This window comes from Suncus etruscus, chromosome 17 (assembly GCF_024139225.1).
Source record: "Suncus etruscus isolate mSunEtr1 chromosome 17, mSunEtr1.pri.cur, whole genome shotgun sequence".
Taxonomy (NCBI): Eukaryota; Metazoa; Chordata; class Mammalia; order Eulipotyphla; family Soricidae; genus Suncus; species Suncus etruscus.
Genome location: NC_064864.1, coordinates 32363879 through 32473108, shown reverse-complemented (window position 1 = coordinate 32473108; position 109230 = coordinate 32363879). Strand labels below are relative to the sequence as shown.

The 109230-nt window shown below is 43.0% G+C and overlaps 3 protein-coding genes across 3 annotated transcripts; all 3 read right to left on the bottom strand.

Annotated features, from left to right (window-relative positions):
• Positions 1-26583: 26583 nt before the first annotated feature.
• On the bottom strand, positions 26584-38432 carry C17H10orf53 (chromosome 17 C10orf53 homolog). Its single transcript, XM_049790763.1, has 3 exons — positions 38336-38432; positions 27481-27600; positions 26584-26648 (listed from the first exon to the last, which is right to left on the bottom strand). Exons 1-3 carry the CDS (start codon positions 38430-38432, stop codon positions 26584-26586), a joined length of 282 nt encoding a protein of 93 aa, XP_049646720.1.
• A 3564-nt stretch (positions 38433-41996) lies between these two features.
• On the bottom strand, positions 41997-98239 carry CHAT (choline O-acetyltransferase). Its single transcript, XM_049790774.1, has 14 exons — positions 98137-98239; positions 94949-95140; positions 94230-94348; positions 92701-92754; positions 88570-88750; positions 87027-87204; positions 60777-60946; positions 57253-57353; positions 56897-57025; positions 54674-54796; positions 49174-49315; positions 48978-49040; positions 45346-45483; positions 41997-43744 (listed from the first exon to the last, which is right to left on the bottom strand). Exons 1-14 carry the CDS (start codon positions 98200-98202, stop codon positions 43475-43477), a joined length of 1926 nt encoding a protein of 641 aa, XP_049646731.1. The 5' UTR covers positions 98203-98239; the 3' UTR covers positions 41997-43474.
• Positions 98240-102399: 4160 nt separating this feature from the next.
• Positions 102400-104153, bottom strand: SLC18A3 (solute carrier family 18 member A3). The gene has a single exon (XM_049790683.1). It carries the CDS (start codon positions 104109-104111, stop codon positions 102474-102476), a length of 1638 nt encoding a protein of 545 aa, XP_049646640.1. The 5' UTR covers positions 104112-104153; the 3' UTR covers positions 102400-102473.
• Between the last annotated feature and the right edge of the window lie 5077 nt (positions 104154-109230).

Genomic DNA, 109230 nt, shown 5'->3' with positions numbered 1-109230 from the left:
CTGAGGTGAGTGTTTGGGGGCCGGCACTCCACCTAGCCAATGAGTACCACCACAGCACGTAGAAAAACCCACGTAAGCATGACAATGGGGAGACTATGCAGACCAACTTCAACCATAGAGAATGAAGATGGAAACTCTGATGACCCAACAATGGCCAACTACCTAAGCAGTCTTTCAGAAATGGAGTTTAGAGACGAAATATGGAGGTTGCTAACAGAGATCAAAGAAAGTATAAATCAGAACACTAATAAAAATCAAGAGAATATGAAGATAGAAATCAGAAAACTCCAAACTGAAATATCAGATCAGATAACAGGTCTGAAAAACTCAGTAGACGAATTGAAGAACATAATGGATGAGCTTTCCAACAGGTTAACAGCAGCTGAGGATAGAATTAGTGCTTTAGAAGACGAGATGCATAACAACTTTACACAGCAGAAGAGATTGGAAAAAAGCCTCAAATCAAATGATCAGACAATGGAAAATTTACTCAAAGAATATGAGCAGATGAAAATAGAAGTCTTTGATAAGCTCAACAGAAACAACTTTAGAATCATTGGAGTTCCAGAGACCCAAGAAGAAAATCTTCAAGAAGAATCAATGGTTAAGAACATCATCACAGAGAAACTACCAGAGCTAAAGAAAACATGTGACCAAATCCTGCAAGCCCGAAGAGTACCAGCTAAAAAAGACCCCAGTAGAAACACCCCAAGACACATCCTAGTCACCATGATGAAACCCACCGATAGAGATAGAATACTGCAAGCAGCAAGATCGAAAAGGGAAATTACATTCCAGGGAGCATCCTTGAAATTTACAGCAGACCTGTCACCAGAAACACTCAAGGCCAGAAGGCAGTGGTGGGACGTAGTGGCAAAACTCAATGAAATAAATGCTTCGCCAAGAATACTGCACCCAGCAAAACTAAGTTTCAGGTTTGAAGGATGTATACACGGCTTCACAGATAAACAACAGCTCAAAATCTTTGCAGACTCAAAACCAGCCTTAAAAGAAAAACTGAAAGATCTACTCTAAAAACAAGACAGAACAAAAAACACACAAAACTTCTACACAAAGATGGCAATAAATCCCATGACAATTATTTCTCTCAATGTCAATGGACTAAATGCACCAGTTAAGAGGCACAGAGTGGCGAAATGGATCAAAAAACTGAAGCCAACCTTCTGCTGTCTACAAGAAACACACCTGAATAGTCAGAATAAACATAGACTCAAAATCAAAGGCTGGAGGAAAATCATTCAAGCAAACAACACCCTTAAAAAAGCGGGGGTGGCCATACTAATATCAGATGACACAAACTTTATACTCAGAAAAGTTGTAAGGGACAAAGATGGATATTATGTACTAATCAAGGGATTTGTACAGCAAGAAGAAATCACTCTCCTAAACATATACGCACCGAATGAGGGTCCAGTAAAGTATTTAATACAATTGTTGACAAATCTGAAGAAGGATATCAATAATAACATAATAATTGTGGGAGACCTCAACACAGGCTTGTCAACACTTGATAGGTCAACCAAATGGAAACCCAACAAAAATATACTAGACCTGAAAAGAGAAATGGATGAAAGAGGCCTAGTAGATATATATAGGGCACTCTATCCTCAGAAACCTGGATACACATTCTTTTCCAATGTACATGGATCATTCTCCAGGATAGATCACGTGCTGGCACATAAAACATACCTCCATAAAATAAAAAAGATAGACATTTTGTAGGCTGCCTTTGCTGACCACAAGGCTCTGAAGTTAGATGTGAACTGCAAAGGGACACAGAAGAAAAAATTTAACACCTGGAAGTTAAACAGCCTTATACTCAATAACCAGTGGGTCCAAGATGAAATCAAGGAGGAAATCAAAAGGTTCCTGGAAACAAATGACAATAAAGACACAAACTATCAGAACTTATGGGACACAGCAAAAGCAGTACTGAGAGGAAAATTTATAGCTTTGCAAGCACACATCAGGAAGGAAGAAGGAGCTTACCTGAGTAGCTTAATGACACAGCTAATAGAACTAGAAAATGCTCAACAAAAGGACCCAAAAACAGGGAGACAGAAGGAAATAACAAAGCTGAGAGCAGAAATCAACGAAGTGGAAACCCAAAAAACAATCCGAAAGATCAACGAAAGCAGAAGTTGGTTCTTTGAAAAAATAAACAAGATTGATAGACCATTGGCAAAACTCACAAAGCAAAAGAAAGAGAGAAACTTGATAACGCGTATTAGAAATGAAAAGGGGGAGATCACTACAGATACTACAGAGATTCAAAGGGTATTCAGAGAATACTTTGAGAAACTCTATGCCACTAAATATGAGAACCTGGAAGAAATGGATAAATTTCTGAACTCATATAACCTTCCACGGTTGAATAAAGAAGAGGTAGCATATCTAAACACCCCCATCACTATTGAGGAAATTAAAACTGTAATCAAAAATTTACCCAAAAACAAAAGCCCAGGCCCTGATGGATTCACGAATGAATTCTTCTTCTTCTTCTTCTTCTTCTTCTTCTTCTTCTTCTTCTTCTTCTTCTTCTTCTTCTTCTTCTTCTTCTTCTTCTTCTTCTTCTTCTTCTTCTTCTTCTTCTTCTTCTTCTTCTTCTTCTTTCTTCCTCTTCTTCTTTCTTCTTCCTCTTCCTCTTCTCCGTTTTCTTCTTCCTCTTCTTCTTCTTCTTCTTCTTCTTCTTCTTCTTCTTCTTCTTCTTCTTCTTCTTCTCTTCTTTCTTCTTTTTCTTCTTTTCTTTTCTCTCTTACTCTTTATCTCTCTCTTTTGCATAGGCACAGTAAGTATCAGGGAAATTGGAGACGAAATTCCTTTGCCTAAGAGATACACGGTTTCTCCATCCTTAAAGCATACTGCCCTGCAACTACTACAGGCTCCATACATGATTCACATCTTGAATTCTTTTTATGGTGCCAGGAAACTTTCTGCTCAGTTATGGATGATAACATCAGGCCTCTGTTAGCTCTAGTAAGTTTTGAAAACTGGCAGTATTCAGGGATATGACTCAAATTTCTGGAGTATATGTGAAAGGTCTATCTTTAATACCTTCTGATCCCCAGATCTACCATAGTAGTGGCCCTTGAACACTGTACCCAAGCACTCTTGGATGTAGCTTAAAAAACCAAAATAATAAAGACTAGCAATGGTTGCCTTCTACTAAAGGAAAATCTGAGGATACTAGCTTGCCAAGGTATCTTATAATTTTTAAATAATGAGTTAAATGTTTAATTATATTAAATCTTTATTTTTCAGGTGATTTTTATATTTATAGAAAATTGCTTGTGAATGCATATATTTAAGTTCTGCCTATAATATTATATAATATATATTTGGGGGAGTTTGGAGCAAACATGATATGCTCAGGGATCACTCCTGGTGCATTCAAGGTTCTATATTGGGTGCTGGGGTTCAAACCTGTGTCAGCTATGTGTTAGACAACTGCCTTACCTGCTGTACCATTTCTCAAGTTCCTATAATTCAGTCTTTCAACATAAAGTTAATTATTAGATTAAACACATTTTATACTCCTATGCTTCTTCATATTTTCATTTATATATTGATTAATTCTGGACTGAAGTGATAGCAGAGGGTAAAGTTACCTTGCACATGGCTGACTCAAGTTCAATTCCTGCATCTCTATGGTCCCCCAAGCACTTCCAGGAGTGAATGCAAAACTAGGAGTAAGCCCTGAGTATTCCTGAATGTGACCCCCAAACTGAAAATAAAGTTTTTTTTAATTCTCCTCTCAACTCTTACTAAATTGTATATTTTTGTAGGACTTACCTATTTGTTGTAAATTTAAAATGCATTAATATTGAATTATTAATATTATTTATTTTAAATACATGTAAATTAAAATATAGTTTTTGAAAAGCATATTTTATCAACTTACACATTTACAATTTTTTGCAATTTTTACAGTTTTATATAATTTCAAAACTTTAGCTTTATTCATATTTAGGTTTAAGTTAATGACCTAAAATGACCTATAAAATAAAAAACAACTCATTTATGGGATAGAAAAAAGAATAGTAAGGGAAGAACAAATGGTCAAAGTCATGGAAATGGAGAATTGTACTATAGAACTGAGTTTACATTGGGGTGAGGTGGGAGTGTTTGTATGGTAAGAGCCCTTGAGATACTGGTAGAAGAAAGCAAGAAATCTGCTGAAGGTGTGGTGTTGGAATGATGTGCGCATGAAAAATATAATTTACAGTATTGTAAGTCCTGGTACCTTAATAAAAATGGTTTTTAAAAAGAGGAAAAAGACTTGAAAAGATAGTGCAGTAAAGGTACTTGCCTTAGATTCAGGCTATTTAATTCTGTCATTAAGTCAGTGCTTCTCAATTATTTTCTGTCATGCCCCCCTAGGAAGAAGAACATATTTTTTGCGTCCCCCCCATGACTGTAAATAGTATCCTTATTAAAAATAAAACGTTAACCTGCAAAACAAAAATATATAAAATAATTTGAGCTGAATTTTTAATCAGAGATGATGTCTGGATCAATGGCTACAATGAGCACGTTTTGCAATGCATAGATTTTCAAAGCGGGGTTTGAAGCAGGACACTGCAACTCTCAGCTCCAGAGACATACAGAGACATAAACAGGGGGCTGAGCTTGTTATGACAGTGTTTGCCAAGGTCAAACGTGCCCCCCCTTTATGTCGAGCCCCACTATTTGAGAAGCACTGCATTAAGTGAAGGTGAGAACAGTATAATGGTATTTATCAAGTGCTTTTAAGTACTTACTATGTTCCCATTACTGTTCTAGCTTGGAGTGAAGGGAAAAGGCCTTGACACTCCTCACATATTACTTTTATACTCCTAAGATATTGATGCTCATAAAATAGTAGATACCTGGTTTCACATCCTGTTGGTTAAGATGTAGGCTCCTGACACTAAATCACTGAGCAATAAACTCCCTGGTCTCTGCTACTTTTTCATTGAGAAAGATGGGCAGGGATCTTGCAGAAAGAGGGCCTGACATAGTGCACAATCTATGTTGATCAGTGAGTATCCAAAAGGGGGCTCAATGGGCTTCCTCTTTATGTAGACTTAAGGGAAAGTGAGAATGCGAGCTGCATTTCCTTTGAATACCCAAGGAAACTTCTCTAATGAAAGAATCCTCAGACACTGAATGCCAGAGTTGAACTGCGCTGTTAATCATCAGCCTTCCCATGCTGTTTGTTTCCTCTCTTTCCAGCCGAAGTGCAAAGTGAAAATTTTCTATAGTCATTTTCTTCTCAAAACCACTGGACCCCAAAAGAAAGGCCAAAGAAAATATGCTGCTGCTTTCTTTTCTTTTTTCTTTTTCTTTTTTTGCTCTGCTTTCTTGCAGAAGATCTTAGAAACCAAATCCATTATCTTGCCCCATTAGAAAGACAAAGATGAGATTCTTGTAGCATTAACAAATCATAGGAACCCCTAGGATTTATGGATGACTTACCACTGTGCCAGGGCTTAGGCTCTGTTCTTTATAGTTTTTCAATTAATAAGTGTCTTGGTCGAGGGGAGGTGTGAAGAAATAGTACATGGATTAAGGCACTTGCTTAATTGAACTGAATTTGCTTTAATCCAGGGCATTGCAACTGGTAGCCTGAATTTCGCCCAAGGGCCCCTCCTGAGAACAGAGCCAGTAATAATCTTCAGATGCTTTCAAGTGTGACCCAAACCACAAAATTTGGAGAAGTCTCCCAAGCACTGCAAAAAGACCCCCAGGGGTTCCACATTGGAAGCTCAAGGCCTCCAGGTCACAACCAGAGATGCCTGAGAAACCTTCTGGTGCTGGGAGAAGAAAAATAACTGCTGCCTCTCTCTGGGCCCCTAAACTTCCATTCTTGTCTTCTTAATATTTATGAGAAAATTTACCACTTCCTGATTTCGCAGAGGAGAATCTCCCAATCCAACAAACACTTCTTTTTTATTAATTTTTTTCACATTTAAGTTTTTAAAAAATATTAAGGCACTATGATTTATATAGTTACTCAAAGTTGAATTTCAGGTGTCCAATGTTCCAACACTAATTTCACCACCAGTGTCAATCTCTCTCCACCAGTGTTCCCAGGTTCCTATTCACTCAAATGACACCTTTGTTGTAGCAACTTTGAACACATCTTCTCAAACATTCACATTCTCAGCATTGCCAGACAAAGAACTGGTGATGGTGGTGGTGTCCTTGTGCTGTTTGAACTGCTTGAAATGTGCTTTGAATAGTATCAGGCCGCACTCACTATGGCTCTGTACATCAGGACAAGCGGCTTTTATATTAAGAGCCAGTAGAGCAGTCTGGAAAACACCAATACTCATTGTGACAAACTGAACAACCTTGAGAAATGGGCTGAGTTTCCCCAATAGATCACTGTTAACAACCGTTTTTCTCAAGAGAAACATGACAGTGTATGTAACTGTCCCTGGGGCAAAAGCCCTAACATGCTCTGACACTTTCTGTACATCTAATGAAGTTCTTGGCTCCTCCCTACTCTCATCTGTCAGCATATTTGTTTCCTTAGCTTCATCTGGCTCTGAATTCTGACACTGGAGCCAGCCTGGGGGCCTGCGGCAAGTTGCTTCACTCTTTGAAGCACTGTTTTAAAACATGTGGAAAGCCCAACTTCTTGACTCCCAGGTAGGTGAGAACTCACTTCCCTGGAGAAGAGCCTGGCTTTCCTGCTGCAATGCTCCAATGTGGAGACACAGTGACGCAGCCTCGTCTGTTCTCTGTGTTTACCTGGAATTGAGACCTGGGTAGGAGGAGGTCACTGCTTGAGAACGTAGGAAAGTGTTTGCTTCTAAAACCAGCACATAAGAAGCAAAACCCTTGGAGAATGGGGAAAATGGACGACCGAGGCCTGAAGGGACAGAGCAAAAGACTTGGAGAAAATAGACGAATATGAGAAAGACTTTTCCGTTTTTGTTATGGAATCTTGAAGAGAAGCTTTCTCTTTTTTTCCCTAGGGAAACTTCCATAAATTCAACTCTGAGCTCAGCTGTCTCTGGGTGAGTGGGTTTATTTGAAAATGTTCCAAGAGGAAAATGAGATGAATGAAAACTATCAGCTCTTGTGGGGGTGGATGGAAAGTATCCAGAGCTGCAGCTCCTCTGTATGGGGGTGGGGGGGGGAGGGAGGAGTGAGAGTGGGGGTTGGGAAGCAATGAGATTCTTTAGCAACTAAGAGGTGGATGCTTTCATCTTGCTGAGCAACCTGTTGTTTGTCTGATTCACTAAATACATTTTGGATTCGATTCCAAGTGCCAGGAAATGCCTAAGAAACCCAGTCAGAGACCCAAGAGATAGGACCGGCATTACTGCAGTTATTTTGCATATGGCCAACCCTGATTTAGTTCCTGGCATTGCATACGGTGCCTCAAGCAATGCCAGGGGAGACTCCTGAGCAATGAGCCAGTCGAAATCTCTGAACATTAGCAGGTATGTTTCTATCCAATAACTTCAATATGGTCTGGGATGTCATTCATGGGATTAGCTGGACCAATTTTAGCTGTGGTTGCAAACCATGGCATCCCTATAGGATCTTGTAGACTAAGAATCTGAGAGAGGTGAATCCCTTAAATAACAAAACTTCTAGAAGAAGATAGAAGATAGAAGTGAATAATCCTTGTCTGCCCCAATAGCCAAAGGAGACAGCAAGTTTTCTGCATTCCCACTACCAAAGGTTATGAAGAACCTACAGCATTGTTTTGTCCAGTGGGTCAATTGACTGAGTCCCAAAGGAAGAGGTAAAGAAATTGTCCACAACAATTTGTATGACTTTCTTCAAGGCATTTAAACACTTCCCAAGATGTTTTATAAACAAGAGTGCCAGGATGCCACTGTGCTACTTAAATCACTGTAGATGGGAGCAGTGATTGCTGGTACCTAAGCCAGAAGTAATTGAACAAAATGTTTGTTAAGGGTTCCCCCTCTGACACCTGTTGTGCCAGTCTCTGTAGTAGGAGAAGGAAAAAAAGACATCAAAGATAACTTGGCACTGTCTTGAGGAACTCATCAGTTTTCTCTAGCAACAGACACCCATGAAAACAAGATGCTTCATTCATTTAAACCCTCTAGTGAGAGAAGGCTTCAGAGGAATACTAGGAAGAGGGACGTAAGCATTCTGTTGGGGCAAAGGAGTGAGGAATCAGTTGGGTTAGGCAGCATTTTGTCAGATGAGGTAAGGAGGTCAGGAGGGTTTGATCTTTGTCTGTGGGGTAGACAGTGGACATGTGGAGAGGCCTCTCATTCCTGGTTGCGGGATTTATCTTAAAGCTTATAGCTGTGATCAACAGTATTGATACTTGTTAAGAGGCAGACATTGTATGAAGGAAAACTAGGCTGCTCAAAGAATTTCCAGGAAGACTGAAAAGTAGTTGTATAAGAGTGACAAAGGCTAAAACATCATAGGTAAGACCCAAGCCATACAAAAATCCAGGTTTGATAGTTTGTCAAAGCTGTGACTTCTCAAACAACCTACTAGTCTCTTGGATACTGCCATAGTTGACATGATTATTCTATCCCCAGAGGCTGAACATAGCTGCCACTATTGTCACAGAATGCATCATTCATTTTTCTCATCTTTTTTATGTTCTAGATTTATATAGTCAAAGTCTGAGTAAGATGCACTCAGTTGGCCAGGTGGAAATTTCATGTCTAGACTGTGCTTCCATCAAAATCCACAAGGGTACAAAGGCCCAGAATAAACTAAGGTGATGCTCAATCACCAGAGAGCAAAACAAGTGTGCAGAAAATAAGAAGGTCTGGAATAATGCACCAGGAGGATTTCTAGTTGCTGCTTTGTTTTGGGGCCACACTCTTTGTGCTTAGGGCTTATTCCAGGGTCTATTCTCAGGAATCACTCCTAACAGGCTTTAGGAACTATATAAGGTACCAGGGATTAAACACGTACAAGGTAAGTGCCCTATCAACTGTAATAGCCTAACCACTCCAGCACCCCAGCCCCGAAAGATTGTTTTAGTCATGATATAGAGACTGATTTGAAGGGGGAAATAAAGGAGATGATAACAAGATAGGTTTACCTTGAAATTGTCTAGGCAAGAGACATGGAAGCACTAACTCTGTCAAACACAAAGTGGTAATATTTCAGAAATGGTAGTTATAGAATGTACAGTACACTTCACCAGTGCACTTTTCCTGCGGCCTATCTCTGGAGGAGGTATTTTGCTTCTTTCTCTCTTTCCTTTTTACACAATATGGTTTTCACTATCATTAGTTAAAGAGTACCATGCATGTCACTTTATCCCCTTTCAGTACCCAGTTCTTGTCCAAAGTGATAAGTTCCAACTATCATTGTCATAGTAGACCTTTCTCTACTCTACTCTAACTGCTCTCATCACTCTTTGTGGCAAGCTTCCTATCACGGACTGGTCCTCCCGTCCCTCTTGTCTCTGAATATTATTACCATATTATCTTTTATTTTCATAAGAACTTCTTTACTCCAAGTTTATTTCAAAGTTTAAAGTTTATGACTTTTTTTACTACATTTTTGGCCAATCTTCAAAGCTCTTTATTTTTATTTTATTTAAAGAAAATACATTACATAGTTGATATTGACAATAATACATTTGTTTCCAACAAAGTGAGAGCAAAGTTATTAAAAAATACAAAAATGGGCCGGTGAGATAGCATGGAGGTAGGGCATTTGCTTTGCAGTCAGAAGGACGGTGGTTCGAATCCCGGCATTCCATATGGTTCCCGGTGCCTGCCAGGGGTGATTTCTGAGTGCAGAGCCAGAAGTAATCCCTGAGCACTGCCGGGTGTGACCCAAAAACCAAAAAATAAAAAACAAAAAACCAAAAACAAAAGTAAAAAAAAGGGGGGAAATATTAAAATAGAAATAAAAAAGTACAGTGGCAATCTAATTTGTGAAAAATTATTGTATCTTTAATTAAGTTTTATTAATGCAATGGCAGAAGATTTAGTAAGCTTTTGTTAACTTTTGTTAAGTTGGTATGTTTCTATAGGGATGACAGCATCAAACAAATGAAGCTGTCCAGGAATTTAAAGCACTATTACAGATACTGCAGTTTTGTGGGGTGTGTTCTCAGCTGTCAGGCCCCCTGAAAGGATATATGGGGAGGGTCCTGCACTAGGTCCAAAAAAGATTTGATGATATCAGCCCCAATAGTAGCCTAACTGAAGTTTGGTCAGACTGGAGTCCCTGAAGAGAATTGTAGAGGAATGGTATGGCGAAGCAGGGTCATAGTCAAAGCAGTGTTTCTGGGTGATGGATGCAGCAGTTGTGGCTTCAGTAGAGAGGGGCTTGGCCTGTCCTCTCTCCCCAAGAATGTAATCTTTTTGCTACATGGCTGGCATGCCCATGACTTTTCACAGCTTGATTTACATCTCTTTTGAGAAAAGAATGAGCTTATGAAGCTGTCCCAGTGTGAACATGGAAAATGCATTTTGTTTACTACATTCAAGTATTTACTTCACCTGGAAATAATTCTAGGTTAACAGTAGATAGAAATCCAGTTTTCTTCTAGATATCTAGCAATTACTAAATAGTTTTAGCAGAAATATTTTGGCCACTAGTCTAAAAAGTGCTCTTATCAAACCCTTCGTTCTTTTGTCGATTTTAGGTTTGTCTGTTCTTTTTACTGGTGTTGACTGATTATATTTAAATTAGTGTTTCTTATTTCCAAAATTTCAGTTGTCTTTTTTATTGGGTTAACATTATAGATAAGCTTTTGCAAAGTTAATATTTAATGATGAAAAGGAAAAAGATGGAAATCTGAAGAGAATTTGAACTCAACATGCTTGTGACACCCTATTCATCACAAGATCAGGCAGCATAAATATTCACTGATGTTTATACATCCTTTAAGACACATGGAATATCCCATGAGCATTGACTATATGCCAGCATGTGGCAGAGCTTTCTAATCACTTCTAATCTAGTTTTCCTTCTCATATTCTTCAACATCAGAATGCTTTAATGTAAGTTGCTATTTGACTGAATAGCAAAATTTACTGGAGTCTTTGCAACTCGGTTGGGATCTTGTGATGATTTCTTTTGTGTGTTGTATTTGTGTGTGTTTATTTTTTTAAACCATTGTGAGTTACAAAACCCTGCATAGTTGGGTTTCAAACATGCAATGAATCAGGCCCAATCTCACCACCAGTGCTGACCTCTCTCCACCCATGTTCCCAGACTACATCATATCACCACACTTTGTCCCCAGCCTGCCAGTATAACAGGCCCATTTTAAGTTTAGATTGTTAAAATTTGGGTCTCTTGAGACCAATAATGAGTTATTGTTGCCTTTGGCTTGGATATTTAGTTTTGTCTTTTCTTTTTTTAAAAAAAAAAAAAATCTCCATGAATGCACCTGAGATGCTTGACACCTGGCCCTCATCCTTTCATGTTTATGTTTCTTCTCCTCCACTCAGTTTTTTTCTTTTCTTCTTTTTCTTTTTGGTCACACCTGGCAGCACTCAGGGGCCAATCCTGGCTCTATGCTCAGAAATTGCTCCTGGCAGGCTCAAGGGACCATATGGGATGCTGGGATTTGGACCATCATCCTTCTGCATGCAAGGCAAATGCCTTATCTCCATTCTATCTCTCTGGCCCTGGTTTTTGGTTTATGGGTCATGCCCGGCAGTGCTCAGAGATTACTCTTGGTTTTATGCTCAGAAATCACTCCTGGCAGGCTTGGGGGACCAAATGGGATGCTGGGATTCGAACTATTGACCGTTCTGGGTCAGCTGCCTGCAAGGTAAATTTTCTACCAAGGTGCTATCTCTCCAGCCCTGATTATTACATTTCTTCATGCAGTTATTCTATATACAACCTAAAAGTGATATCATTCTGAAGTTACCCTCTTTCTGGCTTATTTTATTAAACATAATATCTTCTAGTTCCATTCCTGTTGTTGCAAATTGCATGACTGCATCATTCCTTACAGCTGTGCTGTATTCCATTGTATATATGTACCACATATTCATGATCCACTCACCTGTTGTCGGACATCTCAGTTGATTCCAAGTCTTAGCTATTGTAGTCAGTGCTGCAATGAATACTGGTGTGCATATATTCTTTTGGATGATTTTTTTTCTGTCCTTGCGATAGATAATCAAAAGTAGCAGCTCAATTTTTTTACTGAGAACCCTTCATACTGTTTTCCGTATGTAGGATCAGGCAGCATTCCCACCAGCAGTGGATGAGTTTTCCTTTCTTAGAACATCTCTGTCAACACAGATTATTTCCAGTATTTTGATATGTACTATACTCATTAGTCTAAGATGATTATCTCATTATTGTCTTGATTTGGATTTCCTTAATGATAAGTGATGATGAACATTTTTCATAGGCCTGTTAGTCACCTGTTGTCTTCCTCAAAAAAGTGTTCATTTCCTCTCCCCATTTTTGATGGGGTTTTTAGGTTTTGTGGAGTTAACCTTTGTGAGTGCTTTGTATATCCTAGATATCAGACCTTTATCTGATGTGTTGAGTACAAAAATTTCTCCTACTCAGTTAGATTTTAGTTTTAGCCTGTGTGTGCTTTTTTTTTGACATATAGAAACTTTTTTTTTCTTTTTATAATTTTTTATTATGAATTATGACAACAAAAGATGCAAAGAAAGAGGATAAGGTAAAGTTACAGTGGAAGGACAATCACCCATAACATAATTATCAGAAGAAGTCCCGTTGCTGATATCTTAACTTTGAATTTTCACCAAAGAAAGTTAAGATAAATAAAACAGAATCCATGTGCAATTACTTTTTCCCTCAAGTCCCCAGATTGTAGCACATTATAATATTTCTTAACAGCACACAAGGCAATCTAAAGCCATCAAACTTACGTAACTCCTTAAACATTAGAGGCATAGTATTTTTTACATTTCCATGTACATGCATATTAGCTTAAGTTAACCTCAAATTTTAAGTGGGTGTGTTTTAAGGATTAGAGTCAAAGGAGCACAGTAAAAACGGTGTTAGAGTGGCAATTGTTGTTTGCATAGGCCCACCAAAATATGAGAGGCATGGAAAGGAATAGCCTTGGCCTAAATACAAAGAGATCCTACCCCTGAAGTTTCCTGGCATAAGACCAGCTCTAGGCCTCAGGAAAGTTATCGTTCGCTCCAAGACATTGTCCGTAGCGCCAACACACTTATCACACAGTCTCTGTTGTTGGTCTCATGTTTCTGTATTAAAGATTCTGGAATCTGCATGTCCTACATTGAAGTCATGATGTGGAGTGCCTTTTCATTTCACCTCACCATGAAAGGGGAATGCAGGAAGCCCTGTCCTGTAAGCAGGTTGTTGTTGTTAAGTCTTCTCAGTGTTAAGGGAAGTCTCTTTTGAGCAGGACGATGTCTGAGCAGTGGTAGGGTCTTCCGTGGTAGAGGATTGCTTCCAGGTGATGTTATAGACAAACCTCACCATAAAGGGGCAATACAGCAAGCCCTGTCCAGTAAACAGGTCATTGTTCTTGTTGTCTTCTCAGTGTTAAGGGATGTCTCTTTTGAGTAGATCAATGTCTGAGCAGCTGTAGGGTCGTCCCTGGTACAGGAATGCCTCCGGGTGATGTTATATACAACCTTGGATGTTTTGTAAATGTCTTCTGTAGATCAAGGGGTAAATGGAGAATGCCCATTCTTCTGAGGCCTGTGCCAGGTCTTTATGTCAATGTTCAGGGTGTAAGGTCTCATTGCACTACAAGATTTGTGAGTTCCCATTTCTATTAGATAAGAACTTATTGGTATGTATAGTATTTTCCTATGTTATTGTGCCTACGCAAACAAGATATAAAGCCACGTGGTGCTATCAGATATATGGGGGCATAAGAACATTTCCAACAAGACCCATGACTTGGTTCAAACATAAGTATTAAACTGAGGGATTCTTTCACACCAAATTCCATATTGAGCAGTTCATAAAGAGAAGATAAAAAACATGGGGGGGGGATCATCACTGTATAAGAAAGTATTTAGCAAAAGTTATAGCCGTCAAAGAAAACACCCATAAAATGTTGAAAAGATATGTGTCCTTTTTATGCCTTTTAAAATAGTTGGGTGGGTGTTAACTCTAGGGCACCACTTTGGTCTGTGAATTAGGACTCAACAGTACTTAAGTTAGAAAGGGTAAAAAAGGAGTAATGATGATAGGAGTTAAAGAAGTTAAAGAGAAGTATGAACTTATGAAGGGGTATGCAAAAGGGCAGAGTACAAAATGGACATTCTGCATACATAAAAACATAATTCAATGATAGTGAGTACTATTAATGTTTCTTGTGAGAGTACTATTAATGTTTCTTGTGCGCACGGGGGCGATAGCCCCCGCGCGATTTTGAAAATGTAGACTGGACAGAGATTACCAGTGCCAGCCAAACCTCCTCCTGCTAGACTCCCGGCTCCCAGGAAGGAGAGATCCTTCAAGAAGCTGGGAGAACAGAAGTTCAGAGCCCCACCCAGACCCTCCCTAAGGAGCCGCATGGATAGTGGGGGAAGGCCTAGGGTACCTTCAAGCTCCACCAAGGGACCCAACTCACCGGCTTGCCCAGGGGTGTGGCCCGGGGAAGCCCTGGAGATCTGGAGCAAGGCGGCAGAGGGGTGCTGGGGTTACCCAAATCCCGCACCCCCCCCCCCTAGGCCTGGCCAAGCAGGCCTCCGGCATGGCGTGGGCCTGCCAAACCTCTTCCTGCTAGACCTAGAAACTTTTTAGTTTGATGTAGTACCACTCATTCAGATTTGATTCTATCACCCTTGCCATTAACATCCTATCATTAAAGACTCCTTTTAGGTCTAAGTATTGGAGTGTTCTGCCTATGTTTTTCTCAATTTCTTTTGAAACTAAAGAACTTAATGAATTTGGGTCTAGTTTTAAGGTGTTTAATCAACTTTGAATTGACTTTTGTGTAAGGTGTAAGATATGGATCAATCTTTAATTTCTTACACGTGGTTATCCAATTGTTCCAACATCATGAGGTGAAGAAACTGTCTTTATTTCATTTCAGGTTCTTGGCTCCTTTGTCAAAGATCAATTGACCATATACATGGGGTTTGTCACTGGATATTCTATTCTGATGCATTGGTCTGAAAGTCTGCCTTTGTTCCAATATCATGCTGTTTTGATCACTATGGCTTTGTAGTAGAGCTTCAAGTTAGATAATGAGATGCTTCCCAGATTCTTGTTTTCCAATGTGGGTTTGGTTTCCCTAGGTCTTTTATGTTTCCACACAAACTTTATAATTGATTGCTCTAAATTCTTGAAGAATGTTGTCTGAATTTGGATAGGGTTTGCATTGAATCCATATAGTAGTTCAGGTAAAATGATCATTTTGATAATATTGATTCTTCCAATCCATGAGCATGTAATGTTTTTTTCATTTCCTTAGGTCTTCTTCAATATCTTTCTTAAGTGTTTTGAAATTTTCATGGCATAGGTCTCTTGCCACCCCCTTGTAAGTTTCATTCTTAGGTACTTGATAGTTTTGGACACTATTTTAAGTGGGATAGACTTTTTAGTCTTTTTATCCTCTGAGTCTTTATTTGTATAAAGAAATGCAAATGTCTTTTGTGTATTGACTTTGTAGCTGGTCACTTTGCTGTATTGGTTATTGTTTATAGTAGCATTTTTATGGACTCTTTAGGGTCTTCAATTTATATCATCATGTCATCTGGAATTAGAGATAGTTTGATTTCCTCTTTTTTAATTTGGATTCCTTTGATTTTCTTCTTTTTCCTGATTGCTATTGCTAGGACTTCTAATACTATGTTGAATAAGAGTAGAGATAATAGGCATCCTTGCCTAGTGCCTGACCTTAGTGAAAACTCTTTTAGTTTTTTACTATTAAGGATAATGTTGGCTATGGGCTTTTTATACAGAGCTGTTACTATCTATAGGAAGGTTGTTTTCTTGTGGGGTTTTCTAAGAAGGCTTCTTCTAAGAATTTTTATTGCCTTTTCTTCCTTTCATCCTTGATAAAGAGGTTCCACATTGAGGTGGCAAGCAGCATGTTATATGGAGTCCCAGTCTTTGTCAACTAAGTAGCAGTCACAGGTTGAACTTTTTGTCAAGGTTCAAACATGAGTCAGCTATATGCAAGGCAAGTTCTTTACCTGTACTATCTTTCTGACTTCATTTTAGTTTAGTTTAATTTTTTCCTCTGAAATTTTGAGCCATACTGGGGTAGTGATTGGGAATTGCTTCTGGGTTGAAGCTCAGGGGTCACTCCTAGCAGTGTTGGGGTCTATGTTGTGCTGGAGATAGAACTTAGGGCAATGCAAAGTCTATGTTCTAGCCTGTTCAGTCATCCTCCTGGCATAGAGTTTTTTGTTTGTTTGTTTTGTTTTTTTGGGGCTACCCTCAGAAGTGCTGAGAGTTTACTACTAGCTTTGTACTCAGGGGGTAACTCCTGGAAGGGCTCAGGGTCTCCTATGTGGTACTGGGATAGATCTGTTTGCTGATTACAAAAAAGGCACCCTACCCACTGTACTAACTACCTGGGTTCCCAGGATTTTCTTTGATAATGTTTCTGAACTTGATCCCACAAATCCAGAATACACAGATATTATATGATACAGCTATTACCCAAAACAAAGGAATTCCCCCAATTTTCTCTTTCCTTTTCACCTATCCCTTTGATATGTAAAAGTCCACCTGGGTCTCACTCTATCTTTTTTTACCTGGCTGAATTTGCACTGAGGAATAAACAAAGGTCAGTTTTGGTTTGGTGCGCAGAGACCACGAGGTGAGAAGCAAACTGACTCCATGATTCTCTCCTGACTGGTTTGGTTTATTAATTATTCATGGCTACTCTTCTTCAGATCCATCCAAATAGGGTTGAAAATACAGTGCATGGAGTGATTTCACAGTGTGAATTGATTTTTACAATAAGTGTTCAAACAGTGCCCTAACAACATGAGAAGACCCTCAGTGATGGTGAGTGACTTGACCCTCTGGTGAATTATCACCATGATATCCTTGAGCTGGACTGAGTGTGCAGAGCTCTTCACTGGAATACCAGTGCACATGGCCACTGTTCTGAATGTGGCAGAGACAGGACAGAAGCAGGTAATTGAGGGAAGAGATTCAAAGACTATGAGCAGCATCCCAGAAGCTGATTCCCACCACCTTTCTTCTACCAAAGGTGCTTGCTTTATGCAAGGACCTAGGCCCTCCACCAGCAGCAGATTATCAAGATCATTAATGCAGTGGAAGCCAAAGAGAAAGCCCTATTGAAGGAGGACTGTAACCCTACACCTATTCTTTGTGTAACCTTACCTACAAGAAAGACCCTCCCATTTCTGGGAGGGGGTCTTGGAAAGGTTAGATAAGGCCTTTGACAGGAAGGGCAGGGGAATTTACCTGAATGGAGGTCAGAGGAGAGATAGCTGAATGAAAGCTAAGATACAGGGCAAGCTAAGAATGGCATGTGCGTGCTTAAATAGGTTTATTATATAGGCCACACATATTGGCCAGGGCAAATAAAGATGTTATCTCTCTGGAAGCCTGACTGCATGTGAGTTTCCTTCTTGCCACCACCTGAACTTGCAGACCCACCAGTTAATGGGGGATGGAGCCACGTGGCCTGGGACTGCAGAGAAAGGTCCCTCCACCCAATCCATCTCCATCCAGCACCATCATTAATTATTTAAACAACAGAGGTACTGAAGGACCTTTGGTACTGAAGGCCTTTTCATCCCAGGAGACCTCAGCAGAAGAAGATGGAGGAGAGTCATCTACCTGGGGTTGGAAATATGGTGCGTGGAGCAATTTCACAATATGGATTGATGTCATATGCTTCTCACCTCATGATCTCTCTGTGTGCCAATATAGACTGATCTTTATTTATTCTCCCAGTATAAATTCAATCAGGTGGTGGAGAGTAGAGTAAAATTTAGGTGGACTGTTATATAACAAAAAAGTGAAAAGAAAAGAGGAATTTGGGGGACCACTTTTATTTTAGGTAATAGCTAGGTACCATCTAATGCACAGGAAAAGGGCAAAGAGCATTTTCCTGATAATAAGATGGAGCCCAGAAATCTGGCCTCCTCAGCTGGATTTGTCAAGTAGGAGGGACCCATAAAGTTATATGGTCTGGTGTGGGAAGACTGAAAGTAGCCTGATAAGGGAGCAAGATCTGATGCTGAACCAAATTTTATTAGTCACAGAGCATTCCAGGAGAAGGCAAGGCCAGAAAGATGGGAAAAGGAGGTGTGTGCTTCACATAGAGAAATTGATACACCCAGGATATTTGCATGGATGACTGGCACACTTGACCAGATGGAACATGTAGAAAAAGGTCTCAGTTAATGGTAGGACACCAAAGAAAAACTATAATAAATTTGGTGAACAACTTGTAGTAAATAGTAGCTCAGAAATAGATTCCTAAGTTTACTGAAAGAGATCAATGTAAAAGAAACCCTTTATTAGATATGGAGAACTCTGTTTCTTAGCTTGTTCTTCCTATTTCACACATGCTCACACCAGTAACAGAGTTGCTCCTAGTCCAGGCTCACCCCTACTGAATATATACGAGGTGTCTACAGATTAAATTAGGTTGAAATCAGACCCAGCCTTAGGGAGTATTTTGCTCTGACCAACATCCTCTTCCCACACAGAGCATCACTGCTGACTCCTAACTTGGGGCTGGAGCAGACTTGTGCTACCAGGCAAAGACCACATACATGGACTTTGATCTAAATGAGTAAGTGCCTTTTAGGGCACAAATATTACAAAGTGGCAAAGACTTTTTACTTTGTGGCTAGAACAAACTCTGGATCTCACAGTGCAATACAAGTGCTCTATCACAGAGCTACATCCTGTCTCCCAAAACAGTTTTATTTGTGTACCCTAAGTCCTGCCCAGAGCTCCTGGGTGCTTAGGTAAAGTGAGAGCTGAATGTAAAAGGCCAAGATTTGCATGGAAGAGACCTCCTGTATAGAAAAAGGCTGGTGTACCCTCTTCTATACCTATACTCAGAGGCAGGTGCCCCTTATCTGGATAGACTGATGAGGGTTGTTATTGCAATGGTCTTTCATGCTACTCTGGGCTTCTATAGGTTTCTATGCCATTCAGTGTGGTTTCCAGCAAGTCTCAGGGTTACAATCTTTGATGTTGCTGTATGTTCCCTCTTCCTTGACCTTCCCTCTAGTCCCAGAGTAGATGTAGACTGAGAGAAGAGCCAATATACTCTCCCCACCCCTGGGCCTAAGAACCTACGTCACAGCTCCATTGGCAGGAGTTTGCAGGAGTTTGGAGGAAATGGAGAAATAGGGACTTGCTTTGCATGTAGCCTACCCCAATTTGAGCCCTGGCATTGAATATGTTCCTCCAGTATGGTCAGAAGTCACTCCTGAGCACATAAACCATCAGTAATTTCTGAGCTCTGCTAAATGTAGTTTCCAAAACAAAACCAAACCCAAATAAACTCTTAAGAATCTCCTGGAGACTCAGGCTCCTAGAAAAAAGGTCTCATTCATAGGTATAAAACCCCTCTGCATTTATTCCAGCTTAACTCAAGCTACTACTGAGCTGAGCTGTGGAGGCATGCTCCCCATATATCCTGGGGAGAAATGTTCAAGCCCTGCCCTGTTTCTTGGAATCAACACCCACATATCTGGGGCCCAGAAGTGCCTCCGTGTCACGAAGATCACTGTTCTCACATTTCACAAGATGACTGGAAGAGGGATTTAGTTTTAATCACAGAGAAAACTTCTCCTATCCTTATAGAAAGGACAACATACCGTAATTCCTCTGTTTCTGGGGTTGGGCATAATGCCTATATGCACTGAAATTAGCTGGAGCATATGCTTAAATGCAGATTCTCAGTCCCCAACAATACTCATTCAATCCAGTGATCCAACCCACTACAGTCCAGACACTGCTGATGAGCGACTGCAAGGCCAGCATTCTTTAGAGGACTTAGCAGGGGCCTTAAACATTATATTGAAGGTGATACAAGCTGTATGGAGCTTCTCACTTATTGCTCCAGTGTGAATATAGCTGGACTTACCATTCTTCCCCTGGAGTCCTCTTTGGCCACTTCTTAATGTCACTCAAACAAAATATGCATTTGTCATTCTGCAGGCAAATAGCCTATACACCTCACTCACAGAAGGAGCCTTTCCCAGGAGGAAATGCACAGAGTAGGGGCATAGCTTTGCCTATAATAGGACCCTCTTGGACCCGATCACAAGAACAATGAGGTTTTTTTAGGGGTTCATCTCCTCAAAAACCTTTTCAGGGATCTGCAAATAGAACTTTGGTTTCTCATTTGCCTACCCAAATGGTTGGGTCATGTGGCTTCTCTGTAACAAAGAGGAGTTTCCAGTCTGCTGTGTTAGGCAGAAGGACTGGGGCCTCTTGGGAAGGATGGCTTCTTGAATTACAGGCGATAATTGCATGGCTGCCAAAGCCTATGGGGTGGCATTATCCTGACCTGGAAGGTGTTGCTTTTTGTTTGTTTGGGTTTTTTTTGGGGGGGGGGCATACTGGTGGTAGCTAGGGCTTATTCCTGGCTCTACACTCAGAGATGACTACTGGTGGACTTGGGGCACCATATGGCATGTCAGGGACCAAACTTGAATCTACTGTGTGTAATGCAAGTGCTATACTTGCTGTACTGTTCCTCATTATGTTTAGTTATTTATTAAAAACTGAGCCCACTGGGGTAGGAGAGATAGCATGGAGGTAAGGCATTTGCCTTTCATGCAGAAGAACTGTGGTTCGAATCTCGGCATCCCATATGGTCCCCTGTGCCTGCCAGGAGCGATTTCTGAGCATAGAGCCAGGAGTAACCCCTGAGCACTGCCGGGTGTGACCCCAAAATCAAAAACAAACAAACAAACAAACAAAAGATGCTGAGCCCACACTTTAAAAAAATTTTGAGGTTTCAAATGAACGTCTATATTTCTGGCTCTTTTGAAAAAAATTCAGGAAACTGATACTTCTACGTGTCTCAAGGCCCACCTACTTCCATACAGCTGTAGTCAGACTGGAGCTGGTTTTTTTTTTTATGCTACCTATTTAAGCCCAAGTTGGGTGTTTGCTCACCCAACCAAGGAGGAGATATGTATACATAAACTTAGGCCCTTGAAGAGAATTTAGGTCTCCCTTCCTGAATCAGAACAATTCAGCAACAAATGGAGTGCTTGATTGCTCCATTATCTAAACAGCCACAAATACAGTTTCCTATGAAATCTTCAAGCAATTAGGGAAGAAAGTGTTTCATATCTTCCTGGATTACTCTTTTTCTAACTTTCCTCTGGATCTGGTCACTCTGAGTCTCCTGCGATTTGATTTGCATAGGATGGACACGTTTCTGTCTGAGAAAACATCTCTAAAAGGCTTGTGAGTTATCATGGTCAGATTGTGTCTGGGGTTAGGGGCAGGAGTTAGGTCTTAGATGCAGAGTGCCAACATTTCTGGGTTGGAGGAAGGTTGCAAAGATGTTTGCCTCAATTCCCCACATAGATGTCCTAGCAGCTTACCGTGGGAACTTTTTTAAAAAAATTTTTTTTTATTGAAACCATTGTACATTAAAAGTCCTTAATAGTTGGATTTCAGGCATACAGTGACAGTGAATTAGGGGCATTCTCACCACCAGTGTTGATCTCCCTCCACATTCCCAGCATGCATTCTATACCTGCACCCTTAGCCCACTGGCCTGCTAAATATAACAGGCCCATTTTAAGTATAAATTGTTATAGTTTGGATCTCTTGATTCTATTGTTCTTGAATTTGGCTTGGGTATTTAGTTCTATCCTTTTTTTTTTATCTCCACCAATGCACCTGAGACCACTTGGCCCCTGACCCCAACCTCTCTTATTTTCTCTTCAATTTTGAAGAAAAAATACAGAAATATGAGGTAAAACAAAGTAATTAATGTCCCAAGATTCTATGAGAAAGGCAGGAGCCCCTATTTAGAAGATACAAATAAAATTTAAGAAAAAAAGAGAAAAAAGTGGTGGTGGCAGATTTGGAGTTGTGTGTGTGTGTGTGTGTGTGTGTGTGTGTTAGTTTGTTCATTTCTTTTTTGCATAGGTGCAGCAAATTTGGGGGGAAATTAGAATGAAAATATCCTTGGCCTAAAAATCATGGTGTTCCTACCCATGAAGCATCTTGTCATAAAACCAATTACAGGCTTTGGGCATACTAATAGTGCAACCTCAAGGCCTTTCTTCATGTTCCCAGAAAAGTTCTTCTCAACTGGGGTTGTCGAAGTCAGGGTTCTGTAATTAGAGATCTTGGTTTTTACACAGATCCTATGTAGAAGCCAGCGTGTCATGAAGTGTCCTCTGATTTCATCTCACCATTAGGTGGCGAGACAGGGAAACCTGCCCTGAAAGCAAGTTGTTGCCATTTCCTAGTCGTTTCCTAGTCATTTTTCTATTCATTTCCTAATAGTCAAGGTGTCATCTGAACCCACCCTAGAATAAGTCGGTGCCAGGGCGGCATTAGGGTCTCCCTAGGTGAAAATTTAATTCCTGGTCCTGGTGCAGAAAATCGTGCTGGTCCTAGGATGGGATCCAAGGTTCAGGGATGGACAGTCGATGTTTGCTCACCTGAGGCCTGAGTCTTTACAATTGTGGAACTAAATTTTAACACAATTCTGAGAGCTGCAATTTTTGCACAAATATGACTGATCATTTTGTCATTGTTGTTATTGGTGGTGTTAAGTGATAGGATTAAGTCCAAGGTAGTACAGATGCAAAGCTAGTGCCCTACCACTAAGCCCTACCCTCGACTCCTTGGTTAAGTATTGAAAAGATGAAACCTCCAAGACAGTGGGTATAGCCAGAGAGAACCTAGATAGCAACAATGCAGGGAAATTCCTGAAAAATATGTTCTTTAAAAAGTTTAAAATTATATGAAAACATAAGTTTCAAATCTTATTTTAAAACCAGCAAAAGATCCTAGGAGAGAGCACAGGTGGTTGGAGCACATGCCTTGCACATGGAGGCACTGAGTTCCAGTTCAGTCCTTGGCACCACAAATCTCTATCCCAGTACTCATGGGTCTAACATGACTGGGCAGAGCCCTGAAATGGCAAGCCTGAACAAACAGGGAAATTGTCACCAGAAGCAACCACCAAGTTCTGAAAGCAATGGTTAGAAAGTCCCTCAAAAAGTAAAAACCAGAGATTGTAGAGGTAGTATAGCAGGTAAGGTGCTTGCCTAGCATGTGCTGACCTGGATTTGATTTCCAGCACCCCATATGGTCCCATGAAGAGTGATCCCTGAACACAGAGCCAAGAAGTAAGTTTTGAACACCACCAGATGTGGTCCCAAAAAACAAAAATAAATAAATAAATAAACCAGTAATATAAAGTCATACTTGTAGCTTTAAAAATCCTACTTTGTTTACTTGCCCAAAGCAGTGCAATTGATTTGGCATTTCAAGAAATTTGAAATGTAATTTAGATGAGTGGCATTTAATTTTTTTTTTTTTTTTGAGGAGAAGCTTCCCCAGCAATTCTTAGCGGGTGAGTGTGGGGAACTCATGAAAATACTTGGCCTGATTGTATAGGTGTGGCAACACTGGTGCTCACGCAAGGCAATTTAGAGCTGCTTTGCTCTGTTGGTGCTGGATCTAGTGGTGGTTCCATGTAGTCATGTAGCTTCATACAATTTATGTGCTCCAGCTCTGTTGTCTATTTTGTGGCCCACAAGAGGCATTGAAAAAGAGTTCAGGGCACCTGAAAGCTGGAGATAAGTGAGTCCCGGGATTAATAGAAAGGGGGGAAAGGTGCCTAAATGTCTTGTTTATTATAACACTTCTACCTTCAATCCTTAGCACAGCATGTCTCCTGTTTCTCTGAAGAAGACAGAAATTCAAGAAGACAGGACAGAGGGAGAAAGAGAAGAAGAGAAGGATATTGGCCCATTTCTTTAGACAGAAATCATTGCATTTACAAAACAAAAGCTTTTATTAATGATTGTTAAAGAGCTAGACCATATAGACTGATATAGGCCTGTTTATTAAATTCTTGCCTTTTTTTTATATATTTCTGATATATTCCCTTCCACCAAAACAAACTCCTAAGTGAACAGTGAAAGCATGAAGAAATGCAATGGTCTAAATGAGAGTTGTCTCAAATAGCCTTGGCCCCAGAGTATAGAAAGAAAAAAGAAAGAAACTGAATAGAATAGAAGAAACACAAACATGAAAGGATGGGGTCAGGGGTCAAAGGTTCTTAAGTGCATTGATGGAGATAAAAAAGGAGATAGAACTAAATATCCAAGACAAAGGCAACAACAATGGAATGAAGAGACCCAAATTTTAACAATCTAAACTTAAAATGGGCCTGTTATACTGTCAGGCTGGGAGGCAAAGAATGGTTTTATGGGATGCACTCTGGCAACATTGGTGTAGATAGGTTGACACTGATGGTAGGATTGACCCTGATTCGATGTATGTCTGAAACCCAACTATGAAGGATTTTGTAAAACAAATAAATGTAAATCAATAAATTAAAATAAAAATAAATAAATTTCACTACTGAAAAACAAATAGAAGAAAGGACAGTCTGAAACTTTCTCACCTCCACTTACCCCACTCACTCTCTAATATGATGTAAAGGTCATCTCGAGTAAGACATCATTCATTCTGAACTACAGAGGAGTACAGGACCCTCTCTCATGGATGTCTGTCAAGAACCATGTGCACTTGGAATTCCATTCATTCTCTCCCTTACCTCCCTTTATGTTTTAGTCATGGAGAGAGGAGAAATAAAGGGGGCCCTATATTCAGGGCACAAGTGCAGGCAGGGAGAGAGGCCTGCTGGAGGAGGGCAGGAGGCTGCTGGGTTGAGTGCCTGCATCAGTTCCACATTGTGGAACTCCAGGAAACACCACCATCCTAGGAGTGAAATTAGTATTCTGGATGAGGATGGGGCAGAAAAAACTTGAAGAGTGAAAGTAGGAATCCCCTTTCATGGAGGAACAAATGTCTTTATGCAAGACAGAATGCTTAGACAGTCAGCAAATGTTTTAGTTACTTGGGAAGGAGCTCAATACAATAACCTAAATTTCCAAATATAGACATCATTGGGCACACATGACATGATTCCAATTTGTTGAAATTTATTTTTATATATGCCTTTGCCTTGATAAATATTCAGATGTCAATAGAAAACCAAGCTGAGTTAAACAGGTTATTCAGTTTATACTTTATCCTTACTTGTACTTCCCATTTTATGTTAATGAAAACATATTTCTCTTGTAGTAAAGTGTTTATATGAAAATAAATGCTACATCTATAATAAACTGGTCTTTGAGAAAAGAGGGATGAAAGGACATGTATAAACCAGCAATAGACAACCGGAGGAAGAAATTGTTTTTTCGCTTCAAAATCTCAGTAATGATGATTAAATATTTCCAGAGACCTAAGGGATTCGTAATCTCTGACAAAATCTAGTAGGCAAGGCTGGGACTGTAAATGGAAATTATATTCTGTTTCATCACACACAAGAAAGAACACGTAGAAATGTTTTCATGAAGTCCGAGTGCTTATAAAGTACTGGGGTGCAGGAGGGATTAAGGCTGTTTGGAGTGTGGAAAAGAGGCCTTTCCAGGTGCAGAAAAAAAAAAACATCTTTGTTTTTAGGGATGTGACAGGTCTTCAGAATCACATTAGGTCACTGAACGTCATCAGATCAATATCTGTATTGCCCCCCTTAAGGAATAAGAATCTAGAGTAGGTTTGGTCCATTGGACCTGAAAGTAAAATGATCTTTTTGACACAGCTGATTTTTCTACCAATCCTAATATAAATCCTTTTTTGCCTCCCTGGGGATGAATTTTCCAGAGGAGAAGTGTGATCATGCAAGCACTTTTACCCTTCTGCCCTGGCTTCTGCGGAGCTTTGGAGGACAATGTATTGACTGGCTAGCCCAGAGACAGGTAATGCCCTATTTTAAAGGAGAATAGCTGAATATTTGGCCCTTGGTAATTCTACATAATCTATTTTACTATTTTAGATTTATTTGTATTATATATTTACTATATGCTATTCTGCTACTTTTTGATTTATAATTTTCAGCATTATCTAGTCTACTGCTTTAAATATTTGCTCCACTGGAAGTAAAATTAAATCTGTGGGAAAGACCTCATTTTCAAATATCAATTTCTAAATATTGACAATAATTTTTGGTTTATAGTCTCAAAGGTCTTCTTCTTTCCCTACCCTCAATCTTTAATTTTCCCTGTTCCTGACTCTTCACTTGCTATAGAATAGATTCTCATGTGCTTCTGGCAACTATGTGTTATTATTAAGGCCTGGTACATGGTTATTAGATTGCTTCTTATTATTTCCTTCAGCTCATTGTGTACTTGATATTGGTGGGTTCTCCCTGTGGATTGAGATGGAGAGTTGTCAAAATCATGGGGTTTTATTATTTTCGTGGGCCCCTTTTCCTTGTAGCTTGGTGAGAATTCCTATGTTGTGCAGCTGGAAGGACAGACTGGCTTGTTCTAACTGATGGAACCCAGCAACCATGGCCCATAGTAGTCATTTATGTTTGCATCGAAGAATGGCTAGACAGAGGCAGCTGCTGTGGCTTAACTTGAGGTGTCCATTCCTGTGATGAATTCAGTAAGCTTCTAGCACAGCAGTTCTGGCCTCTTCACACAGTGGGTCTAGTTTACCATCACCTCCTAGGAAAATAGAAATGTTTTGGACCAGCTTAATACACAAACTATTTTGTTTTTTGGGGGGCCACATGTAGCTGTACTCAGGGCTTATTCCTTGCTCTCTACTGATGGATAAGATGTGGTACCAGGGATTGAATTAGGGTATCCTGCAATGATAGTACCTCACTCTCTGTACTATATCATCTATCCTTCCCTGTGCTTTATGCACAATTTAATGTCACAGGAGACATACATGTTGTTTACACTAGGGGAGCATTTTCAAAATCCATAGGCATATAAGCAGTTTTAATAGAGCCTTTGATAGAGTATGAGTGGATTGTAAAAGCTTTTACTTTTTGAGCAGAGTGGCCTCAAGATGCTAGCCTGCTAGGACAGAAGCTCTCCAGGGCTAAGTGATCCTTAGAAAGTGGTAGATAATACTACGCCCTACTGGCCTGTTGGCTCTAACTGCCTTAGTGAGCCTAGAGAGAATAGACAAATGGAACAAAAACTGAAAGCAAGTAGTAATAAAAATAGACATATTTGAAGTGCACTGAAAGAAAACCTCAACCAAAGCAATCTATCATTTTTTCAATTTCCTTCCTGTCATTTGAAATCTTGACTAAAATTCTTCCTGATCCTGATGTTCTAGGAAGAAGTCCAGAGTACCAAAACTCTTTTACTCTGTATGAGTGTAGGATATAATTGATACAGAGGACAAGATTTTGAGTAATAAATAGAGTCACAATGAAAATCATCTTGAATCTGGGAATGTCCCACTAAACACTGCAGCCAGAAACTGAAAAATAGGCCCAGAGCAGTCATAATAGGGTGGGCAGGGTGCCAATGGCCTCACCAAACTCCAGTTCTTGGATGTTGCAGTGGAAGACAACTTCTCCATTAACTAGGAGTTCTACAATATTCTGGTCTTCTACCTCTTCTAGGGTGATCTGGTGCCCATCTTCGGTCAGCACAGCTAGAAAAGGAGAAGAGTAGATGATGTGCAGCCTACACCAGAATAACCCAATAGTTAGAGATTCTCAGGAATAATAGCAGCTGGCAGCTCTCCAGGGGTTCATGGCTGGGCTTATATAACATAACCCTGTAGTCTGCTATTTGGTGCTGGTTCTGAGGGGTCTCAACTTTCCTGGTAGTATCTTCAGAGTCTTAGCTTCAATTAATGCACATCCATATAAACTGTCAACTAGCTTTCTCTAGGAAACATTTTTGAGTTGTGTGTGTGTGTATGTGTGTGTGTATGTGTGTGTGTGTGTGTGTGTGTGTTTTAACAGAGATGATATTCAACATTAAAGGGAATGAAGGGGATAATGTTAAGTTCCTATTCTGCTGATAGAAATAGAATTTGGTTACCTTTTTACTAGTACATGCTCTATACCTCCAGTCTCAAAACAATTAAATTAAAAAGGAATTCCAATCTTTTTTGGGGGGGGCCACACCCATTTGATGCTCAGGGGTTACTCCTGGCTAAGTGCTCAGAAATTGCCACTGGCTTGGGGGGGACCATATGGGACACCGGGGTTCTTTCTTGGCTAGTGCTTGCAAGGCAGACATCTTACCTCTAGCGCCACCTCACTCGCCCCGGGATTCCAATCTTTTATTGGGGGGATTCCAATCTTTGACCTATGAATTTGTACTTATCAATAGCCCCTAGAAAGTATACTAATAAACGGTTGAGTTAAGTAAAAAATGATAAATTTCTGGACTCTTAGACCACTATGTGATTATTAAGAGTAACAGGAAAGAAAATTAGGGTAGAGTAGAATATAAATTGGGCAAAGGTATCCCTCAGGTTGATATTAAATGTAGTGCGCTCATAACTTGCATCAAGTTTATATATTATAATTATATATATTTTATATATAATATAATTTATATATTATATATTATAATTTACAGTGCAGTGTGATATCAAAAATAAAAAAATATTTTTTACAAAGAAAAAAATTAGGAATACTGGCAGATGTTTATATTAAAATGTTTTTTTTGTTGTATTATAATAACAAAATATTGTCAATGACTTAAATATTTAATCATTAAAGTCCAAGAAATGGTGGAAATCTATATAATGAGTTTTTTTAGCATTTATAAATTATTTTACATCATTTTAATATTAAAAATATGGGCATATATAAAAAAGTAAAACACGAGTTAACTATTGATTTAAATGTATACATATATATATTAAGAAAAAAGAAGAAAATACCGAATGGTTATAAACTTTCTCTTTATTCTTCCCTAATGGTTATAAGCAATTTACTTTCTTTTTTTTTTTTTTTTTTTTTTTTTTTTTTGTGGTTTTTGGGCCACACCCAGCGGTGCTCAGGGGTTACTCCTGGCTGTCTGCTCAGAAATAGCTCCTGGCAGGCACGGAGGACCACATGGGACACCGGGATTCGAACCAACCACCTTTGGTCCTGGATCGGCTGCTTGCAAGGCAAACGCCGCTGTGCTATCTCTCCGGGCCCGCAATTTACTTTCTAGTAGTTAAAAACTTTCTCTTGGGCCCGGAGAGATAGCACAGCGGCGTTTGCCTTGCAAGCAGCTGATCCAGGACCAAAGGTGGTTGGTTCGAATCCCGGTGTCCCATATGGTCCCCCGTGCCTGCCAGGAGCTATTTCTGAGCAGACAGCCAGGAGTAACCCCTGAGCACCGCCAGGTGTGGCCCAAAAACAAAAACAAAAACAAAAACAAACAAAAAAAACCCAAAAAAACCCACAAAAAACAAAAAACTTTCTCTTTATTCTCCCCATATTTTTCAGATTTTTGAAAATAATCAGGAATACATTTGGGGGTAGAGTAATTTAGGCCACATCCAGCTGTGCTCAGGGCTTACTCCTGACACTTTACTCAGGTATCACTCCTGGTGGTGCTTCTGGTACTGATACTGAGTGGTACTGAGTAATACTCAGGTTTTACTTCTGATGGATATTGAGCACAGGTAGGCAGTGTGCAAGACAAGCACAGTACACACTACTATCTCCTCCCCCCATTAAATAAATATTTTTATAAAAACTAATGAATTAAAGTGCTATGCTTATCTTCAAAATCTGAATTTTGCTGATTACATACAACAGTTCCTTCTTTAAAGCTTAAACACTAAAATAGTAAAATTTATTTTTTATTATTAAATTTATTCTACATTGTTAAATTATTCATTTTTAAATGTATTCCCTATTGTTAAATGTATTCTCTATTGTTAAAATACAAAGGTTTATGAAAATTTATTTGCAAATAATAGTAAAGCTGTATTTCTCCCAACATTTAACCCCTCAACGTTTTTCTTCAATAGTCATCTTAAAATATTGGCATGAGAGTAGGTACTTCTATCACTGTTTTTTGTGAATTCAAACGTTGGTGGGATTTTTTGCGTTTAGATGGAAAGAGAAATTTCATTGGTGGGGCATATTTTTTAAAGTTTTAGAATATTCATCAGTCCTACATGAGGAAATCAACATTTGTATCAGTTAATTGCATTTAATTATAGAAACAATTGTTATTTTCAAATGCTGGCATGTCCACTTCTTCATCTTTCAATCAGCTCAAGAACATCCAACCACAACTGTGAATGTTTTAATTGTGCGATTTTAATTTCACTTCTGGAAAGGAACTTGAGAAAGCAACTCAGCAAGCATCTCCATTAACAAGATAGCACTTCCTGGGCACCCAGTGGTGGCCCTGATTGACCTGGCATCAGCTAACACCTCTGCAGAATGCTGCATCTTCTTGAACACATTTCTGAAACATTTCTGAAACAAGGAAATAACTTGGTGTAGACCAATGACTTATTCAAATGATGCAATCTGGCAGTTTGAAAAGGCTATTGGGAATATTTGGGAAGCATATAGTCAATCTATAGGTAGGGATTTTAACTAGTAACAAGGCTCCCCAACAGTTTAAAGAGATACAAGTGAGGAGGGAGCAATACCAGTGAGCAAGATGAATTTTCAAACTTGGCCTTACATTGTCCTAATACTCTTTGTACATAGATTTCAGAGAAAGAAAAAAAATTAGGGATATTTTCCCTCCACTCTTACCATTTCCCCCCACCTTTCCACTTTCTCACAATCCCAACTTTCAATCCTGGAGGTTTCTGGGAAAAGGGGAAGTGCAGGGTCTGTGGCTAGTTGCAGTAACTGTCTTTGAGGGGACCTATGAGAAGAATCACTAGGAAGGTAAGCACTTGCACCCCACCAAGGCTGACCAGATTCACTCTAGCACCCAGGAGGAGAGGCTATTTTGTGAGGCTCATAATACTGTCTCAAGGCACAGTTCATCTGAGAAAAAGGATTTGAGCACTGAGGTCCAACTCTGTGGAGGTGGGAATGCTGGGTAAAGGGCGTCTACTGGGTAAAGGGCAAATGAAGCCCAACTGGAAAAAAGCCCCTTGGGGTATGTCCCTTCTCCTTCCCTCCCAAACTCTTTACTCCTTCAAGGGCACATCTGTCCACAACCCCTAACAGGCAGCGGATTTGAGTAATGGTTCTGGACACTCCAGCACATTTTTTGGTTCCTGAGTGACCTAATCTGATTGTTATTAAAACAATAAGTCATCTGGGGCCGGGCGGTGGCGCTCGAGGTAAGGTGCCTGCCTTACCTGCGCTAGCCTAGGAGACGGACCGCGGTTCGATCCCCCGGCGTCCCATATGGTCCCCCAAGCCAGGAGCGACTTCTGAGCGCATAGCCAGGAGTAACCCCTGAGCGTCACCGGGTGTGGCCCAAAAACCAAAAAAAAAAAAAAAAAAAACCAATAAGTCATCTAACTTATGTTGTCTATTCACCTATCCCCATCTTATCAGTACAGGATGTGCTGAGCCCAGCAGTCAAGTGATCAGAGTAGGTTTAAGGGATCAGACATGGTGAAGCACCGGGATTCCTGCAGCTCATTCAAATGCCATTTCTCTACATGGAGGAACCATTTTTTCCCTATGAGCTGCTGTGGGGTTGTCTATTCAAAGAAAGGTCAGATAAATATACTTTATGCAACAAAGTCTTTGTATAGGCAGTAGCTAAACACCAGCATAAATCAACTAGAAGTTGTAAGGCCTCCCGCAGAATGCCTGCCTCTTTGATGTGGCATCTCATTCTTCATGGGGGATCTGGATAAACCGAAGGGACACAGAAAATCTCCTTCTTCCCAGTGCTTAGGAAATTGTGGGCCATCTGTGAGTGATTTAAACACTGCTAGTAAGGAAGACAAAGTCCACCAGCACACATCTCTCCCTTCTCTGCAGGACCAAGATGCAATGCTGATGACCATTATAGGGAAGGTATAGCTGGGGGCTGCAGGAGGAAATATAAAGCATCTTAGCTAAGTCAGGGCAGATTTTATTTATGGGTCTGCTTCCAGTCCTTCTAATCCTTCCTGTTCTTTTAAATTGGCCACTTTTCAGACTTACATATATCAGAAAAAGAGTAACCACAGCCAGGGCAATTAATTAGAACTTTTTGTTGAGCATTAGTTAGCTCAGTTTCTTCAAATTTAGGCCAGTGTAGAGACATTTTTGCTGAGCGCTTTTAATTCATAGGTAATAAAGAAGGAACAAAACCTTTTTTCAGATTGCTAAAGGCATAGTAAGTTCAGGAAAGATTAGGCCTATTTCCAAAGCCAGCAGGACTTTAGGAAATGATAAAGGGTTATGATTTTTGAAGAAATACATGGAATTCAAATGCAGATTTTTACCAAGAAGGGCCTATGAATGTGCTGCTGTGCTTGCTGAGATGTTAGTGTTGGGTTTAAAGAATAAAGTGGTGGGTGGTCTGGGAAACGGGTTGGGGGAAGGTGCTGGGAGACAATGCTCCTGCTTTGCTTTTGTTAACATTCTGGCATTTGTCACTAGCTGTCCACGAATATTGGCTGCCATATTATAGGAATTATCATTCAGGGATATACAAAGCTAACTTTAAAAATCAACCACCTGCTGATACCTTGCAATACTCAAGTCTCCTTCAACCATAAAAATTCTCCCCTCGATCTCCTTAAAACTCTCCTTTCCCACCCCTACTGCTTCAAGAGCTGCATGCACCCACTTGAGCTGCTTCCATATCTCTGCCCACTCCTTCCTTCTCTTGTAGGGTAGCTTGTGGGCCCTTCTCCTGACTGTGCTCAGAGGCTAAAATCATCATCCATACTTCTAGGAGTTTGTCTTGCTCTCCCCATAACTCACTGCTCATTTATACTCTGATCTGCCTCTATTTTTGCTTTCTAAAATACTTCTGCTGGTTTGAAACAACAGAAAACATAATTTTTTAAACTCTAAAGTTGTTATAAATGTAATGCAGATCCAGGTTTTTTTTGCCTTTTCTCCCTTAAAATGGTAGAAAAGAACAAAATTTTCTAAATCACATACAAATCTCCTTTTCTTTCCCATGGTCTTTTCTTTTTTTTTTTTTTTTTTTTTTTGGTTTTTGGTTTTTGGGCCACACCAGGCGGTGCTCAGGGGTTACTCCTGGCTGTCTGCTCAGAAATAGCTCCTGGCAGGCACGGGGGACCATATGGGACACCGGGATTCGAACCAACCACCTTTGGTCCTGGAACGGCTGCTTGCGAGGCAAACGCCACTATGCTATCTCTCCAGGCCCCTCCCATGGTATTTTCTAATGTAAAGAATTCATGAACAAGGTTGTGGACATTCAGCTCACTCATTGCAATTCATGCACTCATTCCCTTTGTTGGTTGTTTCCAGTTTACTATTATCCAAAACATGTATATCTATCATCTATCTATCTATCTATCTATCTATCTATCTATCTATCTATCTATCTATCTATCTATCTATCTATCTATCTATCTATATGTAAAACAGAAAAATAAAGTAGCTGGTTCAGTGTTTAGGCCCTATCAAGTTCTACAAGTTATAATGCAGAATTAGCCCTCCTATCCCAAGTCATATGAAAACATTTTTCAAGTTCACCAACCATAAATTTATCATTTTTGGTTCAGTTTCTTCTTTAGAATCTCCTCTAATTTGTCTCCTGTTTCTCAGACTCTGCTACCTCTGTGCCTCACAGGGACTATAGTCTACCCAGCTCATTTCTGCAGCCTCCACAGTCTCAGCTCCTGTGGGTCCTGCATTCACTCTAGATAGGTTTGTTTTTAACTAATACTTCTCAACCTAACTATGCCAGACACAGGTCTAGGTATTGGAACACAGTGGAAAACAGGACAAGAACCAGCTCCCTGAAGCACATATGCCATTCACAGGAGAGAGGGGTCAAAGCAAAACTTGGCAGACATTATTATGTTCCATTAAGGAGAGTTCTAAGGAGAGTAATGGGGGGAAGATGGGGACTAAAGGAGAGTAGGCAGAGAAGGAAGTGTTGATATCTTTTGCTTTGTTTTTGTTTTTATTTCTGATTTTCAGTCCATATCTAGGGGTGCTAAGGTACTATTCTAGGCTCCATGCTTGGGGGTTGTGCCTGATTGGGTGGGGACCGTGTAATGCTGGGCCTCAAGTTTGTGCTCAGCCTATTGATCTATTTCTCCAGTTCCAGTATAGACATTTACAAGGAATGTGTCTTTTGAGAAAGACTGGAAGTCTAAGAGTAGAGAAGAAGGTGATGCAACAATGCCTAAAATATAATTTAAAAAATGTAAACAGGGGAACTTAAAATAACAACTATGCAGAAATGGGTGAGAGTGAAGTAGATGAGTAAGATACCTGGGGGGGGGTCTCCTGTGCTACAGGAGTTGAATGGTAGGTTAGGTTAGGCTGTAGAGATGAATAGAACAGTGAATGAAGCTACAGGATGGCTAGTGATGAAGTGAAAGAGGTCAGGGAGGTCACTAGGAGCCAGAAAGGCTACTTTTATCTTGAGTCAGCCGGAAGTCACAAGAATGTTTTTGGGTATGGGCTGTACCCACTCAGGTTGAAGGGTGTCTACCTAGCCTTGGTGCTGAGAAGTGACTGCAGAGGGAAAGAGTGGTCACTAGTTGCTCTGAGAGGAGGCCCAAACAGTGATTCAGACAGGAGTGTTGATGGCAGCTAGGATTAGAAGTGGTGAGAAGGGTGGTCAAATTCTGTCTGGAGGCTCAGAAATGGGAAGGTGAGGGAGGCAGAGGAGAGATGCCTGAAAGGCTTTAGAACTGTACAATAGAAAGAAGGAAGCTGCTAGAAGGGCTGGTATGGGGTGAGGATTCAAAGGCCAGCTTAGAAATTTGGCCCAAAAGTGGGGCATGCACTTGGCTTGCACACAGCAGACCCTGGTTTGATACTAGGCTTGCTCCTGCCTCTATACTAAGAAATTACTTCTGGCAGTGCTTGGAAGACCATCTGGGATGCCCAATTCCAGACTGAGCACATGCAAGGTAAGAGTACCTGCTGTACTACCTCTCTAGCCCCTAGAGCTAAATTCTAACTATTGATTCTTCTTTATTTCCCCTTCTGGTTTTGGGGCCTTTTATTTTTCTTGTCTTGCCTTAAGGCTTGGAGGTGTCTTAAAGAGAGGAAGCCCTGTTCCCAGTAAGGACACATACTTTATAAATAAAACATATTTTATTCACAGAATTTGGTTTAAACTGTTCTAGCCTGTCTGAGGGCTTCCTAGATTTTTGACACTGGTTCTTGTCTTTGTTTCATTAAACTTGAAACTTACACAGGGTATAAAAGCTATGAATATATTCTAAGGACAATGGAAAACCTATAGCTGTCTGGGGAATAAAAGACTATTAAAAGACAAAATAAGCCTCCTAAAGCTTGGGGAAAATGCTGAAGGAAGTGTTTCTTTTTGAAAAATAAAAGACACGGGCCCGGAGAGATAGCACAGCGGCATTTGCCTTGCAAGCAGCCGATCCAGGACCTAAGGTGGTTGGTCCGGTGTCCCATATGGTCCCCCGTGCCTGACAGGAGATATTTCTGAGCACACAGCCAGGAGTAACCCCTGAGCACCGCCAGGTGTGGCCCAAAAACCAAAAATAAAATAAAATTAAAATAAAATACAATAAAATAAAAGACACTATGTTAATAATATCCAGAGACAATAGAGATGAGGGCCAGGAGGATGAGTCCATTGTAGGAAGCTTGCCACAAAGAGCTGTAAGTGCTGTTAGAGTAGAGAAAGTTTCTTTATGACAATGATAGTTGAAACTGATCATTCTGAACAAGAACTAGTGATAAAAATGACATGCATGGAACCCCTTTATCAACAATAGTGCAAATCACAGTATCAGCAAAGAAATGGAGAGAGAAAGAGAGAGAGAGAGGAGCAAAATGCCTCCCCAGAAGCAGACAAGGGTAGGGATGGGTGGGAGGGAAATGGAGGGACATTGGTGGTGGGTAAGTTGCACTGGTGAAGGGGGTTATACATCCTATGACTGTAACCCAACTATGAACAATTCTGTAAGCACAGTGCTTAAAGAAAGCATTTTTTAAAAAAAGTTTCTTTTTTATTTAAAGTACTAAATTTTTGGCAAAATATTCGCATAGTCATGTAATTTGAGAAATTACGAAAGCTAAGTGCATGCCTACAACAGGATGCAAGTTTAAAATTGATTTGGAAAAATCCTAAGCAATTTTTGGTTTGAGACTATACCCTGCCATGCTCAGGGGTATTAATACAGGCTCTGCACTTAGGGATCACTCCTGCCATGCTTAGGAGAAACCATATGTAGTGCCAAGGATAGAACAAAGGGTTGGCCACATGCAAATGTTTTACTCACTGTGCAATCTTTCTTTTTTTTTTTTTTTTTTTGGGTCACACCTGGCGGTGCTCAGGGGTTACTCCTGGCTGTCTGCTCAGAAATAGCTCCTGGCAGGCATGGGGGACCATATGGGACACTGGAATTCGAACCAACCACCTTAGGTTCTGGATCAGCTGCTTGCAAGGCAAGCACTGCTGTGCTATCTCTCCGGGTCCTCACTGTACAATCTTTCTAGCCCAAGATTCTAAGGTTTCACAGTGTTTGATCTAAAGTAGGAAGCAAAAGCGAAGATAGAATTGTAAATTAAGAAACTACATCAACAGAACAATTAAGTATAGAATGAAAGAGGCTCTTTTGTGTTCTTTATTTGTAGAGCATTCTACCCAAAGGTATAATTAGTATATATTCTTCTCAAATATGCAGGGAACATTCTCCTGAGTATTACGATAAACCATAACGTAAAATTGAAATGTGAAAAAAATGAAACCTTACAGATATCTCTTTTGCCTAAAAATCTACTAAAAATCAGTTACAGAATGCAATCTGAAAAATCATAAATTTGTGAAAATTAAATAATGCACTGTATGCAATGAATTGAAGAAGGAATCACAAGAACGATTAGGAAATATCTCAAGAGGAATTAGAAGAGAGACCCAGCCTATCCAAATTAATAGGATGCAGGAAAAGAAGCTTTCAGAGAAAAATATATAGTTGTAAAAAAACTTTTCTTAAAAGGTCACATATCAGGGCAAGAGCTGATTGAGACCAAGCTTTGTATGCTGGAGATTAGATTTAATCCAAAGTACTCTATGGTTACCTACACACAGAACCTGGAATATCCCTCAGCATTTCTGTGTATGGCCCCCAAAACAAACAACCAAAAATGTGAACTCAATTATAATAATATCTATAATATACTAATAATATCAATTATATTAATATTATCTATAATATCAGTGTGATATTAATTAATAACTAAATTAAATAGCTTCTGGAACTAGAAGAGTAAGAGCAACAAACTCAACTTAGCAAAGGAATGTAATAATAACAATTAGAGTGGAGATAAAATGAATAATTAAAAGACAAAGACAAAAGTATTAGTGAAGCCAAAAGTTGGCTCTTTGTCACAAAAGTGATGAATCTGTAGCTAGCTTAAGAAGAAACAGAGAGATAGTGGAGTGGGTTTGCCTTGTCTGCAGGCTAACTTTGGTTCCATCCTCAGCATTCCACATGGTGCCCTAAGTACCAGGAGTGATTTCTGAGTGCAGAGCCAGGAGTAAGACCTGAGTATCAGCAAAACAAATCAAACAAACCACAGAAGAAGAAATAAAGAGAATTAAAATAATAAATGAAAGATTTTTGGGGACACTTCAACTATCGTATGTTCCTTCAAGGGTCCCACCATGCTTCCCAATACCTGGAAGAAATGGCAACATGTGTTGAGTTTGGTGCATGGATGTATAATCAAGGAATAGATGATCTGACCCTTTGCAGTCACATGACCTAGGAAAATTAACTTATTTCTGTGCACAGTGCTCAGAAAGCCCAAGGGACCCCACTGGCAATTCTCATCCAACCAAGTGATTAAATGGAAGGCCTGAGGTTGCCGTGCTTGTGTGTGTGTGTGTGTGCGTGGGGGGGGCAATTATCAGGGTCACCACTCACTTTCAGGGTTGTACCCATTGATCCTAGAGGACCACTTGGTGCTAGGGATTGGCTGCATGCCCCTTAGCCCCTGTAATGTCTCTATAATCCCCAATTAATGTTTTTGATTCTCAATTTTCTGCTGTGCACAGCAGAACATGTAATCCTATAGGTTAAGTTATTGTAACTTCCCAGCATTCAGTGCCTTCATAACACATGCCTATTTCATCTCTTCTATAGAAGCGGGGGGAAGCCAGAAAAATCTGAAACCACTGTAGGACCAGGGAGGCCCTGGAAAACTTTCTATAGGCGTTGGTAGTTGATTCAAGGAAGAAAAGGGATCTAGGTGGAGAGGGCAGGCTGCTTGCTGAAAGCTGGGATGGGGGCCCTTTGGCACTTTGCTGCCCACCTTGCAGGCCCTCCAGGCGATAGGTGCGGTGCTCCACCCACAGTCCTAATGCGCTGTAAGGCCCATAGCGCAAGATGACGGATGCATTACGGGGCATGCTGGGCCGGTGCTGCAGTGGAGCATGATGCGCTGCTAGGCAACCGCTTACCGTCGGTGCTCAAGAGAGTCCGTGGGCCACGGGGAGGTGGGCGGGGCCAGACGCCTAATCGCTCCCATCTTTCTCCAGCCCTTGCGAGCATGGGGGACTTGGGGACAGGGCTGGTACTGGGAACACTCTTCTTTTTTTCTTTTTCTTTTCTTTTTTCTTTTTGGCCACACTTGGCCCTTCTCAGAACTTTGCTCAGGAGTTCCATATGGTTCTGGAGACTATCTGGGGTGAAGGGGATCCTACCAGATCTGGCCAGTCCCCATACTCTGTGCTATCTCTTTGGTCTATATTACTTCTCCATTTTCTACCTGTTGTGTTGTATTTATAGTTTTCTTTTAAAAGAAAATTTAGTTGGGTATAGTCTTCTTGACCATGATAAAGATGAATTCTTTGTACTATACTATATAGTTTATTAAAAAGATTCCACTATTTGGAACTCCACATGTCTCTGCTATTTCTGCTGCTTCCTGTTCATTTTGTCATATTTCCTAGCTTGTTTAGTTTACTTTAATGTATTAGAAAAATTGTATTAGAAAATTACTTGTGTGATGAGCATTTGAAACTGAGGATGCTATTGTTCCAGCAGAAAATGTTGTGTTTATTTTCTATTATCTATATGTCTGTCTGTCTGTCTGTCTGTCTGTCTATCTATCTATCTATCTATCTATCTATCTATCTATCTATCTATCTATCTATCTATCTATCTATCTTTCTGCTTTTGTGTCATATTCAGCTGTGCTCAAGAGCTACTCCTGACTCTGTGTTCAAAAGTGACCACTGGCAGTGCCAGAGATTCAACCCAGGTCAACCATATACATAACTTTTGTCCTATCTCCTGGCCCCTTTTTGACCTCTTCTTATATGATGTAAGTAATACTCACAACTCAGAATTATCTTTTATAAATTTTAATTCAGATGGAATTTATTTCAAAAGATAACATGTTCTTGGCACATAGTAGGCACTCAATTAAAATTATATAGCCTTTATCGTTGATAATTCATATAGGAAATTGATGCCTATGGGAGTCTCTGGGTGACTTATGTGAAGTGAGGAGGAGAGAAGAAGAATTTTTGAGAGGAAAATATATTGCCTTCTTTCTCCACCTCTGATCATGGGGAGATATAAAATTGTAAGACTTGCTTTTTGTAGGAAAGGAAAGTCAATCTTAGGCCTAAACCAGGCCTTTCAGTTCTGTCACCTTTTGCTCAGAAAAGAATTTCAGGAGAAGATGAGCAGTGAAGTAAAAACAGGTTTTATTTAGAAATTCTTGGGGAGGGGCAGTGAAGAGAGTATATAGATGCTCAAGAGAGAGTGTGGGCTTCTCCAGAAATAGAGAAAGCCTCAAGACACAGCTCAGCATTAAAGTATGAAAGGTCACATCTCAAGAGAGAAGATGCAGGCATATGTGTGTTCATGTATGTGCATGAGCCCACAACACACAGGTGTGTGTACCTCCTTTGATTCAAGTTGACTTTGATAGGGTTTTCCCAACCTCCAGGTAGGGGCGTTCTACCTCAGTCAGAGTGCATTGGTAGGATGGTTGCCCAGAGGAATGGTTTGGAGTAGTTGATGATTATTGACATTTCTTTCCCGTTTTTTATTCTTGCTGGAGAAGCTCCAATAGGAATGGGTCTAACCTTCTCTGGGCCTGCGGAGGTGCAAAGTAAAGGTTATATTAGGCTTTGATCGCTGTGTCTACAAGAGGGACCTGACAATAATGTTTTTAGTAGCTTACGGCCAGTTAGTAACTTCTTCAAAGAACTTTTATACCAAGAACTTTTATTATATTCCAAAGACTCATTGCCATGGGGGTGGTGCGGGGGCTTCCCTACCTGCCTGCTTGCTTCAAAATGACTATGCTGATTCAGTTTCAGCCCGGGATCATTCCATTATGACTTCAAGACTTGACATTTCTGAGTCACCCAAATGGCTTGAAACTGGGCTGCATTCCATGTGGAAGCTGGACTGCATTTGGAAGATGGAGATACTAATCTTCATTTCTATGATGCAGTCTTTCGGCCCTAGCCCACAAGGGAGGTGGTTTGTTTAGAAGAGTTTCCCCTTGGTAATGTTGACTCCAGTTTTTATATGACTAACTCTGCAAATACAAAATGCACCTCCTATTTTATGCTGCCTATTAAAGATCTAGCTGGCCCCAGAGTAAAAAAAGAAAAGCATGCCTCTAAGGCCAGACATATTGCTCTCTTGCTCTCTCATTGATTTTTTGGTAGGGAAGAAGAATAAGAAGTGGGGGAGATAGTCTACTATGCAGTTCTCAGGGAACCTGAGAGTCACTCACAACTTTCAGCCCCCAGCTATAAACTGGCTGGAAGGTGAGTGATAAGGCCTGAGAATACTGTGCTGTTGGAGCCCTGTAATTCACTACTTGGGATGATGCTCAGGGCAACCAGTATTACATACCATGTACTTGAGGGCCTCCAGAGCTATACCTGAAGTTGCTCAGGGGTCCTTCCCTGATCTTGATTCAATTAGCTCTTTCGTGATTTTTGTTTGTTTTAGGGTCACACTCAGTATTTCTAGGGTTTTCTCCTGGCTCTATACTCAGAGATCACAATGCCACACTATTGACATTGTTCAGGGGATCAAACCTGGTCAACCTAATATGCAAGGCAAATCCCTTACCCCACTCTGGTTTAAGAAATTTTTTTATTTGTTTGTTTTTGAGCCACACCCGATGGTGCTCAGGGATTACTCTTGGTTATGCGCTCAGAAATTGCTCCTCCTGGCTGGTGGACTATATGGGACGCCAAGGGATCGAACCGAGGTCCATCCTAGACTAGCGCCCACAAGACAGACCCCTTACTGCTTGCACTACTGCTCCAGCCCCCTGCTTAAGGAATTTTTATAGCATTTCTGAATAGAAACAATGGCCAACACAATTTTTCTCAGCATTACTCTTTATTGTATAGACTTACAGTTCTTGAATAATTTGAATAGAATGTTTTCAATATATAAGTCTCTAGTCATACATATATTTCTTTAAAGCACAAAACTATAACTTAAAATTAAAGACTGTAAATATGCACATACATATTGCCATACATCTTGAACTATTTCTTTTAAAAAAATAGAACTCAAATATCAACTTTATATATTTTGGCAACTTAGCAGTAATGTAAGGTGGCCACATACATTATTATGATGCATTATTGTCCCCAAATGACTGTCTTCAGGTTTCATATTTCATCTCGTTGGGGACACTGGGCATAATCTCTTTTTCCAGAACTCCACAGAAATGCTCATGAGCATAGCTTGGCACCGTCTTTGTGAAAGACTAAGTGTATCCACATGTGTTTGGAGGGGGAAGACCAGCTTCCAGCCCTATCCTCTGAGAAGGGCAGTATTCTTCCCTGTCCAGATCCACCATTTACTTTTCTCAAAGTCCTTATAGTTCAGGGTTGAGATCCAAATTTACTGCTTTCTTTCCATATACTTGAACAATAATAGCTTTGAGTTTGACTCAAAGCTATCAGATCCATGTTAAGAATTTTAAAAGAGTCACCTAAACATTGCCTGCTCCCAGGGTAATGACATCTTCATCCTCGTAATTAACTCTGGGCCCACCAACAGATACAAGGACTTCAACCAGGTCCTCCAGTCTTCCCAAAGTGACAAACTCATTCTTGTCTTCATCTGCCAATGGAAACAACTGATTCTCTAAGCAGGGTCAATATTAGTGGGGCTGTCTACCCAGAAATCTATGGAAGGAGTCTGGAAAAGAGCACTGTTCTCTACTGTGGTCATTTGTGGAAAAGAATATAAGTGAGTCTGAGTGAAATTATAGCAGGTTGTCTGAAGCTCCCTAAATATTCTTGGGACTCTTGAATTGCTCAAGGGAGCAGGAAGGTAGACATTGCAGGGGGAGAAAGGTAGACAAGGGTGCAGAGAGGCACGTCCATTTGTCCAATGGCTTTGAAGGAGCAGTGCAAGGATCATCCTCAATTTAAAACCATAGGTTCAAGAAATTCATGGCTTGAGACTTTGTGTTTTCAGAGTTGAGTAAGTTCACAGTGTGATTGATCCCCCGGCCCCACCCCCGATACAGGTCATAGTGCTGGGTTCAGAGCAGGAAGGGATGTATGGGGTGGAGCATTCTCTTTTCAGGAAAATTCTATAGGGAGCAAAGCCACTGGAGTTTGGAAAGGGACTTTCTGAAGTTATTCCATTTCTAAATAATGGAAGTGATGCTATTCTCAGGGAAGCAGACAGGATCTCCTCTATGCCATTGAGTAATTGTGCACGGCATGGGGACACACAAGCAGCAACTATCTCAGGATAATTGCAGAAAAAAATTCCAGTCTGGGATAGCCCAACTAGAGATGACTGGGAGGTGACAAGGAGAAATTTCCAAGCTTATTGGAAATAGAACACAAACACTGTTTGCTTGAATGAACTCTATTTCCAATGAGCTTGGGCTGGGCTCTGTATATGCATGCACATAAGAATGGTGGCAGGTTGCTTACAAGATTGTATGGCTCAGTGTCCATCATCCTGAATGGCATAATCAAACCTCTGCTTTAAATTTACAGTAGAGGTTCCAATTACTCCCTAAAAGATGGGGAACATGGTTTTTTCCTTTAGGATTCACTTAGGAGTACCGTATGTAATGGGGTGACACACTCATTGGTTGGGTATGAGTTACCTGAACTAGTTAGGGCATGATAGGGGAAAAGAACAAAAATATTAGCTTTCAGGTCTTGGAGGGAAGAGTACATGGACCTTTCTTACCTCCGGGAGTCCACTTCCACAACAGTCTATGCTCTATGTCCATACTGAGAGTTGCTAGGTAAAGAAAAAGATCCACACTCAGGGATTCTTTTCTCTAACTTTCAATGCCTCCAGATGTTCTGTGCTGGACCCTGAGAACTAGGAGCTACAGAAAACCAGGGTTAGGGTTGGCAAGCAAGGATTTCATAGGGTCTGGAGGCAACAGAATGCTTTGTGGGGAGGTGAATCCTAGTTCCAGGGGTCAGGATTGGTGGTCCTGACTGAGCCTTGCTGCTTTTTCTTTTGTTGCAGGTGGCTTGCCTGGGGCCTCTAGGGATAGATTGCAAAGGTCTCTCATTTCCAGGAGGCTTGCTTCCACCCCTTCTGAAAACTTGGTAGAGGAGGTCTCTCTGCAGCCATGAAAGCTGGAGATGCAGAAAAGGATGCTCTCTGCCTGTGGGTTGTAGCAGGTTCCATACCCATTTGGCACCACAGGTCCATAGCAGCAAAACATGTCCATGGTGGTAGGCACCTGCAGGGAGAAGACAGGTTAGCTGCTGCTTTCTATGAAAGGTAGTCCACCCCTCATCCCCCAGGAGCTTGACTAGAAGGCTGAGCATACTTACACCTTGGGTCCTTCTCTGTGGAAATTCTAACTTTGACTATTTCTCACCTGGGGATTTGGCTGAATTCACCAAATCAACCAACTGCTTCAGCACAATAGCCACAGCCAGAGGCATAAAAACAAACTCATCTAACTGCAGGGTGCCAGAAGCTGAGGGAAGGCAAAGTCACTCCCTGGTGTGAGATCTGCTCCTCATGTGGTTTGGGAAGTTCTCCCAATGACCTGATTTTGGGTCAGAGACATAGCCCTTCATTCATCTGGGGCCCACTAAAGGCATGAAAGCAGTCAGGGTAATTTACTCAGTGGCACCCTGGTGGCTCTTAATACTTAAGACATGTCCCAGAGGTACCTGTTTATAATGGGAGAAAATTGGGCCCATCTTCTCTGCATCCTTAATTACTGTCCGTTGTGCCTGGCTGCTCAGTGTCTCCTGATAGCCTAGCCATGCACCATTACTCAGTGGTGGGCATCGCAAAGCTGCCATCAATTGAAATTTTAGAGAGGCACCTAATATGTCTTGAATTCAGAGTACCAAGGTTTTGTCACCTGAGTTACACACCTAGAAACTGTTTTGGAAGGCAAATTTTCATTTCCAGGTGAAAAAAAATCATCATGTCTCAGGTGAATTGTACTAGCTGAGCTTAGGAGAGAAAGAGAGTACATAGGTGGGCAGGTGTGGAGCAGAATTTGTGGCGCAGAATTTGTTTGAGATCTACAGGTTTCTGGTGCAGTGTGCTAGGGCCTTCACTTCTGACACTGGCCCTTTTAATGGGACAGAAGAAACCATTTGTCTTGCTAATAGAGTCACCTCTTTGTCAGATAAATTTGCCATGCAATAGCTGAAGGCCATAAAGCCATTCCAAAGCACATTTTGCCCATGGATGGTTTCCTAAAGAATTTATGTTGTGCTCTGCCCTCCATGTCTACAAACTCACTGGTAATGACAAAATCAAATTACTGAGTGGGCTTTTATCCTCAAGCACAACTTTGTTACTGCCTTTTATTGCCCACATCAAATGAGGCTCAGACAAGGTGTAGTTTTAGTAAACTGATGATTGTTGGTGGCATATGTTTTTCTCCCTGCATTGCCTTTCTTGAATGCTGTGGTTCCTAAACTTATTTGGCCTACCATCTCCTTTTAAGGAAACACACACACACACACACACACACACACACAGCACACACTTTCTCCATGCCTCCCACCATCCCAACACCTTTCCAATCTACCTTTTGTCTAAGATTGAAAGGTTTCCTAATATCCTAGTTAAAATTCAAGACCTAATGCTCTCACCCATTTCTTCCAGGTAAAGTCTGTGATGATTCCCATTTATAGATTGAGAAGCCAGTGTTTGGGACACTTAGATCATTTTTTGTATGGCCATGAAGCTAGAAAGTAATCAAGCCATCACTGCTTCACTCCAACCAGTGGACCACTGTCACTGAGCTCTTTAGAAAAGCCACTAGTTACATTAGTAGCCTTGTCTTGATTGACATTGTGTGAACCATACCTGGCTGGTAGAGAGGATGAATTGGTTGCTCATCAAATATGTTTCATCTGTGAACATCTCTGGAGGTTCTTTGCACACTTCCCGGGCCAGTTCTCGCAGCCCCAACAGATGATTGTCAATGGCCATTCCTGTGATGGCCTGGGTGTCAGGTACAATGAAAGAGAATAGAAAATGAGACAAGGTCTCCCATGGCCTCCTTGCAAGTCAACCATGACAATAATAATGTCAATAACCAACCCTGTGTAGCTGCTACCCCCACCTCATGAAATATGGTTGGACAGCTACTTTAAGTGATTGCTTGGCCTGTGGTCTCAGCTTCTTGGGTCCGTGCACATTTTTACATGTTCAGGGTGAATGCAGAACAGGTTAGGTTCTAACATATAGACACACCTAAGTTTTAAGTTGGTGAGTCTGAGACCCATACTTCCTCCTGGTGTGATCACTGCTAACCTATAGAACCTCAGTGAAAGGAACAGGGTTTCACTTAGTGGATGAGGATTGGTCTTGGCCTAGAGATGGCTGAGCTTCAGGAAGAATTGCTCCAAGCTGTCATTGAAAGATTTTCATGGAAACCACTACTTTCTCCTTGAGCAGAAGTCCAGAGGGGCAGAAGATGTTAAGGTCTGTTTCTTATTCCTGGCGCTATTTCACAGGCCCACAATAAGTTCAACTATACATAATCAACAAAACCATTTTGAGAGGGGAACCAGACATCTAAACAGAGGCTTATCTAATATTTTCAAATCAAATGAAAAAAGCATCTTTATCAGCAAATTGCTTCTTAGGAGCTTAGATAATAGCTTTTCTGTGAGAAAATAGCCCAAGAATGTGGCTGAAAGTTAGCCAGCAGGGCATTGCCTGAATTTTGCTATAGGCCATGTACTTAGCTTGCACTGGTTTTGCTTAGATTTCATACTTATTAAGGGAAACTTTGGGGGCAGATGGAGACTTGGGGAGAACCCCTGGCCTATAATAATAACCTCTGAATCATTGTCAGTGTAATTGTATAAAGCCTTGAAGGTTTTTGAATTCTGTAGGAAAACAGACTGTGAAATCTTACACAGGAAGTAAATCCTCACAAGGAACTTAGTTCGGGTGGTGAAGTGTGTTTTGGAGTGTGACAGCTGTTTTTTTTGGATTGAAAATGAATGCCAGAAGATGGCACCACTGTCTCCAAATGTACATAAATGTAAGCTGGAGGTTAGAACTAAGTTTATTTTAGCTGTACCCATTGGCATAGAGTGGGATAACTCTGAGTCCATCTAGGACATGGAATGCATAGTTAATTCCTGTGTTCCCTTTCATTGACTTGCTGATTTCTGTGGGTCTCTAGAGGAACCATTTCTGTAGTGTAACTACCACCCTATTCTCACCTTCTCTGAATTCACTGGAGAAATAGCTTGGTTTGACTTTGTTTATATCAGGGCCACAATAATTAATGAAAATAATAACTCATCTTTTGGGTCAAAGAGGTTAAGATTTTTGCCTTCCATGTGACCTACCCTGACTCAATTAATTAATTAATTAATTAATTAATGAAAATAATAACTCATCTTTTGGGTCAAAGAGATTAAGATTTTTGCCTTCCATGTGACCTACCCTGACTCAATCCCGAGGACCACTTATGATCCATAGAATACCACCAGGAATGATCCCTGAGTGTAGAGCCAAACCTGGCACAGTCAGTTAGGCCCTAGAACCAAAATAAAATATACTAGTAACTAATAATTAAAATAAATAAAATACTAGTAATTATTAGAAATAAGTTTCTAATAATCTAAGCAATTCTAAGTAATTTATCAACTTTGTCTCTCCTCTCTTTTCTTGCTTTTTTATGTGTGATTATTCTCTGGATATAATAAATAGCTCTCTACTTGGGATTTTTATTCAAAATTATCTTTTCCTGAGTGCTTTGGGCATAAGATCTCTTGATTTTGGGGCCAAAGGTGTTTATTTCCAATTTCTTTCATATTTTGCTGTGCCCACTCAAGCGACAATTGACACACACACATTTTTTTCTTAGTGTATTTTCCATCTCTGGAGAAAAAAATGAGAGCATACTAAACCTTCGGCTATTGCATTAATGACTTTTAGGTGATACAATAAGTTTCACAAATATAACTACTAATGAACTCTCTTCCCTTCTTCCATTTTTTTAATTCTCTGTTTTCTTTCTATTTCTTAATAACTTTGCTTTTTGTCAACCTGAAACAAATGTATTATATTAGTCCTCCCTTTTACTTGTGTTTTTTATTTTTATTTTTTTATTTTCAGGCCATGTATAGCAATATTCAGGGTTATTCCTGGCTCTGCATTCAGGAATCACTTATTGGCAGTGCTTTGGGGATCATATAGGGTGATCAAACCCAGGACAGTAGCATGCAAGGCAAGCACCCTCCCCATTGCTATCCTATTGCTCTATCCATAAGCCCTTTACCCCAACCTTCTTAATGTAACCTATTTGTTTTGTCAGTCTTTGTGGTAATTTATCTAGACTTTATCTTCCAATCCTTCCCTTACATTTTTTTCTACTTATTTCCCCCTAGAATTTCTTTTCTTTCCTTTCTTTCAGTGTTCAATGGACGAGCACCTCTTTATCTTTTAAGTCTCATATAAAGCACCATTTTCTCTGAGAAGTCTTCCCAGCTTTCCCAATTAGAAGAACCAGATTATCCATCACTATGACCTCTTTAGGGTTGTTTTTGTGTATTGGAAACAAGGCCCTTCATGTAAGGGCCTCTTCTCTTCATTAGACCAAACACTCTTGAAAGACAGATCATTTCTACTTTCCTAGTACTCAATATTTTGCCTGACCTAATGCAGGGAAACAAACAAACAAAAAGGAAACACCAAAATCAGGAGAGTGAATTTGATTTTCCCAAATGGAATATTTAACTGTCCTGATGAATGAGGGACCTAGCAACTGGATTAGAGAAATGCTGTTCAGCTTTGTACTGTACTTTCTTTCAAATACACAGAATAAAATTAAGTTAGTTCTTTTTCATAAATTACAAAATCCTTCCAAGACTCCATCAGAATGCTTTGTATTCAGTATATTTATCACCAACCCAAGTAGTAGCTTATTCTTCCTTGTTTGTAGGCAAATGAAGGCTTTGAAGTACTAGGAAATAAACAATTTTCCTAAACTAGGGAAACATTTCCCTTACAATTTTGACTTCACTATTAATTTCCAGAAAAATAGTTTTTATTTGCAGGCAGATTAAATAAACAGAAAATGAAAAGGCAAAACCAGCCCTGAGTAGCAACAGATACTGCCTCATGGGCACGTAGGTCAGGCAATATTGACCTCTACCATTTGCCAAACCTGGTACCTCTTTTCATATTTCACTGTTATATATGCTATACAGTGATACCCATATTTAGTGCTTTTGTTATCACTATTGATTTTGCAAAAGACATTCCTGTGTTCTTGTAATGTCTGTGCAAATAGCAGGGATAGTATGCATTACCTGGATTCTAAATTTCAGAACCAGGCTATGAGAGGTGGGGTGGCCTTGCTAAGCTACCAGGCAGTTGGGCACTCAGCTCTCAACTGGGGAGAGAAGGAAAGATTGTGCCAACATTTGTAAGTCTGGGCACAGTTCAGGGCAACTTACAGTCAATCTACTTACCATGACTGTGTACTCTGTCTGAGCTCTGATAGCATTCCTCAGAAGCAGCAGTTTTTCTGCATCCTAAAAACAGGGCAGAGAGATGGTAACAGGGCTGGAAGAGGATGCTCAGTCACTGAGTGGAGAAGCACAATGTATCAGAACTAAGCAACCAGTGAGCCCAGCACTTCCTTTCCAACCGAGCAGTGAGACCTACCGGCACCGAAGCCTTGTGGTCAGTGACAGCTTTCACAAAACTCAGAGCCTCAGGAGTTGCTGATCGAATGTTGTCTACCCGCCCCTCCTGGAATCGGCGGATGGACGCGCTCTCATAGGTGGGCACAAGCCTCCGATGCAGCCTGCAGGCAATGAAGAATGATTGGAAATGGAAATGCCATCTCAGGGATCCTCAACACCTGGAGAAAAATAGCCTCAGCTACCTTTATGTTTACAGTCGTGACTCGACGTGGGGTCATATATCATTTTAATGTTAATAGAATTCTCCAGGAGATCCTCAAAGATGAATGTCGGGGAAACTCTATGTGGAAGACAACATACACTTTCCTTCTTCTTCTGGCATTATTTTATTTAAAAATAAATTTCCAATGAGGTGGTAAATCTAGAATTTTTTTAATGTAATCTGATGAGTGTTTGATAAATAGCACTGAGTGGAGTAATTGTGTAATTAATCATTCAGACCCTTAAGGGAATATCATGTTATTGGAAACAATTCAAGTTTGGTCTCTGAAGCGAGGCAGGGAGGGGGCGTTGGTGAACAAGAAGGAAGAGAACAACACAGACCCACCCTCTGGGATGCCGGGCTTGCCTCAGACCTGTAGGCTCTACAAGTGGACCTTGTAGATGCAGCAGTTGCATGCCCACCCACCAGGGAAAGCCTCTATCTTTGGTTAGTGACTATTTCTAGGCTTGACTCCCTGGCTAGCACACTCCAAGAAAGGTACTTGGTAGTTTAAGGAATGGCTTAAGGAAAAGATACAGAATTCAGAGAGGGGTGATAAGTGCTTGAAGTTTATACACAGCAATTTATGAACCTGAATCTCAGCCTCTACACTGATGGGAGCAGGGGGGTGTGGCATAGAATAGAGGGAAACCAAGTCTAACTTGGCACACAGCTTGGCACCACTTTGCTTGAAAAGCAGGTGAAGAAACTTCCTGTCCACTTACATTATATTTCCCTCAAGACTGACTTCTGTAGCCTGATTCCTGTTTCTCTGTGGTCCTTGGAGGCAAAATCACACCGAGTACCAAAATAGATGACAATCAGTGGCCATTGATCAACCCCAATTTAGGCAGCTTCTGTTAGTATCTAAAATCTGATTTAGAAACAACTGCTTATTCTGATTCTATAATCTTTTTTTTTTTTTTTTTGGTTTTTGGGCCACACCCAGCGGTGCTCAGGGGTTACTCCTGGCTGTCTGCTTAGAAATAGCTCCTGGCAGGCACCAGGGACCATGTGGGACAGCAGGATTCGAACCAACCACCTTTGGTCCTGGATCGGCTGCTTGCAAGGCAAATGCCGCTGTGCTATCTCTCCGGGCCCCTGATTCTATAATCTAACTTTGCTGACAGGCTCAAGTTTTAAGGTACAAAGACTAGGCCTAGAAGAACAGCCAGTTTCTAGAACCAGACCACAGGGGCAAATACCAGGAAATACCACAAGCAGCAACAGACAACCTGTCAGATGACTTCCACACCTGCCAGATGACATCCACATCTTGCCAGATGACATTTGCACCCTGGTGTTGTGACAAAATCACTGATCAGGGTAGGGTCAGTAAAATAATAATCCCATTAAAATGTTTACATACACAACACCCTGGGTCTGATACCACACCCTGAATCTGGAAGTTCATGATATCCCATAAGCCCACCCAGGCCATTCGTCTAATGCAACACTAACTCTACAACCAATCTTAGCCATTTGGCTGATGCAACTTTGTACTCAACTACTCAGAGGTGGGAATCCCCTAGACTGAAGTCCTAGGTTGTAAAATGATACCAAGCTTTCAACTCCAAACAGAGGTGTTTCCCCAATTTCCTCCTACCTAAAATCTCTTCTTCTGATATGGAAAAGCCCACCTGGATCACACTGCCCTGCCCCTTCCTGATGGATTTTGTTCTGATAATAAAGAGAAGTAGTTCCGGTTTTGGGCAGAGACAGAGAGAGCATGAGGCAAAAGTTCACGGATACCATGACTATCTTTTCTTGACTGGCTTGGCATTATTTCTTTGCTGCTACCCTGGTTCAGATCCATCAGTCTAAGGGATTAGAAACAGAGTTTGAGGTAAGATCACAGCCCATGGATTTTGGGGGGGGGGGGCATGGGCACACTTGGTGAAGTTCAGGGGTTATTTCTGGCTATGCACTCAGAAATCACTCCTGGCAGACACTGGAAATCCAACCCAGATCTGTCCTGGGCTGTGCTATCAATCCAACCCCTAACCCATAGATTTTTATTTTATAACTGGCCCTCAAACAGTGACCAAGGACCCAGAACCAGAGAAGAACCCCCAGTGATGGTGAGTGCCTTGACCCTCTAGTGGCTAATCATCTTTATGACCTCCTTGAACTAAACTGAGTATGCAGAACCCATCACCAGAGCATTGGTGCTCATGGTGCCTGATCTGAACATGGCAGAGGCCCCTTCAGGTGAGACAGAAGCAGACAGTGAAGGGGAGAGAGCTGAAGACTCTGAGCAGCATCCTAGAAGCCAGCACAGAAGGTGGAGATAAAGAATCCAAGCCCAGCCGAAGCTCAACTATCGAGAAGCTACTTTCAGAACATCTGCAAACTTTCTTCTAGATTAATCTATTGATCCTATTTGCATCAGCCATTATATTTCTGGTTAAACTGTGTGTTCTCCCTGTATTAGATTTTATAGCTACTGTTTTGTTCTATGCCCTACTGCAAACAAGAAATTTTGTATCCAGCATTAGTGGTTTCATATTAATTTGCACAATTCTGGGGAAATGCATAATGATAGATTTTAAAAGTTCTCAGGTATCCCAGAGAATGTTTCCCAATTGCTATGGTGTTTGATTGTGTTTATTATTTAGCAACTTATTCTCAAATTATATCTGCAAAAATATTCTAGTGTCTTTATCCACATAAGCCAATGAAAAAGAAACTTGGATGCTACAAACTCTATACATACTCATTACAAAAATGTTTTAGCAAACTTATTTTCAAACTGTATATATGTATATATATATCTGCAGAAATATTTTTTGATACTTTTGTTTAAGAAAGTTTATGAAAAGAAACTGGATGGTTCTAGACCATGTTCTAGAACTCATATTACAGTGCTCAGTAAAAGAATGTTTTAAGAAATTTCAAATTAAGTGTATCGCAGAAAGGTGCTAGTGTTTATGTTCAGAGAAATCCATAAAAAATATCATAAGGTATATAAGACAAAGATATGGAAAAATCTAAATGTTCCATGAATCATGTACACAATTTAAACTTTGACAATGCAGCCGCCAACTTTTACTGTACCTATGCAAAATAACAACTATTTTTATAAGTTCTGATTTGGGGTTCCCGCCTCTGGCAGAGAAATGTAGAATCAAACTTTTATAAATTCTCTCTCTCTTTTTCTCTCTCTTCTTTGTTATAAATATAAAGGGTGAAGAAGCTAGATGTGTATCAGCCTAGGACGAACCCCAGATCAATCCACCGGTGTCCCATATGTTCCTTCAAGCCAGGAGTGATTTCTGAGTACATAGCCAGGAGTAACCCCTGAGCGTTTGAGTGTGACCCAAAAACCAAAATAATAAAAATAAAATATAAAGGGTAAAATGTAAGATGATACCAAGCTTTCAACCCCAAACAAAAATGTTCCCTCAACTTTCTCCTTCCTAAAATTTTTTTCTTTGATATGTAAAAGCCCACCTGGATTACCTGACCTTTCCTCTCCTGGTATTGAAAATTGGTTTGAATAAAGAAAGGGAGTTCTGGGTTGGGGCAGAGGCAGAGAGAATATAGGCAAAAGGCCTCAGATGCCATGATGATCCTTTTTTGAGTGGGTTGGTATTATTTCTTCACTGCTACCCTGGTTCTTTATACCTCATGGTATATATTTTGGGGTCTCTAATCCTTAAGAAGTGGTAGATCCCAGCATGCTGGGATAAACTCCCTTGCTTATGCATTACTACACTGTCTCTCTGTGGTCTTTTGGGTGGTGGATTCCGCATCTGTACCTAACACTTCTAGAAGTGAGGATGATCTAGCTGCATGCAACACCCTGTCATCCCTAAGGTTGGTTTGACTGATCTGGTTAACTAGGTAGATATTCCTTTCCTCCCTCACAGCTCCATGGACAGAGCTGCAACTAGAAAATTTTTTCCAAACTCTAGATCTGGCCTCTAGTCACTCTGGCTAATGATCATTTAGTGGTTTCCCCATCTATTCTGTGACTCAGTTCCTGATGCTTACTCAGTACCTGGCATAAAAGAGACCCAGAGTATTAAGCTTGGGGAATATTATGATACCCAGAATATCAGTGTGGGGGGAAAACTCAACATGCCAATGAACTAGGAAGCTCACACAAAAAACAATTGTCAGGGAAGAGAAAGAAAATAGGGCCTGCAGAGAGTTCTGTGGAAGTATGCCAACCTTGGAGGCAGGCAGGAGGCGGGAGGCCAATTTCATGACCAACAGTGTAGTCACTGGGATGCAAGGCACCACAATCAAGTGCGCTAACATCATAACCAGGTGTGTGTGTGTGTGTGAGTACTACAACCAACCCTGCAAAGTCCCAGTAAAGGTAGCAAAAAAGAACAAGGGTATATGCAAGCCCTGGGCATTGCAATGAAGGGACTTTTTAAAATTTCTATATTAAAAAAAAAAGAAAAGAAAATTCTAAGTGATAGAGAAATAACTGGTGACAAGGTGCTTGACTGACTGCAGAGTGAAGTTCTGGAGGTAGGAGTGAGCTCTGATAGGGCAGGCCCTGGGCAATGCCCTTCCCACCAACTTTTCTAAGAATGAACTTTGGTCTAAGGAGGGGTGAGGCACTGTCTCTGATTTGCATATTTCAAAGTTCATGATTCATGAAGACAGGGGGACAGTTGGTAGGAATGGAAGCCAAGACTCCTGAGAACAATGTTGACAGTAACCAAGCCTGAGACAAGAGAACTCAGGAGGGGTCAGTGGTAGTAGAAAAAGTGAGAGAAGAAAGATGTATACAAGAGACTTTTGGAGAACTGACAGAAGAGTTTGAAGATGAGGGACAGGTCAGGGAGAGTCTTAAAATGTCACACTTGTTCCAATGGGGAGATGTTGGCTCCATTTTCTTAGGAAGGAAAAACAGACAAAGGCAACAGCAACACCAGCAGGTCCTTGAGGACAGGGTGAGTTAGGAAAAGGAGTGCCTGACCTCTTGATTTTTCTTTTTTGAAAGTCAAACTCTTCTATTTAAAACAACTACACATGCAGAGTGCAAAGAGTAAATGTGGAGTGCCAGGCATTTCTCTGTGATCCCCTGACTGCAAAATTCCTCCTCTTTTCTGAGTTTGGATTCACTCCCTGAAACCAGGTCAGGTGACATGACATCCTTTCTTGCCCCTTTCCCTAGTTAACTCCTCCCCCCCTCATTCTTCAGGCCCCTGGAAAAGGTTCCCTCCATCCTGGATGCTCCCAGGTCCTAGAAGGATGCATGTATGTCCTGGCAGTTCAGGACCAGATTCTGTCTCACCTATAAAAAGTCAGCTGGAGGGCCACCTGAATAAAGGCATCAGGACTGCATTTCTGCTTCTTAATGAACGTTTTCCCATAGCTGTCAAATTTATAAACAATGAAGTCAAGATTCTTCACGATGCTGTGGAAGAACAAGAGAGGCTTTTATTAAAGGCAAGCTTAAGTACATGCATCAGGTATTTAACTGTATGGTTGATCTAGACTCTCTTGCTAGGTGGCTGAGAACTCAGACCCTGATCCCAGTGAAATAAGCCCTGGTAAGGAAGAGTTACAGAGCACACCAGAGGCCACAACCAGGGTTACTTGGAACTGGTGATTAAACTTGTCTGGGCTGGATGGTGGCCCTGCTTTTGCATGGGGTGGCATAAATTTGACTGCAGGGGAAGACCTGGGGGTCATCAGAGATCTGAGGCCTGCAGTCTATAAAAGAATGAGTTCATTCATTTGACACATCTGGGAAGAGCTATCCAGATCCAGATCCTCATTCATTCTATTGTCATTCAAGCTATCCTGCCAGACCCAGATAATCCCTCTTAGCAGGGGAAAAATCTGTTTCTCAGATGGTTATAAGACTTGTTTCCTTACTGGGGCTAATCCTTGTTTTCTGGAAGGAAAAGACTGGGGACTGGTCACTGATCTTGTTGCCATGATTGATTCTGAAAGTGCTCCCAAGAGTCTCCCATGAGCCACTGTCAAAATTCCCTAGGTCTCCAATGAAATGCTTAGGCATGACTCCAGGTCTTCTAGCTGTTCCATATTTTACAGTTCCCTCCTCCTGAATGAGTCTGAATTCTGAGTCAACTTCCACACTCAGTCCACATTGACCCATGGTCTCTGAATAGGCTGAGATCAGTCACAGAGACACCTGGAAACCACTTGCCCAAGTTCTGCTCACACAGACACCCTTCCATAAATGGCTCCTGTTTCCCTAGCCACTGATCCCTTTTGGGGCCTCCAAAAGTAAGATGCAAGGAGTTTAGGATCAGCAGGGATCACCTTAGACCTATTAGAATCCTTGCTAATGAACAGGCTTGGTCCTCCATCAAGCATACCAAGTAACTCTACAAATAGGGTACTTATACTAAGAATTGGCTGTAAGGTCAGGTATTAAACCATTTTCAATATGATTATCCAAGACATTTCTCCCTCAAGAAAAGTAAGTCAAATATCAACAGCTGTTGGGGGTTTCATCCTGGGCATCTGAGTCTGATAACATCTTGTCATGCCCATCTGCACTTCCCCAAACCCCACAGTTTACTTACTGGCTCTCTCATAAATGATGTACAATATCCTCCAGGGGTTCTCACTGGTTTTGGGCCCCTGTATAATAAAAACAGTGAAGTTCTGCACACTGCAATGCTACCCTCTTTATAGTACTACAAATGTGGCCATTCTCCAAACTAGCCTTGGAACAATTTGCCTTGCTTCCTCTTCTCTAGCTGCCTGTAACACAAACTCAGGCCTCTTTCTGCAAAGACCACCTCCATTGCCCTGACAGAATGTAGTTCCTTGTTCTCTTTGAATTCAGGCACTGACTGCATGTTCTGGTCTGGGGGTCTATACCAGTCTCAAGTACAGAGGGCAGACCCCAGAGCACATTCATAGCTATGTCTTCAGAACTTGACCTCACCAGAGCTCAGAAAATATTGAATTTATGAATGAATGAATGAATGAATGGGTTTGTATCACTTACTCAATGAGGGAAGGAATGACAAAGGTCCAGATCTAGTTGCCATGCCATCCAGTCCATGGCTCTCTGCACCTTGTTACACCACCAACCTTGACCCACCAAGGTAGCCCACTGCCATCCCTCATACTTGGATCCCGTTAGCACTTGGAATGTCTTCCACCCTTAGAAAGACACTCCCTGCCAAACTGCAGTGTGAAGTCAAGCAAATAACATGGATTCAAATGGCCTATTCAAACAAGTTGTTTATATTTTTGCCAAAGGCAGGGAGATTTGCCCCACCTCAACTCAGGTGAGACCTGTGGAAAAGAAAAACTCTGCTTTTGCATTTTATGAAAATGAGGAACACTAGGGCAAGGTTATTTCCCCAGAGCTACAGCGTCCTTTTGTTTGATTATGTTTCCATCAGGTGAGTGAGGAAAGCAAGAGGAGCTGGACACTGGAAACTGCCAGACTGCTTCATCAACCAGAGCAGGGGAGGGGGGTGGGTGATCCTCAAATCACTACCCCAAAGACAGTTGGGCTTCTCCTCACCATTGAAGTTTTTCTGCCGAGGAGGCCAAAAGACCTTGAATTTCTGGAGAGCACTTCCACCTCAGCCTTCTGGGGGCCGGCAGCTCGCTGACTGAGTCTGCTCGAACCAGCTTCTTGCTGCTCTTCGTCCTGGAGGCACACAGGAGAACTGTGCCACATATCCAACATCCCTTTGGGCCCCAAAACTATGGCATGGTCCTTCCCTCCTCTGAGAAAGGCTAGGATGTTGGCTTTTACAATTATCTTTGCCTGAAACAGTCCCAGCATTGCAGCCCCTATAAACACCACCATTTTCCAGACTCCACCCCCATTGTGCTGTCTGGCTTTAATCAAGAGGGCCCCACTGGTGGACTCACATGTGTTTGAGCAGGTGCTCTGTACACTGCACCAGGACGATGCCATCAAATGGAGAGTGTTCACATATCACCCCACATGTGCCATCTCGGCCCACCACAAACTGCAGAGGAAGAAGAGAACAAGTATCCAGGAGAAGTGGCATTACAAACCAGTCCCTTGGCTCCAGCCCAATTATGCAATTATGCCATCCCTTTCCCGGAAAAACTCTGGATAGTGAAGGTAGAAGAATCCTTCAGGGCATAAATTAGGACCATAATCCTGTACCATCTTGTGTGGTCATGTATCCTAGGCCCTGTGTAAGAAGATAGCATTAGTCTTAGGCTTAAGATTTAGAGACTTGTGCATTCAAATAAGCTTTCAATAATGTAGTTGAAAAAAAATTAGTTATCCCATTTGGATGGGGGCAGATTCCCTGGGAAAAATTAAGTGAGTTGTGATTAAAAGCAAAGGGACAGACTTGTTCTCCAAATCAGAGACCCAGCTTGATGTTTTGCCATTGCCACCTGCCAGATTGGAGAGCTTCCAACAAATGCTTCCACTCTTATGTTTCAGCTTACTCTTATTTAAAGCAGGTTCAATAAGGCCCAGCTCACAGGACTGGTATTAAAAAATCAATAAGAAGCAATATAAAAGGCACATAGGAGCCGTGGAGATGTCTCACTATCTTTATGAAGACTATATGTAGCTGATGGAGAAGAGAAACAGAGCACCAAAGGACTGGAAGAGAGTTTTAGAAGGATGAGATCTGATTATTTGTGTTTGATTTTCTTTTCTTGTGCAGTACATAAAGGGGTTCTGTAGTGCTACTGGGAGGACCATTTGGCACCAGCAATCAAATCCAGAGCCTTTGCATCCCAGGCATGTGCTTCATTCCCTAGAGCCATCTCCTCAATTTTTATATCTGATTCTTAAATCATAGCCTTAATAAAATGGGGCTGCATTTATGGGGCTGCCCAGGAGATGCCCCCAAAATGCCAGTAAAGCCAAAAGCCAACCAAGAAATGTCCTATTCTGAAAGACTCACTGACACTTCTTCCAGGCTACAACACACACACACACACACACACACACACACACACACACACACACACACACACACACACCTGAGCCAACTTCATGTTTCCCCAACCTCTCCTGTAGAATGCTAATTGCCCGAATCTCTTTTAGGGTGTTGGGGGGATTAGACTACATCTGGTGGTGCTCAGGGTATTCTCCTGGCTCTGTACTAAGGGACCACTCCTGGCAGGGCTTGAAGAATCCTATATGGTGCTAAAGATTAAACCCAGATCAGGCACATCCAAGGCAAACAGGTTTACCTGCTCTATTACTTCTTGGGTTTGTTACCTACATCTTAACTACACTTTTTTTTTTTTTTTTTTTTTTTTGGTGTTTGAGGCACACCCGGCGGTGCTCAGGGTTTACTCCTGGCTCTGAGCTCAGAAAAAGCTCCTGGCAGGCTCAGGGGACCATATGGGATGCCGGGATTTGAATCGCTGCCCATCCTGGGTCGGCTGTGTGCAAGGCAAATGCCCCACCACTGTGCTATCTCTCTGGCCCTTTACTCCATTTCTATTACATTATTTATTTAAAAAAAATAATTGCCCAGGGAAGTGGCCTCCCCTGTAGTACTCAGAGTCCCAGGATTTCATTCCTAGCTTCACAAGGTGGACCTGACATAGTACTTGCTTGAGTCCTGCAGATACTGTGGGCTATGTTGAGCCATTGGGGCTACACCTGGCAATGCTTGGCAAGTCAGGTAGTATTGGAGACCAAACTTGAGACCTTGAGCATGCAAGGTCTTTTGAGCTCTATTTCAGCCCTTTACTTCCATCTTCAAGCTAATTTTCTATAGACTTTCTCTTAAAACTCATTCCTCCCAGGCTCCCTCCTCTACTTCCCCAGGTTCCCCTGCCTCTCTGGCCTGAGATAAATTTTGATCCTTTCTATTCTTTGGTATCCTTAGCTCACCCAACAATAAAGAGCCAGGCATGGAGAGACAAGAAGGGAGAGCTGGGCTTGTTCACACATTAGTGCCTACCAGCCCGTGTCACAGAAATAAAGGCAGGGAAAGTGTGTCTTTTAAAGCCATTACCAAGCCTTGTTATGCTGCAGGTCCTATATCTCCATTAGATTGTTTTAATCCCACTGCAACTCAATGAAAGATTGCATGCCATTAGCACCACAGTGGAGGGGAAAACAGCCAGCGCAGTAGCCAGAACATTTATGAGCAATAGCAGAATCAATATGCAAACTAGTGAAAAGGTAACCTGCTGAATGCAGAAGACAGATGAGAAAAAAAAGAAAAAATGCCTAGAATATTGCCCAGAAAATACTTAGCAATGTGATGACATTGAACTGCAGCATGGAGAGGGGTTGTTTGCTGCAGCATATGGCCATGGGGAAAGCCATGATACTCTCAACAGATGAGAGCAGATCAGCACTAGCATGTGAGAAAAGCAGGATGGAGGGACCAAGCAAAGGGGACAGTGGCTTCACGCCCATCTACATCAGTACTTTCTCGTTTCTGGGCTGATATCATGCGAATGACAGCTAACTGTCTTGTTTCATTTTGATACTAGGCTGCCTGTATCTTCCTGAGATGAAGAAAGTGTGTCCTTATAGCCAGAGCATGGCAATATGGGCCAGGGGGAGGGAGGGAGGGAGAAAAGTAAAAAGGGAAGGAGAGAGAGAGAGAGAGAGAGAGAGAGAGAGAGAGAGAGAGAGAGAGAGAGAGAGAGAGAGAGAGAGAGAGAGAGAGAGAGAGAAGTGGAATTAAGATACTGGCCAGGGGCCCGGCAGTGGCGCTAGAGGTAAGGTGCCTGCCTTGCCTGCACTAGCCTTGGACAGACCGCGGTTCAATCCCCCGGTGTCCCATATGGTCCCCCAAGCCAGGAGCAACTTCTGAGCACATAGCCAGGAGTAACCCCTGAGCATTACCGGGTGTGGCCCAAAAACCAAAAAAAAAAAAAAAAAAAAAAGATACTGGCCTCACATACAGTCAACCTAGATTTAATCTGATCCCCAACATTGTTTATGAACCCTGAACACTGCCAAGTTCAGAATCAAGTCAGATTCCTGAGCACAGAATTAGGAGTGATCCCTGAGCACAGAACCAGGAGTGGGCTTTGTGATCAGCTAGATATGGTCCAAACACACACACACACACACACACACACACACACACACACACACACACACACACACACACACACACGGTTTTATTTTCAGAGATGTTTCTGGACATTGGACATTATTGTCAATATTTGTTTAAGTGTCAATATTTAACTTCCCATTACAACGTGTAATGAGAAATAAACCCTAGACCTGACCCTGACACCATCCTCTCCACCAGCAACAGCATGGCTACAAGAAGATTCCAGAGTTTGAGACAGAGCTGACCACTTGCTCCAGGGCATATCGTCAGCACTTTCTGCTGCTCCCCCCACCCCCCGATGCAGCCTCTTGACTGACAGAGGCCAGAGTGGGCCTGCCACACACAAGCACGGGGGCCTAGCAGTCTTACCTGCAGAGATTTGTCATACCAGCGGTTTGCCCCGTTCTTGCTGCAGCCTCCTCCATGCAGGAGCTGGAGCGCCCTGTTGGTTTGGCTGAGCTCCATGCCTCCAGGGGCATCCAGGCACACCAGGCAGATGCAGCGCTCAATCATATCCAGGGAGTCCCGGTTGGTGGAATCTGCTGGGCAGGCAAGCAAGGCGTTAGCATCTACCCTGCCTTGGGTGGGGCAGTGATCCCTGCCATAGAGTCCCACAAACCATAGGCAGGCACCCACACAGACACCAAGATGTGAAGCCAGTCCTGACATCTCCCTCCAGTGGATTGTGAAGACTGCTCAGAGCTTCTGGGCGACAACTGGGTTCAGCTGACCCTTATAGTCCCTACAAGCATGTAACTGCCCTTGGCGGTGGTCAGTTTTACTTCCATGTGTGCTCACTTGCTCAGTGGTCCTACCTGAGGAGGAGACTGGTATGGAAACTTCCCCATGGTCATTAGACCTTCAAGTCTACCTAAACCAGGGGAGGAACTCCAATTCCCTCATTTCTAACAGCACCCCACTCAAACTACAACAGGCAACTAAGGTATGTTTGTTGTTTTCAATGAGGAATTTTGCAGTTGTTATTGAGGGGCCATGCCTGGCACTGATCAGGGGGTTACTCTGTGCCTTGAAGGCCTTCTTAGAGGTGCTCAGGGAACTAGTTAATGCTAGGACTCTCATATGCAAAGCCTGGACTCAAACCCATTGAGTTCTCTCTCTCTCTCTCTCTCTCTCTCTCTCTCTCTCTCTCTCTCTCTCTCTCTCTCTCTCTCTCTCTTTCTCTCTCTCCTCTCTCTCTTCCTAGCTGCCAATATTATTTATAGACATGAAAATCTGGAGAAAAGAAAGAAGAGTACTATTTTTCTTCACCCATTTCCCCAGATGCTATTTGATGCAGAGAATAGTGGGTGACAAGGCTGCCCAAACCCTGTCCAGAGGACACAGCCAGAGCTGTTTCTGGCACCTGAAATGATCAGGATGAAAAGCCACCAAAATGTGTAGGAGACAGTTACCAAGGGGGCTCGACTTCTCCATGGGAGATAGCTGGACTTCCTCCTTGAACAGAGATGGACCAGCCAGATCTGGTCCTCTACCAAGGGCAGTGAGAATGAAAAGCTTTCACAGTGGGAACTAACAGGACCAAGGCTAATGCTGGTGTAGAATGCACCAGCCTAGAGACATTAATGTGGTGATTTAATTTATTCTCTTTCATCTTGAACAGAGAATGGATATTTAGGGCCCAATAATGAGGGCTGCTCATCACCCAGAGACCCTGACCTCTGGGTTGGATGTTATTACAGAATCAGGTCCTGGGTGACTCTATAATCTCTTCCTAGAAAGTTCTATGCATAGGAAAATGAGGTTGTCGTATTTGGAAGCCAAGAAGTACTATGTGGTCAAGATTGCTATTACATCTCCCTGTCTACATTCTACCTTTCATCACAGAATTTGTATTTTCTAGCTGGACATACAATCACAACTAAAGCTACATTTTCAGGCTCTCTTATTGCCAGGGGTAACTATGTGAATGAGCAGTGAGTCTAAATTTTGCCAACAATCTAGGAACATTATTAGAAAGCTTCCCAAAAACCTTCTTAGATAATTAGCATCTACCCTTTGCCCTTCTTCCCAGTTTCTTTTCAGCTTGGTGCCTAGAACACAACTATCATGGCCAGAGATCTGTTTTAGGCTACAACAGATAGGACCCACAAGTTTAAAACATGAGGTAAGAATTCTATCCATTACATTTAGTTCTGGATTGTTCATTTCTAATGAGTTCCAAGGGTTAGGAGTGAGGAAAAGAGAAGCGTGTATCCTTTAAACCACTATTATGTTGGGTTTTATGTCACATGTTGTCAAATTTAATGCTAATTTATAACTTAAGCCATCTGATTATGCTGGGTTCATATTCACACATTGCAAAAAAGTGTCCAGTACTTAGAAGCTGTACCCTTTGATTGACTGATTATCTCACTTATTTAAGTTCCTTGGTCTCTGGAAGAATTCAAGTTCAAGATACCTGGCTAAATAACCCAGAATATTCTCTTTGTTAGAGGGAGTATTCTGGGGTGTCAGAGACCTTCTAACTTGGCAGAACTGCTCTTTTATCACCAGTAAGCACTTGTTGGGCCTGGTTCTGAGTGACCATTTCTTGTGGGTAGTTTTGTGTCCCTCAATTTGGAATCAAGGCATTCAGCCACACATAGGCCTCTCCATCCTCTTCCCTTAGCCAGGGGACCCTGCTGATTGCTGAGATGAAATTCCTCTTTGTGCATGTTCTTTCTCCTAGTGGGAGGGGGGACTTCTCATTCTGAGTTCAAAATCAAAAGCTCTTTCTCTCCCATCATCTCTGTTAGTAACCTCAGGAAAGGTGGGAACAGGGGTGTCTTCTATATTGTGTTTAGGGCTCTCGTAGTTTCATCAGCCAGGCCCTGCCTGTTCTCCCCACTTAAAGGTTCAGATGATTCTCTAGGCTCATGAGAGGTCACTGGGAAAGTTCTTGTGTGGAAGAAACTGAGATCCCTGGCACCCCCCCTCCACCATTTTTGCAGCTTCTCTGAGGAAGAAGACACTCTCATGGCAGGCTTCCCCTGGGGAAGGAGGGCAAGTAGCAGGTGAGTTCCTCCTGGTGTCCTCCATTTCTCATTCCTGTCCAGTGAGGATTGGGGGAGCATATGCTTTCAAGAGCCCTCTTAATTCCTAGGGTAACAGAATGACTTACAACCTTTCCAATGACCAGGAGCAGTCCAGGCAGTCATGCTCCAGGGATGGGGATGTCTAGAGGTCAATGACCTTTGGACATCTTTTTCTCTGCTCTGTACACAAAGGAGAGTAATGTCACCTCCTTTGGGATCCTATTGCCCACAAAATAGAACACCACCCCTGGTCCTCCAAGGCTGGGAGGATCTTACCTGAATCCTGGTCTGAATTTCACACCTGCCTCATGCTGCTTCATTCCATCACCATCACTCTGGCTATTTTGAAACCGGGCAACTCCTTTGCATACCAAAGCCCTACCTGTGAGAACCTCTATCAGTTCTCACCTGCCCCTTAGGACTCTTTATGCCTGAATTACACTGGCACATGAGGAATCTCAGTTCTGTTCATCAGGCTGAGTCCGGGACTGAATGGCATTTCCGTGTCACTGCCTTATACTAGTGTGTGATCCTGCCACTGCTGCCAACCTTCAACAGCCTGACCAGGCCAGCCCTTAAGGGTCCTCAGTTTCTGCCCTTAGACTATGAAAAGCTCAGTCCAGCTCAGGACTCTGAAGAGAGTGTCTTTGTTTGATAATGGACTTGTTGTATAGGTCCAGGAGAGACTCAGGGTCCAGAGGAGCCCTGTTGACTAATGAGAAAGACCCAGGATCCATAGGGGATTGGAACACCACTGCTTTTAGGGACATGGATCTTCATGAATTGAAAGAAGGGAGAAGATGGAGATGGGGAGATGGTGCCTGACTTTCTGTAAAGCTTCTCATTCTATCTCTCTCTGATCTAGTAGGTGCCATTGGGTTTTCTGGGGCTGGATGATGGTTTTAGAGCATGGGAATATAACCTGATTTGGATGAGATTCAAGTTGACAGAGAGGATGGAGGAAGCAACTGTGTGTGGGGAAACAGTCTGAGGACTGGGAGAACTTCCCCTTGTGAGTAAATAGAATCGCTCCAACTCCAGTCCAAGTACCACATCTTGATCCTATTGACCAGGCCTTAGTAAAACCCTAGAGCTTTGACTTTGTATTGGCCTCCAAAAAGGTTTCCTTAGAATAGCCCCAAGGTCAACACTCTGTAGAAGGTGCATAAAGACCTGCTCAATCAAGGGGACAGGAGAGGAAGAGATTTGACACAATGAGGCATCAAGACAGGGTGCAAAAAAAAAACATGATTCCCAGACATCAGAGTCCAAGCTACATTTAGGCTGTGGGGAACACTCGAGGAGGGACTGAGCTATCACCAGCATAGGCGGGATGCTCAGAGACCCAGAGCTCAGCGCCAACCACCAGGAACCAGGTGCTGGCTCATTAGACAGAGTGAAATGGGAACAAGACTGAAAAACCAGGGGTACCAGGTGGCCTTGCAAATGAACGCCGGGCATCTGAGGAGCTGATCAGTCAAACGCTGACAAGTTTATCATGTAAGGCAGAAAATGAACTACACCCAAATCTATCCCCCATGACTCCAGCCTAAACGTAATGGAAACATGGAGTGGTGGGCTGGAGGCACACGGCAGGAGCCGTTTGTCTTGTGACATCTTCATCGAGCACCAGGGTGGCTCATCTAATGTGGCAAATCAATCTTCCTCAAGGAGCCCCTGCTTAATAGTGAGCAGTCAGAGTTGAATAATAGGAGGAGTTTGCTCCACCATCCCTGCCAGGAGAACGGCAGACATTCCAGAGGCTTCAAGGCCGTGAAGAGCCCAGGAGCTTCTGTCAGTGAGGGGATGAGAGCTTACAAACTGAGGTAAGTGAGGATGAGAGGAGCACAGCAGCCCTTAGGAAGGCTAGAGAAATCTCAGGTGTTGCTTTCCAATATACACTCCCAGTCACCTGTGTATGCACACAGACCCAGATAGACAAGACCTGTTCTGACACACACCTTCTTTGGTCTTTTTCCTGGGCAGAACAACTAGGTCAATAGAAATATAATTTCTCCCCTACAGGGTCCAACCAAGTGAAGGCACTGGGTTCCTTCTCAGAGGCTTCAGGTGTCAATCCTGAAACCAATGTTTTCCAGGTGAAGAAATTTTATCTCTTTTGAGGAAGTAAAGACAGCATCACACATTTCTTGTGCTTGCCCCTTTTTTAGCTTTTGGAAGTAACTTTCACTGGCCAATTTATATACCCTTGGCCATCCACAGATATCACAAGTTTGAAAAACATTGACTTATCGGGCATTTCTAGGGCCTCAGTCCCAAGAGACTATGATTATTCCAACAAAAGTTATTTCTTTTTCAATGAAGCCTTGCTTTTGTAAATGAGAATGTTCCCTCTGACTTAGATACAAAAGCCTCTTTTGAAGGGCTCAGTAAGGTGGTAGCTACTTCTAGGAACTTCAACTGAATTTTACTTCACTCCTTTCTATTGAAAACCATGGACATTGTCTTTAAAACAAATATAAACAGATTATAAAAGAGTAAAAGTGATGGCAAATCTAAGAGCCCAAAGAAAAAGATAATGATGGGTTCCCAGGCTTATGTGGATTGAACTATGTTCTGCTCTTGCCTCCTAAAATTTATATATTAAAGTTCTAGCCCCCATTGTTACTATTTTCAAAAATATGACCTTTAAAAAGGAAATTAGGGGCCAGGGTAATAGCACAGTGGATAGGGAGTTTGCTTTGCATGATGCCAACTAGGGACAGACCTGGGTTTGATCCCCGGCATCTCATATGATAACCTGAGCCTTCCAGGAGTGATTTCTGAGTGCAGAGCCAGGAGTCACCCCTGAGCACCACTGGTTGTGTCCCAAATCTCCCCAAATAAAAAAAGGTAGTATGTTGTTATGGTAGCCCTAGAAATTAATGCACTGGGTTTTCTTTGACCTAAACATCTTATATTTGAATTTGATATAGCAGAAACATAAGAAACATAAATAGGTATAGATAAAAAACAAACAAACAAACAACAAATGCTTACCATCTTTAGCTGAAGGACCAGGTCTGCCTAGCAAGACAGACCATTTCTGGATAATACTCTTGCTTCTGGCAAAGGCCACATGGAACGCCTATCCTTCTATTATAGTCTGAGATGAGTCGAGTCATCTTAACTTCTGGTATCAGGGAAGGAATGTTCTTGGTTGGAAGCTGGGACTTCCATTATTGCTGTGCAGTAAATTTGCCAATATAAATATATATCCCTGGGCACGCATTAGAAGAGACTATGTGGGGTGCTTGAATTTCTATCTCTGACCACCACAAGGAGCATTTTCTCTTGGAGTGTCAATACAGGCCACACAAGAAACCTAAATGTCTACTCCCACGTGATTATACCTAGGAAACACCAGTCTCTTTTCCTCTTCAGTGTTTGCAGTTTCAGAATACTATCAAAGAAAACCAGCTAAAACAAAGCCTAAATAAACTCCAGAAGAATTAGGGCAGGGTACTGGCCTTAAAAGTGGACAACTCAGGTTCAATCACTGCCACCCTGTAGTTTTTTTTTTTAACAAGTAAACTTTTTTTTATTTGGAGTAGGGTGGGGTTCACACCCAGCGGTGCTCAGGGGTTACTCCTGGCTCTGTGCCCAGAAATTGTTCCTGGCAGGCTCAGAGGACCATAAGGGATGCCAGGAATCACACCAGGGGTCCGTCCAAGGTTGGCCACGTGCAAGGCAAATGACCTACCACTGTGCTATTGCTCCAGCCCCACCGTCTGGATTTTAATAGAAAATCACTGTCATACCTACAGCCAGGGAAATTAGTAGATGCCAGTATGAATTGCAGAAATTTTAGAATTCTATATTTTAGTCATCATAAAAATGCTTTAATAACCAGTTACATTTTTGTTTTTTGGTTTTTGAGCCACACCCAGCATTGCTCAGGGGTTACTCCTGGCTGTCTGCTCAGAAATAGCTCCTGGCAGGCACGGGGGACCATATGGGACACCTGGATTTGAACCAACCACCTTTGGTCCTGGATTGGCTGCTTGCAAGGCAAAAGCCGCTGTGCTATCTCTCCGGGCCCAACCAGTTACATATTTAAAATAATTTTAAGAACTAAGAAAGTCTCAGCAGAGAGAAAGACAAACATAAATTTTAGAATAGAACAACAGAATAGCATAAACCTTGAGGGTGTACCCTTTAGCAGAATGATTTTGTTTTCTTTAGGAGAGCACACCCGGCAGTGCTCAGGGATTACTCCTAGCTCAGGAATTACTCCTGGTAGGCACAGGGGACTATATGGGATTCAGGGATTGAATGTGCAATGCAAATGCCATGTGCAAGGCAAATGCCCTACCCGCTGTACTATTGCTCCAACCATCTACAGAAGAATAAATGGGAAGAAAATAATTAGTCAACTTGCAGATGAGGCCATAAAAATTTGTCAATTTGAATAACAGAAAGAAAAATATTTTTAAATATGAACAAAGTCTAAGGGATCTTTGGGACAAAAATTGTAATAGTAATGTCACAGAGCCTCAGAAAGAAGGTAACAAGGGGCAAGACAGAAAAATATTCAGAGTAATAATTGATGCAAATATATGTTCAGAAGATATAAACTTAAAGATCCAATAAATTCAGTTAATCTCAAATAGCACAAATGCAAATACATCTACAACAAATTCCAATCAAACTGTTGAAAACTGTTGAAGACAGAAATGATCCTGAAAATAGAGATAATTGACACTTCACCTAAAGAAGAAATGTTAATTTTAATATGTTTCTTATCAAAACTCATAAGAGATGATAAGATGCAACATATTCCTTTTCTTAAGTGCTGGAAGAAGAGAACTCGGACTTTTATATCCAGCAAAATTATATTTTATGATGGTTAAAACATTTTCAGGGAGGAAAAGCTAAGAGAATTAGTCTCCAGCAAAGCCAGCACTGGTTTCAAACTGGTAAAAATGTTTTCTGGGGATTAAAACAAAACAAAACAAGACATCAAATGAGGAACATTGGAATATTAAGAAAGAATAAGGAGTAACAGAAAGAGTAAAAATTCTATTACATACATTTTAATTTTCTTTTGGAGTTTTAAAAACATGTTTCATTTAGGTGCAGAAAGCATCACATTGCCTGATGAGATTCTAAATTATATAACAGCAATGCTTATAACAATTATACATGGATTAGTGTCAATGAATTAAAATGCGAACATAAAATAAAATTGGTAGCACTTCAAAATAATAAACTGTGATAAGTTCTATAAATGTCTGTTACGTAAGTTTGATGTTATAGAAATATAAGGAATACTCTCAGAAACCACAAAAATATATAAACAGGTATACTAAATATACTGTATGTACATCAAAATGGAATTCTAAAACAAATATTCAAGTAGTCCATAGGAGATTAGGGGAAAAAAGACAATTGGGAGACAAACAGGACCAGGGACATAGTTCAGTGATAGAGCACACGCCTGATATAGGTGAGGCTATGAGTTCAATCCCTGGCACACAAAAATAAAATATAAGAAACAAAGAGAAAAAAAACTTAGAAAAAAATAAAAATACCAAGCCCTACTGTAACTATAATTAAACTAACAGTGGAAGGAAAGGATAGCTCAATAGTTTCAATTGCATGTTTTTTATGCAAGATTTGATCTCTTTTTTTTTTTTTTTTTTTTTTTTTTTGGTTTTTGGGCCACACCCGGCGGTGCTCAGGGGTGACTCCTGGCTGTCTGCTCAGAAATAGCTCCTGGCAGGCACGGGGGACCATATGGGACACCGGGATTCGAACCAACCACCTTTGGTTCTGGATCAGCTGCTTGCAAGGCAAACGCCACTGTGCTATCTTTCCGGGCCCAAGATTTGATCTCTGACATCACATGGTCCCTCAAGCTGAGTGGCCTCTAAGCACTCAGTAGGAAGTAGTCCTTTTTTTTTTTTCAGGTGTGGTCCAAAAACCAAAGAAATAGATTTGGGACTGGAGAGATAGCGTGGAGGTAAAGCATTTGCCTTGCATGCAGAAGGACAGTGATTCGAATCCTGGCATCCCATATGGTCCCCCAAACCTGCCAGGAGTGATTTCTGAGCATAGAGCCAGGAGTAACTCCTGAGCGCTGCTGAGTGTGACCCAAAAAACAAACAAAAAGAAAAAGAAAAGAAATAAATTTAAAAAAGTAACATATTGAATTAAACATTTATGTCCCAACTATATCCTATTTACAAGAATCTTACATAAAATATTGCTTGCTTTCTTGAAAGTAAATTAAAGAAATGAGGCAAACATTAATCAAAAGAAAACAGAAATGAGCATCCTAATATTAGATAAAGCAAAATTCATAGCAAAAACAATCACCAGAAATGTATGTAGACATTACTTAAAACAAGAAGCATATATTTACCAAGAAAACAAAGAAATTCTAAATCAGTATGTACTGAGCATACCACAATACACGCAAAACAGAAACAGTCAGACTGAAGGAAGAAACAGACAATCCATAATAGTATTCAGAGACTTCAATATGTCTCTCTTGACAATTGATAGAACAAATAGACAAAATTCAGCAAGGAAATGGAAGAATTCACTGACACCATCAATCAGCAAGATCTAATTGACATTTATGGACCACTCCACCCCACAGCAACAGAATGCATATTCCTTTCCAGTGCCTATAAAATACATACCAATGTAGACCATTTCTTATGTCATAAAACATCCCCAATAAACGGAAAAGAACAAAATCATAGAAAATGTGTTCTCTGAGCACAGGCGTTAAGGTTAAAATCAATAACTAAAATAATGGAAAAATAACAAAAAAGTGTTGGGAATCAAACATTACTTAAAAAAATCCCTGGGCTAGAGAGGAAGTCTTATGGGAATTTTTAAAATATTAATGAATGAATATTTATTTTAAATTTTGGATAGGTTACAGAGAGAGATTAGCAGATGAGAAGCTATGCTTTCTATATGTGAGACAGGGTTTGGTTCTTGTATTGTGTGATAGTCTGGGAAGAACTTCTAAGTTAATAGTAGCACCAAGTGTGACCGAAAGTGAAAAAAAAATTTTACTTTAAAACTCAATTTAAAAAATTTAAACTGAGGGGTTGGCGCGGTGCGCTAGAGGTAAGGTATCTGCCTTGACAGCGCTAGCCTGGGACGAACCGCGGTTCGATCCCCCGGCATCCCATATGGTCCCCCAAGCCAGGAGTAACCCCTGAGTGTCACCGGGTGTGGCCTAAAAACCAAAAAAAAATTTTTTTAAACTGAAATATATTATATACCACATCAAAATTTATGCATTTTTTTTTAGCTAAAGCATTCTTAGAGAAGAATATATAGAACCAAAATATTATGTTAGAAAAACTGGAGGGGCCCAGAAAGATAGCACAGAGGCGTTTGCCTTGCAAGCAGCCGATCCAGGACCTAAGGTGGTTGGTTCGAATCCCGGTGTCCCATATGGTCCCCTGTGCCTGCCAGGAGCTATTTCTGAGCAGACAGCCAGGAGTAACCCCTGAGCACTGCCGGCTGTGGCCCAAAAACCAACAGAAAAAAAAAAAGAAAAAAAAAGAAAAACTGGAAAAATATTAAATGAGTAATATAAGTTCTTACCTCAAAAACTTAGAAAGAGGACCTGGGGAGTATTAGTATAGCATTATACGTTTGTCTTGTATGTAGCTCACCCAGGTTTGATCCCTGTATTGCATAGGATTCTCTGAACAGGGCCAGGAGTGATCTCTGAGTACAGAGCTAGGAGAAAACCCTGAGCACTGCGAGGTGTGAATCCTCTCCTTCAAAATAATTAAAGAACTTAATAAAGGGCCTGGGAGATAGTTCAAAGTGTTGAATTGCATGATTTCCATGAGAGAGAGACCTAGGTTTTGTCCCTGACATCATATGGTTCCAAGATCATTGCCAATATAGACCCCTAAGGACCAAGTCAGGAATTGTCACCATGTGAAGCACAAAAATAAAAGCAAAAAAATACAAAAATACAACAAAAATAGAACAAAAACAACAAAAATAGAACAAACTAAACTCAGTACAAGCAGGAGAATGGAAATAAAAATAAATCAATAAAATTTAAAATAGACAAAAGGAAATTAATAGAGACATTTCTTTAAAACACTAAACAATTATCTAGCAACTGCAAATAAGACAAGAGAGGGGCAGAGAGAAGCAGAGGATAGAGTATATGCCTTTCATGCAACTGACCCAGTTTCCACCCTCACACTGCATTTGGTCCTCTGAGTACCACCAGGGGCTGAACACAGAGGCTGAACACAGGTGGGTGTGGCCTAAACCCATATACCCTCACAAAGGAGAGAGAAAAAAAATCAAGAGTGAAACAGAGATATGCTTCAGATAGCATCAAAAGGGCAATGAGAAATACTGTGAATAACTCTATAAACATAAATTTGACAATTTGATGAAATGGAGCATCTTCTGAAAAGCAAACTATCACAGTGTACCAAATATATAATATATAATTTGGATAACTACAATTATTTAAGGAGATGGAATTTTTTTAAGTTAAAAATGTCCCTTTAAGGGGCTGGAGCAGTGGCACAAGAGGTAGGGCATCTGCCTTGCATGCACTAACCTAGGGTGGACTGCGGTTCGATCCCCTCGGCGTTCCATATGGTCCCCCAAGCCAGGAGCGTTTTCTGAGAGGAGCGGTTTCTGAGTGCACAGCCAGGAGTAAGTCTGAGTGTCACTGGATGTGGCCCCCAAACAAAAACAAACAAACAAACAAACAAAGTCCCTTTAAAGGAACTTCAGGCCCAAATGATTTTTACCAGAGAATTCAACTATTGATGGAATAAATAACAATAACATATATAATTTCTTCTAAATAAAATAACCCAATATTACCCTACGAATAAGACAGAGACAATACAAAGCAAACAAATCCCAAACCAACCAACCACAGACAAATAAGCCCCATCAATATAAATATGAAAATACAGGGCCCGGAGAGATAGCACAGCGGTGTTTGCCTTGCAAGCAGCCGATCCAGGACCAAAGATGGTTGGTTCGAATCCTGGTGTCCCATATGGTCCCCCGTGCCTGCCAGGAGCTATATCTGAGCAGACAGCCAGGAGTAACCCTTGAGCATCGCCGGGTGTGGTCCAAAAACCAAAAAAAAAAAAAAAAAAAAAAAAAACGAAAATACAAAACAATAAAAAAGGAAACAAAATTAAGCAACATATTAAAAGAATTATGTACCATGGCTAAGTGAAGGAATATAAGGTTTATTCAGGCTTTGAAAAAAAATTAGGTGAAAACCGGCAAGAGAGATAACCTGCTAAAAGGCAGGTCTCTGTCTGTGCCATCAGGCTGGAGAAACCTGCCCCTGCTGAGTGCTTATCAACTGCAAGAGACTGTGAGTGTCGCCTGTGCATGTTTTTCTACTGCCCTGTGTCCTGAACCTCTCCTGAGTGAACAGAGAAAGGCCCAGCAAAATTGCTCTCCTAGAGTTGCTTGGGGCCGGAAAACAAAAATTAAAAAAATTAATTATTTTTTCACACTAATAAACTTAAGTTTATTAGAAAAATTACATGATCATATCAACCATGAAATTGATCATACCAATTATGCAATAAAATTAGTTGATGAAGTTTAGTTTGTATTTATGATAAACTTTAAGAAATAAAGGAATATAGAAGGAACTATTTTATCTTCATAAAGAGCATCTTCCAAAAGGATATATTTATATATACATATGTATATACCTCTGCATTCATTTTTTTTTTTTTTTGGTTTTTGGGCCACACCCGGCATTGCTCAGGGCTTACTCTTGGCTGTCTGCTCAGAAATAGCTCCTGGCAGGCACGGGGGACCATATGGGACACCGGGATTCGAACCAATCACCTTTGGTCCTGGATCGGCTGCTTGCAAGGCAAACGCCGCTGTGCTATCTCTCCGGGCCCTCTGCATTCATTTTTATAGGTGAAAGATTAAGTAATATGCCTCCTAAAATCAGGAAGAAGTAAGAATGCCACTCTTATCATTGCCATTTAGTAGTACTGGAAATTCTGGACAATACGATAAAATAAGAAAAGTCATATATCAGGGCTGGAATGATATTGCATAGTGGTAGGGCATTTGCCTTGCACATAGCCAACCCCTGCCAGGAGCAATTTCTGAGCGCAGAGCACCGCCGGGTGTGACCCAACCTCCCCAAAGTGATATATCAATTAGGAAAAAATTTTTCACGTGTTATAAAATTTTCACGTGTGATTATGTAAAAATCTTAGGAAATATATTTTAAAAGCCACACTCAAACTTCAATAATTAATTAACGAGTTTAACCAGAGCATGAGAATTAAAATAAACATGCAAAAATTGGGGCTGGAGAGATAACATGGAGGTAAGGCATTTGCCTTACATGCAGAAGGTCGGTGGTTCAAATCCCGGCATCCCATATGGTTCCCCGAGCTTGCAAGGAGCGATTTCTGAGCATAGAGCCAGCAGTAACCCCTGAGCACTGCAGGGTGTAACCCATAAACCAAAAAAAAAAAAAAAAAAAAAAAAGCAAAAATTACTTGTATTTCTGTATACCAGTGACAAGATGTACATAAAATTAAAAAGGGGGCCAGAATGATAGCACAGTGGTAGGGTGTTTGCCTTGCATGAGGCTGACCCAGGATGGACCTGGGTTCAATCCCTGGCATCCCATATGGTCTTCCAAGCTAGGAGCGATTTCTGAGCACATAGCCAAGAGTAACCCCTGAGTGTCGCTAAGTGTGGTTCCAAAACTAAACAAAGCAAAGCAAAACAAAACAAAAAATTAGAAAGATTCATTTCCAGGTTTCGGCACTCCCCCCCCCCCAAAAAAAAAAGAAAAGAAAAGAAAACATAGAAAGAGCAAAAGAAATTCTTCAATATAAATCTAAAAAGAATATATAGAGTTTGCATGCTGAACATACCAAATAATAATCAAAGAAATAATTAAGAAATCTTAGTAAAAATGAGAGTTATGCCTTGCTTATGCACTGAAATATTTAGCATAATAAAGATGTCAGTTTCCCCCAATTTGATATACAGTTTTAACACACAGCTTTAGTAAAAACCCAGGAAGACTTTTTTTAGATATATGCAATATTATTCTAACATTGTTTTTGTTTGGGGGGGTCACACAGGGTAGTACTCAGGGTTTTTCCATGGCTCTGTGCATATGGGGTGATCACTTCTGGCAGTACTAAGGGACCATGTGGTGCCAGGGAATGAACCCTAGTGAGCCAAGTACAAGATAAATGCCTTAACCACTGCACCATCTCTCTAGCCCATATGCTGGAGAAAATTGGATAACTACAGGCAAACAAAAAGACTAGACATAACCCATACAGCTTATCAAAAAAATAATTTTCAAATGGATTGCCAACTTAAAGATACAGTGTAATATTATAAGCTTTTAGAAAAAAAATATATGACAATCAATGGAATCAAGGGATAGACAAAGAAGTCTTAGACTTGACTTAGAAAATATGAGCCAGGGACCAGAGCACAGCGGTAGGGTGTTTGTCTTGCACACAGAAGGATGGTGGTTTGAATCTCAGCATCCCATATGGTCCCCCGAGCCTGCCAGGAGTGACTTCTGAACATAGAGCTAGGAGTAACCTCTGAGCGCTGCCAGGTGTGACCCCCCACCCAAAAGTGGGAAAAGAAAATATGAGCCAAGAAGAGAAAACTTAATAAATGGGACTTGATGGTCAGAAAAATAGTACAGTGGGTAAGATGCTTACCTAACATTGTGGTCGACCCATGTCTGATCCCCAGCAAATCCATGTCTTGCTGAGCACCAATAGGAGTAATTCTTGAACCTAGAGCCAGGAGTTACTCCTGAACATTGCTAGGTATGGTCCAAAAACCAAAAAATAAAAACAAAATAAATGGGACTCATCACAAATAAAAAACATTTATTTAGCAAAACACCATGTTAAGAGGTTAAAAAAGCTGAGCAACAGAAGGAGGAAGTATTTGTAAACCATATGTCCAATAAAAGATTAAAATCGAGAATAACTAAAAAAAACTCTCAAAACTCACAGGAAGAAAAAACCAAAACAAAACAAAACCTGAACAGTCCAATTAGAAAAAGAGCAAACCAGCCAAAGAGGGTATATAGATGGCAAATTAGCACATTAAAAGCACATCATTAGTCACCAGAGCATTGCCAATTAAAGCTACAATGAGCACCTATCACAATGACTGAAGTTTGAAAAAAAAAAAAGCCACAATACCACATGCTAACAAGGCTGCAGAAAAATGAAATCAGTCATACAACTGTCAATAGGAATGCAAAATGGCACAGTCACTCTGGAAAAATATTTCAACATTTTCTTTGAAATGAAGCATGCAGTTATAAAATGGCTTAGCAATTTCATCTCTGGGTTTTTCTTTTCCTGAAATGAAAACTTAGTATCACACAAAAACCTATACATATCTGTTTATAGTAGTAGTTATATTTATAATAGTGCCTAACTGGAAACAATTTAGATGTTCTTTAATGGATGAGTGGTTAAATTTGATATATCCATACCAAGGAATACATAAAAAAAGAATGAGCTATTGATTGCAGCAGCTTGAATGAATCTCCAGAAAATTATGCTAAATATAAAAAAAACTAATCTCAAAGGTTACATACTGTTTGGTTTCATTTATTTAACATTTTTGAACTACACCTGGCTGTGCTCAGGCCTTATTCCTGGCTCTGGGCTTCGGGATCACTCTTGGCAAGCTCCAGGCACCAAACAGGGTGTTGGGGATCAAACTCAGACCAACCATATACAAGGTGCCTTATGCACTCACTGTACTGTCTCTCCAGCCTCTATATAACATTCTTGAAACAATATTGTGACAGCAATGAATACCAGATTAGTGACTGAGCGTGAGAAAGGAGATCTGAGTTAGGAGAGAGGTAGCTGTGGCTATAAAATTCAACATGAGGGACCCTTGCGACTGAAACACTCTGAATTTTGACTGTATTAGTGTCAACATCCTAATTGTGATATTATAACACAGTTTTTAAATTTTTGTTTGTTTTTGGGCCACACCCAGTGACGCTCGGGTTACTCCTGACTATGTGCTCAGAAATCACTCCTGCCTTGGGGGACCATATGGGTCCGTAGGGGTATCAAACCGAAGTCAGTCCTAGGCTAGCAGGGGCAAGGCAGAGATGCCTTACCGCTTGTGCCACTGCTCCAGCCTCAAATTTATTTTAATTTTTGTAGGGCTATACCTGTGGTCCTATAACACATATAGGGCAATGACAGGGACCAGGTCATATCTGGAGGAAGTTGGGGTTGTCTATGTGGTATTAAAAATGGAATTCAGGGCCATATACATGCTAAGCAGTTAAGCTTACCATTCTACCATTTAAGCCATCTCTCCAGTATCTGTAGTACAGTTTTGCAAGATACAGGTACTTGCAATGTACCAAATATGGTAGCAGGTAATATTATTTCTTTTTTGTTTGTTTGTTTTTTGTTTTTTGGGAGGGGGTCACACCCGGCAGCACTGAGGGGTTACTCCTGGCTCTACGCTCAAAAATCACTCCTGGCAGGCTCGGGGGGACCATATGGGATGCTGGGGTTCGAACCACCATCCTTCTACATGCAAGGCAAATGCCCTACCTCTCCAGCCCTAGGTAATATTATTTCTAATAATTCCATGCACTTCTATAATTATTCCCTATAAATTTAATCCAATTTAAAAAAAGAATTCAAAGGGTTGTAACTCTCCTTTTCACAAGGCAGATATTAAAAGCAACTATCCTTTCAGAAATAAAGTAAGGTTGGTGAGGGGAGAAAGACAGGAGATTAAAAAGAAACAAAACAAAAATGTCTACCAGCTGCCTTCAAAATACTGTGCTGTCCACAAAATGAATAGTGAAAACTGAGATTCTGGCAGCCAGTGAAAAATGAAAGATGGTTGTTGAAAGTAGTGTTTCCTTACATTGTTCTGACCATGAGCCTTTTGACATTATTTTCTTCTTGTGTACCCTCATTCTCCAGCTCCATCCTACCTCTGGACCTCTATTCTCATGCCATGGTCTCCCATTTATTAAGTTTTCATATTCCAGGTACCCACAGGGAGGGCAATATGATTGAGAGTACTGGTCTGAAGCCTGTGCATACAAAACTCATGAAAGGTAGGGAGCCTGGGCAGCTAAACAATACCAATTCATAAAGGTGAGGGGTTAATGGGAGGAAATAGAAGCCATTTAGTTCAAGGCCATGACTGGTCACGGAGCACAGGAACATAGCCATTTGGTAGGTGTCATTTTCAGCTTGCCAGATATTTCTAGAGAGGATGTGAGCCTGGAGCAAAGCATCCCCAGAGTGTTTCCCCAAATCTAATGAGTTGCCATTTAGTTGAATGCCAGGCACCAGACCACCTGTTCTAAGATCCCTCTGCATCCCCTCTATCTAAAAACAGCCTAAGTCCTACCCTATGAACTCGGCATCCTGGGAAGAGGATGGAGCTAGCCAAGCACTGCCTTCCTGCCCTGGATAGTTTGCCTTGTGAGCTGCCTGCTCTCAACCATAACAGCTTTCATGCTTTCCTGTAGACAGGAGGCCCTGGCTGAGCGAGCCTCCACCCTCATCCCAGAGAAAGCAAGTAACATTCAGCTTCGAGATTCCCAGGAGGTATTTCTGTGCCAATTAAATCAGAGGCTGTTATTGCTAATGTGTAATTGGTTTTAAAATCAACCGACATGCCTGGCTCTAGATGACAATATTTAAATAGCAAAAAGCCCCACCCCAAATGGTTCTTTCTGGTAAACCATGACCAAGACTTCCGCAGCCGTAGCTGCCTTCTGTCAGTTCCCTTCTTGAACGCAGTGGCTCAGCTTTAATTGGCTGTTGGGGATAAATATTTACGGGACTGTGTCAATGGTAAGCATCTGCCTCCAAAGTCTGTTCCAAAGATCTCCACAGCAGCACCCAGGAAAGCTAGAGAACAGTGGGAGGTGGAAGGAGGGGCAGCTCTCAGAGCTGGCCATTCTTTTCAAACAAATTGACAAGCGCTGTAGTCTTCCAGACTCAGGGCCGAATGTCTAATTAAATTTCCCAGCCAGGATAACGGTGTTGACCTCTCCTGGGTTCAAGGAGGCCACAGTTTCTTAGCTAGCTAGCAAGGAGGGAATGCCCTGTAAGGATATATAAAGGATTCTGAGGTCCCAAATACCACCACCCCACCCCACCCAGCTCCTGCATGCCAGGCCTTGCTAGATTTCATGCTTTGGTATCACTGCGTCTGTTTGTGCCACTGATGGCCACAGCTCAATAATTATCCCCAGGTTGAAAACCACCTTGATTGGAGGAAGAGATAGTGGGAAAGAAGTCTCCACCTCAGAAGTGGACCTCATCTCATTTATAGCCACAGGGATGAGAAGCATCCAGCACATAACAGGACAAAGAGGACAGCCATAGACAGTAGCTACTTAATACCTATTTTGGCTGCACATGAAAAGGTCTTAAGTAAAGACAGAATTCTAGAGTCAGAGGATAGCCCAGTGGACTGAGTACATATTCTGCAGACTGGAGGCCTGAGTTTAATTCCTGACACCAGGTGATACACTAAGCTCCCCGGAAAGAAAACCTCAAGTGCAGAATTGAGAGTAGCTACCAAAAAAATCTCTAGAGAAAGAAAGAAAAACATTAAATTAATTAAAAGTAAAAATAATGATACAGATTACTGGATCTCACCCCATCTCACTATAAAAATCAATGTGACTCAGGAATCTTTGTTGATTTTGTTTTTTTAGCTTTGGTTTGGGGGTCATATCTGGTGGTGTTCAGAGGTTACTGCCAGCAGTAATCAAGATACCATGCAGTGCTGGACTCTGAAGTTAAGGTCCTGCATGCAAAACATGAGCATGAACTCTCTGAGTTATCTCCTCCCTGCCCCTTTGATTTTAAAGGAATTTTTTTTCCCTTCTCTTTTTTTGCTACACCGGCAATGCTTAAAAAAAAAAAAAAAAAAAAAAAAAAAAAAGAGTTACTCCTGGGGCCCAGAGAGATAGCACAGCGGCAGCCGATCCAGGACCAAAGGTGGTTGGTTCGAATCCCGGTGTCCCATATGGTCCCTCGTGCCTGCCAGGAGCTATTTCTGAGCAGACAGCCAGGAGTAACCCCTGAGCACTGCCGAGTGTGACCCAAAAACCAAACCAAACCAAACCAAAACAAAACAAAAAAAAACCAAAAAAAAAATAAAGAGTTACTCTTGGCTCTGCCCTCAGAAATCACTCCTGGTGGGCCCGGAGAAATAGCACAGCAGCCGATCCAGGACCAAAGGTGGTTGGTTCAAATCCCGGTGTCCCATATGGTCCCTCGTGCCTGCCAGGAGCTATTTCTGAGCAGACAGCCAGGAGTAACCCCTGAGCACTACTGGGTGTGGCCCAAAAACCAAAAAAAGAAAAAAGAAATCACTCCTGGCAGGTTCAGGACCATATGGACTGCCAGATCGAGCCCTGGTCTCTACCCACTGTGCTATTTATTATTCCAACCCCAAAGGAGATTTTTAGAGGATGCTGATGGCTGAGGCTTATCTGATCAAACTGACCTCAACTCATTTGGATTTAGCCTTAAGTTCCTCCTGAGGATGGAGGAAGTTAGTGCCTTTTGGCATTAAAAGCCTTCCTGGGTTACAAGAGGGAGAGGAGTAAGGCTTTTCAATCCTTATAACACTCCTCTCGGTGACATTCTTTTGCCTTAATCTGTCCATTCTGGTCCTGGCAATGATTCTCATTCCAATCTCCAGTCCTAGAACCCTCTCCATAGGAGTTAGCATTGCTCTTTGATAATCAGACAACTAATAAGGATGGCAGTTGGAATGCTTATCACACATTGTGTTTGCTGCATTTAGGGTGAGAAGCTGGAGGGTAGAGAAGTGCATGAATGTGGCTGCACACAGCAGGGTTCATGGCTAAAGTGTGGTAGTTAAAGGTTCTCAGTGACCTTTACCCTTTCAATTCCATGACAGAGGATAAGGCATTCTCTGCTCACAGAGGAAAGTTAACCTTTTAGGAAGATTTTGCCTGAATTCAAGCTTCTCAGTCCAGACCTCCAGCTGGATAAGAGGATATAATTTGGATAGAACCTCTATACATATAGTATCTGTCTAGTCCCAAGACCAAGGATATCCTTTTCTGTGCAGGTTCTAGGAAGCAGAACGGAGAGCTGGAGTGTTCTTTGAGATGCCCAGGAAAATCAAACCCATTCTAGGGTGTTTAGTTCTCTAAGATACTTCTAGAACTAGGATAATTCTCTAAAACATAAAGACCATTCCCCTACGCCAACCTCACAACCATAGTAAAAAGGGGGCAGCTTCTCAGAAGGTAAGGGTTTGGAGCAACTTTTGAGAAATTATTATTGTTCCTGGGTCTCATTCTCGCTCTTATGCCTTGACACTCCAGTGTTCCCTGTGTGAACTTAGCCCTTACCCTCTCCTTTCTTCTTTAATTTTTACAGTGTCTAATGAGAATTACCTTCTCTTGTATCATTAACCTCTTCTGACACCGTTTCTACCCCTTTCTTACTAAGATGGAGAGTGGCATGTCCACAATTCACATCCCTGATCCTGCCCAAGAGTCAATTTACTTGTGAAGAACTTGCTTTTCTTCACATTCATGAATGCTGGGAGCCATATCATATAGATAGCTCACTTCCTTTCTCCTAATTCTCACTTCTAAATACTTCTTTTTGTTGTTGTTGTTTTGGTTTGAGCGCCACACCTTGTGGTACTTATGGGTAACTCCTGACTCAACACTCAGAAATTAACTACTGGCAGACTTGGGGACCATATGGGATGCCAAAACTCAAACCTGGGTTGGTCACATGCAAGGCAAACATCCTACCTTCTATGCTATGGCTCCAACCCCCTCTGTGATTCCTATTTCTGTTAATCTCTTCCTACCCCATTTGCAATATTCCCCTTGCTACATGCTCCATGAATCTCCTTACAGTGCCTCACTTATGAAGAGATGAGCTCCTGGCTTTCTTCCCAACATTACTCCCATAATCAGTCCAGTAGTTTGAGAATACATAAGAAAAATACCTGCAGTCTTCTCTTCTCTCAGGTCCTCTACCTCTCACTATTAGCAACCATACTCACAACATATCTCAGGGTCTTTATCATTACCAGAATAAGACTACCCCTTTGAGGGCACAGTATCAAGCATCCTCTACTTAGAACCACATTCATTTTTGTTTGTTTGTTTGTTTTTGGGGCCACACCCGTTTGATGCTCAGGGGTAACTCCTGGCTAAGCACTCAGAAATTGCCCCTGGCTTGGGGGGACCATTTGGGACGTCGGGGGATCGAACCGGGGTCCTTCCTTGGCTAGCGCTTGCAAGGCAGATGCTTGCCTCTAGCACCACCTCTCCGGCCCTTAGAACCACATTCTTGACTTTCTGGTTTACATCTTTGTTACTGGGGGGCCATAGAGATAGTACTGCAGGTAAAGACTTGCCTTTGTGTAGTTTTGATCCAGTTTTGATTCCTAGTACTACATGGAGTCTCCTGAGATTTTTCCAGGAGAGATCCCTGAGCACAGGCCCAAGAGTAAACCCTGAGCACACACTCAGGTATGCCCTGAAACCAAAAGTCAACAAAAACTAACAAAATAATCTCTGTTACTCCCCCTGAAATATGTCTCATTCAAAATTCATTGTCTGCTCCCAATCTCACACCTATTTCCTCTATCTATTCGCCACATTTGTCCTTTACTTTCATCCTAAACTGTGTTCACCCCTAATTCCACAGCTGAAATCCAAACTCCCAGGACTTCCGAATCAGGCTACAGTATTTGGAAATGTGGTCTTTAGAGACATTAAAGATAAACTGACCTTATGAAGGTGGCATTAATCCAATACAACCAGAATCCTTATAAGTAGAAGAAATTAGAATGGAAGAAAACCATGAGAAGACAAAGGAAGAAGATGGCCAGTCACCCACAAACCAAGAAAAGGACTATCAAAATAAACTCAACCAATCCTTCCAACACCTTAATCTCATAATCATGAGAAACTATATTTCTTTCATTTAAATCATACACTTCATGGCATGATATTATAGTAGCCCAAGCTGACCAACAAATCTCACTCAGTTTAGATTGCAACATCTTATTTATTGCCATACATTTGCCTTTCTCTGTTATATTCACCTTGGCTGATCTACTGACCTACATTCTTTTGCCTGAACCCAATAAGCTAAATGTTAGCATTGGGGGAATTGAAGAATTATCATTGTATATAACATGATAATTATGTACAATGCAACTATGTATTACCCCAAATGTGTGTATTATTCTAAACTCAATGAGCTCAATGCAAAAATATACATTTACCTTAGTATCCCATCCGCCTCAGCACCTGGTTCTGTTGTGGATCTGAGACCAGAAGAAGTATGGCATCATATTATGCTCTCTCATCACAATAAAGGCTTCATGGACCTGGGCACATATTTCTGTTTGTCTGTTTGCTTATACCCACTAAAGTCCTCTTATTTTCTAGGTTTTCTCTCTCTCTTTCTATCTCTTCAACAAGAATCTCTGCTATCTCTTCTCTCAGTAAGAATTTTGTTCAAGGACCAGAGTGATAGCACAGCAGGTAAGGTGGTTTGTCTTGCATATAGCTGACTTGGGCTTGATTCCTCTCATCCCATATGGTTCTCTAAGTTGGTCAATAGTGATTTCTGAGGAGGGATTCCTAAATACAGATTCAGAAATAACCCCTGAACACCATCAAGTATGGCTCAAACCTCCACCCAAAAAAAGAATTTTGTCCACTGGGTTATTGTCATGCACTGATCTACATACAATCATACACTTGCCTCTCCTACTGAAAACACTTCTTTTTTTGTTTGTTTGTTTGGGGTTTTTTTGTTTGTTTTTTTTTTGTCCACACTTGTTTGATGCTCAGGGGTTACTCCTGGCTAAGTGCTCAGAAATTGCCCCTGGCTTGGGGGGACCATATATGGGATGCCGGGAGATCGAACCGTGGTCCTTCCTTGGCTAGCACTTGCAAGGCAGACACCTTACTTCTAGTGCCACCTCACCGGCCCCATGAAAATACTTCTCTTGACCTCCATCCACCCTCTTGCAGAAACCACCCCCATTGTTCTCTTCCATTTAATAACAAAATGTCTTAAAGAGGTCTACATACTCGCTAATTCTTCTCATTGATAGTCTCATCAAATATTTCATTTTGCTTTTGAGTCACTTCTATCTGCATACAGCCACCTATTACTATTACTTCATCCAAGTACTTCTTCCTACTACTCCATCTTGACCTTTGTGAAGGGCACTCATGACAGAGTTGCCAAGTCCAGAGTCTCTTTGACATACTTAAACTCTCAGCATCATTTCCATGTTGTTGGCCATTTACCCTGTATCTCTTGATTTTTATGACTCATATCCTATTTTTCTTTCAGCTTGTCCTTTCTAAATCCCTTTGCTTCTTGCTCTGTTTGACCTCCAAGGACCTATTCTTCTGTTTCTAGATGATCTCATCCAGGTCCCTGGCTTTAAATATCACTTATAAGCTGATAGCTCCCAGATTTATATCTTTGTACTAGCCTCTCCCTTGAGCTCTAGACACATAGATCTAACTTGACATCTCTATTTAAATGAATCAGGGTATCCTAAATGTACCATCCATAGAAAGGAGTCCTCATTTCTTCAGTCACTTCTTTAGACTGAGTCCTGAACCCCAATGAATGGAACTCAATTGCTAAAACTGAAAATCATTAGTCTGATCTTTGGTTTAAAGTGAATCAGTCTCACTTTTTGTTTTCTTCCGTTGCTCTGCTTTGAAATAAACTCAACATCCTGTCCATGTCTTTCATCCTCACTAAAGACACATAACCCAAAGAAGCATAACATTTAGCATTTACATTGAAATCCTTTCCTAAATAGTTTCCCTTTGGTGGCAAGGGGTTGCTCCAAATAGAAGTGCCCTATGAAGGATTGGTTTCCTGCCATGCAGACAACATGGTCAGTGCTAACTGGATTAATCAGCTCTCCAAAGGGAAGTCTCATAAGTCCCCTCCTTTCTGTCACACTTTCTTCAGAAACAGCACTTCCATTCAGAAAGCCAGATCAAGTGCCATTAACAAATTAATTCCAATTTGTGCAGCCCAATCACTTAGACCTTAAGGCATTTCAGCCAGTCCTGCAGGGAGGTGGTCTGGGCCTGGCCTGCTAATAAAGTCCAAATGACAGTGGAAGCAGAGGCAATTATTTTGATGCCTGCCTCTATCCCTGGAGGCAAGTAGAGTGGGATTTGATTACACCACAGTCTCCTGAGGGAATTAACTACCTTTCAAAAGATAAATTCTGAATGCTGCCACTGGGCTGTTATATCTGTGAGAACAGACCAGTGCTCACACGTTCCTATGGCCTGTGCAGTCCTGTGCAGACTTAGGAGCAAGCATTCTGCAGCTTCCTAATAATAAAATTAAAGAATAACTCATTGGTGAGTAGGAAATACCAGTCAATTATTGGGAACCTTTATTCTTGGAAAACTTTGTTCTTTTTTTTTCTTTCTTTTTTTTTTGTTTGTTTGTTTTATTTAAACACCTTGATTACATACATGATTGTGTTTGGGTTTCAGTAATAAAAGGAACACCACCCATCACCAGTGTAACATTCCCATCACCCATGTCCCAAATCTCCCTCCTCCCCACCCGACCCCCGCCTGTACTCTAAACAGGCTCTGCATTTCCCTCATACATTCTCAAGAAATAACTACATTTTGAACTGTCCTAATATTGAAAACTTTGTTCTTTTATTTAACAAGTATGATTTGTTGGCTCAGCAGATTCAGAAGTTAAACCAAAGATCAGACTAATTTCTGTAAAACCCGAGGACTGGAAGAGGGAGAGGCAGATAATTCATAGGAATGAAACAGATGAGAGCTGATGTCTCTCATCTGTGAAAAAGAGTAAAAAAAATAGAGTGAAACAGCAATTGAGGTAAGAAGAGAGGACAGGTAACTGAAAATGTTGGTGGGAGAGAAGGATGTTCAAGGAGTGGCAGAGGGGTTGACACTTGATCTGAGTCCAAGACTAGGCAGGAAGCCAACCAGCCCTGAGGTAGAAATTCCTAGGGAGACCAGGAAAGGCCAAACCTGTTAGCATTCACCACCTATCCATTCTCCAGGTCAGCTGTCAGGATTCCATTAGTGCCAACCAGGCTGCTGTATGCTTGGGACAGGAGCAGAGCACCCATATCCCTGCTGAGATGCCTGCAGTCAGCCCATCTCCCTCCTACCCCTCTTACTCCTGTCATAGGGCTGGGCTATATTCGTATCCTTTTCCATGAAGCTTTGAAAAGCTTTTTAAGAGGCAGGGCTCCCTCCCCTCCCAGCAGTCATGGAACACTGGCATGGCAATTGTTGCCTCTGTCCCTGCCATAGGTCAATCTCACATGGTCATGCATTTGAATATTTGAGTCTTCCCCTTTTGCTCTTCCTCTGGAGCTGTCGTTTTCATTGGGCTTTATCTACCATTCTGATCTCCAGGTCCTACACCATGTCATCAGCTTAAAGACCCTCAAGGAGCTTGAAGGGAGTTTTATCCTCTGGCAGAATGAAAGTGGCTAAGACAGATCTGAGAAAACTCACAGAAGTTCAGTCCCACAGCACAAAATGTATAATACATGCAAGCAAGGTAGCCTCTTTCCAGTTCCTGAGATTTAAGCAGTGTCTGGAAGGATGATTTAAAATATTTAGGACAGGCTGGAGAGATAGCACAGTGGCAGGGCATTTGCCTTGCAAGCAGCTGACCTGGGACAAACCCGGGTTTGATCCTTGGCATCCCATATGGTCCCCTGAGCCAGGAGCAATTTCTGAGTGCAGATCCAGGAGCAATTCCTGAGCACATCCAGGTGTGGCCCCAAAACAATAACAACAACAACAACAACAACAAAATAAGAGTATTATTGTGATTGCTTAAAAATTTCATAAGACATGTAGCCAGTCAGAGGGTTGAACCTAAAGATTTAAAAAGAGCCAGAGCAGTGGGTAAGGCATTTGCTTTGCATGTGACTGATGTGGGTTTGATTCCTGGCATCCCTGAGTACTGTCAGAAGTAATTCATGAGCTCAAAGCCAGAATTAATCCCTGAGTACTGCTAGGTGTAGTCCAAAATTAAAGCAAACACACACACAAAAACAAAACAAGACAAAACAAAAAAGGACTTGAAAAATTGCTCAAAGTAAGTAGCAATTATATTCCCAAGGTAGGTTACCTCCCCACTCCCTATCTGACAGATCTCTCAGCAACTTAGACTCCTCAAAAGGATACCAACCTACCCACCGGTAAAATACAATAGCTTCATTGCACCCAGCCTCCCTCTAGGCCCAACCCTTCTCTCCCCCAGGCTTCCATGCAAATCAGTTCCCCAAGGAAGCAATGATATTGTTTTACAGGGCTTCAATTTCAAGGGAACTTGACATTAAATTGTCATGTTGGAGTGGCCTGCGTTGGAGAAAGGCCTGAGCTCCCATGCTATGGACAATGTGGATGAGGCCATGGTGCCCAGTCTACAAGAAAGAAAGCCAGTGGGCATGAGGATGAGATGAGCGTGGAGATGCACTGGGCACTGAGGCTAACCTTTCATGAGGACCGTCCTGGCCTCAGCCCACTCGCTCCTCCCGTCGGACGTCAGCAGGCCGATTGGAGGCAAGCGTTCATCCTCGTTGGAAGCCATTTTGACTATCTTTCTCAACTGAGTGAACAGATCCCCCTCACTGAGACGGCGGAAATTAATGACAACATCCAAGACAAAGAACTGTGGGGGAAACAGGTCAAACACATCACTCATGGCAGCTGACCCAAGGTACTGGGACTTCACTGAGCTTGGGCACTTGAGAACGGGGTGAAGGGTGCTCAGATCTACCATCCCAATGTTCCCAAACTTTAAGTCTGTATCATTACAATCTAGGGACCAACCCAATACTAGTTTTACTTATTGTTACTTTTTTTTTGTTAATGTTCATTTGTTTGTTTCCAACTGTATAGTCCCTTTTAGTGTTTACAGTCCACAGGTGGGGAGGCTGGTTCGAGACTGCGGTTTACTCTGATATGATTATACTAGGAAAGGCCCATAAAGATGGAGCAGCCATAAATCATTTACATTGCTTCAACCCAACACTGTTGACTGTGCTGGACTCCAACTTGCCCCAAAGCAAAGAAAGGCAGATTAAATCTAGTTCAAAGAAAACTTGGTTTTGTGTTCCCTGGTAAGTATAAAACCATTTGTGAGGAATTGAGTATAAATTGGCACAGGGCTATTGGAAGGCACTATTAAAATAAAAAAAATCATTATAAATGCATATGGCATTCTAAGATTTAGAGAAATAGATACCCTTGTGTTTAAGACAGATATGGAATATGTGTTTTTATTTCTTATCTTATCTGTACTTCTTTCAATAGTAAAAGCTTAGAGTAAGTTTAAGTGTTCTCTAATAGGGACTGGCCAATTAAAACTGCAGTATATTTGTCCAGTATGTGTCTGCCCAACAGTAATAAAATAAATCAATTAGCTCTGTATACTGCTACAGAGATAGACTTTATATACATTAGTAAGTGAAAGAATAAAAAACAAGTCAGAAAATAACATGTAAAGGAAGACTGAAATAGATAAAAAATATGCAGGATATTCTACAAGAGGCACACATACTCTGTACCTATGTGTGCTCTGTATGTAACTGGCAGTGACATGGATTAGTTGCAGGGGTCTTATTTTCAGGTTCCTTGTCAGCATGCTTTTCAATCCGTGAAAATAAAAACCTAATTTCATTCCCTGGTGCAGAGAAGCCTGAGAAAATTTCTGCCTGGGATAGATACTGTGTTGTGGGGAACTGGAAAGTTTTGGTGTAACTTCTCGGTGAACATGTAGGAAGGTTCTGATCCATTACATATCATATACAGAACTCCTTAGGCTATAGGTCAGGTGTCAGCTGGGATTCTAACCTAGGGACATCACTCTCAGAAGGCACTATTCCTCACTCCTCACCCCCTAGTGGGGAGAAATGAGAGCACAGGGTAGTCAGCCTGAAACCCTCTGAGAAGCAGAAACAGAAACACATATCTTGCAGAAGGGATGCCCTGACAGAGCCCCTTCTCCAGAGTTATGTGGCAGGAGGCTGCTCACCTGATTGCAGCAGGCCACGATGATGTGCTCTGGCTCAGGCATGACACTGCTCTTCTGAGCCACCAGGGTGTCCTGGGTATGGCCGGGCAGCCGATAGGAGGAGAAAAGCCCATAGTATTGCTTCATACAGAGGGGCTGTCCTGACAGCTGGCCCTTGGCACAGTCTGTGGGGATAGAGTGGCTGGAGGAGGGCAGATAGGAAGGCAGCATTAGTTCTACTGGCAAAGTAGGGCACAAGAACTATAACTGTGTTAAGATGGCTGATGAAGTCCAGTTCCCACTTTCTCTAATAGTAAGAGACTCCATTTTCATGCCCTGTGTAACCCTTCCAACTTCTTGTGTATCCTTTACACCTGTTTCCTGCTCCACCTGTACAAATTTCACCATTTTAGACCTCAGTGTTTCTGCTTACATGGACCTTTGTTTGGTCTCATTTCAGTCACCCCACAATCCCTATGCACAATTAATTTGTTTAAAAAACTCCTTCCATCACCTCTTCTAGAGCATTCCTCTAGGTTCAGTGCAAAAGCTTCTTTCTCCTGTGGTCTGGGCATCCTTATTGTATACTTCCTTCTTCCCTCTCTTTTTCTCTTCCTTAATTTTTTCCTCCCACCACTGTCATGTCTCTTTCCCTCTTTCCTTCTCCACCTTTCCTTTCTGCCCTTCTCTCCCTTCCTTCTTTACTTTATTTTTCCTTCCTTCTTATCTTCTTTTCTTCCTTCTTACATTCCTTCCTTCTTATCGTTCTTTTCTATCTTCCTTCCTTCCTACTTCCTTCCTCTCTTTTTCCTCCCTTCTGTACTCAGATCATTCTTCCAATCAGTAAATATTTATTGTGTTTTCCTCCAGGTGAGGCATCATTCTGGGACTGGGGAATAATATTGTAGCAAATAAGACCAGAGTTTCCCACTCTAATGGAGAGCTTAGACTGATCAGGTATGGAGACAGAATAATAAAACAGTACATGATAAGGCAAGAGAGTGTCACCAAGTGTCATTAAATGTCACCAAGATGGACATGTGAGCTGAGCCCTAAGAATAAAAAGTAGGCATTGAAAAAAAAAGAAAGAAAGTGTGGTGGTGGGCAGGGGGTGAGAAAAATGTATCATTACTCAGAAGTTTAAAATGGGTGTGCCAGTCCAAACTGTAGTGACCCACTCATGATAGAGAGGATGGTGGGGGGGATCCAGAGAGGATTCTTAGATATCTTTGCAGTAACCGGAGGGCAGAATTTTGTTTTTGCTGATTACTGATGACAAAAAGAGGGCAAGCAATCAGGCAGTGGGCAGGGAAGAGAAAGAGAGCATGAAAGAAAGTGTCTTTGAGATCTGGGGGCTCCATAGGATGACACAAGGGATCACAGTACTGAGGGAGGTATGAGCAGAAGAGGTTGGAGCTTTTGGTGCAGAGACAGGATTGGCAGGAAGACAGCTCCTAGGACTGGAGTGCCTGTAGAGAGCTGGGTTACTAAGTACCATGAACTCTCTTGGGAGTCCCCCAATAAAAGTGAGAAAGAAAGGCTGCAGTGTGTCCTTGGCATCATTTCTCAGGACAATTAGGACAGCTATTGACATGCTCTGGCAGCACAGAGTCCAAATAGCAGCAGTTACTTTCACCCAAGCTCGTCGTTTCCTGTTGTGGATTGAGGGCCTAAATTCAAGCTCTGCTCTGTTTAGATATTCTGTACTGTGGGTCCAGGGGTCCTGTCCTGGGGATCTGGGGACAGGGAGCAGCAAAGGAAAACTTCTATAGGGCTGGGTTAGACTGATTATGAGCAAGCTGGGAAAAAAGTAACCCACCTCCCACACTCCAAACACCTTCCCTCCTCTCTCTGCAATTCACTGGCTATATGATTTGGGATTAGTCTCTTAACCTCTCTGAGTCTTAGCAGTTTCTTCTCTACAAGTGCAGACACTGCTTGAGGTTTCTCTCTCATTCTAGTGTCTGATACTCTTCTATTTTCTGCATCTAGGAATCTGGGCTACTTTAGACACCTGGGACTTAATTGGAAGAGGGACTTTCCCTGTCGAAGCAGAGATCACCTGCTGTGCTATGCAGCCTTCCTCACTAACAATCCCATGAGTAAGTTTGCTCATTCCCAGAGCCTGGTAGTACTGTGAATTCATACTCAAATTAGAGACACCATTTCTTTCATTCAGCCTGGCCCTTCTTCCTCTCCTGATGTTCTCAAGATTCCTGATATGCTTTACTCACCACATGTACATGCACAGGATGTATAGGGTGAGGGTTTGTTTTGTGTGGTTTTTTTAAATTTTTTTTAAATTTTGATCATAGTGGCTTACATATCTTTCACATTAGTATTTTAGGTACATATTAACATTGAATCAGGGGAATACCCACCACCAAATTTTTCCTCCCCCCTACCCCGTTCCCATTCTGCAACCCATATCCCCCACCATCACCCCCTGGGCTGCTAGAATAGGTGGTCCCCTCTTTTGTCTAGTTTACTATCAGTGATCATATATCTGTTTGGTCCTGGTGCCCTCCCTTGTTTCTCCCTCTATTTGAGAGGCTAAACTAGATAAATCGAGTTATGTGGTTTTGTTTGAGGGAAAGAAAAGCAATAGAATGGGGTAAAAAATAAGAAAAAATTAAAAAAATTAAAATATGCTAAAAATGGGCAGAGCTTTTCTAGTGGCTATCAACCTCAGTTTGAGAGAGGACATGAAAAAGGTAATTGAAATACCATAACAATACAAAAATAAATGTCAAATTAAATGTCCAGTAAGCCCTACAGCAATAAAGAGAAGCACCACACAATAGTCTCGGTTCTGAAATCAAATCATGCTGAAGTGCAAAAAGAAAGAGAAAGATAAGATAAAATAATATAAAATAAAAAGAAGACATCAACTTCAATATCTACACCAAAATAAGGACATCAAAAAACAATCAATCAATCAATCAATAAATATATATATATAAATGATTATTTTGTGCTTTTTTCCCTTTTTTTCTTCCCCCCCTGCATAGGCACAGTAACTATTGGGGTTCATTTTTTTAAAAAAATATTTTGGGGTTGAGGGCATCTTCTTAATGGTTGTATAAACTAGGCTATACATCAGCACTTGGCCTGAGGATTAAGTGCTGAGATTTACAGTGTTGGGGGCCACCAGAGCCACCCTGACTGTGCGAAAGACCTACTATATATATATATATATATATATTGGTTTTTGGGCTACACCGGTGACATTCAGGGGTTACTCCTGGCTATGCACTCAAAAATTGCTTCTAGCTTGGGGGACCATATAGGACGCCTGGGGACCGAATCACAGTCCATCCTAGGTTAGCGCTTGCAAGACAAAGGCCCTTACACTGTGCTACCGCCCCAGCCCCCATTCTGGATATTTTCCTTAAATTTTATCTTTACTCCTTCCCCCACCCATTTTCCATTTTTGTGAAACTAGATAGCTTTTTGTTTTTGTTGGTTTGTTTATTTGGTAGGACCATATCCAGCTGTGCCAGTGGTAACTTCTGGCTCTGCACTCAGGAATCATTTCTGGCAGGCTCAGGGGACCATATGGGATAGCCAGGTCAGTTGCATGCAAGGCAAATGCCCTAATCTCTGAGCTATCACTCCAGTCCTTCTCTTCCTTTTTTTTTTTTTTCCTATTGTCACGACTCAGAGATAGCTTAGCCATAGCTGATCACAATGACCAAAGATCACACATACATTTGATGATAAAGACCAGAGATCACATACACTAGGTTATAATGACCAGGGATTATACGTCCTTGGTTGTACTATTCACATACTTGGCTTTGGCACTGGCATTAGAAGCCTCAGTACTGCTGGGGTTGCTCAAATCGGCAAAGCAGACACCATGCCACTGAGCCAGCTCAAGGCCCCAGGGGAGTGTTCTGAACAGATCTCTCCAGAAAAAGCATTACAGTAGTTTGAGGAAAAGGAACTGCTAAGATTCCAGACAGCTTATGCAAAGGACACCCATCCTGATGCTGGAGAAGTCAGGGGTCGATTCACCTGCTCTGTGCCAGGAATACAGAACTGGAAAGAGTCCAGGTCCCTGAGCTCCAGGAGCTCCTTGCCTGAGTAACAAGAAGGCTAGTTATGCCAGAATAAAACACATCACCTCCCAGGCTGGCCCAGTCCTACCTGTCAAGTAGGGCCTTGTAACTGAGCACACCAGAGATGAGGTTGGCTGCAAACCTGCAAAGATACAAAAGTTTAGCTTTCCTTCTCTGGGCTCCCCAAGCCCTTTCAACTTCCTTTTCCTCTTTCTCTCCTTTTTCCTTTCTCTTCTTTTTCCTCACATACTCCTACACTTAGACTGCCAAGATCAGGGATTATCTAAGAATATCAAGCTCCAGTTATGAGACAATCACAGGGGTCCTACTGTTCTCTATCCCCATTCTGTCAGTCCTTCCCAAGTATGGGATTAAAAAAGGTTCTTTGAAGAGAAGGTCATGGAGGAGGAGAGGAAGTTAAAAGTGGCAAGAGGGGGAGAGGGAGGAAACCAGGGCTGGATGATCAGGGGTGGGGACTTTTAAAAAGACCAAGGCTGGACTGAAACAGGTTTTTGGGGTTGCTGGGAAACTCAATATCCCAGAAAAGTCAGTCCTGAGGGCTGTTTAGCACTAATAAAAAGGGAAGCAAGTGCTGTGAGAAAGACCCCAGAGAATTGTGCCTGGAGACCAGGTCTTCAAATCTAGGTCTAAGTGCTCCTTCCTGAGTACTTTTGAGATTTGGGGAAGTAGTAAATCTCTAAATACCCCATCTTCTGCCAGGATAGGTACAACTGCTACAGGTCAGTCTTAGCATGAAGGAGGGTGAGGACAAGGTAGCTTCCTAGCATTACTAAACTCTGCCATTTGGCCAATGTGCCTTTCAACTATCCCTGCATGATCCCCATTTATGTCTATTGGGGGGGGATTGTTTGAGGGGTGGTCATACCTGGCAATGTTCAGGGATGACTCCTGGCTCTACACTCAGAGATCACTCCTGGCAGGGCTTAGGAGATCAAATGTGATGCCAGAGATTGGACCAGGGATGGAAGAAGAAAGGCAAATGCCCTTCCCTTTCCGCTGTATTAGTGCTTTGGTCCCATTCAGTTCTTGAGGCCTGAGACTGGTATGGCTCTGAGAGACTCCAGCAGAAGAAATCTCCTTCCTACCTCCCATAGAAGCAGACTCCCCCTGCTTAAATGACCCCCCACTGTCACATGTGGGCCCAGAGGCCCTTCCAGCAGCTCAGTGAGCTCTGAAATTGCAGCAGATGGCAGGCGCTCTGGCAGCTGTAGCTGCTGATGGGAACTATTTCCACTCCCCCCTTGGGGAGCTCAGAGCTGGGTGGGAGGTGAGCCATGCTGAAGAGCAGCAGAGGTAACCTGGGACAGTAAGTACCAGGACAAGTCTTGGGGAGATCAGAGTGCCCAACACTTCCTCTAGGGCATCAGCAGACCAGTACTATGATCACCAAACCTATACAAATTAACGTTCTAAGGAATATTTAGTCTCTGTTCCCTCCCCTTCCCAACCAGATGCCCACAAGCTGCTTTATTGGACCCTTGAAAGCTCAACCTAGGCAGAAGCTTGGATTTTCCTTCCTAATTGGGGAGGGAACGGAAGGAGTCCCTTCCCTTAAGTAGTCTCCCAAGCTGTTGCCCAGGGACACAGTGACCTCACCTAAGCTGGTCATTTGTGTCCTGAAAGTGTTGTCGAGCGAAGATGATAGCAGGGCTAGAATTGACAGGTAGGGCCAGACGGTTGTTGAGGTACATGTCATTCAGCCAATACTCAGATACCTACAAGAGAGGCCAGGGGTGGGGAGCCATTAACCCCATTGCAAAAGCTACCCCACCCATACACTCCCTTCCAAACACAAGCAGAAGAGAGTCTCTTTTCCTCCTAGCAACCTCAAGAACTAACAGGACTTTCAGTCATGCTGAGCAAGCCCCAGCCCCTGCACAATGTGCTTGATTTCATCTCTGCCTCCATATATGATCTTTCCTCCACACATACTGGCTGCTTTAGCCTTGCTCCCTGCTCATTCTCAGAAATGTTGTTTCTGCCTCTGTGCTTCCTTGGCCTTCTCTATCCACCCATCACTGTCCCCCACCTGTCCCTAGTCTTTCTTGTACTATTCGATTTCCCTTCTCTCTATCTCTCCCATCATCTCCTCAGGCTCCCATATATCCCCCAGCTATCCCCATTTCTGCTTTCCAGCTTACATGGGATGTCTAGCTGGTCTGTGCCCCTCTCTTGCTCTCTCCCACAGTCCTTCCCTACCAAAGTTTGCCCCATCATCTTGCCCTCATCCAGATCCCTCTATGTGTTTCTAGGGCTGCCTTCCTCCACCTCACTCCTTGGTCCTGTGCCTACCTGCCCTCTCATGCATTGCTCACCCAGTTGACTGTTTTCTCTTGCCGTTCCAGGAGCTTCTGCTGCAGGGTCTCCCCAAGGCCACCAGAAGCTCCAAACCTCTGCACAATGGCCTGACTCTTCCTGAACTGTTCCTCAGGAATAAGGTGCCTCATGCATCTCAGGTAGGTTGCCAGGGTCTGCTGCAGTGGGGGCACTGGGAGTTTGGGCAGCCCCTGGAAAAGAGGTGTCAATGAGCACTTGTCAAATCTTTCCTGGTGTTCAGTCCATCTACATCTGTTCTGAACTGATCTTCAATTTCTACCCCATCCTTATCCTGCCCTCAGAACTCATCTGGAGGCAGATAAGACAGTCAAACTATCCCAGAATTCATCAGAATTATGAAATCTGGGAGCTCCTATTTGCTTTCTTCCCCTGCCAACTCTTGCTCCAAGAAGGAAAATGCCTTTATGTTGGCATCAGAGAAAGCTGATACCATGTCCTGGCCCTGCAGCTGACTTTGAACAAATTTGTCCTTACTGCTGTGACTTCATTTGCCCTCATTAAAATGGGTACTTGGGGGCTAGAGAAATAGGATGGAGGTAGAGCGTTTGCCTTGCATGCAGAAGGATGGCGGTTTAAATCCTGGCATCCCATATGGTCCCCCGAGCTTGACAGGAGCGATTTCTGAGTGTAGAGCCAGGAGTAACCCTTAGCGCTGCCAGGTGTGACCCAAAAACTAAAAATAAAATAAATAAAATAAAATGGGTACTTGTTGTAAAAGCCAAGAGAACGTGGGTGTGATAAGACTATAAAAAATGAATCAAAGATGAAGTTATCCTGTTATTGATATTGGAGATTGCTGATCATTCTTAACTTGGAAATGGTTCGTTCCCAATCAGAGCTTCAGAATCCAAATGATATCAGCGCCCAGAGAAGGTGATATTACAGAAGAGACATGGACAAATTGAAAGATGGTGTGGGCAGGAAGCATAGTTCATTGCTTATTCTAATGAACCAGAATTTTGCAAGATGCTTTCTGAGAAGTTGACTCACATCTTGGGTTATTTGTTGAAATCCTTCCTGGCTTTGAAATGTGGAGGGGCTGGCTGCTCCATATAGGTAGGGGCAAGATGGGAGTGAATGGGAAAGTGCAGTGTAAGTTATCTTCATCATCCTAAGTCTTAGCTTCCTCATCCCCAGGACAATCAAAGCCAATTCCACTCTTACAGGTGCAAAGAATTCAATGAGAGAAACACATGATTCTCAGCTCCTCAGAGCTGAAGAAGAACCTATCCTTTTTGGGGAGTCTCTAGAGAATGGAGAGAGCCTCAGAAGTACTCCACATCACTCCATCCCTATCTGGAATGCCATTTCTTATAGATACCAGCTGTGCTCCCACAGGGATGACAGGTATATTCAAGGATGCTCTGCTTGGGCATGGACAGAGAAAAGTTTAAGAGTACAGCAGGAGATAATTCAGCAGGTATGGTGCTTGCCTTGCACACAACAAATTTGGATTCAATCCACAACACCACCTATAATACTTCATGCCCCACCAGAAATTATCTGAGTACAGAGCCAGGAGTACCTCTGTGTGTACTCCCCTTTCTTCCCCCCAAAAGGTGCTTATTGGAGAGTAAAACTAGGCCAAAGTTACCCCACCCCTTGATGGCAGAGCTGGGAAGGGAAATGAGTCTTCAGTTAGCATGGGTTCTGTCCCTTTTTTCTTGGTGGCTACCTCCTGTCCTTTCCAGGCTGTTTCCCTACACTCCCCCTTTCCTTTTTCATTTGTGCTGGTCACAGTTGAAAAACTAGAGTTTTGTCATAGTACTGCTTAAATTTTACAGAGCTGAGCAGGGTCTGCCTTCTTCCAGAGGTTTCTGCTCTGCAGGATCTTGCAGTGTGGTAACTTTATAACCAGGATGGGCTCATTGACAGCTGCAGAACAAAAGGGGCAGAGAAAGCTTGCCTCTTCTTCCCTCCTACTGTGAGGTGGAGAGTAGGCGATGTGGGCATAATCAAGTGAACATGTAGATGAGTGGCCAGGATTTTTGTACCTGCCTGACTGTCTCCAGAGTTCACTCTCCTAAAGAAAGAGAGGAACTTGGGGCTGGGGAGCATCTGGGGTGACTTAGCTCATTCCCTAAGTGAATGAGACAAGCAGAGGGCCACACTCAGCCCTTTTGTTTTTTTCTTTCTGTTCCTGGGATCTGGAGATCCCTGAGGTATAAAAGTAGGCAACCAATTGAATACCTAGCCCAGGTAGCCCCACGAAAAGGAACACCAAGTCTGACCGGAGCCTCAGCTAGAAACAAGCCATTCTGTGGAACTCTGACAGAGCTGGAACCATCTGGGACACTGAGTATGAGTAAGTTGTAAAAACAAAGAAAAAAGGAAGAAAATTTCCATCCTGACATCTCAGTGTTTGATGAGTTTCTGATCCTCTAAAACTAGGGACAAGGGGCTTGTACTAATAATGGTTTTTAGTGCCTGGACTTTCCTAGAGAGTTGGTTTAAGTTAGGCAGTGAAAGACAGAACCTGCTCTCAAGGAAACTTAATCCCATTGGGAGGGCCAGAAGTACTGTAGAAGTTGAAGTATCTGTCAGCTATAGAGATAAGTATAGTGGGAGCAGATTTCTTTTCCAAGGAGAAATCAAAAGTTGAATCTGCTCAGGATTTGAAATGCAGGCTTGGGGTTGGATAGGTGGGAAACTTTTCCAGAGAGGCTGACATGGGATACACCCTGGAAATGGATGGGTGTTGCTCTGACTCTCTGAGAGTAGAGGTTGATGCCTGTCCCAAAGCAGGGAGGGGGTACAGAGGCTGGCTTGCTAGCTGGTGGGGAAGATGGTGCCATGAATTTCAAAGCTGAACCTGAGAGATGTTGGGATGAAAAAGTTAAATTTTGGAGTTCAGTCTCCATTGGATCCTCTAAGGCAGCTCCATTGGGCCCACAGGCAGAGGAAATGGTAGATCCTAGGCACAGAGGGTGCTGATCCAGAGCAAGAGATACCTTGACCTTGAGGTTAGGAGGGGCGTTCTCATCCTACTTCACTCCCTGAAACCACTCCTGGATCTTCCATGTCTTTGATTCTCCTCCAAACCCACTGGCAGAGCTGCTCAGGAGAGCAGTGGGGACAAGTATTGGGGCCTGTCACCTGCAGACTCTTCTGGAAGCCAGTTGTATGTAAAGAGCAGGAACGCAAAAGGGTTTTCTGAGGCACTCACATGATCCTCCTCAGTACTTGTAGCTTTTGCTTCAGTCTTTTGGGGGGCTTTCTCCAGAATAGGCATCTTGATGACTTCTGATCAGGGAAGTAGAGGTTCAGACCTGAGGACACAGAAGTGAGGAAGAATCACATGGAGCCATAGAGGGTGGCTGTGACTACTTCACCCCCTACAACCTGGCACCTGGCCCCTCCCTGGAAGGAAACTGGGCCTCTGAGCTTCTAACTCTGTAATACCAGTACCACCCCTTCATCAAGGTCCTCTTTAAGCTCCACCAGACAGAGAGAACAGGGCCTGAAAGAGGTCCTTCAGCAGGTACCACTTCAACTGCTATTACCCAGTGAATGTGTTGTGTTGTGAATGTTATGTTGTGAATGTGCTGTGGATGTTTTGAACAAGAAGGGCTGGGTTTGTCCACTACAAATCCATGCAATGTCACTGGCAGCACTCTTCCTTCCTGGGACCCATTGCTAATGTGCCTGTCCTTCCAGACCATGTGCTTCTCCACACTAAGAACTTACAGCATTGCTCATGGCTTCATCTCTGGAACCTAGGATGGTTTGGGGTGTAGAGTAGCTGCCGTATAAAGTAGTTAACTCAAAAGGGGTACAGAGTCTTGCATAAAAATAAGCCAAATGAGCACAAGATCCTAAGAGGCACTGGACTTCAGGAGGCACTTGGACTGAACTGGGAATCAGGCTGTGGTTAATGCAGGAAGAACTCTGGCACCTGCTTTTGGTCTGGAACTTTGGCAGTCAATGTGCTGTGGCTCTGAGAATGGGTGGCAGGGAACTAGAAAATAGGGACTACAGAAAATAGGTGCTACAGAGAAACAGGTGGTCCAGGCTTCTACAGACCACCTGGACTCCGTCCACGACAGGGAGATGTGAAGGTATAGCAGAAGTAAGTCTACTAATGGGGCGCAGTTTGCACCCCAAGATCTCACTCAACACATATCTGCAATGTTTATACCTAGGATCTCTACTCATCCTCTTAAGACAACAACACGATTCTGTCCATGGAACTGATACCCCCAATGTGGAAGAATGACCCAGGTGGTGTCTGGACAAGTAGGGACTCTGAGACTTAGAGACTTGAGTGGTCCTAGGCATTTGAGCCTGGAAAGATGAAAGAACCTCTGAATTAAGGGGGGTGGAGGAGGAGAAGCCTGGAGCTACCTGGTAGCAGAGATTGTAGAGATGCTTACAGGCACCTTAGCAAGACATTAGGAATCCCGTGGCCCCCCAGATCCATAGTGGTGCCTGACCCCTCTTACCGACCTCAAAGAGCCTTCCCCCATGCTGGGCAGATTTGAAGGGACAGAGAGGGCCTGGACAGGACAGGATGATAAATGTCCCAGAGCAGGAAGATGCACTCATGAGGGACCCCTCATTCTGGTGAGGAACTTGACATTGGAGAATTGTAGCTGGGAAGTCCCAGCTCTAGTCAGTTCCTCTTTCTACTGGGATGCTGGGCATGGTGTGTGTGTGTGTGTGTGTGTGTGTGTGTGTGTGTGTGTGTGTGTGTGTGTGTGTTTACCTCTAAGGGAGTCATAAGGACCCATTATCCCATTATCAGTTCCTTCTCCCTCCCCTGCCCAGGCCCCTCACTGGCACCCTAACTTTCCCACAGTGCTCCAAGGACTCCTGCAACCGACTTGGACCCACCACCCTCAGCCGCCCTAACCCCCACCCCAGTCATATGAAGGTGGCTAGCTGTTCGCAGCACTTCGGGAGCCCGGTGGAAGATGCCAACCCTTGGACTGGGCACTGAAATCCAGACCTGGGCTCTCAAGCATGAGGGGGTGAGAATAGGGGAGAGTGTTTAGAATCGCAGAGGTGGGGCATATGCGCAGCCCCAAACCCAGGTGGCCTCGTCATACCCCCATCACCGCTCCTTTCTTCTCCACTATCCCGCGCGCGCGGCCCCGGCTTCACTCCGGGCGTTCTGAGCGCCAGAACCTCGAGGGTTTCTGCGCTTTTCCCGGTGCTCCCCCGACGGCTGTTTGGGACTCCGGACGATCCCGCTGCTCTGGGGGGCCTCCAAGCGCCGTCCCCCGGACCCAGCCTCCGGGACGCACCCTCTCACCCGCCCCCCAACTCCGCGTTCTGCCTGCTCCCCGCTCCGCGCCCAGGCAACCCAGCCCTTCTCACCTGCCCTCCTCCGAGCTGCAGCCTTTGCTCCGCTGCTCCGCCAGCCCCTCGCTGCAACCTGGGCGAGAATGCGGGGCGCGGGAGGGGTGCTTCAGCCAGGACCGGGCGAGGGCTGAGACCCCGACGCCTCTTTCTCCCAGCCACCTCGCCACCGACTGGAACCGCGCGGGCGGGCCGCGCCTTTTTTCTCCTTCCTCCTCTTCTCCTCCCTCCCCTCTCTTTTTTCCCCTCCCTCCCCAGCCCCACCCCTGTCCTTCTGCGTCCGTCACCCCCGATCCCCCCCCCACTCCCTAGGTTTTCAAGGATCCCGCCCTCCCTCCACCCCCCGCTCCTACCGCTGGCTCAGCCCAGACAGCGTGGGCAGGAAAGAACCCTGGACCGCGGAATCCCGAGCCCAGAGAAGCGTTGAGGGGACAGACAGGAGCCCAGCGACCCCCAGTCTAGACCTTCCTCCAACCCTTCTGTCCTAACTGCAGCCAAGACCTAAGAACCCCCGAGGAGAATGATCTCTGGGGCCACCTGCGCCCTTTCACCACCGTCTAGGCGAGACGAACTGCCCCATCAACTATGCTAAATACCAATAGTCAGAATAATAAATATCATTCGTGAGCCGGTTTAGATTAGTTCGATGAAATTAGTTTGTTCATCCCCGCAGGTTCTCCTGCTTCCTTCCTTTTCTTACCCCAATACTGCTGGCGTTCAGAGGGAAGCACAAAGAGAGAGAGAGAGAGAGAGAGAGAGAGAGAGAGAGAGAGAGAGAGACAGAGAGAGAGAGAGAGAGAGAGAGAGAGAGAGAGAGAGAGAGAGAGAGAGAGAGAGAGAGAGAGAGAGAGAGAGAGAGAGAAAGAGAGAGAGACCCGCCTAGACAGATCTCTCCCGGGTAGACAGGCACGCAGAGCCCAGATGCAGTTGAAGGACCAGTGCAGCCTGGTAGTGTGCACTCTTATAAGCACGGCCTCCCGCACCCTTGCCCCCTGTTCCTCAACGCAGTTGCCTTCTCTGACTGCATTCTGAGGCTATCAGCTTCAGGGCAAGGGACGGTATATACAAAGCAGCAGGGAGGAGGTCCTGGGCTTCCCTCCCACGAGGTACCTGGCAGCCCAGGATAGGCGGAGGGAAAATTAACTCCCACTGCCTCCCCATTGTCATCCTCCTAGGATTCGGACCTGTCTCTGAGACCACACACAGTAGAACACAGAGCCTTGCACCTAATAAGGGCTCAAGAGTGAGAGTGGGCTTAGAATAGGGGCTCAGAGTTCAGGGGCAAGTACCAAACAAAGTCCCCGGGCTCCCTCCTCAAGGATGGACCAGGTGGGGTCTTCAGACACCCATGCGTGTTGTGCTGGACCACTGTGCTGTGTCTTCCAAAAGGGGGCAGAGGTAGGCGTGGAGAGAGGGGGGTGAACCTAAGCATCTGTTTGCTTCTTTGGAATTTCCTTTCGCAGGTAACCAAGGAACCACTCCTTCCAGCTTGCCTGGGTCTGGGGCTCCTTCCAGCTCACTCTCCCCTCTATCCACCCTACCACCACCCTCATTAGTAAAAAACAAAAAAAAAAACAAAAACAAAAACAAACTGCATCTCTCAGACAGTGAAGGTTTATTGATTCTGACCGAAGGCACCGCGGTGCTGCGGGCCCAGTTGGCAATGGCAGGAAAGGAAAGAATGACAGACTGGGGGGTCACGACTCTACATTAGGGAGCTGGAGTGTGGGGGAGCAGCAGGCACCTCTTCATCTCTTAAGCAGAGTGCATCTCTTCCTGTGCTTCAGTGCCCCAGGCCCCATTGCGGGTGGGGAGAGGAACACAGAGAAGGATCATGGAGAGAAAGGGGAGCCTGCAAGGACTAGGGGGAGATGAGGGAGGCACTGGAGGGGAGGGGATACTCGCTGGAAGGAAGGAAGGAAGAAAGGAAGGAAGGAAGGAAGGAAGGAAGGAAGGAAGGAAGGAAGGAAGGAAGGAAGGAAGGAAGGAAGGAAGAAAGGAGGGAAGGAAGGAAGGAGGGAAGGAAGGAAGGAAGGAAGGAAGGAAGGAAGGAAGGAAGGAAGGAAGGAAGGAAGGAAGGAAGGAAGGAAGGAAGGAAGGAAGGAAGGAAGGAAGGAAGGAAGGGCCCTGAACCTGCCAGAGCAGTGGCCTAGACCCAAGAGTGGGGGTGAGTGAGGCAAGCCTGGAGGAGTTGCGGGACTGCTAGCTGCGGGTGTAGTAGTCGTAGTTGTCCTCACATTCGTCGAAGGGGCCCGGCGGACTGTGAGAGACGCCGTCGAGCCCCGGCGGCGCGTGACAGTCCCGGAGGCGCACCGCATCATACAGACCCTGCGGCGGTTCCTCGAGCAGCACATCACGCTCGGAGCGGGAGCGCGTCAGGAGGCCCACCTTGCGAAGCAGCAGTAAGACGGGAGCGTAGAGCAAATTGGCGAGCCCCATGCCCAAGCTGAGCTGCGTGAAGCCCAGCGAGTGCACGATGTGGCCCGCCACGATGGGCCCGAGCGCATAGGCCACGGAGTAGGAGATGTCGGCGATGGCGTAGACGCTGCCGTAGACGGAGACGTGGCGCACGTCCACGAGGAAGGCCAGCGTGGGCAAGAGCGCCGTGTCCACCAGCGCGATGCCGAAGCAAAGGCCGCACAGGGACACCACGAGCGGGGCGAAGGACCGGCACACGGGCACCAGGCACGAGCTGGCCCCGATCACGGCCAGCCCCAGGGCCCCGTAGAGCCACTGCAAGTGGGGGTACCGCGCCGCGAGACGCACCGTGAGGTAGACACCCAGGACGTGCGGCACAAAGGCCGGCAGCCAGACCATGCCCATCTGCCACTCGGACGCCGCCATGGTATGCTTCATCCAGGTGGCGATGGTGGGCTCCAGGAAGGCCAGGGGGATGTTGCAAGTGGTGAGCGCGCCGGCCACCACCGCGATGTACGGGTCGAGCATGAGGCGGTGGATAGGCGTGCCCACGGGCAGGTTGGAGCGCGCGCGGGCAGAAGCGGAGAAGGGCTTCGCTACCAGCAGCAGCAGCAAGGCGTCGATGAGAGACACGGCGGCCAGCACCAAGAAGGGCACGCACTTGCCCGCGAACTCGTAGAGGATGCCCCCGAAAGGCGGTGCCACCAGGCTGCCGAAGCTGATGAAGGCCAGAGCCACCCCCAGCGCTCGGCTGCGCTCCGGCTCTTCGGGATACTTGTCGGCGATCATGGCGATGCCGGACGTGTCGGCAAAGGCCGAACCCAAGCCCTGCAGGCTGCGCGCCGCGAAGAGGGTGGCGTAGTCCTCGGCGAAGGCGAACATCACCGTGGACGCGAACATGACGCCGAGGCCCATGAGCAGGGGCACGTCGTAGCTCATGCGGTCGATGAAGGGGCCGCTCAAGGGGTTCACCAGCAGCTGCAGGATGGCTTTGGACGCGAACAGCACCCCGATCTTCACGTCTTCGCTCTCCGTGGGGTAGCGGGGCCTCAGCGCCGGCCCGGGGGGCCTTGGGGTCCGCGCGGGCTCCTCGGAGACATTGAGCGCCGCTGCTCTTGCAGCGTCGAGGACGCTGGCATTGGCGGGCACGGTCGGGGGTGGCGGCGGGAGCGCCCACACGTCTTCGGTGGTGGTCAGGATGGGGTTCTCGCTGCCCCCGCGCATGTGGGCGATGTATTCGGGCACGATGGGCACGATGACCATGTACAGCATGTTGTCCAGGAAGAGAGCCACGCACACGATGACCAGCACTAGGCGTCGCTGCCGCCGGGGCTCCTGCAGCGCCGCGCCCACCGCCTCCGACAGCTTCGCAGCCGCCTCTCGAGCGGGGTCCTCCGGTGGCGGTGCCCTAGGCGGCTCCATGGCCTTCCCTCTCCCAAGCCCGCTCTCCCAAGGACGCCTCCACGCCACGCCACTCCACTCCACTCCACTCCACTCCACCCGGGGCTGGACGCGGCTGCCCCAGCTGTGCCCAGACCCGGGAGCAGAACTTCGGGGGCGCGGTCCGTGCAGCGCAGCGCCCCCCCTTCCTGTGCCTCAGGTGGTTGCGGGGCTCATGGCCCTGCACCCCAGGAACTCCAAGGAACCGGACCCGGTTGGGCGGAGGTTCGCAGCCGAGCAAGCCCCAGATCTGCAGCCGCGGGGCTCCTCAAGGGCTGGCAGGGAAGGAGGAGGGTGCGCCAGGGACCGGGGTCGGAGACGGAGAGCGCAGCGCCTCCCTTGCACCCGGAGAAGTCTCTGGGCACACAGACCGGCCGTGCCCACTAAGGGGCATGCTGCTGCTGTTGCAGCACCAGCCCGCCCGCCTGCCCGCCCGTGCCCTGGGCCAGCGCCGCGCTCCCCCAATCCCTCCCTTCGCGCCGGCTCTAGCCTCCTCCTCCTCCTCTCCTCCTCCTCCTCCTCCTCCTCTGCCTCCTCTATTTTCCCTTTCCACTCGGGGCTGTGACGCTGCGAGTCTCCGGCCCCCGAGTGGTGCCCCGGCCACTTGCGTCGCTCATGCTAATGCGACGTCGGCCGGGAGGGGGCCGGGGGCCGGGGGCGGGGCACGGCCAGGCTTGAGGGTCCACTCTCCCCAGATGGAGCCGGGGCTAGAAGCCCCGGGAACGGGTCTTGCACGCCAAGAATCCCAACTAAGCCGTGGTGGTCCGCGAGCTGAGAGTGGGTCACTGGAAACCACCCCCAGTTTTAGGACCCCCCCCACACCCGTTCTTCTTCTTCTCCTCCTCCGAGAGCTTCTAAAACTGCTTCGCCTAGCGGGAAAGGGGAGTGCGGGAGCTGGTGGGAAGTCTCTAGATCTCGGTCTCACCCCCTGATCGTGGAGCGCAGCGGGCAAGGAGCCCCCCGAGGTGAGCCCGGGTTGCAGCCATCTGTTCCAGCAGTTGGAAGGAAGGTGGGGTGGTGGCTGGCTGGAGGGACGCTGGGTACGCATCCCCCCCAATCTTTTTTTTTTTCCTGGCCCCTCCTCCAGGCTCCTTTCACGGGGAGCAGGGAGGGGTTGGAGAAGCGCAGAGATTGCTGGACAGAGTTCCCACAGACTAGCCCTTTGCCATCCCGTCCCCGCACAGAATGCCTGACTGTTAGTGTCTAGGACTGGATGGAGAAACTGCCTTATTCTCACTCAGGGTACCAAATTTTAGTCCCATTCCTCCGGCTCTTCCTCACTATCTCGTCACCCTTCTAGCCAGTTCTCTTTCCACTTCATTGTCCTAGCCTCTCGAGGCGATCTATATTCTCTCCTTCCCAGCCTCTCCTCACTTTAACAACCACCCAGGCCCCCTGCTAATCAGAGACCAACCCAAGTCCCCAATTCCAGTGCCCCTTCTAAATCCTTCCTCCTCCCCAGACCCACCCCACACAGGTCTCCAGATGCAAATGCATCCTCCAAAATGCAGAGAGGACTTTGGCATCTTTTGGAGCAGTAAAAGTCCCTACTTCCATGTAATGCCCACTCCCACAAGACCCAGCTATTTGGTTCTCATCGAGGGCTCACCTCCTCAAAGGACCACTCTAGGATATACCTCGGTCTTAGTGGATGAATAAGTAGACTTTAGATGTCTTATACCAATGTTTCCAAAATAATTTTGACTCTGGGTGGTACTTTAAGCCCTGCTGGTGCAAGCAGGAGAAAGGATCAGAGGCAACTGATATTGAGAGACTTGTGTAGTTGAGATTATAATTGGTCCTTCTCTTCCATAGTCAGAGATGACTCTGCCTTTATGTCCTCTAAAGCCAGTTAGCACCAGATGCAGTTTCTTCACCCTTTGCTTCCCTGGACAGGGCAGGTTGATGCCTTGCAATGAGTTTGGGCATTGGAGACTGATGACCGAGGTGACTCCCAGCTCTACCAAATAATAATTGGAGTTCTTAGGGGCAATTCACTTCGTTGTCCCTTTATTTCTTTATTTGTAACACAATAATAATAGTACTATTACATAGAGTGACCAATAGTAACAGCAATGTGTTTGCTATTATCTTTATTGGCTGTGAAAGGTACCATTTGGCCTCCATTTTAGTCATGAATCTTATGAAGAGCAGGTAAAAGTTACCTAGTTTCCTGGCTGGTTGTTCTGGTTAGGTGGGCATGTGGCTCCAGGTTCTGTCCCAGCTTGTGGGGAATCGCAGGCACTGAAAAGTTGGCTGTGAGGTGAGGTGATGGAGACCGTGGCAATGTATTAAGAGGCATTGCCTTGCTGACTATTGCCCAATATCCCCACCCACCTCGACAATGCAGAGGATGAAAAAAGTCTCCCACACACAAACTTGCTGACTGCCACTCTGGACCAAGCCACTCTTGGAAAGAGTAAAAAAAAAAAAATCAAATGTGGACAGTCCTAGCTCTGGATGATTTTAGGGAAATTATAGCCTTCTCCAGGCCTCTAGTCTTGGTGTCTGTCGAGTAAGTATTTAGATAAGAGATCACTTATTATATCCTTGGGCAGAATTGACTGTTGAAGTCTCTGTTGGGAGCAGAAGATTATTTTAAATTTATTTTAAGGTCTTTAGTAATTATATATACTCTTTAGCTCCTTATGGTCTTCCTTTAACTGCCAGTTATGCTTGTGTCACCTGTCTGACAGTCCAATTGTTGAATATGAACTCTCAGGCCTCTTCTGACTACCAGTTATGTAGCCTTACAGGGCAGCAGTCTCCTAATCTCATGGAAAACTTGTTATTTATACTTCTAATGTTTTTCTTACATGATTTAAGAGAGGGGAAAATTCAAGAAGTTTCCAGTCTGATGACTAAAGAGAAACTTACCCAGAACTTTCAAGGTACAAAGTCCTTCTCCAAGTCCACTGGTTATATAATTTCAAACAATTAAATGCTCACTGAGCTCCTACATATCTCTCCAGTCTTCTGCTCCTTATAGCAGGATGCAGAGTCGTTTATGAAGTAGTTTTCTGTGTCTATTCTGTGTGATGTTTTATTTTACCCTTACAGAGACTGAGTGCAGTAAGAATGCTATTTTTCCTGTCTTACCGATGAGGGAACTGTATAATAGAGAGCAGTATTTATAACTTTTCCCAAGATTCCAGCAAACGCTCTTAGCGACCCTACACAGTGGAATCTGATCTGTCCTGTGGTTATCACATTCTCTGTGCCTCTGAATTGCCTCTGCTGCTCCAATGCAAGGAAGCCACACACTGGAAATCTAGAGGAAAGGGGAAGATAAAGATCCATGGAAGGTAAAGGGTTTGGGGATGTTATACTGAAAAAGTATCAGTGTCAATGTACCCCCATTCCAAATTCTAGACCAAAAGTTGCATTGAGGTAAGGACCTGATTTCAGCAAGACAACAACAAAAAATAACAAAAACAAACACAAACAAACAAAAAACTAGGGACTAAACTTAGGAAGTAAGAACAACTTCTAGTACTGGCCTTTAGGAGCTGTCCAAGGTCTAAGTATCAGGAGCTGTCCAATGTACTGATTTTAGGGTGCTAACTTAGGGTCAGTCCTGGGTACCTTTTTATCAATTAGCCTACTACCAGTGGTCCTCAGCTTAATCTTCTTGCACTTGTGGCTTCTTACACACTAGAATTCTTGGAAAATAAATTTCTGGAGAATAAATATAACTTAGTGAAAAATTATACTTATTACCCATCCAATTCTGCCAAGGAATATAGACACTTTTATTTTGTTATTTCTTTCTTAACCAGGTTCTAAGATTCAACAGTTTCTACAGAGTAGTACTCAACATAAGTTGAATGAGATAATAAAGATACTTATTTAAAATATTGAATTTAGGGTCCAGAGTGAAAGTACAGTGGGTAAGGCACTTACCTTACAAGTGGCTGACTCAGATTACATCCCTGTCACTTCATATGGACCCCAGAACCTGCCAGAAGGGATCGATCCATAAGTGAAGAGACAGTAGTAAGTCCTGAAAATAGCTGGGTGTAGCTCCTGAACAAAAAGTGCTAAAATTATAAGCATTTTACAATAATCAATTAACCTAATCTTCTTACCAACCTTCTTGTTACTTTTTCATAGGTAGAAATACAGTGTTAGTAATCAAAAAGCTCCCAAGCTGGATAGAATACAAATACAGGATATATTCTAGCATTCCTCTCTCAGCTTTCTTGATCCAGAATGTTTAAAACTTGTGATGAGGAAACTTTCTTGAAGGTGTCTAGCTTATTATCAGACATTCAGTAGGAGTTTAATTACTGCCTTGAATTTGATAGTGGTAATCTGATTATTTCTGGCTAAGAAACTTACTTCTTTATATAACTATGGCCTCATCCTCCTAGAATAATGTACCTTACTTGCTGGACTAATTTTGTAGTGAGGCTCTAGGAGTCTTTGTGTATGGAAGTTGGGGTGGAGAGTAACCATCTCACATCTGTGTTGTGATGAAGTCTAATTTGTGTGTGTGATGTGGGTGACTGTGAGGGACATCTTAGGACAGTTATTGGGATAATGCTTTGGAGAAAATATCCAGAAATCTCTTCTAATTTATTGCATGCTGTTCTATTTAAAGTTTCTGCCATTTATTGCTCCCTATAGGAATTCAGTCTGAGTGATGCAAAATGACTGTGTCTCTGGGCAGGTTGATGGTTGTAGTGGTGGTGCATGGGTGGGGCACCTCTTCTGATTTATTATTTCTTTGTTCCCTAGAAGCACTTAAGTGTAGGCTTAGTTCCAATTAAGCTCATGAGGCTCTTTGGATTCCAGTACTGGGGGAGGTGACACAGTTCTCCCTATCCTTGGTATCCCAACCCCCTCCATATACATCCTTAAGAGGCCTCTGGGTTTTAGCATCATTTAATTAATTTAGGCTTCCCCAGCTAAATATTCTCAGATTCAAAGGAACAGAGCGGCCCCTGTCAGCCTTTCCCGGAAGGCTGTGAGTCTGGTGGCTAGAAGCCAGAACTACTGCCTGCCTGCCCTTGCTCAGCCCATCCTTAGGTCTTCACTCTGTTTTATGCACAGATTAGCTCAGCTCTGATGTGGGGTGGGGGGGAGAAGCAAAATATGT

What these genes read in the sequence shown, in the direction of transcription:
- CHAT (XM_049790774.1), bottom strand. Translation starts at nt 98,202, where the DNA reads ATGCCTATTCTGGAGAAAGCCCCCCAAAAGACTGAAGCAAAAGCTACA. An exon ending in CAGGACGGTCCTCATGAAAG is followed by an intron (nt 60,947 to 87,026) that starts GTTAGCCTCAGT and finishes CCTGCCCAGCAG; the next exon opens with ATTCCACCAACCGGGACTCC. An exon ending in ACCACAAGGCTTCGGTGCCG is followed by an intron (nt 49,041 to 49,173) that starts GTAGGTCTCACT and finishes CCCTGTTTTTAG; the next exon opens with GATGCAGAAAAACTGCTGCT.
- C17H10orf53 (XM_049790763.1), bottom strand. Translation starts at nt 38,432, where the DNA reads ATGCCCCGTAATGCATCCGTCATCTTGCGCTATGGGCCTTACAGCGCA. An exon ending in TCGCCTGGAGGGCCTGCAAG is followed by an intron (nt 27,601 to 38,335) that starts GTGGGCAGCAAA and finishes CTCCTTTTCTAG; the next exon opens with CTGTGCTGACCGAAGATGGG. An exon ending in CATCCAAGAACTGGAGTTTG is followed by an intron (nt 26,649 to 27,480) that starts GTGAGGCCATTG and finishes CTATTTTCCTAG; the next exon opens with GAGGTGATGGTAAACTAGAC.
- SLC18A3 (XM_049790683.1), bottom strand. Translation starts at nt 104,111, where the DNA reads ATGGAGCCGCCTAGGGCACCGCCACCGGAGGACCCCGCTCGAGAGGCG.